This window comes from Mauremys mutica, chromosome 2, assembly GCF_020497125.1.
Source record: "Mauremys mutica isolate MM-2020 ecotype Southern chromosome 2, ASM2049712v1, whole genome shotgun sequence".
NCBI classification, from domain to species: Eukaryota; Metazoa; Chordata; order Testudines; family Geoemydidae; genus Mauremys; species Mauremys mutica.
In genome coordinates this window covers 146,141,699-146,280,336 of record NC_059073.1, presented here as the reverse complement: position 1 = coordinate 146,280,336, position 138,638 = coordinate 146,141,699, and the positions used below count along the sequence as shown (strand labels likewise).

The 138,638-nt window shown below is 51.3% G+C and overlaps 4 protein-coding genes across 5 annotated transcripts; 3 read left to right on the top strand and 1 right to left on the bottom strand.

The window, feature by feature from the left end:
• Window positions 1–46,479: 46,479 nt before the first annotated feature.
• On the top strand, window positions 46,480–48,354 carry LOC123363214 (pituitary homeobox 2-like). Its single transcript, XM_045004093.1, has 2 exons — window positions 46,480–46,740; window positions 47,854–48,354. The coding sequence occupies exons 1-2, from the start codon at window positions 46,480–46,482 to the stop codon at window positions 48,352–48,354; spliced, it is 762 nt and encodes a 253-aa protein (XP_044860028.1).
• A 23,237-nt stretch (window positions 48,355–71,591) lies between these two features.
• Window positions 71,592–110,473, top strand: SNRNP200 (small nuclear ribonucleoprotein U5 subunit 200). Its single transcript, XM_045005174.1, has 45 exons — window positions 71,592–71,749; window positions 73,392–73,555; window positions 74,599–74,770; window positions 75,372–75,564; window positions 76,794–76,849; window positions 78,037–78,135; window positions 81,015–81,167; window positions 81,855–81,954; window positions 82,503–82,639; window positions 83,443–83,526; window positions 83,779–83,952; window positions 84,988–85,125; window positions 87,093–87,248; window positions 87,629–87,799; window positions 88,107–88,300; window positions 89,285–89,408; window positions 89,987–90,136; window positions 90,501–90,611; window positions 92,521–92,652; window positions 93,618–93,806; window positions 94,831–95,028; window positions 95,526–95,678; window positions 95,846–95,926; window positions 96,342–96,425; window positions 96,949–97,055; window positions 97,652–97,770; window positions 99,233–99,387; window positions 99,849–100,038; window positions 100,647–100,820; window positions 102,469–102,629; window positions 102,887–103,114; window positions 103,603–103,794; window positions 103,878–104,056; window positions 104,735–104,886; window positions 105,318–105,426; window positions 105,588–105,696; window positions 106,246–106,435; window positions 106,596–106,760; window positions 107,097–107,218; window positions 107,608–107,751; window positions 108,003–108,179; window positions 108,537–108,697; window positions 108,825–108,906; window positions 109,251–109,343; window positions 109,906–110,473. Exons 1-45 carry the CDS (start codon window positions 71,705–71,707, stop codon window positions 110,047–110,049), a joined length of 6,411 nt encoding a protein of 2,136 aa, XP_044861109.1. The 5' UTR covers window positions 71,592–71,704; the 3' UTR covers window positions 110,050–110,473.
• A 2,096-nt stretch (window positions 110,474–112,569) lies between these two features.
• CIAO1 (cytosolic iron-sulfur assembly component 1) lies at window positions 112,570–122,773 on the bottom strand. 2 transcript variants are annotated; one of them, XM_045007533.1, is made up of 8 exons: window positions 122,649–122,773; window positions 122,238–122,403; window positions 121,849–121,997; window positions 119,679–119,790; window positions 118,209–118,297; window positions 117,508–117,709; window positions 115,890–115,977; window positions 112,570–113,507 (listed from the first exon to the last, which is right to left on the bottom strand). In XM_045007533.1, the coding sequence occupies exons 2-8, from the start codon at window positions 122,374–122,376 to the stop codon at window positions 113,267–113,269; spliced, it is 1,020 nt and encodes a 339-aa protein (XP_044863468.1). In that variant the 5' UTR covers window positions 122,377–122,403; window positions 122,649–122,773; the 3' UTR covers window positions 112,570–113,266. The 2 variants fall into 2 exon arrangements, with proteins under 2 accessions (XP_044863468.1, XP_044863469.1); XM_045007534.1 differs by lacking the exon at window positions 122,649–122,773 and adding an exon at window positions 122,586–122,591.
• Window positions 122,774–123,135: 362 nt separating this feature from the next.
• TMEM127 (transmembrane protein 127) lies at window positions 123,136–136,081 on the top strand. The gene is made up of 3 exons (XM_045007184.1): window positions 123,136–123,848; window positions 131,565–131,729; window positions 132,842–136,081. Exons 1-3 carry the CDS (start codon window positions 123,605–123,607, stop codon window positions 133,147–133,149), a joined length of 717 nt encoding a protein of 238 aa, XP_044863119.1. The 5' UTR covers window positions 123,136–123,604; the 3' UTR covers window positions 133,150–136,081.
• Window positions 136,082–138,638: the final 2,557 nt, after the last annotated feature.

Below are 138,638 nucleotides of genomic sequence, written 5' to 3'. Positions count from 1 at the left end.
GCAGAAGCCCATGATTTTTTGGTCCATCCGTAGCAGTTTCAGATGAGCAGTTTCAGCTGGGGGGATAAAGGGGAGCTGGCATAGTTGGGCGGGGGGGGCAGTATCCAGTAGAGGGCCGTCTGGTTGCCCTTGGTTTTGCTCTCTGTCTGATTTTTCGCTCTGCTCTGTCACTGGCTTCCCCTGGCTCCTGCGCTATCTCTTCTCAGTCTCTCCTAAGCAGGACGCAAACCCAATAACAGCTAGGGATTGCTGATGGCCACTGGCAGTGTAACAACCCCAGCCACTGGGGGGCTTTGAACCCAGCACCCAACCTTAAACCTCTGCCGCAAGTTCTACCGGAACAGCCCCGTCAGTTGGCAGTAGCAATCTGCTCTAAGAGACGCTCTCCCAGGGTGTTGCAGCTGGAAACCCCTCTGGGTGCTTTCTGCTGGATTATTCGGAGTGTAACCCTTCTGCCCCTCTGAGTTGGCAGCAACAAGGGCCGGGTTCAGTATCCAGGGGTTCCGTTTCAATAACGCAATGCAAAACCAGCTCGAGCCCCCACCCAGTGACCTGGGACAATTACCTACCACCCCCCCGGGCGCCTCTAGGAGGCAATACTTCCCCTCTCGCAAGCACAGAGTCTGAGTGTAGCAAAATCCTTTTAATAAAGGAGCGAAACAATGTGGCATCATATTGGGGAAACACCACAAACAGGATTCATAACATAAACCATGAGCAAAAGACCCACCAAGTAAGTTTTGGCAATGTCCTTTTCCCCTTAGGGTCTTAAGGCCAATTACCCCAAAGTCCAACAACCCAAAAGTCTCTGTCCCTGGTCAGTGCTGCACCAGAGTTCAAAAGTTTATCTGTAGAGTTTTTCACCCCCCCGAGCCTGGGTGGAAATTGGGGGAGGGGTGGCACACAGGGTGTTAAAGGGCACCTTACATGGTCTGGGGCCGACTGCCCCGCCTCTCCGTGGAGTTCTGCTGCAGCATTCACCACGAACGGCTCCACTCCACCAGCCACTCCGCTCCTCCAGCTAACCCGTGAGCCGCTCCAGCCGTCCCTGCAAACCGCTCCGCTCACTGTTCCGTGGGCTGCTCCAACCGTCCTGCAAACTGCTCCGCTCTGCCAGCCGCTTAGCGATAGAGCTTCAGGCTCCCCCATTAGTTAACACAGCACTCAGCTCAGTAAGTTTAGCTCTTTTAGTGAGTGTAGTAGGGGAGCCTCAGTGCTGGTGCACCATTGGCCCAAAGTGAATTCAGCTCAGCAGCCTCTAGATCAGGGGTAGGCAACCTATGGCACACGTGCCGAAGGCGGCACACAAGCTGATTTTCAATGGCAATGTCACTGCCTGGGTCCCGGCTGCCGGTCTGGGGGGCTCTGCATTTTAATTTAATTTTAAATGAAGCTTCTTAAACATTTTAAAAACCTTATTTACTTCACATACAACAATAGTTTAGTTATATATTATAGACTTATAGAAAGAGACTTTCTAAAAATGTTAAAATGTATTACTGGCATGCAAAACCTTAAATTACAGTGAATAAATGAAGACTTGGCACACCACTTCTGAAAGGAGTAGCTGTAAGGAACTCGGCAGCTGGCGATTGCACGGATGATGCAGGATGATACTCTGGCTATGACTCTTGGCTCCTGATTCCTGGCTGTTGTGTATTTGGTTGTCATGGTTTTTGTTGCTATGGCAACTGAGTTAGATTATTATGGGTTAGCTCAGCCGGTTTCAACCAGCTGAGTGAGCTCTCTGGATATCTGTAAATAAAATGGAGGTTTTGGTTAGCTGCCTGCTCTCTGGCCTCAAGTGATTGCTTCCTACACCGGCTGCCCCAAGGATATAACACTGGCGACGAGGATGGGATTCGGTGCTGCTCCAGTAACAGAAGGAAGTAGAAGTTAAGGTAAAGAACAAACAAACAAAAAAAGCTGCTTGTGTGCACTGACTGTGAAAGTGAAACTAAAAATCATGGCTACTCTGACCAGGCCCCTGGAGCCTTTTGATGAGAATACAGAGCAGTGGCATGTGTATACTGAGCGTTTTGAGCTTTTTGGTATTGCAAATGACATTACAGAAGCGAAGAAGGTGCCAATATTCTTAACTGTTGTAGGGGCTAAAACCTACTCTCTGCTACGCAGCTTACTACACCCTGTTAAGCCTGAGACTAAATCTTACAGTGACATTGTGGAAATCCTGGGGTCTCATTTCTCCCCAAAACCACTGGTAATTGCTGAAAGATATAGGTTCCACAAAAGAGACCAAAAGGAAGATGAAACAGTTGTACAATTTGTAGCCATTTTAAAAAAGCTAGCAGAACACTGTGAATTTAAAGAGATGTTAAATGATGCCCTGCGTGACAGGTTAGTGTGTGGCCTCTGCAGTGAAGCTATACGGAAGCGCCTACTGACAGAGGCTCAGCTTACATTACAGAAGGCTGTTGATATTGCTGTCTCCATGGAACTGGCTACAAGGGAGGCACAATACATCGGTGCATCCCCTAGGGTGCAAAAAGTGTCACAAGAACTGACCCACAAAACGGTGCAGAGTCAAGAATGTTACCGCTGTGGTAAGCTGGGTCACCAGGCATCAGAATGCTGGTGTAAGGACCTGGTGTGTCGACACTGTGGCAAAAAGGGACACATTGAGTATGCCTGTAAACAAAAGAAAAAGAGGCCTGTGGTCTGGCCGACAAAAAGAGGAACCTTGCATACCCTAGAGCAGACACAGGATGATCAAGGTGACACCTCCTCACAAGAGGAAGTGCCACTGCATGTTTTGTCTTTGGCAGCGGGCTCACATGAATACTGGGTAACCCCTTTATTGGAGGGCAAACCTATACGCATGGAACCAGCTGTCTCGCTGGTTCCTGAGACTGTGTATAAGGAAAAGCTACAGCATCTTCCACTTAAGGCAACAAAAACTGTTCTGAAGACGTATACAGGTGAAGCTGTGCCCATGTTGGGCACTATTGATGTTAAGGTGGAGCTCAATGGACAGGCGGCTAAATTGCCACTGTTTGTGGTGAGAGGTGACTACCCAGCCTTAATGGGTAGGTGTTGGCTTGGGAAGATTCAGCTGAACTGGGCAGAAGTGCACCGGATGACTAAAGAAGAAACCAGTCTAACCCCTATTCTAAGGAAACATGCTGCTGTTTTTGGAGATGATTTGGGAAGTATGAAGGGAATCACTGTGACATTGAACATTAAACCTGACAGTCCACCAAAATATCTGAAAGCCCAAACTGTGCCATATGCCATCAGGCCAAAAGTTGAAGCAGACCTGGAGCGCCTGGTCACCAATGGAGTCCTAATACCAGTTACCCATAGCTCATGGGCCACTCCTATCGTTCCAATCGTGAAGAAAGATGGCTCTCTCCGGATTTGCGGTGATTTTAAAGTCACTGTCAACCCAGTGTTGTGTGCAGAGCAATACCCGCTTCCCTGCATCGATGACCTCTTCGCAGGCCTGGCTGGGGGACAAAAGTTCAGTAAGATTGATCTGAGTCAAGCATATTTACAGATGCACGTCGATGAAAAGTCCCAAGAGCTGTTGACTATTGTGACTCATAAGGGGCTTTATCGATACTGTCGCCTACCCTTCGGAATCATATCTGCTCCCGCCCTGTTCCAGAGGGCTATGGACCAGATCTTGTGTGGCTTGTCAGGAGTTCAGTGCTATCTGGATGATATCCTGGTCACTGGAAGAAATGAAGAGGATCACTTAAAGAATTTAGAGGCTACCCTACAAAGACTGGAAGAGTATGGCCTACGAGTTCGCAAAGACAAGTGTGAATTCTTCAAGCCCTCTGTTGAATATTTGGGACACATCATTGATTCTGCAGGTCTTCATAAGGCCCCTGCAAAAGTTAAAGCTATTGTGGAGGCTCCCCCACCTCGAAATGTAAGCCAGCTGCGCTCGTTTCTAGGACTCCTGAACTATTATGGAAAGTTCATCTCACAGTTAGCCACACTGCTAAAACCACTTCATGAGCTCCTTGGGCAGAACAAGGCCTGGAAGTGGACTGAAGCCTGTGATGTTGCGTTTAACAAAGCTAAGGATGCATTGCTAAATTCTGAAGTTCTAACGCACTTTGATCCATCCTTACCACTGCAATTGGCCTGCGATGCCTCCCCTTATGGAGTGGGAGCAGTCGTGTCACATATTATGCCTTCAGGAGAAGAGAGACCTATTGCTTTTGCTTCACGCACTCTAAGCAAAGCAGAAACTAACTACGCCCAAATCGAACGTGAGGCATTAGGAATTGTTTTTGGAATTCGGAAGTTTCATCAGTACCTGTTTGGGCGAAAATTTACTCTTCTCACAGACCATCGACCTCTGACATCAATTTTTGGACCCTACACAGGCATTCCCCCATTAGCTGCTAGTCGTATGCAACGTTGGGCATTGTTACTTTCAGCACACACATATGAAATCAAATATCGGAAATCCACTCTGCACGGCAATGCAGATGGCCTCTCAAGGTTGCCTTTGCCGGTCAAACACCAAGATAGTGCCCAAAAGGAAATCTTCTACTTTGAACAGGTAGAGAATACACCCATCACTGCTACTCAGATAAAGAAGGCAACTCGCGTTGACCCAGTATTGTCCCACGTTATGGACCTGGTGATGCATGGAAAATCTCGACAAACCTCTCCGGTCTCATCCGACCTTGTTCCCTACATGTCCAAGCGGACGGAGTTATCGGTCCAATCTGGTTGTTTGTTGTGGGGGAGACGTGTCATTATTCCACCACCACTGAGATCACAGATGTTAGAACAGCTACATTCCGGTCACTGTGGAATAGTGCGCATAACACCAGAAGTTCGCCGTAATCCACCTAGAGACAGAAGGCCTCCTCATTGGCTGGATCTTTAGCTAGGGCGAACCCACGGTTATGGGGCAAAATAATCCCCAGGGTTTAGCCGGGAATGGAGGCAGTCTACCCTCCTTCTCTAGTCTAGTGTGTGTTTTATTTAGGGGATGTTCTTATTAGGGGGGGAGGAATATGTTGTGTATTTGGTTGTCATGGTTTTTGTTGCTATGGCAACTGAGTTAGATTATTATGGGTTAGCTCAGCCGGTTTCAACCAGCTGAGTGAGCTCTCTGGATATCTGTAAATAAAATGGAGGTTTTGGTTAGCTGCCTGCTCTCTGGCCTCAAGTGATTGCTTCCTACACCGGCTGCCCCAAGGATATAACACTGGCTCTTGTCTCTGACTCGCTTCCTGGACTTGGCAACTTGGCTTCTGGCCACTAGGCCTAGGCAATTCTGTTCCAACCATTAGGCCAGCCTTCCACCCTGGCCATTAGGCAAGACTACCCATGGCCCAGTCCCTAATACTGAGTCCCATTGAATCGTTCCCCTGCGATCTTCAGCGCCTGACACTGGCTACTCACAGAATTCCAGCTCCTCTGCCCCCAAAGGAGCAGGGTAGCCCAGTTAATTAGTTTGACCTTAAATCCCTGCTCCTGTACAACATACAGCCCTTGTAAGCACTTCTGATAAAACAAAAGTAGGTTTATTTGATGTGTTCTGGTCTGTGGGGAGCTTGCTTCTGAGGATGAGCTGGGAGAGGTTGTGGGGGTTATTTAAAGGCCAGAAAAGGGGGTTCAGGAAAGATGTCTTTCAGGATGGGGTCCCCATCAAGTATGTCTCTATTCACAGACAGGGCAATTCTCTGTCTATTGTATGTCCCTTTTTCACCTCCGAGTGGTTTTGATTGTTTGCAGTTCTCTCTGATGGTTTCCATGGCTAGTCTTGGGATGGAGCAAGGCTAGATAACTGAACCTGGCATTACAGCTAACCCAGGAGGGGTACAGCTCCCACCTGCTTGAATGGGCTATCTCTGATATATATTCCTGGGTGATTAACTTTTTTACTCCAAGTCCATAAAGCAGCCTGTCAGTATAGTTCCATTGTTCCTTAAATATTGCCTGTAAATACATCTTGCAATGATTATGAATCTTTATAATTTACCTGCTTTTTGTAGATCCCTTACATGTTATCCTTTACAGATACATTTCCTGCAAGACATCCTTGTACTGAGGTTGTCAGGTCTGAGGTGAGAATTCTTTGCAAAGAACAGTGAACCCTTTGCCAATGGGTCTTCAAAAACCCCTTATTGTCCTTAACTCTGCTGGCCATAGATTTCCCATCGTGTCACTTTGCTTCCCTTATCAATTGTCTACAGTTCCTAGCTTCTGAATTATATTCTTTACTACCAACTTTCCCTTTCTTCTATTTGTTATATATATAATTTTTAAATTGTATATAGCTGCCTTCAGTTCCCCTTTAACCAGGTAGGGTTTTTAACCAATATGGCCTTCTTCCCTGATTGTGTCTTTTTGGGCATCTAGTAAAGTGTTCTTAAACAATTCCCAATTACCATTCAGACTAAAGAATTTCTTTTCTTCATGTCCCTTTGTTCCCTGATTAACTTTGTTCTCATCATCTCAGGTGTGTGCTGAGTGCTCATAACTTCCCTCTTTTTACTCTCCTGTTTTGTTATTAGTTTAATGCCTTCCTGACTACTCTAGCCAGCCTGTCCCTGAGGAGATTGTTCCCCCTTCTACTGAGGTGGAGGCCATCCAAACAGGGCCGGCTTTAGGAAGTGCGGGGCCCAATTCGAACATTTTTGGCGGGGCCCTGGCAGGGATGACTAAAAAAAAAAGCCTTTCATTTCTTCCTTCTATTATTTACTTTCCATAACTATATAAATAATAAAATTATATATTATGTACATTGATTCATATATGCTGTTGATTGGTTATTAATGAACGCCGTTTCACATGTGTGGGTCACCGCCAATCCCTGGGGGTGTGCACATGTGTGGGTCCCAGCTGCTCCCTGCCCTCCCTCATTGAAGCAGGTATGCAGGGTTACTGCCCTGAGAACTGCAGGGCAGCAGTGGACATGGGGCTGGTTGGAGGCAGGGCAGGGGCTGACTGGAGGTAGGGTCTGGCTGCAGGCAAGGCAAGGGGTGTGGGGCTGGCTGGAGACGGGGGTGTGGGGTGGGCTGGCTGGCTGGCTTCAGGCAGGGCCACAGGGGAGTGCAGCAGGGGTTGTCAGGGCTGGAGACAGAGGATTGTGGGACTGGCTGGCTTCAGGCAGGGGGGTGCAGCAGGGGTTGGTTGGAGACAGAGCAGGGGGTGCAGGGCTGGGTGCGGGCAGGGGTGTGTGAAGGGCTGGCTGGCTTTGGGCAGGGCCACAGGGGTGTGTGGCAGGGTTTGGCTGGAGACAGGGCAGGGGGTTTGGCAGGGGCTGGCTGTGGGCACAGGGTGCAGAGCTGGCTGCAGGCATGGGGGGGCAGAGCTGGTGCAGGCAGGGCAAGGCAAGGGCTGCAGCAGAGGCAGCTGGAGCCCTGGCCCTTTAAATAGCCCCCAAGACCCCCTCTATCCCAGGGCTCTGGGGGCTATTTAAAGGGCCCGGGGCTCCCCTGCTTCTACCCCGCCTCAGACCCTTTAAATAGCCGCGGGAGCCCTGATGAATGCATATGGGCAACCCGGGGCTCCGGCGGCTATTTAAAGGACCGGGGTGGCAGAGATAGCTGGAGCCCCAGCCGTTTAAATAGTCCCCGGAGCCCCCCGCTACCCCAGGGCGCCAACTGGGAGAGCGGGGCTGCAGGGTAGGGCTTGCCGTACTGCGGCCAAAGCTCCAGCCGGGGCCGTGGGGCTTGCCGCACTCTGGCCGAAGCTCCAGCTGGGGCCGCGGGGCTTGCCATGCTCCGGCCGGAGTTCCAGCTGGGAGAGCGGGGCCGCGGGGCTTGCCGCGCTCCGGCCGGAGCTGCAGCCAGGAGAGCGGGGCCGCGGGGCTTGCTGCGCTCCGGACGGAGCTGCAGCCGGGAGAGCGGGGCCGCGGGGCTTGCTGCGCTCCGGACGGAGCTGCAGCCGGGAGAGCGGGGCCGCGGGGCTTGCTGCGCTCCGGACGGAGCTGCAGCCGGGAGAGCGGGGTCGCGGTGGGGCCGCGGGGCGGGCCGCGCTCCGTCCGGAGCTCCAGCCGGGGCCGCGGGGCTTGCCGCGCTCCGTCCGGAGCTCCAGCCGGGGCCGCGGGGCTTGCCGCGCTCCGTCCGGAGCTCCAGCCGGGGCCGCGGGGCTTGCCGCGCTCCGTCCGGAGCTCCAGCCGGGGCCGCGGGGCTTGCCGCGCTCCGTCCGGAGCTGCAGCTGGGAGAGCGAGGCTGTGGGGCAGCCGCTCTCCCGTCTGCGCTTTGGTCAGGGGAGCGGGGCCACAGAAGACCCCGGAGCAGAGAGACGGCAGCTAGAGTAAGTAAAAAAAAAAAATTAAAAACGCGCCAAAGGTGCGGGGCCCTCTTAGGCGCGGGGCCCGATTCCCAGGAATCGGGCGAATCGGCTTAAAGCCGGCCCTGCATCCAAACTCTACAGCTCCCTTTCCCCTTAGAAGGTGGCCAATGTTCCACAAAACCCAAACCCTCCTCCACTTACCTAGCCAGTGGTTCACTTGCAGAATCTTCTGCATTCTGTCTTCCTTTGCTCAGGAAGAAGGATCACTTGCACGTTTTTCTTCTTCAGCACACTTCTGAGTTCCCTGAAGTCATCTATCCCACAATCCCTTGGCCCGAGTGCTGATATGAATCATCTCCAATGGATCCTTTCCAGTCGACTTCAGAAGCCCATCCAATCTTAGAGTCACATGTCATGCCTTGGTTCTGGAAAGAGAGCACACTGTCCTGTTGTCCGTTTGTCCCAGGCAGAATGTTCACCCCTCTCTACCCACCAGGCTGCAGGCTATTCTGGAGTGGGCTGCTCTTAATCTGTCCTGCTGACGCTGTCCCATTTTGGATAAATACTAAATAGTCACTGGGCCAAAGAGCAAGAGTGACTCTCCAGCCTGGTAATTAAGGCATTTATCTAGGAGATGGGGAAAGGATTTAGACCTCTTCTATTTAGGCAGCTAACTCCTAATGTAGACATGATTTGAACTGGTGAAACTTGTGTTTACACCACCCCAGATCCCAGTAGATTGGCAAAGAAACAGCTTCCGGGCTGGGCTGCTCCCCTGGAGAGGGGGTACTTGGGGTTCAAGTTCCCAGGCAGGCACCTCAACGCACGCACAGGGCTTTCTGAAGCTGACTGTTAACCTGACCACAACAGACTTTTCAGGTTTGTGGACAAATTCCAAACCCTTTTAGAAAGGAACCAATAATTTCCCATTGAGCTGCACTGGTATGTAAAAGGGGACTCAGCCCTGCCACGGAGGTGACTGCAGCTCAGGAGTGAGAATTGTGACTACTGCCTCTGCCAGGCCAAGTTCATCCCTGCAACAAGCGCAGTGGAATTGTGCAAAGGATGGAGACAGCCCTTCTGCAACGGGCTTTGGGCTCTTTCACGCTGAACAACGCTGCGGAAACAGGCAAATTGCTCTGCTACGATACACGCAAACCTCCACCTAACCACTCACCTAGAGCGCTGAATTCCAGGGGCCAGACCTGCAGATCTTTAACATGTCTAAGGCCTTGTCCGCACTGGGGACCAAACCTTCCCGTGATGTAAATCCAGTGTCACACTCTTGACTTCACTGGAGCCAGGCCAAGTCACATCTGCTGTGGGGCTGGCTGGGGGGTCTCAGTCACTGGAGTGGCTGTGGTGGTGTGAACACAAGTTTCACTAGTTCGAATCATGTCTACACTAGGAGTTAGCTGCCTGAATAGACGAGGTCTAAATCCTTTCTACAGGGACTGCAAAGCTACAGAGAGGTTTTTTACAGCTCTCTGAGGCCAGTTAGACTCAGTGATTAAATACAAAGTGCCTGCCGACTCCCTGAACAGCTCAGAGCCCACAGGTCCCGGGTCCCGTTACCTTTGTGTCTTCCCCCCGGCCCGGCCTGCAGTTGGTTCCCATAACTCTGACTTCAAAGTGGAGGGAGTGAAGGTGTCAGGGAGATTAAAGCTGTCAGGGGGAGTCTGGAGTCATGACAAGTCACCTTGGGGTGTCAAGGGGACAGCTCTCCACAGGCAGGAGAGATTAACCCAGTTGTGTAATACCTTCCCCGGGGAAGAAGGAGGCCTGCCCCTGAGGTGGCAGCCTGTCACAGGGTAGAGAAATGAACCATGTGGGGAGGGGCTGGAGGGAAGGACAGAAGAGGGGGAGAAAGGCAGCACCTATTGACCAGGCCGGAAGGCCCCAGACTCGGCGCTGAGTAGGGTTGCCAGGTGTCTGGTTTTCGACTGGAACGCCCAGTCAAAAAGGGACCCTGGCGGCTCCAGTCAGCATTGCCGACCGGGCCGTTAAAAGTCCGGTCAGTGGGGCTAGGGTAGGCTAGTCACAACCTGTCCTGGCACCGTGCCGCACCCCAGAAGCAGCCAGCAACAGGTCTGGCACCAAGGCGCTCCACAGCCAATGGGAACCACAGCCAATGGGAGCTGCATAGGTGGTGCCTGCAGGCAACAGCAGCACACGGATCCTCCTGGCCCCCTGCTTTTGGGGTGATGCATGGTGCTAGGACAGGTAGGGACTAGCCTGTCTTAGCCGTGCTGCGCCGCTGACCAGGAGCCGCCCGAGGTAAGCCTACACCCCAACCCTGAGTCCCAATCCCCTGCCCCAGCCCTGAGCCCTCCCAAACATGGATTCCCCTCTTGCACCCCAAACCCCTCATCCCCAGCCCCACCCCAGAGCCAGCACCCCAGCCCAGAGCACTCACACTCTCCCACACCCCAACCCCCTGCCTCAACCTGCAGCCCCACTCCTGCACTCCAAATCCCTCGGCCTCACCCCCCAGCCTGGAGCCCCCTCCTGTACCCCAAACCCTTCATCTCCAGCCCCACCCCTGAACCTGCACCTTCAGCCCTGACCCCTCACCTCCCATGCCCCAACCCACTACCCCAGCCCAGAGCCCTCTCCCGCATCCTGAACCCCTCATTTATGGCCCTACCCTGGAACCCGCACCCCCTCCCACATCCCAACCCCCTGCCCTAGCCCAGAGCCCCCTCTTGCATCCCAAACCCCTCATCCCTGGCCCCACCCCAGAGCCTGCACCCCCTCCCACACCCCAAGACTCTGCCTCAACCCACAGCCCCCTCCCACAATCCAAATCCCTTGGCCTCACCCCCCAGCCTGGAGCCCCCTCCTGTACCCCAAATCCCTCATCCCCTGCCCCACCCCAGAGTCTGCATCCCCAGCCAGAGCCCTCTCCCCTTCCCACATCCCAGATCTCTGCCCCAGCCTGGAGCCCCCTCCCGCACCCTGAACCCCTCACTTCTGGCCCCACCTCAGAGTCCGCACCCCCAGTTGGAGCCCTCACCCTGTCTTGCACCCCAACCCCCTGCCTCAGCTCAGTTAAAGTGAGTGAAGGTGGGGGAGAGTGAGCCACCGAGGGAGGGGGAATGTAGTGAGCAGGGGCGGGGCCTCAGGGAAGGGGCGGGGCTAGGGCATTTGGGTTTGTGCAATTAGAAAGTTGGCAACCCTATGCTCGGGGCGGACTCAGGCCCCAAGCAAGGGGGACCATGCCGTGACTTGGAGCCACATCTGCCTCCCAGGTCCCTCTGAGGATGGACCTGGGACTGGAGGAGCTCTCACTCCCCGCCATGGCCTCCTGGGGGGAGGGAAGGGAACAGAGCTTCTCTGGTCTTGGGGCTGCAGAGGGGTGGGGGGCAGAAAGGAGCAAATGGGTTATGGGGCCTCAGTGGGGGGCGGAATGGGGTGGGACCATGGGTGAAACAGGGGTGAGGGGAAGGGCAGAACGGGGCAGGGCTGTGGGCGGAATAGCAGGTGGAAAAGGCGGAATGGGGGAGGGACCACAGACAGAAGGAGTGGGGAGGGGCCCCCCACTTGCTCTGACCCAGGGCTCCACGAAACCTTAATCTGCCGCTGACTGTGCCTTTCCCAGCCCTGCAGAAGAGCTGTGTGTGGCTGAAAGGCTTGCCTCTCTCCCCAGCAGAAGTTGGGCCAATACAAGATATGACCTCGCACCCCCCTTGTCAAGCTGTTATGGGGACATTTTTCCTTAGAAAAGTAGCATTTTCAGGGACGCTGTCTGGAGGTTCGGGTGCCCTAGTTCTAGTCCTGCTCTGGGCAGGCAGTGGCGTCTCGCGGGTGAGAGCAGGGAGGGAGAACGGGGACTCTGTTCCTGGCTCTGGGAGGGGAGTGGTCTCTAGTGGTTAGAACAGAGCGGGCTGGGTGTTCGGACTCCTGGGGTCTCTTTCCATCTGTCAGTGCTTGGGTCAGGGGAGCTATTGTGGCCTGGTGTTCAGAGATGCTGGCACGTAAGGCACTGAAGGCAAGGGAGCTATAGCTGTGACCTCTCTGACCTTCCCCGGCTGTAGATTGGGGCTCACCCTCTGGAGAGGGGGATGTTTATTTGTGTTAAGGCCTGAACCTTTTTCCCCATGGCAGGTGAAGGGTTAAGTGCCCTACCAGCCTGCTCTGGTAAATAACATTCAGGGCAAAGAAACCCAAAGCACATATCCAAAGAACCCTTCCCTGGCGCCACAACCCCCAAGGTGTCGGCTCTGATCACCCATTAGCCTCTGCAGTGCATGTGCCCTCAGGCCAAGGAAAGCACTGAGGAGACAGCCTGGGGCAGAACTGGTGTAAATCTGGAGCGATATGGATTTACACCGGTGTTAGAACATAGCCGAGCCCCGATGGGGCAAAGGGGCTGTCAAACTGCAGCTACCTCTGGGTGCCAGTGGGGTTGTCGACATGTAGCCAGGGAGGAGGGGGCACATACATTCAGCTCTCACATGCCGTCCATAGCACAGCTGCCAGTGCCATCAGAGACCCCAGCCCTGCCCTGTGGGCATCACCTCCTGGGCAGAGAGAGTGCGGCAATCTTCCCCATTTCAGCCCACTCTGGACGGGGTGGAGGGGACTGTCCATTCTTGGGGGGAGAGGGGAACGCGTGTGATGTTCATTCAGCCCCAGCACTGGACAATCCCCAGACAGCTCTGGCCTGGGGCTTCTCCACCCCTGCTGCCTTCCTCACCCTGGCATCCTTGCCTGGCATGGACCCTGACCTTGTCCTGGGTCCCTTCTGTTCTGGGATGAGGGGTGAATTCCATCTTCAGGTTCTTCTAGGGTTCGTTTGCCCCCACCACGAGGCCCCAGCTTTGTCTGACTCGGGTGGGATTGAGTCTCCTCAACCCCCTGAGCCCATTGTGTTCCTCGCACCACTCCCACTCCCCCCCCCAGCACACCCTGAGCTCTGCCCTGAGGGGACCGCCCCACCTCAGGAGGCCGTGTCTCCTTGATGCGCAGGCTGTACCGAGGGGGCAGGGATGTGTGGAGTAACGTGACAGGGGCTGGTATATTTACAGCCTGGGGGAGGGCAGGATTAGAGCCCAGCACAGCCCGGTGCTGCTGAGTAACCTTCACTGGTTTGTTTATGCTGAGGCCAATGCTCAGCCTTCCCGCTGTGCCAGGCGGTGCCCAGACTTCGAAGCACACAGATCCCCTCATAAATCAAGCCAGCAGAGGGGGTCGAGTTACCAGGGTCTGTCAGTAACGACAGCCAGCTAATCCACCCTCCTTATCTGGGATTACAATTCATTACCGCCTGGGCCAATCAGCGCCGGGCGGGCACAGGGGCCAGGCAGGCGCGCTCCTGCACCGGAGCCTCTTGCTGCCCCCGAGGCCTGTCATCACAGCTATAAATAAGGCGACTTGTTTGCAGAAGAACAAATTTAGCCCAGACAGAAGGTCAGGGTGGCAGTGAATAACCTTCCATTAAAATGGTTCTCATTCCTGAGTCTCACTTGGCCTGTGGGTGGGCAGGGCTGGGGGGTGCAGTGATGGCTGAAGGAGGTTGGGGTAGGGTCTTGTCCTCTTCCCCAAAGCCTGCTGCTCTCTGCTTGGCTATGCTGCCACTGGGAGAAGCAGGAATAGATCCCCAGTGGGTCAGCGGGGCTGTGGGGCCATGGCAGGCAGGCAAGCATCAGGTGCCAGCCCAGCACCTAAGCGGCACTGAGATCACACCACAGTACAAAGGGAGGTCGGGCAGCGCCCGGGACTCCGGCAGCAGCATGGGTGTGGGAGGGCACGGGACAGGCACTCGCCCTGGGTTTGAAGACGTATAGCAGACTGAGGAAGCGATGGAGTCGGGGGGGCTGAGGTGGCATAGTGCCCCCCTCCCCTCCCCCGTATTCCACTCCCTGGGCACCCACAGCAGCCACTCATCACGCAACTGGCCACCCCACTGCTGGTTTCTTTTAAATGACGTGGCTGTTCCTGGCCACCCCATCTTCAATCCCTGCCTCCTGGCACCATCTTCTCCTGGTGCCCCGGGAGCTAGGCCAGAGGAGGGGCAGGACCCATGCAGTCCAGCCCAAGTGCAGGATCAATTCCCATCACCTCCTCCCTGCCACTGCCAGTTCTGCTGCCTCTGGGCTGGTCCCAGGACACAGGCTCCATTCCCTGAGCCGTGGGGACATTGGAGGCCAGAGCCAGCTGTGGGTCTGGACCTGGCGCTACAAGAATCTCAAACTCAGAGCCAAACTTCCCAGCTCAGGCCCAGTCGCTCTGGTTCTCAGCCCCAGGGAAAGCACAGGCAGCGTGGGTGACCACGTATCCCAAGATGCTTCTGGGCCTTGTCTTTGGCATTCCCAGCTGAAGGTAGGCGTTTGCTCAAGCTGGGACAGGAGGCCTTGGCCTATCTGCTTTCCCCCATCCCCAGGCTCAGGGTCTCATCTCGATGGCTTGAGCTGCCCCTTCCCCTCAATTCACTTTCTGTTAAATGAGCCCATGGCATCACATAGTGCACTCTGTGTTACCAGGGCTCTTGGGTGTGCTGAGTTATAAGGACTCAGCTTTGCCTCAGTGGGTGGTTGTCTAAAACCAGAAACTGTTGCCCCTCCGGTGTGAATATAACCTCTCAGCCACAGCTGCTCAGCAGCACACACATATGAATCTACATAAACACACAGGTACACAAACACATACACAGGAACACACACAATGCACACTTGTCACATACAGACACAAAGGAATGCTCAGAAACACAGCTACAGTGAGATCAGACACACAGCTAGAGAAAAAGATACACTCTGCACACTCTGCTTAGCTCACTCCAAGCCACACATGATCAAAATTACACCCATTACTTAGCCACATGTGCAATAAATACAAAGATGCACCTACACAAGGATGCACATGTTGACAGGGAGCTCCCCCAGACATACAAGCTCAGGCAGACACACACACGCTAGAGGACACACACAGAGACAGAGTTTCCAAGTCCGTTCCATTTAAAGAGATTTTATTGGGCTGACCAGGTATCTGTGAGCTGTGAACAGAGGAGAAGCAAACAGAGGGAATTTACCTGGGAGTTCGCCTTGGGGGAGGTGACACAGAGTTTTTTGCCTTTCAGGCTTCCGTGAGCAGTAAATACAACATACAGCTGTTGTGACCGGCAAAGGATGTGCCATGTTTGTCTTTCTCCCAGAGGATAGAAGCGACTTCTCTGTACAAAGTGCAAGCTGGCCTCCATATTGGAAAAGAAGGTTCAAGGACTAGGTTCAAGTATCAACCCTGCGCTGCATCAGAGAAAATGAAGACTTTCTGAATAGAAGTCAGTGTTTGGTACTGCAGGCACAGCATGCTGAAGAATCAGAGAGGGCAGTGCAAAATGGGGAAGAAAATTGGCAGCATGTGACCTTCAGAAGATGAAAGAGGAGAACCCACACACCCCCAATGCAGATAGAGGTAAGAAACCGTTTTCAGGCTCTCTGCACAGGTACTACAGCGGAGAATGGTTTGGAAGAGTCATCTGAGGGAAAGGATCAGAAGGAGATCCCATCGGCCAGAAAGCATGGGATGCATTGTCTTAGGGATAGGAGTTCCACGACCACCACTCCCAAGAGGAGGAGATGGATGGTGGTGGTTGGGGACTCCCTTCTAAGAGAGATGTAGTCATACCATCTGCCGTCCAGACCGGGAAACTCAAGAAGTGTGCTGCTTGCCTGGAGCTAGAATGCAGGATGTGACAGAGTGTCTGCCAAGACTGATCAAGCCTACCCCTTCCTACTTCTCCACGTGGGCACCAATGATCGTGCCAAGAATGACCTTGAGTGGGTCAGTGCAGACTACGTGGCTCTGGGAGGAAGGATAAAGACGTTTGAGGCGCAAGTGGTGTTCTCCTCCATCCTCCCTGTTGAAGGAAAAGGCCCAGGTAGGGCCCATCGAATTGTGGAGGTAAATATGTGGTTACACAGGTGGTGTCAGAAAGAGGGCTTTGGATTCTTCGACCATTGGATGTTGTTCCAGGCAGAAGGATTGCTCGGAAGAGATGGGATCCACCTAATGAAGAGACAGAAGAGCTTCTTTGCAGGCAGGCTTGCTAACCTAGCGAGGTGGGCTTTAAACTAGGTTCACCGGGGTATGGAGACCTAATCCCAGAGGTAAGTGGGGGAGTGGGATACCAGGAGGAAACACAAGGAGGAGGGTGCAACAGGGCAGGCCTCCTGATTCATACTGAGAAAGTAGGGCAATCGGCTAGATAACTTTGTGATGAGTTTGGTCACAGAGACCCCCTTGGGACTGTCACATGATGTGCTGAAATTACCTCTGAGCCCGTTTTCCCTGCTAGCTTGGGACTTCCAGAACCCTGCCTTGTTGAGCCAGACACGCTAGCCTGCTACAACACAGACCCAGGTCTGGTCCACGCCCCCAGAGCTACAGACTTAACTGAAAACAGCTCAGCAAGTCACCTGTCTCCAGCACCCAGATACCCAGCTCCCAATGGGATCCAGACCCCAAATAAATCTGTTTTACTCTGTATAAAGCGGTTAGTGGGTTAATGTTGGGGCAGAAGGAGGGTGGGTTAATGTCGGGGGCGGGGCGGTGGGTGGGTTAATATTGGGGGCAGGTAGTGGATGGGTTAATGTTGGGGGCAGAAGGAGGGTGAGTTAATGGGGGCGGGGCGGTGGGTGGGTTATTGTTGGGGGCAGGGCCGTGGGTGTGTTATGTCGGGGGAGGGGCATTGGGAGAAGGCACTGTGGGTTTTTTGGTGATGGGGAGTTTGGGCAAACCTTTGAAAGTTGCTGCTTTCCATGTCTCTTGCTCTGCTGTCCCAAGGCCTGGGCCCCCTCCTGGCCTGCTGGGCCATCTGCCAGCCCCACTCCATGTCCCTGTGCCTGGGGGGCTGTGGTTCTGCAGAGGCCTAGGAGTCTTCATGGCATGAGCACACTTATGGGGCAAGAAGAGCCAGTATGTGGAGGGAATGGTGTCCAGTGGCTAAAGCAAGAGGCTGTGGGCCAGGACTCCTGTGTTCTGTCCCTGACCTACTGTGTAACCCCAGGCAAGTCACTTCACTTCCCTGTCCCTCCATTTCCCCATCTAAAATAGAGTAATAGACTCTAAGGCCAGAAGGGACTCTAAGGCTCTGACCCTACACAGAGCACAGGCCAGAAACCTGCCCCACAGTCATTCCTAGAGCAGAGCTGCTAGACAAACATCCAATCTGGATTTTAAAATGGTCAGTGATGGAGAATTCAATGATTAATTACATTCACTGTTGAAACTTTACTCCTTCTTTCCAGTCTGAATTTGCCTAGCTTCAATGTCCAGCCATTAGATCATGTTAGACCTTCCTCTGCTTGACTGAAGAGCCCAGTATTAAATATTTGTTCCCCGTGTAGGTACTGACAGACTGTAACCCCTTAACCTTCCTTTTGTTAAAATGAATAGGAGCTCCTTGTGTCTCTCACTGTAAGGCAGGTTTTCTAATTCTTTAATCATTCTCATGGCTCTTCTCTGAACCTTCTCCAATTTACCAATAACCTTCCTGAATTGTGGACACCAGAACTGGACACAGGATTCCAGCAGGCTCAGCATCGGTCGCACCAGTGCTAAATACAGAGGTAAAATAACCTCTCTGCTCCTACTCAAGATTCCCCTCTTCACGCATCCAAGGAGCGTATTAGCTCTTTTCGCACAGGCAGTCTCTCTCTAGGCACAGAGAGAAAGAAGGGCCTGGCTGCCTGGGACTTGAGTAAGATACCAGAATAGAGCAGTGCTGGGGAATAGGTCAAGGGAGCTGGGGAGCTCCCACCTGGAAAACCCCCTGGCTGCAGGCCTAGCCAAAGGCCTGAAAAGGTACTGTGGTTGCAGAGGTGCAGCCTGGGGGTAGGTGGAGGCAGCAGGTTCAAACCCCCCTTGCCGATGATGAGTGATATGGACTGCAGTCTGCCCCAGAGTGCGGGGGCTAGATGAGGACTGGCAGTGAACACTGAGCCCAGGTCTACACTAGCTGGGCGGTCGACCCCCAGAGAGTGGGGGTACTGCCAGAGGGCAGCACCCAAAGGAGAGGGGCACTGGGGTCCAGGAGGAACACAGGGCCAGCAACAATGGAACATTGACGTGCAGAGGGTGCTCCAATGGCTGGACAAGCTAATTCCCTGGAAGACCAGCAGGGGGCGCCCAGGGGTGAGTCCCACATCGCTACACCAACCTAAAGCACCCTTGCAGTTGCACTGAATCAGTAATCTTTCATCTTCACTATTTATCAATCCCCAATTTTTGTGTCATCTGCAAACTTTATCAGGGGTGATTTTATGTTTTCTTCCAGGTCATTGATAAAGATGTTAAATAGCATAGTGCCAAGAACTGATTCCTGCAAAACCCCACTAGAAACACACCTGCTTGATGATGATTCTTTGTTTAAAGTTACATTTTGAGACCGATCAGTTAGCTAGTTTTTAATCCATTTAATGTGTGCTATATTAATTTTATAGAGACAAGGTGGGTGAAGTAATATCTTTTATTGGACCAACTTCTGTTGCTGAAAGAGACAAGCTTTCGAGCTGTACAGAACAATAAAAGAAGTTGGTTCAACAAAAGATAAAACTCACCTACCTTGTCTCTAATATCCTGTAGCCAACATGACTATGACAACTATGTTAATTTGATATAGCTCTAGTTTCTTAATCAAAATGTTGTGCAACACTTAGGGTATGTCGCCACTGCTCGTCGGCGGGCAGAGATCGATCCAGCGCGTATCGATTTATCACATCTAGTCTAGACATGATAAATCGATCCCCGAGTGCTCTCCCGTTGACTCCTGTACTTCAGCGCTGCGAGAGGCGCAGGCAGAGTCGACAGGGGAGTGGCAGCATTCGACTCACCATAGTGGAGACACTGTGATAAATCGATCTGAGTACGTCAACTTCAGCTACGTTATTCATGCAGCCGAAGTTGCGTAACTTAGATCGATTCTTCCCCACCCCAGTATAGACCAGGGCCATGAGACATGATGGTTATGGCACCAAGTCACACACCTTACAGAAGTTTAACTATGATATATCACACTATCACCTCTATCAACCAAACTTGCAATCTGCTCAAAAAAAGATATCCAGTTAGGTTGACAGGATTTATTTTCCAGAAACCCATGTTGATTTGCATTAATTATATCACTCTCCTTTAGTTCACTATTAATTGAGTCTCTTATCAGCCACTCCATTATCTTGCCCAGAATCGATGTCAGACTGAAATGCCTATAATTACGTGGGTCATCCTGTTGACTCTTTTTAAAAATTGGCACATTAGCTTTCTTCCAGTCTGGAACTTCCCCAGTGCTCCCAGACTTACTCAAACTCAACATTAATGGTCCAGCGAGTTCCTCAGCTACCTCTTTTAAAACTCCTGGATGCAAGTTCTCTGGACCTGCTGATTTAAAAATGTCTGACTTTAGTAGCTTCTGTTTAATGTATTCCAGGGATGCTAGTGGAATGGAAAGTGTGAGACAGCATCATGTTTTCTCTAAAATACAGAACAAAAATATTTATTGAACACTTCTGCCTTTTCTGCATTATTATTGATAATTCTACCATTTCCATCTAGTAACGGACTAATACTATTGTCAGGATTCCTTTTGCTCCTAATATTTTTTTAAAAACTCCTTATTGTCCTTATCACCATTGGCCATAGGTTTCTCCTTGTGTCCCTTAGCTTCTCTTACCAATTTTCTACAATTCCTAATTTATATTCAATACTATCAGCTTCTCCTTTCTTCCATTTGTTAGATATATTTTTTATTGCTTCCTTCTCTTTCCTTCTACACCAGGTTGTTTTTTTAACCAGCGCAGCCTTCTTCCTTGATTGTGGTTCTCTAGTAAGGCATTCTTAAATTATTTCCAACTGTTGTTCACATTTTTCTGATTAAATTCTTTCTCTCAGGTGATTTGGCTCATAATTGTATTCAGCTTTGTGATTTTGGCCCTATTAAAGCACCAAGTATATATATTACTTGTCTGGAATGTATTCTGCTTGCACATTATATATGTGATCAAGTCATGATCATTTGTACATAAGTGTGACGAGTGGGACCCCTAGGGAAGTCACCTGATGTGCTGAGATACCACTGAGTCTACCTGTTCTGCCAGCATGGGCCTCTTTAACCTGTCTTGCTGAGCCAAGCTCTTAAAACCTCCTCTGACACACACAGGCAGGGCCATACCCAGCTGCAGATCAGCTCTGGGAAGGCTCAGTTTAAGGGACTTGCTCCAGCACTCAGACATCCCCCTCCCTTGGAGTGCAGACCCAAAGGTATAGTATGAAATTTGCCTCCTCCCTCAATGTGGAAGAGGGATGTGCACAATTCCCCCCGCCCCGTTAGAAATCACATAAAATGGGTTATATTATAAACCAGAAATAAATGTATTATAACAGGTGTATTTTAAGTAGTTAAGGAGGTAGCAGACAGAACAAGGCAGATTACTAAGAAAATAAAAGAGAACACGCAAACTAAGCTTAATACACTAAAGAAACTGGTTACATGTGAGTTCGCACCTTAAATGTGGTTCTAATCATCTTCTTCACAGGCCAGACGCCCTTCCAGCCTGGGCCCAGTTCTTTCCCCCTGGTCAGTCTTAGTTGTTTCCAGCAGTCATCTTGGGTGGGGCAGCAGGGGAGAACTGACAACCAGGATTTCCTCACTCCCCACCTTTAAATAGGATTTGCATAAGGCAGGAATCCTTTGTTTCCCTAGTTTGAGCCCCCTTCCCTTACAGTGGAAAGTTACAAGAAGTCCCAAGTAATGTTTAGTATCAGATGACAGACCACCTGACTCTGTAGTATCACAGCATCCATGAGTCAGTGGCAGTATGGAGGGTCTGCAGGAAGGCCAAACCTTTTCACAGCCCATTGTCCTCGCTGATGGGCCTTCCACCCTGTCGTCTGGCTTTTACATTTTGTACCTGAAGTGTTGGCAGTGGGTGTCACCCAAAGTAGCATAGTTGAAATACAGATACATAGTCAATATTCCTAACTTCAGATAGAGAAATGATACAGGCACACAAATTGGATAATCGCATTCAGTAAATCATAACCTTTCCAATGATATCTACACATGAGCCATCTTGCATAAAGTATATCTGTTATGTCATATTCTATCATAAGCATATTTTCATACAGAATATTGAATGACACGTCACAGTAAGATGCCAGTAACTTTTAGCTTTGGGATCAGTTCCTCCTCATCTGCTAGGACAAGGCATAATATAGGAAAGGAAGAAGTGGTGGGGTGGAGATTAAAGATAATCTAAGTATGACCCAACGCCTAAACAAGTACTTTGCCTCATTTTTTAGGTAATGAGGAGTTTGGGGGCAGTAGCAAGGTGGCTAATGGGGAAAAGGATAGGGAAGTAGAAATTACCATATCCAAACTCAAACAGCATAATAGGGCCAAACTGGAGTCCTGGATAGTCTCCATCCAAGAATACTAAAGAACAGGGGCGGCTCTAGACATTTCGCCACCACAAGCACGGCGGCATGCCGTGAGGGGCGCTCTGCTGGTTGCAGGTCCTGCTGCTCCGGTGGACCTCCCGCAGGCGTCCCTGCGGAGGGTCTGCTGGTCCCGAGCCTCCACCGAAGCTGCGGGACCAGCGGACCCTCCACAGGCAAGCTGCCGCCCTCCCGGCAACCGGCAGAGCGCCCCTTGCGGCATGCCACCCCAAGCATACGCTTGGCGTGCTGGGGTCTGGAGCCGCTCCTGCTAAAGAAACAAGAAACTAGCACGTGAAATTGCAAGCCAAATAGCAAGGATTTCTAATGAAACCATAAACTTGGGCGTCGTACCTATGACTGGAGAATTGTAAATATAGCATCTATATTTAAGAAAGAGGGAAAAAGGTGATCTGGGAAACTACAAGCCTCAATTGTATGCAAGGTTTTAGAACAAATTTAGAAAGAAGGCATCATTAAGGACAGAGAGATAATCATTAATTGGGATAAAATCCAACGTGGTTTTACAAAAGGTACCAGACCAGACTGATCTCTTTCTTTGAGAAGATAACTGGTTTTCTAGAGAAAGGAAATGCAGTAGATCTAATCTACCTGGATTTCAGTAAAGCATTTGATATAATTCTACATGGGAAAATATTAAATTGAAGAAAATGGGGATTAATACAAGAATCAAAAGGTGGGTAATGAACTGATTAAAGGGGAGACTTAAACAGGTCATAATAAAAGGGGAACTGTCAGGCTGGAAGGAGGTCCTAGGGGAGTTCCTCAAGAATCAGTCTTGGGACCAATCTTACATTTTCATTCATGACCTTGAACAAAAACTAGGAGTGTGCTAATAAAATTTGAAGATGACACAAAATTGGAAGGTATTGCCAATCCAGAGGAGGACTGGAATATCATACAAGATTTGGACCAGGGCTTCCCAGAGGATTCAGGGGGCCTGGGGCAAAGCAATTTTGGGGGCCCCTTCCATAAAAAAAAAGTTGCAATACTATAGAATACTATATTCTCATGGGGGCCCCTGCAGGGCCCGGGGCCAGGGGCAAATTGCCCCACTTCCCCCCACCCCCCCCGGGGCAGCCCTGATTTGGACAACCTTGAACATTGGAATAATAGAAATGGGATGAAATTTAATAGTGCAAAGTGCAAGGTCATGCATGTAGGGACTAACAACAGGAATTATTGCTATAAACTGGGGACGTATCAATTGGAAGTGACAGAGGGGAGAAAAAGCTGGGTGTACTGGTCGATCACAGGATGACTATGAGTCTCCAATGTGATGTGGCCATGAGAAAGACTAATTCAGTCCTAGGTTGCATCAGGTGAGGTATTTCCCGTAGAGACAGAGAAGTGTTAGTACCATTAGACAAAGCACTGGTGAGACCTCATCTGGAATAATGTGTGTAATTCTGGGCTCCATATTTAAGAAGGATGAATTCAAACTGGAACAGGTGCAGAGAAGGGCTACTAGGATGATCCGAGGAATAGAAAACCTGTCTTTTGAGGAGACTCAAAGAGCTTGTCTTGTGTAGCCTAACAGGGGAGATACGATTGCTCTCTATAAATACATCAGAGAGATAAGCAGCAGGGAGTGTGAGGTGTTATTTAAGTTAAGGGTCAACGTTGGCACAAGAACAAATTTCTATAAACTGGCCATCAACAAGTTTAGTCTTGAAATTAGATGAAGGTTTCTAACCACCCGAGGAGTGAAGTTCTGGAACAGCCTTCCTAGGGGAGCAGTGGGGGCAAAAATCCTTACTGGATTCAAAACTGAGCTTGATAAATGTATGGAGGGGAATGGGATGGTGGTACTGCCTGTAATGGCCCATCCTCGACTGATATTAGCAAATATCTCCAATAGCCAGAGATAAGACACTTGATGGGGATGGCTCTGAGTTACTACAGTGAATTCTTTCCCAGGTGTCTGGCTGGTGGGTCTTGCCCACATGCTCAGGGTCTAACTGATCCCCATATTTGGGGTCAGGCAGGAATTTTCCCCTGGGTCAGATTGGCAGAGACCCTGGTCATTTTTTGCTTCCTCTGCAGTGTGGGCAAGGATCACTTGCTGGTTTACACTAGAGTAAATGATGGATTCTCTGTAACTTGAAGTCTTTAAAGTAAGATTTGAGGACGTCAGTAACTCAGCCAGAGGTTAGGGGTCAGTTACAGGAATGGGTGGGCCAGGTTCTGTGTTCTGCAATATGCAGGTCAGATGAGATGATCAGAATAGTCCCTCTGCCCTTAAAATCTGTGAGTCATAGCGAATTCCCCCATGTGGGATGCAGCACTTTTTGAGTTAGGAAATTGTCATTTATAGTGTTTAGCCATTCCAAGGATGCTCTAGTACTGGCGGAATGAGATCCCAGCATACATGACTCAGGGTATGGCTCCACTTGCAGTTGAACAGCGCTGCCGTGGGAGTGCTCCCGCGGCAGCGTTTTGAAGTGCGAGTGTAGTCGCCGCGCCAGCGCTGGGAGAGAGCTCTCCCAGCGCTGCAGGTACTCCACTTCCCCGTGGGGATTAGCTTACAGCGCAGCGCTGGGGCAGTGTTTACACTGGCGCTTTACAGCACTGTAACTTGCTGCGCTCAGGGGTGTGTTTTTTCACACCTCTGAGCAAGAAAGTTGCAGCGCTGTAAAGCGCCAGTGTAGCCAAGGCCTCACATTGAAGTCCACCAGAATAACATCGGGTTTTTTTCCTGCTACACATTGTAGCAGATGCATAAGGAAGCAGTTAATAGAATCATAGAATAGAATATCAGCGCGGGAGGGGGCTGCACTGTGGAGGCAGGGGAGAGCAGGGAGGGAGGCTCACCTGCAGTCTCAGGGGAGCAGGCAGGCAGTGTGGGTGGTGGCAACGCAGCGAACGACTCACGAGGAGCAGTGGGCAGCTGCACAGCTGGAGAGAAGCAGCGCTTTGAAGGGGAAATGGCCGCTTCTCTCCAGCTGAGGGGCTGCCCCTGCTCCTCCTGAGCCCTCCGCCCGCGTTTGCAGGGCCGCATTCTGAAAGGGGCTTTAGAGGGGGGGTTGGATAGGGGGTGGGGATGTGGATAGGGGTTGGGCAGTCAGGGAGCAGGGGGGTTGGATAGGAGGTGGGGGTGTGGATAGGGGTTGGGGCAGTCAGGGGCGGGGGGGGTTGGATAGGGGGTGGGGTTCCAAGGGGACAGATAGGGGCAGGGGGTCCCAGGAAGGCGTGGTGAGGGGACAAGGAGTGGGGGGATTGGATGGGCTGGGAGTTCTGAGGGGGGCAGTCAGGGGGCGGGAAGTGGGACAGGATGGATAGGGTTAGGGTTTGGTGAGGCACAGCCTTCCCTACCAGGCCCGCTATACAGTTTTGGAACCCGATGTGGCCCTCAGGCCAAAAAGTTTGCTCACCACTGGTCTAGATCCATCCTCTTTGGAGCCCCGTTTCAGGTAGTTGAAAGCAGCTATCAAATCTCCCCTCATTCTTCTCTTCTGCAGACTAAACAATCCCAGTTCCCTCAGTCTCTCCTCATAAGTCATGTGCTCCAGCCCCCTACTCATTTTTGTTGCCCTCCGCTGGACTCTTTCCAATTTTTCCACATCCTTCTTGTAGAGTGGGGCCCAAAGCTGGACACAGTACTCCAGATGAGGCCTCACCAATGCCGAATAGAGGGGAATGATCACGTCCCTCGATCTGCTGGCAATGCCCCTACTTATACAGCCCAAAATGCCATTAGCCTTCTTGGCAACAAAGGCACACTGTTGACTCATATCTAGCTTCTCGTCTACTGTAACCCCTAGGTCCTTTTCTGCAGAACTGCTGCCTAGCCACTCGGTCTCTAGTCTGTAGCAGTGCATGGGATCCTCCGTCCTAAGTGCAGGACTCTGCACTTCTCCTTGTTGAACCCCATCAGATTTCTTTTGACCCAATCCTCTAATTTGTCTAGGTCCCTCTGTATCCTATCCCTACCCTCCAGCGTATCTACCACTCCTCCCAGTTTAGTGTCATCTGCAAACTTGCTGAGGGTGCAGTCCACACCATCCTCCAGATCATTAATGAAGATATTGAACAAAACCAGCCCCAGGACTGACCCTTGGGGCACTCCGCTTGAAACCGGCTGCCAACTCAACATGGAGCCGTTGATTACTACCTGTTGAGCCCGACGATCTAACCAGCTTTCTATCCACCTTATAATCCATTCATCCAGCCCATACTTCTTTAACTTGCTGGCAAGAATACTGTGGGAGACCGTATCAAAAGCTTTGCTAAAGTCAAGGAATAACAGGTCCCACTGCTTTCCCGTCATCCACAGAGCCAGTTATCTCCTCATAGAAGGCAATTTGGTTAGTCAGGCATGACTTGCCCTTGGTGAATCCATGCTGACTGTTCCTGATCACTTTCCTCTCCTCTAAGTGCTTCAGAATTGATTCCTTGAAGACCTGCTCCATGATTTTCCCAGGGACTGAGGTGAGGCTGACTGGCCTGTAGTTCCCCAGATCCTCCTTCTTCCCTTTTTTAAAGATGGGCATTACATTAGCCTTTTTCCAGTCATCCAGGACCTCCCCTGATCGCCATGAGTTTTCAAAGATAATGGCCAATGGCTCTGCATTCACATCCGCCAACTCCTTTGGCACCCATGGATGCAGCGCATCCGGCCCCGTGGACTTGTGCTCGTCCAGCTTTTCTAAATAGCCCCAAACCACTTCTTTCTCCACAGAGGGCTGGTCACCTTCTCCCCATACTGTGCTGCCCAATGGAGTAGTCTGGGAGCTGCCCTTGTTTGTTAAGACAGAGGCAAAAAAATCATTGAGTACATTAGCTTTTTCCACATCCTCTGTCACTCGGTTGCCTCCCTCATTCAGTAAGGGGCCCACACTTTCCTTGACTTTCTTGTTGTTGCTGACATACCTATAGAAATCCTTCTTGTTACTCTCAACATCTCTTGCTAGCTGCAACTTCAAGTGTGATTTGGCCTTCCTGATTTCACTCCTGCATGCATGAGCAATATTTTTATACTCCTCTCTAGTCATTTGTCCAGTCTTCCACTTCTTGTAAGCTTCTTTATTGTGTTTAAGATCAGCAAGGATTTCACTGTTAAGCCAAGCTGGTCGCCTGCCATATTTACTATTCTTTCTACACATTGGGATGGTTTGTTCCTGCAACCTCAATAAGGATTCTTTAAAATACAGCCAGCTCTTCTGGACTCCTTTCCTCCTCATGTTATTCTCCCAAGGGATCCTGCCCATCAGTTCCCTGAGGGAGTCAAAGTCTGCTTTTCTAAAATTCAGGGTGCATATTCTGCTGCTTTCCTTTCTTCCTTGTGTCAGGATTCTGAATTTGACCATCTCATGGTCACTGCCTCCCAGGTTCCCATCCACTTTTGCTTCCCCTACTAATTCTTCTCTGTTTGTGAGCAGCAGGTCAAGAAGAGCTCTGCCACTAGTTGGTTCCTCCAGCACTTGCACCAGGAAATTGTCTCCTACACTTTCCAAAAACTTCCTGGATTGTTTATTCCAGTTATCCTGTTCCCTAGTGGGATTTGGCAGTTGGTAGCAGACACCAGCTAATACCACATCTTGTGCTTTACCAATTAGAACATTGATCCATAAGCATTCAAGTTCATTTTCCTCCAGCTTATCAGTGACTCAGAAACAGGTCATGCCATTGGACACTGGCTTCCTACTGGGAAACCTGTGCAGCTGTGTTCATGAACATTTGTCCCCTGCTTCGGGACCCTCAGATTGAAGTGCATTGAGTTATTATTTGGTTGTTAATACTTACCCCTCACCCTTGCCCCCCACTCCGAGTTTTACCCTTCCCCTCCCCCTCTCCTGTCACGCCCCTCCATTTGCCAAGTGTCCACAGGATATCAATGACATCCTGACACCCCCACAGCTGTCTCAGAGCCTCCCACCCCAGCAGCTGTGCCGAGGCAGACTCCGAGCTGGAATCTACAGACAGCTGCAACCTGCTGGGAACCCGCCACAAAACAGGCTCCAGGGCCAGAGCTCTAAAGATGGCCGTTCCCACCGGCTCCTCTGTGGAGACAAGACGTGAAGGAGCCCGTGTCTGAGACTGTGTGTGTGTGAGGGGGGAAGGGGGCGTCTGTAACTGACTGGCGGCCAGGGCCTGTGAACCACCCCAGGCTTAGCGCAGTCCCCAGGGACCCTGCAGGATTGTCTCCAGAGCTTTGCCCAGCCTGGCAGGCGATTCCACAGTCAAACTGATGTCACTGGCCCTGAGTGCCACCTCAATGTTCCCTGTGTAAGCCCCCCCTGCTGCCAATCCCCTCAATAATCCCTCCTGGTGCCCCCACGCGAGGCACTCACAGACTCTTTGCCTGCTCCGCCCCCACGCCAGTCCCCCAGCCAAACTGGGCTGGTTGGTCCCTCAGACCCTGCTCATTCGTGCTGCTCCTCCCTGAGCTGCCCCCGCTCCTCAGAGTCTCTCTCTATAGCTGTGCCCCTACGGTTGCCAGGCGTCCAGTGGGAGCCTGGGGCGAAGGCAGGCTCCCTAGCTGCCCTAGCTCCGCGCAGCTCCCAGAAGCAGCCACCAGTTCCTTGCGTCCCCATGGCGCATGGGTGGCCAGGGAGGCGCCGTGCATTGTCCCCACCCCAAGAGCCGGCTGCACAGCTCCCATTGGCTGGGAACCACGACCAATAGGAGCTGTGGGGGCGGCACCTGCAGGCAGCGTGCAGAGTCTCCCTGGCCACCCATGTGCCTAGGGGCTGCAGGGCACTGGTGGCCATTTCCTGGGACCCATGGTAAGCGCCACCGTGACCCCGCACCCCTAACCCCCTCCTGCACCCCAACCCCAGGCCGGAGTCCCCTCCCACACCCAAACTCCCTCCTGGAGCCTGCACTATACCCTCACCCCAACTCCCTGCCCCAGCCCTGAGCCCCCTTCTGTACCCTAAACCTCTCATCCTTGGCCCCACCTCAGAACCCACACCCCCAGCCAAAGCCCACACCCCCTTCCGCACCCCAACCCCTGACACAGGGGATGGGAGAGTCCAGCCCAGCTCCTCTGCCATCCTTAGCCCCCAGCGGCACAGAGCCAGTCAGTGCACTAAGTGGGGTGCAGCCTGTGCCCCCAGGACTTGGAGGGGACAGCAGCAAATCTGCAAGGGGCTCGCTCATCTTGTGGCTCGGTTTCAGGGATTTCCCTACAGGGTTCCAAGGTTTTTTCCCTGGTCCTGGCCTGACAGCTGGGGGTGACATCTTCCAGCTCCCCACCAAGCAGGCACAGCCCCCCCCCACCCCAGTGTTCTCCAACGCAGGAACGCTCGGGGAGCGAGAGGACCCATCAGCCCTTGTCCTGCCTGCTGAGGGAAGAGCCGGGGCCAGGTGTGGGGGTGGGTGTTGACCTGGACCCTTGCCCATTAGACACGGGACCGAGATCCAGCAAACTCATTTCACAGGAGCCAGCCATGCCTGGCTAAGCCTTTCAGCCACCTCCATTGGCCTGCCTTTCTTCCAGCCAAAGCCTTCTAGTAACTGAGCCCCTCACACCCATGGTGCAGATTGGAGCTGAGGCCATGATGAGAGGTCTGGCTGCACAGCCAGAAAAGGGGTGATCTCACCTGGGTTAGAATAGCAGGCGGCCCCAGCAGCTTGGCTCTTAGCTCAGATCAGAATACCACTTTCTGCAGTGCAGACAGACCCTCAGAAGTTGCCCAAGGAAGGCTGTGGCCAAGGGAGTCCTGCACTGCACCTGGAGTGTCCCGAGGCCCAGGCTCGTGCCCAGACCACTGCACCCTCCTTTGCAAACACTCTCGAGGTCATAGTCAATCCCCCAAGAGCTGAGTGATTCTTGCAGCCTCCAGGACAGAATGGTCAGTCATCAGGCGCAGTGAAGAGACTGGACCCTTTCTGTGCCTGCTAGGGTTCTCCTGCAGAATGCCAGGGGCTCTCTGCAGACAACGTGGGGATGTCCAGGAGGGCCCATGCTGGAGAAGCAGCAATTTGCCAGTTTATTTCCATAAACCCACCTTTGGGACAAGCATCCTTCCTGCTTCATCCTCAATGGAATGGGCCTTATTCATGAACAGCAAGAGCCCCAGAGCTTCACCTCCAGGGACCCCACAATCCATCATCTGCAATGTCTCCTAGAACCTCCTGCCCTGAGTTTTCATGGTGCTTTGCAGATTCTCTCCCCCAGCATCTGTGAAATGTAGCCACCTCTTGGGTGCAGCAGCCGGACAGAACATAGCATGTCGAATAGCAGGGTGGGGAAGCCCATGATACAAGGTGCCAAGGGATGTCCTAGCGGAGCAGGTCGGATTTCGGGGTCTGCAGGTGATCTTCCCCATCTAAGCTCTCCCTACACCCCCGGGTGACATCTTGGCCAATTGGGGGCAGGTCTGAATCCCTGGGAGCAAATGGGGCAGTTTCTGTTCATCCCTCAAGAGAGACCCAGCCTTGGGGCTGCTGCAGAGATCCATGGGACATCAGGCTGAGCTCTATGGGAGTGGGCAAGCTGCCCTGGGTGCTCAGGCTGTGGATGTCCCCAAAATGGACTGATAACCCCGGGGGGGGGGGGACTGTAGCAGGGTGCTGCTGCAGAAGCACCTAATCAGCCCCTGCTCAGCCAGCCTCAATCAGAGGAAATGGATTGGGGCTGGGGAGAAGGCTGGTGCCTGGCCCCAGAAACTGGCTGCACCTGTGGGCCTGCTCAGGAAGGAGCTATAAAGCCTGGCTGGCAGCCAGTGCAGGGGGGGGAATGGCTAGGGTTGGGTTAGTATCCAGACAGAAGGGAGAACCCCCTGTAAAGAGGAGAAAAGCCTGTAAAGTATGTATATAGTATTGCTGGTGGTGGGAACTATTCTGTGAATAAACCACGGGTGCTGCAAAGGAGAAGCCTGACGGAGCTTTATTAAAGGAGCCCAGAGCACCAGGGGGGCAGGCCAGGCAAGGACCCGGTTACAGGGACACAAAGTGTTGGCTAATAGACGCTGGCTAGCATACACATAGTATGCTGGTAATACTGCCCACAATATAGGTACTCCACATGTTTAAGTGTGTATATTATGAAGTATTAGCATAGCAGTTCTATAGCCCGGATTGGCCTGTACATTTGTTATAACCCTGTGTGCTTATGGCAAGTCCTCCAGAACACCTTGTTGTAGCTGCAGTCAGCCTTGGCCTGAGTAGATGGAAAACTGTCTGTAACAGGACAGCCGATTTTATTTCCTCAGGGCAGCAAGCAAGCAGCTGCCCACAGAAACCGAGGCGAGGCCTGCATGCCCCTTAGTCCCTGGCATGCGTGTCTCAGAACACAGGTAAGGGAGCATCATGACCTGCATGCATGCTGGATTCAGAGCCAAAGAGAAAGGGGTGCCCTCAGTACTAGAAACAGACAAGGTACAAAAGTGATTAATTACGTTCCATTTCAAATGACGTACCTGGGACCTTTTCTGGGTGAACAGGGAAGGGATAAAGGGCTGGCTTTCGAGGTGTCACTTGCAGGAGCCCACCTTCTGCAGAAGGTGAATGGAACAGCACTGCATGCCAGTGCATGGAACTGCTCTTCCGAGTCTGGGATTGTACAGAACCTCTGGGCCAGATTCATAAACCTGACTGACACGGGGCATTTGGTCTCTGGAGTGTATTTCATAACGAAATAATGAACCAAAGTGCTGTCAAGCAACCGACTATCCAGTTTATCAACACAGCAGGACGCTGGAGGGAGCGAATCTGACTCCTGGCTGGAGCAGCAGCTGCACAGATCAGACGAGGGGCCTGGTCCTGCCCAGGGCTGGATACGCTCCGCTCTCACTACAGCCAAAGGGATTTGAGGGTGCTCCGAGGTGCGCCCCTTGCTCCCACACCAGCAGTAAAGGCAGAGGACGTTCCCCTTGTTGGTGAGTTTCTGCCCCGTCTCATCACAGGGCTGAGCACTGGCAAGGAGCCAACTCCCAGCTGCTGTCCGTCCTCATGTCCCACTTCCCCAGCATGCCAAGAGCCTCCTTGATTGGCACCTGGTTTGCTCGCACTCAGCTGTCCCTGACACCCGACACACCTCCCCATCCCGCCTCCTTCCCAAGCGCTCCCGCTTGCCTGGGAAAGGGAAATCAATGGGCAAGGGGGGGGCGCAGGCTAAATTGCCAGGTCCAGGGAGCCAGATACCTTCTAACAAGCCTCACGTGGCGCTGGGGGGCGCGTGGGGTCAGGGAACTCGATCCCTCCGGCCAGTGGCTGGCGACACTCGGTTTATTTATTCGCTGGAGAGGGGCAGCGCTGTCTGTCAGATAACTGGCGGGCGTGGAGAGATCCCTGTGGATGGCTCACACCACCCGTGCCATGTCAGTCGTCTGCTAATCCCCTCCCCCCGGCACATCAGCTCAGCGCCTGAGGCCCTCCTGGATCGGCAGCCGGCCGGCCGGATTCCTCTCCCAAGCTCTGGGCGTTCCGTGAGGGCACTGCCCCGGACCGGGGAGCATGTCGGCGCTGCTGCCCTCAGCGGGGCTCCCTGGCACTGAGCGTGGAGGTAAGGAGCAGCAGGGTGAGCCAAGGGACTTGCTCAGGGCTGGGGGACTGGGGCTGGGGCGAGAGCTCCTGGGTTTGGGGGTGCTCTCTCCAGGCTGGGGGAGCAGTGCGGGTGTGTGGGGGGGAACATCGACGGGAGCCGTCTGTGTTTCAGTGCACAGAACGCTTGTTCCCACCCCCTCCCGCAGGGAGGTCAAGTCACCAGCACGCTCCTTGCTGGGCAGAATTCCCTCCTGCTGGTAACGTGGAGTGTTTGGTTTGCACTGCAGAGCTCCTGCTGCCTTCCCTTGGCCGGAACCCAGTGGGTTGTCTTGAAAGCCCCAACCCCACTCCAAGAGAAGCCCAACCCCTCCAGGTTTCATTTAATGCTGATGAGGCAGGCAAGAGGGCAAAGGAAACCTGCGAAACTGCAGGTTCACTGCATGGCTTGGACTAGAGGGTGTAAATCAGCATCGCTCCATTTACAGCAGCTGAAGCTCTGGCCCCCGAGGCTGAGATTTCAATGGCGCCATTAGGCCTGTGATGACACACAACTCCTAGTGCACACTGTTAGCAAGGGGTTATGCTGGGAGACTCGTTCCTCTACATTGAGGGTGAGGGATGGCACCGTAGGCCAGGATAATTGTGCCCAAACCAGGGGCTGTACCCACAGCACTATAAAATCCCATCCCTAATGGGAATTGTCAATTTGGTACAGGCAAGCAGAATGGCAAAGGCAAAGGCTCCCCCTAGGCTGCACTTTGCCTTTGATCCCAAAGGCTGCGGGTTCAGCATGAATCCCCCGTCTCGGTGCTGCTGTGATGGGCTGTGAGCAGTGCTCAGGCTGGAGTCGGTCGGGAGAAGAGGCACAGGGTTAATGTCGCTCCCCCGGGAAAGCCAAGCGTTATTATTAGAGCAGCGTCAACGTTTTCCTTCGTCATTTCTTTCTGGCTTAAAACGAGTCCCTTTTCTAAATGACATTCATTGTGGAACATTTTAGTTTCATTTTAGTTTTGAGAATTTTTAAAAAATCTAGGAACATATTTGGGAAAAAAATGTTTTTCGTTCCTTTGCTCATTTTGCAGAAAATACACAACCAGCAGTCCTAGCAATTGGTAATAGTTTTAATAGAGAAAGAGCAGAGCACAAATTCCTTGGGAAGTTCATCCTAAGGCCCCGATCTCTGCACATTTTTTCTGATCTCTGCACATTTTTTACTTTTCTTTTCAAAGCGAGGTCTGGAAAAGACAGGCTTTTCCTCCGGATGCCCTCCCCGAAGGCAGATGTGCTGCATAAGCCCGGAGTTCCCTTAGTGGCTGCTGGGATGCTTTCATTCTGGTTTCAAAAACATTCCCCCCTCTCTAAGTCCATCACAACCCAAGCAGACAGCATGCAGATAAAAAGGCTCCACTCCTTCCAGGGTCAGGGCTGGTGTGATGCTTCCCGGGGGTGTCCAGGGTTGTGGGGCACCTCGCTGTTGTTAGTTGTTGGCTGCGTGTGTGTGTTCTCTCTGCGTGCTGCACTGGCTCTGGCCAGATAGCCCGGACAGCAGGTTCCAAACACACTGCCCAATAAGACCACAAGACTTGGTTTTGTAGTGAAGGCACCCAGCCAGGTTTATTGTCAGCGAAGCATGGTCCTGGCTCCCCAGATCAATGTCTGCAGTTACACTAGCACAAGTATGCTCGTTGCAATGGACACAGCTTAGTGAATGGCAGGATTTTCCCTTCCCTGCTAGGCTGGCCAAAAACTCCCTCTGAAGCTCCTTTTTATACCCCGACACAAACAAGTTACGTGTTGCCCCTCTGACATGGTTAGTTACCACCCTTTACCTTGTACATGTTGGTTTGCTCAAAACATCTCCATCCATCACACTGTCATCCAGACTTGGGGGGAGGGGTGGCGGCGTGTCCTTGTATCATCTTCAGGGAGTGTGTTTACACCATGACCCTGTATCGGGGTGTTCTGGTACCACCCTTGTGGAATGTGTTTGCGTGAGTGTCCTGTGCCTAGCACGTCTCAGGAACGTGTGTGTGTTTGCAATGCCAGCCCTGTGCTTGCCAGGTTCTGTGAGCCTGACTCCTGCTCACAGCCTGGCTTTTCCTCACTTTGCTTTATATTAGCAGGACCTGACCACTACTTTAGTTCAGGCCTCAGGCCTCACACCGGGCCTCTGATACAAGGCCTCATCATGTCTCAGGCTCTCTTTCTACTATATTTCCCCACCTTTTGTCTTTTCATGGGGAGGATGTTTGCCCGTCATCCCTTCATAACACATGGACTGAAGATGACCCAGTGGGCTAAACCCTGTTATGTGGTCACCTTACTTTACCATCCACATGTTCATGTCCCATCTGTCCGTTAGTCTGCACATTCCTTCTTACGACTGGTGGACAGATTTTATTTTCCTATTGTTTTTAGTCCCTTATGGTGGGCCTGGGAATGTTACCTCTTAAGTTGTCATGGGATAAGAGGGAAGGTCATTTGATGGATTGAGAACTGGTTAAAAGACAGGGAACAAAGGGTAGGAATTAATGGTAAATTCTCAGAATGGAGAGGGGTAACTAATGGTGTTCCCCAAGGGTCAGTCCTAGGACCAATCCTATTCAACTTATTTATAAATGATCTGGAGAAAGGGGTAAACAGTGAGGTGGCAAAGTTTGCAGATGATACTAAACTGCTCAAGATAGTTAAGACCAAAGCAGACTGTGAAGAACTTCAAAAAGATCTCACAAAACTAAGTAATTGGGCGACAAAATGGCAAATGAAATGTAATGTGGATAAATGTAAAGTAATGCACATTGGGAAAAAATAACCCCAACTATACATACAATATGATGGGGGTTAATTTAGCTACAACAAATCAGGAAAAAGATCTTGAAGTCATTGTGGATAGTTCTCTGAAGATGTCCAAGCAGTGTGCAGAGGCGGTCAAAAAAGCAAACAGGATTTTAGGAATCATAAAAAAGGGGATAGAGAATAAGAAGGAGACTATATTATTGCCCTTATATAAATCGATGGTACGCCCACATCTTGAATACTGCGTACAGATGTTATCTCCTCATCTCAAAAAAGATATACTGGCACTAGAAAAGGTTCAGAGAAGGGCAACTAAAATGATTAGGGGTTTGGAATGGGTCCCATATGAGGAGAGATTAAAGAGGCTAGGACTTTTCAGCTTGGAAAAGAGGAGACTAAGGGGGGATATGATAGAGGTATATAAAATCATGAGTGATATAGAGAAAGTAGATAAGGAAAAGTTATTTACTTATTCCCATAATACAAGAACTAGGGGTCACCAAATGAAATTAATAGGCAGCAGGTTTAAAACAAATAAAAGGAAGTTCTTCTTCACACAGCGCACAGTCAACTTGTGGAACTCCTTGCCTGAGGAGGTTGTGAAGGCTAGGACTATAAGAACATTTAAAAGAGAACTGGATAAATTCATGGAGGTTAAGTCCATTAATGGCTATTAGCTAGGATGGGTAAGGAATGGTGTCGCTAGACTCTGTCAGAGGGTGGAGATGGATGGCAGGAGAGAGATCACTTGATCATTACCTGTTAGGTTCACTCCCTCTGGGGCACCTGGCATTGGCCACTGTTGGTAGACAGGATACTGGGCTGGATGGACCTTTGGTCTGACCCAGTACGGCCGTTCTTATGTTCTTATGTTAGGTCTGGGACTTTGACTGAGGAATGTAGTTTTATGACTGAGCCTTGGGGGCATTCCCAGATAATATATATGGACATGGTATAGTGTATAAGGGTATAGTGTGTATCTGTACATATGACGCCACCTCATATTTAAACATCACAATCCATTTCCAAGCTGATGGTGTAGTCTGACCCTTTTACTTTGGTGCTGCAAATAGCAACACACTCCTAATAGGAGTCTCCTCACTGGCTGTGAGCAGACGTCAGGTTCAGCGCCTGTTCGCACCAGCCTCCGGCAGCACAAGTACAGCCTCCCAGGCTCCCGCTCTCTGTACGGGTAACGATAGGCACATCACAAACCCCCCGTCCCTTGAACATGCCTCAAAAGTGCCCAGGCCCCGAGCCACTGCAGAACTCTCAGATCCGCTCTTCCCAAAGGAACAGCACACCCCAGCTTGCAAGACTCAGCTCAAGACCCCAACTCTACTTAACATACAGCACGGAGAGCCAGGTTTAGTGAAACCACAAATACATGTATTAGCAAAGAGCAGAGATTCAAGTGGTTGTGAGTAAGAATTTGGGAAACATAGAACACAAAATCATCACATGCTTCCTAGGGCCTAACTAACAAGACATTCCCCTGACTCCTACAGGATAGTTTATCCCAAGTCCTTTCCCCAGCATTTTCCACCACTTTGGCTGAGATCCCCCCTTCATAAGATCAAGCGCGCTGACAGCTTGTCCTCCCAGATGGAAGGAAGGAGGGTGTACCTCCATACCCCCTAGTGATACCCCCAAATGTTCATTGTCCTTCTCAATCGGGCTCGCCTCTGCTGGTTCACTTTTTCCTTAAATCTCTCTGCAAATTGCACAAGCTTTCATTAGTCCCAGCATAGACTGCCAAAGGAGGCCTGTTCTGAGCCACACAACCCTGGATTTACATGTGAACAGATGGACAGAGAAACATTTCTTGCCTGACAGAAAACCTGCTTTACACCTTTCTGGTGACCAGTCCTTAGTCACAGATTTGAAGAACACAATTTTTGGGTATATCCATAACTCCTTACACTGTACATCCTGCAGTGGGTATGATGATCAGCGTGACACAAGCTTTCCGTAGAGACCTTACATGATATTCTTTTGGTGAACCTAGGGATCCCTGTCCCCCCATAAAAACAATGAGGAGACTGGCAGCACCTTAAAGACTAACAGATTTATTTGGGCATAAGCTTTGCATTTGAAGAAGTGGGTTTTTTAACCATGAAAGCTTATACCCAAATAAATCTGATAGTCTTTACGGTGCCACCAGACTCCTTGTTGTTTTTGTGGATACAGACTAACACAGCTACCCCCGATACTTGTCCCGCCATGTACTCCCGTTCCCACTGGCATCCAGAGGTCCTTGGGGCACAGCCCGATCCTGGTAGATCTTCCCAGAGACTGTTACACCAACTGGGAGCAGCTCCACCTGTGAGGGTTACTGGTGGTAGCATGTGTTCTCCTTGGTGGTACGAGCAAGCAGGACCACGCCCTAGAAATGGAGCACGGAACCAGCTGGGTATTAACAGAGACTGTATTGTTAACTGGCCCAATCCTGACGTCTCCCTTTGTGTAGAATCGTCTCCTGGAGTCAGTGACTGGTTGGCTGGAGTGAGCGTTTCAGAACTGGAACCAGTAACACTAATTGTTAGAAACTCCCCAGGCAAGCCCCTTGGGACAAGCCAACAAACGGGCTGATGCTGCCCCCTTCACCCTTTTCTTCTCCTTTCTCTTGGGCCCTGCCCCTCACTGTAATTCTCCCTGAGGATACCTGGCTAGGCCTCCTGCTGCCGATAAGCCCTACCACAGCCCCTTGGACACAGACGAGCAAACTCTGTAGGGTCGCTCCTCTGAACTACCCTAGCAAAGGTGCTGCCCTTTGCAATGCCAAATACCAGTGTTCTCGCCTGCCCAGATGGTGGTGGGAGATCCACTCTCTAGCTGATCAAGGCATAGGTGCCAAGCTAACGTGGGTTCCCCTGGCTTCCTACTCCTCCCTGCTCTTGCCACCCACCACCCAATGCCTGCTCAAGGACATGGCCTGAGCCCTGCAGAGCCAGGCCAGGAGATGAGGGCAGCTGCACGAAGTGCGGGAGAAGTGTTCTGCCCGTGGGCATTGTGCCCAGTGCTTGCAGCCCAACACAGCCCTGTGCTGAGACCCAGCTTGGTGAGATGGAGTGTCACCCCTCTGGAGCCAGTGAGGTTGCACCTGCTGACGGCAAGGCTGATATAAGAGAAGACACCCTGTTTGCCCTGAGACATGGCCAAGGGACCTCCAGCAGGGGCTGGGTGGACACTTCAAGCAGCGCTCTGCCCATCTCCATCCCAGCCCTCTCATCTGGGGATCCCAAAGCACGAGGGCTTGAGATAGGCCGACCTCAGATAGGTTCATTCTACACTGGCCTGGGAGGTAGGGGCATCATTAGGGTTCCACTCCTGTCCTGGCTGGACTGAAAGATTGCCTGTAGTTTGCAAGCCCCTCAACTTGGGCTAAATTGAGAGCAAACCCACCCCCCTGCTAGGCTCCTCGGAGGAGGATATCTTTCTGCAGTGGGCAACTCTGCTATGTTTGCTTTGAGGATCATTTGAGCCCTAGACTTGGGATGGGAGAGTAACAAATCCACAGACAATCCAAGCCCTGTGATTTGCTGGATTATTATCAGCCATTTCACAACTAGGGAAACCGAGGCACAGAGAAGGGCAGGGACATGCCTGAGGTCATGGAGTGAAGCAGTAGCAGAACTGCAAACAGAACCCAGGAATTCTGAATCACAGCATGCTGCGGTGGGCCTACAATCCTAATTCCCAGGACCCTGTTCCCACGAGAAAATCTGGCCTCCCTAAGTGTCATGCTCTTGTACCAGATGTGGACTGGCTACAGAGCTTGCTTATAAACCCCATCTGTGTTCATCATAAGATCCTTTGATTCTCTGAATTCACATGAATCTGCAGCTAGGCTCTTCCAAAGTCTCTCCGGTAGAGGTGTCTGTACACTGCATAGTACAGCATTGTCTCTTAAGTGGAGTTGTACTGGATCTCCTTTCAAAAGTCCAATATCATGAAATCCTCTCTCAAGTTCTCCCACCTTTCTCACTAGGCCCATCATGGTGTCCATGCTGTGGCTGAGAAGGCTGTTGGTCTGTGGTTCTTTGATCATATATACTCTGAATTCTTAGTTTTTGTCTTTGTAGGTTGTTTCTGTGATCAACTGGTCCATGCAATTCAGAATCCCTCCAGGGCAAGTCAGGGCTGTATCAGGTGACTTCAGCTCTGGGAGCTGACTGTGACATCAACTCCTGAATCAGTTTTAAAGTCAATAGTCTTGCCATCATTATTCAATTTCACTCTCCAGGCAGGCTCTATGTCATCACCAGAGACAAATCCCAGAAATAATGGCTCTTGATTGTCTGTAATATGAGTCAACTCCGTGATTGCTTTCACGCAGCAAACAACTACAAAATGTCCATGTTTCATGTATTCATTATACTGTTTGCCTCTGGCTGAACATGCATCATCTCTTGGAATATGACTTTTTCCACACCTTGTGCATGTAGGCTGGAATTGGTCCCTCTTAGCCTGGAAGTTCTCCCTCCTTGCCTCAGGGGTTTTAAGATCTTGACTTTTAACATTCAAGTGTCTGTTTGTAGTTTCTCAGCTAATTTCAGATTTTTCAAATTGCTCCTGCCCTTTGTTCTGTTTGACTAATTCTGACTGCTTTGCTACCGGCATAGCTGTATGTAGGGTTAAATCTCTCTTCAACTGTAACTGCTGTGAAATACCCAGCCTGTCACCAATATTTTCATGTTTTGCATTCCCAGAATCACAGTTTTCAGCCAATGTATGCAGAGCTCTTATAAAACATTCAACATTTCCCCCTCATTCTTGAATTCTCTGGTGAAAACATGCACTTTCACAAACCCCATTTATCTGAGGTATAAATTATGCATCAAACATAGCCAGAACCTTTTCACAGTCATCTTTGTGACTTGTGTCCTCAGTAAAGTCAAACCATTTAAAAATAGGATCTGCCTGCTTCCCCATAGCATATGTTAAAGATGATACCTCTATATCCAGTTTCTTTGTGGAGTTGAATAGCAGTGCTAAATCTTGCAAAATATTGTTTCCAGTCTGTCCCTTCTGAAGGTTTGTTGAAGCTGATGTTCTTGGGGGCACTGAAGAGGGGCGTTGAAGGCATGCTGATGAGATCCTGCAACCTTTGTTGCTTTGTTCCTTCTGTTTGCAACCTTTTTTGCTGTATTCCTGCTATTTCTGTTCTTAGTTTACTCCTGACACCATGTCATAGTCCTGTACCAGATATGGACTGGCTACAGAGCTTGCTTGTACACACTACATGTGTTCATCAGAAGATCCTTTAATGCTCTGCAAGGCACGTCTGAGGCTCATGTAAATGAGGTCTTTTACACACATTGCCACCTAGTGGTTGAACAGTATAACACAGTTTAGCATTCCACTACACTAGGAGCCTTTGCACATATGGGCAGCCTGCCTGCAGGACCGCTGGCTCACCTGCCCTGTCACTCAGCCAGAGAAGGGCCACTTCATGGCTTCAAACCACCCTCATCCTGGAGGAAGGAAATAATCAGTCTGTGGAGCATGTGGGGAAGCCAGTAGGTTGAGAGCTGGAGGAAACCCCAAGTCCCTGCAAAGCTAGATCCGTCCATTCTATTGGCAGGGAATCTCTTTCTCTGTCTAGATTAATAGCATTTAAGGCCAGCAGGTGCAGTGACCCAGCTAGGCTCGGCGGTGCTAACAGGGAGGCGAGGTAGAGGCAAAACAAGACAAAAGGGGTGATTTTAAAGTTGTCGAATTTTATAAGGGAAAACCCCCAGATTGTACGAGGAGGATAAATAATGTAGAACATTCCCAACGACTTACTACATAAAATAATAAACTCTCGGTTACCAACTCAGTAACCTTTGTGAGTGTAGCCTGATTTGGGGTGGGTTAATAGGGACAGTGGAATTTATCCACTTAATTTAGTTTTATTTAATAATTAATTTTCTAATTAATTAGTAATAATAATAATTAATAGATAGTAATAATATGGATATGGCTCGCCAATATGTGTGATCAGAAGATAAAGTTCGTCTTAAATCAGGCTTCACAGAATTTATACAAGGAGATTGGGATATATGACAGGAAATTACACTGAGACAAAATTAGTCAATCAAGACCTTTTATTTAAAATCAATGAAACAAGAAGTAAATGCAAAATGTTAAAAGCAGTTTGAGATTACAAAGTTACAAATATCACAGTTCTTTAAGAGATATAAATCTATGATAATACACAGTTCTAAATGCACTCTGTAGCACTAGGGTGTTGTTCACACCTTTGATAGATAGAGGAAGTGATGAAACTGGTTATGAGTTAAACCCTTTATGGACTAGATATTTTAAAGGTAAAGCAGAAATAAGAATTATTTCATACTTACAGCTGTGAAAGGACAGAACACTACGACTTATCAGTAGTTCACAGCTTTCATGGGAGAGAGGCATCGATGTAGGTTGAGACGATAAGGAAATAGATAGGTGTATCGCCTGCCTAATGGTGGATTGTCACCCTTTTTATAGGGAGAAATCCTTCCTCCTATGCCCAAATTTGTCTTTCCACCCCCATGGAAATGTTAGGGTACCTGTTCCCATAGGCTGACCTTTTGTGTGTGTATTAATGACAGATATGTACGTATCTGTGGTGTACGTGTGAGATTTGTGGGCAGAAATCCCCCACTCTTCACCCTATCTAGGTGAAAGGTTAGCAAACATTCAAAAGGTCCTCAGACATTTAACGTGGGTTTGTATTCTATTATTACTTTTCTGAGTAAGGGTCCTAAAGGTTGCTTTCAGCGTCAGCAGGAAATTGGCCAGGGTGTCTGGCCTGGATGTCTATAGGTATCTTGCATTACAGCTTATTGCAAAGATTCTATAATCTATACAGCCTACACACTTTTATCAAAAAGACATTTTATACAGACCAACAGATTAATCCTTAGGGCTACAGTGAGCATGTACACACTGAGCAGCTAGTGCCGAACACACTGGTACTAACAAACAAGAGATTACTCAACAAAATAGACTGTATCACTTCAGAGAAGAATCAGCTTTTCCTCTCCTTGGCCATAGCTCCAGCGCCACTCTTGCCATCCTGCTCTTTGCTTCTCTTCGCCTTGACGTGCTCCTTAGATTCGAGGGTCCTGGGGTTGTACCTCTTTGCAGTGAGTTCATCCATGAGCAGGGCTTTGTCATCTGCTGCGCACTCGTTTGTCCACTAGGCACCTTTGGTCTGTCAATAGCTGTTCAAACGGTCGTTTTCTCTGTTCATGGACTTAGGTCCTCTCTGGGTGGGCATCTTTTTTTACTGGTTTTAGGACCTGTTTATATCTAACAGCTTTTTGATCAATTTCCTTTTTCACCAATTTCAGTGTTTTTCCTGGATACTTTCCCCAGTGAGTCTGTAAATTTTATTTCCTTCTACTTCCTTTCTCTCACCGTGTCTGCTCACATGCCCAGGTCTGTTTTTTTCTGCTTCTCCTGACCTGAAACTTTCCCTATTTTCCTTCTTTCCTCCTTTTCATTTCCCATGCCCTACTCTAGTCTCCTGCTCATCTTGTATTTGATCACCTCACCTCCAATCCACACTCTGGTTCGTCCACTAGCTCACCAGCTTGATTCTTCGCCCCCTCTTCAGCTCAAGCTGCCCTCACTGGCCGTCTCTCTCCCCAGGACAGCACACTGGTGCTGCTGCATCACCGCTGCAGCAGGTGCCAGTGCCAGGGTGAGGCTAGCTACAAAGGGACCATTAAATCATCCAGTCTGCCCCCATATAGCACAGGCCAGAGAATGTCCCCCTGCACTCAGCCCAATGACATGTGTTTGACTGACGCATCTTGCAGAAAGACAGCCAGGCTTCCATCAGGAGCTGGAGTTCATTCCCCCTCACTCTTAACAATTGGTGCCTTTTCTAATTGGAATGTGTCTGGCTTCAGCTTCCACCCACTGGGTCTTGCTCTGCCTTTCTCAGCTCAACGAAAGACCCTTTTAGTGCCTGGTATTTCTCCCCCCGCCCCCCCCCCCGACCTAAATATACGCTGACAGGGGCGGCAGGTTATATGGGCTCAAGGTGCTCGAGCACCAGGAATATTCAAGGCTGAGGGCTGTGCTCCACCAATATTTGGAGCTGAGTTTCTCCCCTGGCCCTGCCTGGAGCGGGCCCTGCCCCCATCCCCCACCCCCGCCTCGGAGCTTCCCTGCCTGAATTAAAACAAACAGCCTGTGCCTCTCTCCCTTCCTTGAGCTGCCGGCTGCTTCTGCCTAAGGCTATAGAGATCAGCAGCTGGCAGCCTGTTGGAGCGCCTCAGGAGCGGGAGGGGGAGAGAGAAGGGGGGAGGAGGCATGCATGTGCTTGGGAGCTCTCTCCCGCCCCCCCGGCACCCACCTGGAAGAGACACCAAGGGGGGTTCCAGCCAGGAGATGGACATCTGGGGTGGACCTCATTCACCTGAGCATCTGCTGGGGCTTCGGTGAGGTTTGACCCTGTGATCCACTCCCTCCCCCCGCAGCCCCCACTCCTGCCCAATGCTGTGCAAGGGGCAGCCCCATCCCCAGTGAGACAAGGGTGAGGGGCAGCAGGCTGCAGCAGGGGAGGAAGGAAGCCACATGTGCTGTCAGTTCCCCCTACCCCCCAGCACCCACCCACCACAGGGGAGATGGGGGAGGGGAGCTTCCTAGACCTGAGCAGCTGGGGTTTGGGTGAATTTTGTGACATCCTACCTCCCCCCCCCCACAGCCACTACCCTGCAGTCCTCACTCCTGCCCCATGCTGGGCAAGGGGCAGTCCCATCCCCCATCCCCAGTGAGGCTATGGTGAGGGGCAGCAGCAGGGAAGGCCACACATGATGGCAACCCCCCCTCCCCCGGTACCCACCATAGGGGAGGCGAGTGGGCTTTCTGGACCTGAGAGAGTCCCTAGGAGCATGTGCAGTGACCATGGTGCAGAGTGAGTGTGCTGCTGGGGGGGGGGGGAGAGAAGGGGTCCCTCCCCTGGAGCTTGCTGCTGCCAGTAAGGGGGGGGGAGTCCTCTCTGGCCCTAGCCCTGGGGCAGCCTGTCTGCACCCCAAGTTCCTTATCCCCAGTCCTGCCCCACCCCAGAGCCTGTGCCCCCAGCACCCCAACCCTGAGCACCCTCCTGCACTGTGAACCCCTCATCTCCAGCCCCACTCCAGAGCCCTCATTTGAGGGGAAAAACGTGCAACTTAAATTTGGTGATCAGTTTGGAGTATCATTGTGTTTAGCACAAAACTTGATTATTTTACACCCTTTAAAGTATATAGTCGTACACAGGTGTTACAAAGTGGGAATGTTCTTAATGTTTTCTCTGAATACTGTGTGGGTGCCTCAGTTTCCCCTATGCATTTCTCAAGGATCTAGATGGTGGGATAAGGTGGTGTGATTGTTGTAGAGCCCTAGAGTGCCAGTGTGATGCTGTCTGCACAGAGAATGGCCGAAACCCTGTCTCCGGGCAACTGATGGCCTGGGCCGCTCTCCTGCAAGGTGCCAACTGAAGGTGTTGGAGAACAAAGAGATCAGGTGGCCTCCTAATGCCTGGAAAAGAGACAAAGGCAGAGGAGGGAGTGTCAGTGCCTGTGCGGACTTCCGGGAAGCGCATGGTGTGGAAGGGGATGCTGGGATGCTTTGGAACTACTCCATACAAAGCCAGTCAGGACCCTGGGGGAGCCTCCTCTCTCGGAGCATACTGTCTCCAGGGCAAGAAGCTCACACCTTCCTGGGTCTGACCTCAGAGCATTCAGCATGCCCTTCCACACCATGTGCTTTCCGCAGCGAGTCTGCCCAGGCAGGTCCTGGGGCAACCAGAGGTCCTTGCAACCCAACTCTGCAGTCAGACGTGACTCTCAGCCAGCCGGGAAAACAGAAGGTTTATTAGATTACAGGATCACAGTCTAAAACAGAGCTTGTAGGTACAGAAAACAGGACCCCTCAGTCAGGTCCATCTTGGAGAGTAGGGAGCCTAGACCCAAATTGTGGACCTCTCCCCATTTCCTCAGCCAGCTCCAAATTGACACTCCCTCCACTAGCCTTTGTGTCTCTTCTGGCACAAAGAGGCCACCTGATCTCTTTGTCCCCAACACCTTCAGTTGGCACCTTGCAGGGGAAACTGAGGCACCCACACAGTATTCAGAGAAAACATTAAGGACATTCCCACTTTGTCACAACAGGTGCAACAAAATATAATACTGTACATTGAAGCAGGCAAGTGCTGCTTCTGACTTTCCACTTTTAATTGACCCTTGTAATCTTGTGGTGCCGATGGGTTGTAGCTTCATTTTATATCGGCTTACAGGGCAGGAACGGGTGGTGGGGGGCACCACCATTTTGGGCACCACCAAAAATTATACAAACCTGCTGCCCGCTGTAATCAAGTCACCTCTCAATCTTCTTTTTGATACAATTCTTCCATCCCTGCAGTGTCTGATTTCAAAGCTGCTGGCTTCCAAGCCCTCCTGCCCTGTGTCCTCCGTGCGTTAGAGAGCTGGCCACGGGGTTGTGGTTATAACTAGGGCTGTCAAACGATTTTTAAAAGGAATCCCAATTAATTGCAAACTTAAAAAAACAGTCACGGTTAATCACAGTTTTAATCGCACTGTTAAACAATAACAGAACATCAATTCCAATTCAGCATGGAACATGTCCTCTGGAATGGGGATCGAAGCATGACAGGGCATGTGAATGCTTAGCATATCTGGCTTGTACAAACCTTGCAACAACAGCTATAACAGTGCCATGCGAAGGCCTGTTCTGACTTTCAGGTGACGTAAATAAGAAGCAGGCAGCATTATCTCCCATAAATGTAAACAAACTAGTTTGTCTGAGCGATTGGCAGAACAAGAAGTAGGACTGAGTGGACTTGCAGGCTCTAAAGTTTTAAGTTGTTTTGTTTTTGAGTGCAGCTATGTAAAAAAATTATTATTCTACATTTGTAAGTTGCAGGTTCACGATAAAGAGATTGCACTACAGTACTTGCATGAGGTGAATTGAAAAATACCGTATCTTTTTTTTATTGTGCAAATATTTATAATTAATATAAAGTGAGCGCTACACACTTTGCATCCTCTGTTGTAATTGAAATCAATATATTTGAAAAGGTAGAAAAACATCCCAAAATATTAATAATCCATTTCAATTGGGGTCCTATTTTTGTTTAACAGTGTAATGAAAACCGCTATTAATCGTGACTATGTTTTTAATCTAGTTAATTGGTTTTGCGTTAATTGCTTGAGATAACTGCGATTAATTGACAGACCTGGCTATAACTTCTTTCCGGGGGGGGGGGGGGGTGTGCCTGCCCCTGCCTCTGAGAGTGGGAGGTTGATCCAGGAGAAGGCTCAACCCAGCTCTCAGACTCATTCCATAACCACAAGCCCCGCTGTCTTCTCCAAAGCCTCTGCTGGCCTGAGTGAGCCCTGCTGTCATGGCAGAGAAGGACACTCCAGTGCTGTATGTGCTAATGGAACCCAGGGATGCATGACACATCCCCTGTGGGCCCATCCCCAGGGGCCTGGGGTCTGTGACAGCACCCCAGGCTCCTTGGCTCATGCTGCAGGACCTCCTGTGTTTAGCTTTGGGCTCGCCCACATGGTGGTTCTCCCACTGAACCCCTCCACCCCCCGGCTTTCTGCAGCAGAGAATGGGGAGAACTCGCAGTACAAGTCATCCGGCTCCAGTGGCGAAGAGGAGCTGAACCCAGGCAAGAAGAAGCTGAGGAGGCAAAGGACTCACTTCACCAGCCAGCAGCTGCAGGAGCTGGAGGCCACCTTCCAGCGCAACCGCTACCCAGACATGAGCACCAGGGAGGAGATCGCAGGCTGGACCAACCTGGCGGAACCCAGGATCAGGGTAAGCAGGCGCCTCCTCAGATATTCCAGTAGGGGGCAGTCCAGGCCTGATGGGCTGCAATGGCTCAGCACACGGTCTGCCTTCCCCTCCAACTGTAGCTTTTACAGAGCGGGGCCTTCAGATGAGTGGGGTTTGTGTGACAGCCTCCAGAGGAGCACGGCAGCACAGAATTCCAGTCATATGCTGCAGGAGTCGCTCCATTAGCTGGTAGCAGTAGTAGACCATTGTCCTCTGGCAGGTCCTCCACTACAGAAGCATACAGTGCACATTGTGCCAGTATGTTACAAGTGCCGACGGCAGGGCCAGGAACCCTTTGCTGTACAGGACTGGTAACAGTGGGAAGAGGACGTCTCTCAGCAACACCTGTCGAGTCAGGAAGCAATTCCTATCCACGTCTCCTGGGGCTTGAGTGGAATGCAGGGCAGCCCTTTGACTCCTGCCATGCTGCCCTCTGGTGCCACAGAGCTTGAGCTTTCCCTGCCCTGTGTGCACCTTGGAGGGCTTGCATGGGCAGAGACTGGCAAAAGCTCATCACAGGGGCTGACTGAGTCTGTGGGTTCGGGACAGACCCCCGTACTGGGGCATAGGAATTCGTCACAGAGGGAGACAAAACTGCCAGGGTCATTCCAGGTGCTGGGGTGACTAGGGCTGCTGTTTGGGCCAGATTCAGACCTGGTGTGAGCCGGTGCAGCTCCACTGAGCTCAGAAAGTTGGTATCAGGTTGGATGGGGCCACATAGTGCTGAGAAGATGCCAGCTTGGCATCCCTAAAGCCTTATTCTCCGAGCCGGGACCATGTCTGCAATGCCCGGGCAAGCCCCATGCTTGTACTGGAGACAGGGATTCAGCCTCCAGGAGTCGTTCAGTCCCTGGCCCCTCTGCCAACTGGGGAAGGGGGGTGCTTTGGGGGATGTGAGCTCACCGGCTAGCAGCTGGGCCGAGCCCCACCAAACAGCCCCCAGCTGGGGATGCCCGGGAGTCTCTCCTGGCTGAGGCAGTGACGGCACAAGCTGCTGAGAAGTGGGAGGCAGGTTGACTAGCTGCAATGCTGGCTGCTGTGCCACTGAGCTCAAAGCAGGCTTTTCTCCCCTCCCCACTCTCTCTCTCTCTGAAGGTCTGGTTTAAGAACCGCAGAGCCAAGTGGCGGAAGAAGGAGCGGCACCTGCAGACCGAGCTGTGCAAGGGGGGCTTTGGCCCCCAGCTGAACACTCTGCCCAGGGGCCCGTATGAAGACCTCTACCCCAGCTACTCCTACAACAGCTGGGCCCCCAAGGGCTTCCAGGCCAGCCCCCTCCCCGGCAAAGGCTTCCAGCTCTTCAGTGCTGTGGATTTCAATTCTTTCTCCCCACAAGCCATGTTCCCGGGGGTGGCAACAGCCTCCATGCCCAGGGTCCCGGCCCTGGAGAACTTCAACAGCCTGGCCGGCCCCGCCAGGTCTCCCGCCCCCACCTGCGGACCCGAAGCTTCGCCTTACATGTACAGGGACCCCTGCAACGCAAGCCTGGCAGGGGTGAGACTCCGGGCGAAGCAGCCCCAGCCCCTTGGCCTCGAGGTCCTGCCACGCCCAGCCACGAGCCCCAGCTCCTGCCAGTACACACTGGACAGGCCCATATGAAGGGGACCCCAGAGCACTGGTACCAGCCCCCTCTCCAGACTGTACAGAGGGGTGGAGGGTTCTCTCACCAAGGACAGTGTGGAGGGAGGGGGGTTCCCCAGTTCTGGGACAGTGCCCTCCACCGCGCCAGAGCTGCCCTCAAAGCCCATGCACCCCACCTCTCTCTGCCAGTGCCTAGCTCAGGGAGCTCAGGGGGTGCCAAAGGCTATGAGCAGCCCCAAAGATTGTGGCTTAGCCCAAGACCTGTAGTTCTGGCCCCAGACAAAGCTCACTGCAAGCAAAGTGCAGCAATATGGGTTACATTACTGCGGAAAGCGCCATCTCAGATCCCAAGCAAGTAACAGACTCTTGGGAGGAGACAAAGCCCCCTGTGAGAGGAGTGGAGGAGGGGAAACCTGGAGAGGCCTGGACACAGGGCTCTGGGACTAGCCTGCTCAGCAGACACAGGGTAGGGGATGAAGCTGTTCTGACTGAGTTCTGCACTTGGTGGCATTATGATCTCCAGCTCTTGCCAACGAAACAGAGACTCCGGAGCTCAGGCTGTGGCTAGAGCAGGGAGCTCGATGAATTCTGTTCCCCGCGCTGGAAGGCAGTGCCAGAGGGTGAGCCGAGGAGCAGGGACGGTGTGTCTGGACTCCAGCGGATAGACCAGGAGCCCTGGATTCTATTTCCAATGCTAGCATTTCCTTACCATGTGATGGTGGGCAAGTCCCGTCTCCGTCCTGTGTCTCAGTTTCCTTGCCTGTAAAATGTTGGTAACGGTGCTGACCGGCCTCACCAGAGGACTAATTCATGCTTGTAACATGCTTTGGGATCCTTGGGAGGAAGGTGTAATAATGTCGGTGCAGATGACATCAGAACTGGGGGAGGGGTAAATCTCGCCGAGGGCAGTCACTGATACAGAGTGATCTGGATCGCTTGGTAAGCTGGGTGCAAGCAAACCAGGTGCAGGGAAGTTCTCTGGCCTGTGTTATGCAGGAGGGCAAGCAGACTCACTAGATACTCACAGCAGTTCCTTCTCATCTTAAAATCTTTGAATTTAGGTGCAAACTATTCTTTGGCCTTGTAAAGTCGGTGCAGGCCTGCTTTCAGATCTGAGCCAGAGTTTGTACAGGATCCGGCCACATCACCATGATGATATCAATCCATGTCCCATCCTCCAGAGGGCGGAACAGACTGGTCTGGCTTTTCCAATTCCAACTCCCAGGAGACCCCCCAGGACTCCTTGGTGCATGGCTCACCATAGCTGAATTCCTCTCATTTCAGGGCTTATTGCCATGGGATTTTGGGGCATGCTCAAATAGTTGCCCTGTATCTCCCCCTCCCTCAAAAGCCCACATACGCAGCAGTGCCCCCTCCAGAGCCCACGAGCCCTACCTTGTGAGCAGCCAAGTGACAGGGTGCTCTCCAGCAATGGCTGTAGGAAACAGGGGTGGAACTTCGAACACACCCCACTCACCCTGCCTGGGGCCCTGGCTAGCCAGCTTTCACCTCATTTCTCTGGAAAGGGGTGGGGGATAGTGTTTAAGACCCAGGGCTGGGAATTGAGGGTACAGCTACACTGCAAAAACCCAGAGGCAACAAGTCTCAGAGCCTGGGCCTACAGACTGGGACTCACACTTAGGGCTGAAAATAGCGGGTAGAGGTTACTGTTTGGGCTCTGAAACCTGGCCGGAGGGACGTGTCAGACCCCAAGCACCAGCCTGAGTGGGAACGTTTACACAGCTCGTGTTAAAAAAGGCTCCAGAGGCGATCCCGGCAATTACAGGCTGGTAAGCTTATCTTCACTACTGGGCAAACTGGTTGAAACTATAGTAAAGAACAGAATTATCAGACACATAACTGAACATGATTTGAAGAGGAAGCGCCAACATGTTTTTTGTAAAGGGAAATCATGCCTCACCAATCTACTAGAATTCTTTGAGGGTGTCAACAAGCATGTGGACAAGGGGGATCTAGTGGATATAGTGTGGTTAGATTTTCAGAAAGCCTTTGACAAGGTCCCTCACCCAAGACTCTTAAGCAAAGTAAGCTGTAATGGGATAAGAGGGAAGGTCCTCTCGTGGATCAGTAACTGGTTAAAAGACAGGAAACAAAGGGTAGGAATAAATGGTCACTTTTCAGAATGGAGAGAGGTAAAGAGTGATGTCCCCCATGGGGCTGTACAGCGACCATTGCTGTTCAACATATTCATAAACGATCTGGAAAAAGGGGTAAACAGTGAGGTGTCTTTTAACCTTGTTATAGTTTTGGCCTTCACAACATCCTCTGGCAGGGAGTTCCACAGGTTGACTGTGCATTGGGTGAAGAAGACTTTCTTATGTTCGTTTTAAACCTGCTCCCTCTTAATTTCATTTGGTGTCCCCTAGTTCTTGTGTTATGAGAAGGAGTAAATAACACTTCCTTATTTACCGTCTCCACACAAGTCATGATTTTATACACCTCAATCATATCCCCTTTTAGTCATCTCTTTTCCAAGCTGAAAAGTCCCAGTCTTATTAATCTCTCTTCATATGGAAACTGTTCCATATTCCTAATCATTTTTGTTGCCCTTTTCTGAACCGTTTCCAATTCCAATATATCTTTTTTGAGATGGGGCGACCTCATCTGCACACAGTATTCAAGATGTGAGCATACCACGGAAAAAAATTAGCGAGTGCTTAGCACTCACCAGCAGCCAGCTCCCCCCACCACAGGCACCAGCTTCCTCCTTTCCACAGGGGTGCTCAATGCCCAGCCCCATCCCCATTCCACCCCTTCCTCCAACCCCCCCCACTCTACCCTTTCCCCCAACCCCCACCCTCGCCCTGCCTCTTCCTGCACCTGCTCTGCCCCGTCCCACCTCTTCCCACCCAGTTCCACCCCTCCCCTGAGCATGCCCCATCCCCACGCAAGGCCCCTTCCCCCATCCCCACTCCACCCCTTCCCCCAAGCCCTCACCTCCACCCCGCCTCTTCCTGTCCCCACTCCACCCCAGGCCCCGCCCCCACCCCACCCGTCCCCCCAAGTCCCCATACCTGCTCTGCCTCTTCCCCACCTCTTCCCACCCCAGTTCCAGCCCCTCCCCTGCTCCTTGCCCTCCCTCCCAGTGCCTCCTGCATGCCACACGCCTAATCCATGGTGGTCAGGAGGCACTGGGAAGAAGATGGAATTGATCAGTGGGGCTGCTGGCAGGTGGGAAGTGCTGGAGGGGGAGGGAGAGGGCAGGGAGATTCACTGCTGGTGGGTGCTAAGCACCCACTAATTTTTTTCCATGGGCTGGAGCACCCACGGAGTCAGCGCCTATGGTAGTCAAACCTTGGATTGGTTGTTGGAGAAAATGTGTATTTTACTAGTCCCTGGAGGGGGGAACGCAAGTTGCTACTTCCAGATCTGAGGGCAGATGAATGTGGTGTTTCCCAAGACGCACAGCATGGGGGTTCGGACCAGACAGCGCAGGTACCTGGCCGGCTGAAGGAAAAGGAACATGTGCACTGCCAGAATTGCCAACATGTGGATTCTGGGCAATTCCTGGGTCATGAGGTTGCAGGAGTTTGTGAAAGAGCAAGGAATACACCATGACATAAGGATTGCCGACTGTTTTACCTGCTCGGCAGCAGCTCACTGGTGACTTATGAGGTTGTGATCTCCCAGACGCTGCATTGAGTCGCTTGGGCAGAAATGATCAGCGTCTTATTCCTGATGGACAATGTAGGAGAGCAGATTTGGCTGGCAAAATCTGAGACGTGTGTCTAGGAGCTGTGACAGTTTTCTCTAATTTGAAGGAATGTCTGAATAATTGCTACAGTGTCAATATGAAACCAATTAGTAAGTGTTGGAAGAACTGTACCGTACTGTATGGCATAGAAACATTACAAGCTCTGACACCTCTGTTTCTCAGATATGGGGTACGTCTATTGGACAGGGGTCAGCGTAAAACTCTCAGTATTTTGGAACGGACAGCCTGTTTGTCATTTCTCTTGCCAGCCCTGCTACAAACTTCACCCTTCAACCATTCTGAACCCCCACCAGGAACACCATCCCCCTGTAACACAGTTGTGCTTTGCTCCAGGCACTGTCTGGGAGTTGGATTATAGCAGGGGGGAAGTCATGGCAGTATAAACCTTTGTATATCAGGGAGTGAAGACTTCAGAGAGATGCATTCCTTGCGAGCAGTGGGGCAGACTCGGGTACAGTAGTGGGAGGGGCAGGAGGCCAGGCTGGAGGGAGAAATGCAGCGAATGGGTCAGGAGCATGGGTAGGAAGGTGGGCCGAAGCAAAGCATGAAGACCTTTGCAGAAGAGAACCCTACGTCTCTGTCAGGGATGCTCCAGCCCAGGCCCCTCAGCAGTAAGGGAAGGCAGGAGGAAGGATTTCCTTTGCCTGCAGTAACTCTGCCATCCACACACCCTCCGCCACAGAAGCAGCAGCAAGCCCGTTGGTCTGTGTGATACCAGGACACTACTGGAGCCAGCAGACAGGTGGGAGTTAACTGGCTAGGAATGAAGAGCCCTCTGAACAGAGAGGTAACGGGCTGATGGTAAATGGGTAAGGACAGGAGGGTTTGGGATCATCGTAGAGTTCAGAGACAACTCATTTAATCAAAGGAACAGGGGCAAAAAGTGTCAAAGGGCAGGGAGAGAAAAGGAGAGCAAGACGGAGATGGAGGGCTGTGCCACCTGGGCGATACGGATAGCTCTGCTAGGATGCCACAAGCCTGACATTCAGCCCCAGCCACTTTTCTACTGCTGGGCTCCCCACCAGTGTTCCCACGCATGTGCAGAATGAATTGTGTTATGTGCACCCAATACGGAGGTGATGTGTGGGGGCTCCGGCTGGGGCCAGGGATGAGGGGCTTAGGGTTGGGGTAGAGGGTTGGGGTGAGGGCTCCAGCTGGGGGTGCGGGCTCTGGGGTGGGGTCGGGGAGGAGGGGTTTGGGGTGCAGGCTGCCCTGGGGCTATGGCAGGGAGAGAGGACTCCCCCCAGACCTCTCGCCACAGCAGGTCCGGGCCAGGGCTGGGCAGGGGCCAGCGGGGAGAGGCACATCTTCCCCGGCTGTGGCAGGCATCTCCCCCCGCCACAGCCTGAATGCCTGTGCGGAGCTTAATAGGCTGCTGCATGGCTGCACAGCCGTGCAGCTTAGAGGGAATTTAGCTCCCCGCACACAGCTCTGCTGATGCCCCACAATCTTAACTCACTTCTATTCTAGTGTTGGGATCCCCAGCTCTGACAATGTCCCCAAGCCCAACCTGCAGCCCCTCTGCTAATCCAGTCCTGGGCTCCCCACACAGCTCTGCTGATGGATCTCTTAAAATGAGCAACTGCCAAAATGAGGATTATTTCTCCTGGGGAGGGGATAAACTGGCATTTAGGGTCACAAAGGGCCTAATGAGAAGTGACTAGCTCCTTCTTGTATTGCTGTAGCAGAACTCAGGTCATCTCATATAATTAAAGGGCAGTACATTCAGAGTCATTCAGAGGAAATACTACTTCTTGCAGCTTGAAGCCAGGCAGTGCAATTCATGGCAGCAGGAGGTCAGAGAGTCAGATATCACCAGTGGAGTTTAAATCAAAAGGGCTGGATAATTTTCTAGCTGCTAATCTCATTTGTGGCTATGCTGGTTAAGACAATGAATCAAAGCTCTCCCCACATGATCTCAGTTGACCCTCACAGGGGTCAGAAGGAATGCATTGCTCCATTTGCAGCATTGCACAAGTGTATTCTGGGTACCAACCACTGGGCGCAACAGGGCAGAGTAGAAAATCTGATCCGCGGGATAAATCCTCTGTACCTAATAAGGACTGAGGCTATGAACAGGTTCCTGTATCAATGACAGCTTCAATCCTTCTGCAAGGACGCTTCACGGGGATTTCACAACCGAGCTGGAATTCAACCAAGAGATGCAGGGAGCAAGCATGACACTCTATTCTTAACAGCGCAAGGTGAGCTCCTTGGAAGGGTTGGCTAGAGGGTGCTGGGAGAGCTGCTCTGTGGGAAGACACAGCACAGGTGTTTATATTTGGTAGAGTCCTTCAGAGTGTCAAGGAACAGAGAGTGAGAGGGATTTCAATGTCAGGAGAGACCTAGATTCCAGCCTCAGTTTCTGCCCTTCATGGTGCCCATGAAAAGGATTTCTGTTCCACTCTCTCTTGGTTTCTATACCTCTCCCATCACTTTAGGGCCTGAGCACTTCAGATCTTCAGTATCTGGGTTTGGTTCCAACAAAACACTAGCAGTTTGGAGGCTTTGGCCAGGAATCTAGGGTCTTCGCTCCCTGCTGATGCACACCTGCAAGTGAAAACCAATGATCACAAAATTGACCTCACTCGATTCCATTCAGGTTCTGGAGGCTGCATCTTGTGAAAACAAGATGGGGTGGAAATGAGAAACATACAGGCCTCTTTTCTTCCATTTAAATTGCCCAATGATCAAGCCAGGGGAGCATCATGCCTCATCTTGCTTTCAGCTCTCCCATTCCCAGAGAGGGGCTTTGCTGTGGCCGTGTGCTAATTAACATGGCATTGGGTTATGGGCTCATTTGCACCTGCAGGTTTCTTCTGAAAACCTGACTGGAACAAGCAGATTTCTACAAGGAGGAGTGAGGGGTGGGAAATCAGACATTGGAATTTGTCTTTCAAACTGCTTTTGCAGTTGCTAGGTATGGTTCTGCTCCAAGACCACCCTCCCTACATCCAGGAAAACTGAAGGCCCTGTCAGAATGAGCTTCCAAGGCCACGTGCCACTGATCTGTAGCAACAGGGAGGCAGAGTTGACTTCTGAGTTCTCTTCACAGGAATCAGAGGGGTAGCCGTGTTAGTCTGGTTCTGTAGAAGCAGCAAAGAATCCTGTGGCACCTTATAGACTAACAGACGTTTTGCAGCATGAGCTTTCGTGGGTGAATACCCACTTCTTCGGATGCAAGTGGTGGAAATTTCCTGGGGCAGGTATATATAAGCAAGCAAGAAGCAAGCTAGAGATAACGAGGTTAGATCAATCAGGCTGGATGAGGCCCTGTTCTAGCAGTTGAGGTGTGAAAACCAAGGGAGGAGAAACTGGTTCTGTAATTGGCAAGCCATTCACAGTCTTTGTTTAGTCCTGAGCTGATGGTGTCAAATTTGCAGATGAACTGGAGCTCAGCAGTTTCTCTTTGAAGTCTGGTCCTAAAGTTTTTTTGCTGTAGGATGGCCACCTTAAGATCTGCTATTGTGTGGCCAGGGAGGTTGAAGTGTTCTCCTACAGGTTTTTGTATATTGCCATTCCTAATGTCTGATTTGTGTCCATTTATCCTTTTCCTTAGAGACTGTCCAGTTTGGCCGATGTACATAGCAGAGGGGCATTGCTGGCATATGATGGCATATATTACATTGGTGGAAGTGCAGGTGAATGAACCGGTGATGTTGTGGCTGATCTGGTTTGGTCCTGTGATGGTGTTGCTGGTGTAGATATGTGGGCAGAGTTGGCATCGAGGTTTGTTGCATGGATTGGTTCCTGAGCTAGAGTTACTATGGTGCGGTGTGCAGTTGCTGGTGAGAATATGCTTCAGGTTGGCAGGTTGTCTGTGGGCGAGAACTGGTCTGCCACCCAAGGCCTGTGAAAGTGTGGGATCATTGTCCAGGATGGGTTGTAGATCCCTGATGATGCGTTGTAGGGGTTTTAGCTGGGGACTGTATGTGATGGCCAGTGGAGTCCTGTTGGTTTCTTTCTTGGGTTTGTCTTCCAGTAGGAGGCTTCTGGGTACACGTCTGGCTCTGTTGATCTGTTTCCTTATTTCCTCGTGTGGGTACTGTAGTCTTGAGAATGCTTGGTGGAGATTTTCTAGGTGTTGGTCTCTGTCTGCGGGGTTAGAGCAGATACGGTTGTACCTCAGTGCTTGGCTGTAGACAATGGATCTTGTGGTGTGTCCGGGATGGAAGCTGGAGGCATGAAGGTAGGCATAGCGGTCGGTAGGTTTTCGGTATAGGGTGGTGTTGATGTGACCATCACTTATTTGCACCGTGGTGTCTAGGAAGTGGACCTCCCGTGTAGATTGGTCCAGGCTGAGGTTGATGGAGGGGTGGAAGCTGTTGAAATCGTGGTGGAATTTTTCCAGAGTCTCCTTCCCATGGGTCCAGATGATGAAGATGTCATCGATGTAGCGTAGGTAGAGAAGGGGCGTGAGTGGACGGGAGCTGAGGAAGCGTTGTTCCAGGTTGGCCATAAAAATATTGGCATATTGTGGGGCCATACGGGTGCCCATAGCGGTGCCACTGATCTGGAGATATATATTGTCAGCAAATTTGAAATAGTTGTGTGTGAGGATAAAGCCACAGAGCTCGGCAACCAGGTGTGCTGTGGCATCATCAGGGATACTGTTCCTGACAGCTTGTATTCCATCAGTATGTGGGATGTTTGTGTAGAGAGCCTCTACATCCATGGTGGCCAGGATGGTGTTTTCTGGAAGGTCACCAATGCATTGTAGTTTCCTCAGGAAATCAGTGGTGTCACGGAGATAGCTGGGAGTGCTGGTAGCATAGGGTCTGAGTAGAGAGTCTACATATCCAGACAGTCCTTCAGTGAGAGTTCCAATGCCCGAGATGATGGGGCGTCCAGGATTTCCGGGTTTGTGGATCTTGGGTAGTAGATAGAATAACCCTGGTCGGGGCTCTAAGGGTATGTTGATTAGTTCTGGTGTTAGTGTAGGGAGTGTCCTGAGTAGATGGTGCAGTTTCTTAGTGTATTCCTCAGTGGGATCTGAGGGAAGTAGCCTGTAAAATTTAGTATTGGAGAGTTGTCTGGCGGCCTCCTTTTGGTAGTCAGACCTGTTCATGATGACAACAGCACCTCCTTTATCAGCCTCTTGGATTATAATGTCAGGATGGTTTCTGAGGCTGTGGATGGCATTGCGTTCTGCACGACTTAGGTTGTGAGGCAAGCGATGTTGTTTTTCCACAATTTCTGCCTGTGCACGTCGGCGGAAGCATTCAATGTATAGGTCCAGACTGTCATTTCGACCCTCAGGAGGAGTCCATGTGGAGTTCTTCTTCTTGTGCTGTTGGTGGGAGGGTAACTGTGTATCCGTGCGCTGTTCAGTGTTGTCCTGAAAGAATTCTTTGAGTCGGAGACGGCGAAAGTAGGCTTCCAGATCACCACAGAACTGTATCATATTGGTGGGGGTGGCAGGGCAGAAAGAGAGTCCCCGAGATAGGACAGACTGTTCTTCTGGGCTGAGTGTGTGGTTGGATAGATTGACGATATTGCTGGGTGGGTTAGGGGTACCACGGTTGTGGCCCCATGTGGCAGGTAGGAGTTTAGACAGCTTACAGTCCTTTTTCCTTTGTAGAGAGGTGAAGTGAGTAATGTAGATCTCCTGTCTTATTTTAGTGAAGTCCGTTTGTATGGAAGTTTGGTTATTGATGAGAGTCTCCAGGTTGGAGAGCTCTTTTTTGATGTTTTCCTGTTTGCTGTATAGGATGCTGATCAGGTGGTTCCTCAGTTTCTTTGATAGAGTATGGCATAATCTCTCACTGTGGTCTGTGTAGTATGTAGATAGTAGTGGATTTTTTACCTTTAGTCCATTAGGTATGATGTCCATCCGTTTGCATTTGGAAAGGAAGATGATGTCTGTCTGTATTTGTGCAAGTTTCTTCATGAGGTTGATGGATTTCCACTCCATACGGCTAAATGCAGTGCCTTGCATGGTGTCAAGTATCAGAGGGGTAGCCGTGTTAGTCTGGTTCTGTAGAAGCAGCAAAGAATCCTGTGGCACCTTATAGCCTCCCTGTTGCTACAGATCAGTGGCACGTGGCCTTGGAAGCTCATTCTGACAGGGCCTTCAGTTTTCCTGGATGTAGGGAGGGTGGTCTTGGAGCAGAACCATACCTAGCAACTGCAAAAGCAGTTTGAAAGACAAATTCCAATGTCTGATTTCCCACCCCTCACTCCTCCTTGTAGAAATCTGCTTGTTCCAGTCAGGTTTCTACAAGCAGGTATTCTCACCAGCAACTGCACACCGCACCATAGTAACTCTAGCTCAGGAACCAATCCATGCAACAAACCTCGATGCCAACTCTGCCCACATATCTACACCAGCAACACCATCACAGGACCAAACCAGATCAGCCACAACATCACCGGTTCATTCACCTGCACTTCCACCAATGTAATATATGCCATCATATGCCAGCAATGCCCCTCTGCTATGTACATCGGCCAAACTGGACAGTCTCTAAGGAAAAGGATAAATGGACACAAATCAGACATTAGGAATGGCAATATACAAAAACCTGTAGGAGAACACTTCAACCTCCCTGGCCACACAATAGCAGATCTTAAGGTGGCCATCCTACAGCAAAAAAACTTTAGGACCAGACTTCAAAGAGAAACTGCTGAGCTCCAGTTCATCTGCAAATTTGACACCATCAGCTCAGGACTAAACAAAGACTGTGAATGGCTTGCCAATTACAGAACCAGTTTCTCCTCCCTTGGTTTTCACACCTCAACTGCTAGAACAGGGCCTCATCCAGCCTGATTGATCTAACCTCGTTATCTCTAGCTTGCTTCTTGCTTGCTTATATATACCTGCCCCAGGAAATTTCCACCACTTGCATCCGAAGAAGTGGGTATTCACCCACGAAAGCTCATGCTGCAAAACGTCTGTTAGTCTATAAGGTGCCACAGGATTCTTTGCTGCTTCTTCACAGGAAGACTAGCTGCACTGGGAGACTGGGACATAAAATGTACATGCCTCAAACGTGTTGTGGAATGGTCCAATTTCGCTAGGCAGATGTGTCCTTAGAAGAGGTTTAGCCAGACCTTGCTACAATTGAATGAGAATTTCACAGTGGAGAGAGGTAAATAGCGTGTCCCCCAATGGTCTGCACTGGGAGCAGTGCTGTTCAACACATTCATAAATAATCTGGAAAAAGGGGTAAATAGTGAGATGGCAAAGTTTGCAGATGATACAAAATGACTCAAGATAGTTAAGTCCAAAGCAGACTGCGAAGAGTTACAAAGGGATCTCACAAAACTAGGTGACCGGGTAAGAAAATGGCAGATTAAATTCAGTGTTGATAAATGCAAATTAACGCACACTGGAAAACATAATCCCAACTATACATATAAAATGATGGGGTCTAAATTAGCTGTTGCCACTCAAGAGAGAGATCTTGAAGTCAGCGTGGCTAGGTCTCTGAAAACATCCACTCCATGTGCAGAAGCAGTCAAAAAAACGAACAGAATGTTAGGAACCATTAGGAAAGGGATAGATAATAGAACAGAAAATATAATGCCACTATACAAATCCATGATAGGCCCACATCTTGAATACTGTGTGCAGTTCTGGTCGCCCCATCTCAAAAACAATATTTTAGAGTTGGAAAAAGTACAGAGACGGGCAACAAAAATTATTTGGAGTATGGAACTGTTGGTGTCACTAGGCATAACCCTAGGTAACTCAGGAGGGTGGAAAGCCATAAATGTCAATAAAGCCTTCTGTAGTAGGCCTGAATGACCATGTCTGACCAAAGCGCTTCCATGTTTATGTTTGAACTTTAATCAACCTAGCAGGCCAGTAACCGAGAATGGAATGTACAACAGCTAGCTCAACCGTGGTACTGCCAGGAGATAATGATGAGGCCTGCTTACACCTGGCTAAGGCGGGGGGTGGGGGGCAGAATAACAGATCAAAGAAATAAAACAAGATAACTGTTCACAGAAGAGTTACTAACGAGCTAAAGTGGTTTTTGCCAAGTATGACTTAACTGCTTAATGTAATTGCTATTGCAAAGTGTATTTGCTGCATGGGAATGAAAGGTGGGGGGAGAGGAGGAGTGTGGGGGTGATGGGAATGCTTAGCTGAAGTTATGTATAAAGAGAGAAAAACCGCTTGTATCTGTGTGCAGGATTTGAGAATGCTTTTTCTCCCTGGCACCTTTTTGGGCTCAAATAAACCTGGTTTGCTTCTCCACCCTGGTGTGTTAATTAGTGCGGCGCTCACTGGGCAACGAACCCCCACTGTTGCTGTCCTCGGCCCTCTGTGCCGGCAACAGTTTTGGCGTCCCTGGGTGGGCTCGAGGCAAAATTGTGCCTTGCCCGGACTCCTCCAATGGTGGAGGACGATGGTCACAGCCGACGCCCAGCGCGCACCGGTGCCTTTACTGGGGGCCTCGGCAGAGACGTGTCAGGCTGACCTTGGAGGACACAATGGTGCAACGCACTCAGATAGTGGAGAAGCAGCTGCGGGCGACGGTGAGGAACCGGTCCTGCGGATAAGGTAGGAACAGTCCAGTAGTGTGGACTTTTGCCTGAGGCTGGGGACGCCCAGCCGTTGTAATTCCCACTAGACGAGAGAGCGTCCTATAGTGGGTCAAGGGCAAGCCCATGGTATGGGGCAAGGACAGGATACAGCCGGCAGGGCACAGTGTACACCCTTAGAATGCATTCTGATGAATTGGAAAGTGTTTGAATCAGATCCATTGACTAAAAGCAAACTGAAGAGGTTCTGTACAGTTGACTGGCCTCAATATCAGCTAGAGAGCCAGGAAAGGTGGCCACTGGAAGGATCACTTAATTATAACACGATCCTTCAATTATTCCTGTTTTGTCGCGAACAGGTAGCTTCTGAAGCTGTTTATATGGAGAGCTCTTGTAAAAATCCCCCATCATATGCCCCAGAGCTGCACTGGGAGGAGAACTGTCCGTGGGGATGTCTGTCTCTGTTGGGCTCACGCAATCTAAACTTATTGACTGTGCAGCAAGATAAGATGCATCGTGGTAATAGGAAATAATGGTCTTGGTGTGTGTGTGTGTGTATACCAGTGTGAGTGATTGTTACCGGAAGACGCCCAGAGTACCTTGTGAAGTCGTGATCAGGACTACTCTAACGCAAGCCCGGTAACTAGTGGATCTTTAGGAGATCCGACCCACGGTGGGCTGACTCGGCCTGGCATCGTCCGGCGAGGAAGCTTCCTGGGTCTAGGAGTGTGTGAACCCATCTTCCCTCCCCTCTCCTTTCTGTGTGGGCTACTGACAGTCTGATTATCTCACTGGACGCAATCAGAGTAAGCGGTGCCGTCTCCCAGAGACTAGCCGACGCTCTTTGCTGAAGGGAGGTGTAGGAGAGTCGTGGTCATCTTCGTTAGTCTCTCCTGTGTGAGTGCCCTGTAGGGAGAGATCCTTAGTTTATGTGCCACTAGCGCGGACAGGGCACCCTCTCTGTGTGTGTAAGTGGAAAATGGGGGAGGGACAGTCTAAACATTCCACCTCACCCCCTAAGGGTACCCCAGCATGTTACATGTACGTACATTATGGTCCTAAAACCTGCAGGTATTTAGAGAATTGGAATCTTTACACGCGTTAAAATCCATCTAAACAATGCCCATTAGAAGGTACCTTCAATCTAGATAAGATCATATATCCCAGAGGAGCTTTTAATCACCAAAAAGAGCCTCTGACACAGTGTGAGCAATTTGTCTAGGAACGGGTTAATTTGAAACTCGGCTAACCCCAGAGATAAAGAGAAAGCTGCTCTGCGTACAAGGTCAAGAATCAACGCAGACTATGCTAAGTACAAAGAAAAACTGCTTTCGGCCCCAGCTGGCTGTGGAAAAATAGAGACAGAGGCAAACCAAAGGCAATACAAGTTACAGAACTGAGATTGCATTTGCAAAGCTTAACGGTTCAGTGAGATCCAACAGTCTTTGCAACCCCGAAGCCGGACAGGCAGCTGACCTGAACTGGAATCTCTGAAAGAGACGCCGCAGGAGATTCCAGGGTGTAAAAGAACAGCCATCCCAAGAGCAGAAGTATGTTGGAAATTCTGAACAAGCTGTATACAGGATATTCTCCGTCCACCTACTCCCCCTTCTCTGACCATTATACACAGACGTGGCCAGTCTGGACATGTGTGAGTATTAAAGTGGCTTAAGGCTTGGGGCATTCATGTTCTTCCTGAGTGATGTGGGAGCGTTCCCAACACTCTCCATTGTTGTTTTATTATTTTTAATGAAGCTTTAAAATTTGGTTATATCGTGTGTTTTCTCTATCCTCCCCCACCGTCCTGCAGTGTCAGTTTGATCACCTGACATGAGGGATTGATTGGTAACAGAAATTTGTCACAGTTTGGTGAGCAATTAAGAATGGGGGAGCCCTGCAGAATTTACACCATCTATCTGTTTTACCCTTGTTATTTTATGTTTGCTTTGTTTGGTACTGTTGGTGTTATATGTTGAGGATTGTATAATTAAAGGTGTGCCCACTCTCAGCCGCAGTAAGTCTGAGAACTGGAGAGGGGTTTAGCATTCCTCTCTCCACCCTGGTTGACCAGGAAGGGTGGCATGTGGATCTACCCCCAGTTGTAGCAGGACTGGGCAATAAAGTAGTTGGAGAAAAGGGAGGATTCGGGTAGTCTTGTGAGTAAAAATGTTTTAGGGAAAAGACCAGAAGGGTGGGGGCTAGTTAAGAAGCCCACCCTCCTAGCTAAACTGGTAGTGGAACAAGTTGGTACCCACGGAAGGGACGGGTCAGCGAGAAAAGCAGGATCGGGCCCAGGCGGGCAGGTAACAGAGAGAGAGACTGGAAAACAGGTTGGAACAAGTAAGTGATTTAAGGCAGAGTGGAAAGTTAACTCTGTAGTTGCTGGAGGGAACAGCAGTTGAACCTTGTAAAAATGCTAAAGAGAAGTTCTTGGTGTCTTTAAAATGTTTGTAAATAAATTCAGGCAACGGAATTATTGGATTGCAATCATTTGGCTATGAACAATTTTGTTGAATTAGCTGAAGAATGTATACAGTGCTATGTAATTGAAATTTTATTAGGCTCTAAGGCACTATAAGTGGTGGTGTTTTCTTTCAGTGTTTAAAAGCAGGAGTTAAAAGTAAAAAGCAAGCCAGAAAGCATCTGTATTAATGCAAATTATCTAACTGATAAGGCAGAAACCACTGAAACCTGGGCTGCCTATGAAACACATACAAGAAAATATGAGGTAATTCCCCTGTTTTGCCTGAAATCAACAAGGGTATTTGTATATTTTTAGCAATGATTGACTGCCCCGAAGGGGAGACCTCTGTTCTTGTCTTTCAGATAATCAGAGAAAACTGATGCCAGCTGAACAGCATTCAACGTACCATGATTTGCTGGCACAGTAAAAATTATATTTTGTGTTCTATGTTCTGTCTTGTGGTGTTTGTCTTGTGGCCAGAATTGTTGTGTTTAATATTTTCATGGGATGGTCTGGTTTAAAATCAAGTGGAAGGGTTGGATTGAAATGCAGATACTTGTTTTGTTCAACTTAGAATACAAAGTGTTTAAATACATCAGGAAAAATGTGATATACTCAAGTCTAGTACAGTTCCTTAAGAGAAAGAGAAACTTTATTGGCCAAATCTTTTAATTGAAAGTTTTTAAATTGATTGTTTAATTGAAGTTATTAAAATTTGCATATTAACAGTCTTTGGAAGCAAGGACATGAAGAGTTAACCCACTCCCCATATTGTGCATGGGATCCTTCTGGCTACCTCAGACTTCTAGCCAGCGGGCTGGGGATGGTGGAAAGCTATTGGACTAGAGGTTGTATTGAATAAACTCCTCAAAGTGGGTGTGCTTGTCCTGGTTTGTTGTTCCAAAGTTCTGTAATAAGGTTAATTTAGTAAAAGGATATATGTGGCATACATTAACTAATAAGATTAATGTACTGTATAACGGCAATGTGTATGTGTTCATTGTTAACAAAAGATGTATAAGTAAAAAGTAAAAGTTTCCTTTGTAGGTTAAAAAAAGCCAAAAAGGGGAAAAAGAAAAAGAACAAGTTAACTGAAAAAAAAATAGTTAACATGCTCAGTCTAAGGATAAGGCGCTGACTCCGTTCAAGGACACTGCTCACAGCTAAGACTTGGCTAACAACCAAGAAAAATGTGGGGGGGCTTGAATATACCCAAGCAGATGTAAAATCTGCAAAGACACTAATGCAATGTGTTAGGTTTCTTTTCTCACAGGTAAAGAAGCACTATCCGAAGACCCTAGCAGCCCTGCTACTCCTTGGAACCAGGAAACTATATCAATGTAAAGGTCCACCAGCGAAAGACTGCTTTGGATTCATGCTGGAAAGGCCCTTATTGAGTCCTGCTAACTACCGACACCGCTGTGAAGTGCCAAAGACTGACTGCCTGGACCCAGGATTCTCACTGCAAAAAGACCCCTCCACCTCAGAAGAATTCTCCTACTGATGATTAACCTATTCCTTTTTTCTAGTTTTACTGTGCCTTCTGGATAGCAGGGGAAAAGGACAAGGTGACGTGCTGGTTAAACCTCTCCCTTGTCCACGAACAAATCTATTGTGCCTTTGAATTTTTCTAAAAGAAGCAAAACCATTACAGGGTGATGTACTCGTAATCCCTCCCTTGTAGAATGCTGAACTACAACGGTTTCGGGAAAGGAGAAGAAACACTCATTTCACTGACATTGCCAAAGTCCAGGAATTCCTGACCAGAAAGGACATTGAGAACTGACCCTGGTGAAAAAAAAAAACCAAGGCATTATACACTGGCAGGAAGAAACTTGTGGGACCCATGTTTGGGAATGTGGTATTAATTGGATTTTGGGGTTTATTCTACAGGCTGCGCCCTGTGTTTTGGATAAATCCTTCAGTATGTATTGCCCTCCCTAATTGGATTTTAAATGACATTGCCTTTATCCAGTTTTCAGATCACTTTTACATACCCAGATTGCTCACAAGGGGCTGCCATTAGATTAGCACAACAAAGAGCCTGGGTTATTTCCTCTGGAAAAAGAGGAAATTGGGCAGATCCCTGTGGGCTGGGGCCAACAGTGTAGCAGCCATTTGGAATATTCTTAAAGGCCAAGAACATGATAAGAAATTGGGCCAACCAGAAAGGGCCACTAGCCTTATTTCTGAAGTTCAGCTAACCCAAGTATAGGCTGGAGTTGGTGATTACATGTCATTTCCACCCTTAGTTCTGTGACCCAGAAGTTACTGACAGAGATGGTATTGAATATCACTGAGGCTGGGAAGGCATTGCAGTGGGATCTAGTATGTTTAGAAATTCAGGATTTCCTGAATGACCAGCTGATGGCCATTCGGAGTAATCTTGAGCACCAGACTTGGCCCACTGCGCTTACAGACGCATCAGGAGCACCATCTGATCTGTGGTCATGAAGACATACTTGGACACTTTCTGGGTGGAAGTGTGGACATTCACAGTGCTCCTTCCAAGCATTTGGACCGGTTAGGGTGGGTGTGGGCTCCCACATACCGAATCCTGCCGGGTCCATGGGGAGGATGAATGTGGGACTGAATACCCCATCATTACTAACCCCAGCTCCCTAGAGCTTAATTGCTTTTTGTCCTCAAAGTTTGAGAAAACTCAGCCAAGAGGTTTGTTGAGTATTCTCAAAGGGGGGAGTTGTTGGTGTCACTAGGCATAACCCTAGGTAACTCAGGAGGGTGGAAAGCCATAAGTGTCAATAAAGCCTTCTGTAGTAGGCCTGAATGAACTAAAGTCACTCCATGTCTGACCAAAGCGCTTCCATGTTTATGTTTGAACTTTAATCAACCTAGCAGGCCAGTAACCGAGAATGGAATGTACAACAGCTAGCTCAACCGTGGTACTGCCAGGAGATAATGATGAGGCCTGCTTACACCTGGCTAAGAGGGGGGGGGCAGAATAACAGATCAAAGAAATAAAACAAGATAACTGTTCACAGAAGAGTTACTAACGAGCTAAAGTGGTTTTTGCCAAGTATGACTTAACTGCTTAATGTAATTGCTATTGCAAAGTGTATTTGCTGCATGGGAATGAAAGGTGGGGGGAGAGGAGGAGTGTGGGGGTGATGGGAATGCTTAGCTGAAGTTATGTATAAAGAGAGAAAAACCGCTTGTATCTGTGTGCAGGATTTGAGAATGCTTTTTCTCCCTGGCACCTTTTTGGGCTCAAATAAACCTGGTTTGCTTCTCCACCCTGGTGTGTTAATTAGTGCGGCGCACACCGGGCAACGAACCCTCACTGTTGCTGTCCTCGGCCCTCTGTGCCGGCAACAGAACAGCTTCCATCTGAGGAAACATTAAAAAGACTAGTACAGTTCATCTTAGAAAAGAGATGACTAAGGGGGTGTTGCCGGCACAGAATGCCCGAGGACAGCAACAGCGGTTCGTTGCCCGGTGTGCTTCACTCCAATAAACACACCAAGGTGGAGAAGCAGACAAAGTTTATTTGAGATCTCAAAGCGTGACGCTAGGAGACAGACACGTCTCAAATCAAGCACACAGCTACAAGCAGCTTCTCTCTTTTTTTATACATAACTTTAACTAAGCCTCTTCTATCCCCCCCACTCCCCTTCTCTCCCCACCTTTCATTCCCATGCAGCAGATACGCTTTGCAGTAGCAATTACATTAAGCAGTTAAGTCATACTTGGCAACAACCAATCTAGCTCGTTAGTAACTCTTCTGTGAACCGTTATCTTGTTTTACTTTCTTTGATCTGTTATTTTGCCCCTTAGCCAGGAGCAAGCAGGCCTCATTATAGCAGGCCTCATTATTACCTTCTGGTACAGGTGTTGCAACTGATAACCATTCTCTGTTGCTGGCCTGTTAGGTCGATTAAAGTTCAAACATGGAAGCACTTTGGTTTATTCAGGCCTACTACAGAAAGGCTTCATTGACACTGTGGTTTTCCACCCTCCTGAGTTACCTAGAGTCATGCCTAGTGACACCAACAGGGGCTATGATAGAGGTTTATAAAATCATGACTGGTGCAGAAAAAGTGAATAAGGAAGTGTTATTTAGCCCTTCACATAACACCCGAACCCAGGGTCACCCAATGAAATTATTAAGCAGCAAGTTTAAAACAAACATATGGAAATACTTCTTCACACAGGGCAGAAGTCAACCTGTAGAAGGGGATGTTGCAAAGGCCAAAAGTATAACTGAGTTCAAAAAAGAATTAGATTAGTTCATGGAGGACAGGTCCATCAATAGCTATTAGCCAGGATGGCCAGGGACACAACCTCATGTTCTGCGTGTCCTTAAATCTCTGCCAGAAGCTGGGACTAGATGACGGGATGGATCACTTGATAAATTGCCCTGTTCTGTTCATTCCCTCTGCAGCATCTTGCACTGGCCACTGTCGGAAGACAGGACGCTGGGCTAGGTGGATCATTGCTCTGACTCAGCATGGCCATACTTATGTTCCAACTTTCCTCACATTTCTCTCATTCCCAGTGCACCCAAATCCTGCCCTGCTTGGTAAGTAAGAGGGGAATTTGTTGTCTGCTCATTCAATCTTCCTGTCACACTGCTCAGCCGATGGATCCTCACCAATCAGCGTGAGTATTCCCAAACCACGGGTTGAATTCATCCTGGTGTAATGCTACTTCAGTCAAAATGGTCATACCAGGGATCAAGATGCCCCACTATGTTGTCACACTCTATTCACTGTCACCAGGAGGTAACTGAGGTCAATAAAGAATCAGATCAGATCAAATGGGATCTGGAAATGGATGGCTCCTGAACACGTGACCTACACATATCCCACCCAGGCAAATTTACCTAGTTACCCGAATCATTGGAAGACCCAATGACAGAGAAAATATTATTTCCTACTTATTTTAGGCTGAGTGCCTCTGACAATCTGGGTAGTGCCATGACTTATCTGTGTAGCTTTATGCAACATGAACGTCCACTGTATTGGTGATGGTGGCAACTGTCTTACATATGTATGCTCTGTAGAAAAACAACTTAACGAAGAGTTTGTTGCTGACCTACAGCTGGTGTGTTCTTGTGTTTATTTAAGAGTCTATTGAAGATCCAATGTGCACGTGGAAATGAGGTGGCATTACTGTTAGCTTTGCTCCTTAAACAGTTGGACATCAGCCTGACACTAGATTCTGAAATCAAGACAAGACACTTGAGTTGACCTGACTCCATCCTGGAAAATTTCCAAGTGGGATGAGGCTGTGGGCTCCCACCCATGAAAAGGGGACTCTTACATTATGCCTAGGACACCAAAAGTCCCCTAGGCTGACCCTGCCTTTCCTTCTGTGTCACAGCTCATTCCATTTCTCTAGGAGGGTTTAACCCTCCACATCAGTGTCCAGAGCAGAGATCTCTGAATCTCTCTGTGTGGGGCAAGGAGACCCAGAAAAATGACTTCATGAGCATGATGTGCAATAAAGGCCACTGTGTCCAGTAATCAGGCCTGGGCTTAAGCACAGACAATGCTGGTGAGGCTCCACTAGGTCGCCATTTGCAGGCTGGCTGAATCTTCCCCTCTGGCTGCAGGGTCACCCAGGCCAGGATTCAAACAGTGGTTTAACTCCCCAGTGCAGAACTCATGTGGCCCAGGATATTATATTCTTTGCTGGTCATGGCCATCATCAGTGCCTGGAGAGAAAGACAAAATTAGATGATGACCATTGCCTTGGGCAGGTGTGACGGGCTGGATCACAGAAACCCCCTTGGGAATGGCCAACTGATGTGCCAAGACTACCTCTGCCCCTGCTTTCCCTACCAGCTCGGGAACACAGCACCCTGTCTCGCTGAGCCAGACACGCCCATCTGCTCCAACAAAGACCCAGGGTCTGAATTACTTGCCGCAAACAGCTGCGTACTTAACTGAAAGCAGCTAACAGAAGTGTTCCTGTCTTTAACACTCAGATGCCCAACTCCCAATGGGGTTTAAACCCCAACTAAATCTGTTTTACCCTGTATAAAGCTTACACAGGGTAAACTCATAAATTGTTCACCCTCTATAACACTGATAGAGAAATATGCACAGCTGTTTTTCCCCCGCCCCGGTATTAATACATACTCTGGGTTAATTAATAAGTAAAAAGTGATTTTATTAAATACAGAAAGTAGGATTTAAGTGGTTCCAAGTAGTAACAGACAGGACAAAGTAAGTCACCAAGCAAAATAAAATAAAACACGCAAATCTATGTCTAATCATCTCACCCTTAGAGATGCTTCAGTAATTTTTTTTCTCAGACTGGACACCTTTCAGGCCTGGGCACAATCCTTTCCCCTGGTACAGCTCTTGTTCCAGCTCAGGTGGTAGCTAGGGGATTCTTCACGATGGCTCCTCCCTTTTGTTCTGTTCCACCCCTTTATATATCTGTTGCATAAGGTGGGAATTCTTTGTCCCTCTCTGGGTTCCCACCCCCTCCTTCTCAATGGAAAAGCACCAGGTTAAAGATGGATTCTAGTTCAGGTGACATGATCACATGTCACTGTAAGATGACTTCAAGCCTTCATTTCTCCCAGCCTGACTCACAGGAAGGCTTGCCTGCAAACAGAGCCATCCATGGTCAATTGTCCTGGTTGATGGGAGCCATCAAGACTCCAAACCACCATTAATGGCCCACACTTTGCATAATTACAATAGGCCCTCAGAGTTGTATTTCATATTTCTAGTTTCAGATACAAGAGTGATACATTTATACAAATAGGATGAACACTCAGTAGATTATAAGCTTTGTAATGATACCTTACAAGAGACCTTTTGCATGAAGCATATTCCAGTTACATTATATTCACTCATTAGCATATATTTATAAAATCATATAGAGTGTAATGTCACAGCAGGAATAAACAGAGGTAAACAGAACGTGTACCTAGGCCTCATCAAGCAGCATCAGGATAAAGATAGGGAGCAAACCTGGGCTATCAGTGGCCCAGCTGTTGCCTGGAGCTGTGAATGTGAGGGGCCGAGAGGGGAGGTGAAAGGACTTGGGCTGTATGACATCATTAGTCCTGTGCCAGCTAATCCTGAGCACTATTGCAAGTTATCCCTGCTTCAGTCTGAACTGCTACCCGCACTGTCCCTGGCGTCAGCCTATGACAAGGCTTTTCATTTCGCTGTTGCGCTTCATTCACCAACCTCCTCGTATTTGAAAAGAAAAACAATCCACAAAGAAGCAGAAGAGGTGGGCTTCACCTATGCCAGTTCCTGCCAAAGCGCCAGACCTTACAGCCAGAGCTCCTAGCTCTACACTACTGAGGGCGACTCACAATCCTGGACAATGCTCCAAGCCTGAAGTGACTGCAACCAGGGGCGGCTCTAGGAATTTGGCCGCTGTAGTAACGGGAAACAGAGACAGTGTTGCAGTGAGGCGTCTCAGGATAGTCCCGGACCGCTTCTTTTATTCATCTCGTATACACACAGGTTATTCATTACTACATGATTGATACACCTGTTTACTTCATTCTGATTGGTTAAGGCTGGCTCTCCTCACCGGGCCATTGTCCTGAGTGACTAAAACTAGCATAACAGAATGTGCATGCTGTACTGTTCTGTTGAATGGTTCAATGCAGAGACAGCGTGGCTTGCCAGCACTTGTACCTACAGGCCGCCCCAAGCACGGCGGCATGCCGCAGGGGGCGCGCTGCCGGTCCCGCGGCTCCGGGGGACCTCTTGCAGACGTGCCTGCGGAGAGTGCGCTGGGAGGGCGGCAGGCGGCTCCGGCGGACCTTCCGCAGTCATGCCTGCGGGAGGTTCACCCGAGCCGAGGGACCAGTGAACCCTCCGCAGTCATGCCTGCGGGAGGTCCGCTGCTCCCGCGGCTCCGGTGGACCTCCCGCAGGCATGACTGCGGAAGGTCCGCCGGAGCCGCCTGCCACCTTGCCAGCAAAATACCGCCCCAAGCGCGCACTTAGCGCGCTGGGGTCTGGAGCCGGCCCTGACTGCAACAGATAAAGTGCCCCACCCCTTGGGAGAGAGATCGGAGCAAAGCGGAACATTGATGCTTCACACAATAGCGTGGCTCAGGCTCATGACGGCTGGGAGCCCTGGGCCTGGGGCCCAGAGGATGGGAGGGGACCTCACACCCCTACGTCACGCTGGCTGGGAGCCCCGCCCCCCAGGATGTGAGGGAGCCCCGCCCCCCGGGCTATACTGGCTGGGAGCCCCGCCCCCCGGATGGGAGGGAGCCCCGCGACCTCGGACCCAGCCAGCTGGGAAGGGCCCGGGGCAGATTATTGGCACATCCCCCCTCGCCCCGGACACGCGGCCGCTCTGGGCTCGGTGGCCGGGCGCTCCCGCAGGGATCCCTGCCCCGCGAGCACCACCGCGCGATGGGCCACAGCGCCCGGGCCCGTCGCTAGGCAACGCCGCTGCGCGCTCACGCGAGGGCCAGCTGCCCGTGGCCCATGACGTGCTATCGCGCCGCCGCGCTCTCCGGCTTCCAGGGGGAGGGGCTGAAGTCCGGGCGCGAGGGGACGTAACGCGGCAGGGCACTTCCGGTGTGCCCCGGAAGGAGTTGCTGGGCGGACGTGCGTGCTGCGCGGCGGCCTGTTTCAGTTTTGGCCCCTGCCTGGTCCACTGCGGGGAGGGTGAAGCGGCCCGAGTCCAGCACCGGGCGGGTGAGGCGGCGGCGGCGGCGCCATGGCGGATGTGACTGCGCGGAGCCTGCAGTACGAGTACAAGGCGGTGAGTGGGAGCGGCCGCCCGGGTGCGTGGGGGGGGGGACGGAAGAGAAGGGGCGCAGGCGGCCGGGGGCGGGGGAGGGAGTGGCCCTCTTCTGGCCCTGTGTGTGAGTGAGCAGTTCTGTTCCCATCACCACACAACCCTGGCCCCCCCATTTTCCTTGCAGGAAGGAAACACTAACTCGAGCCTGGGGAAGCTTTATACAGGCCGTAGTATTGCTGTAAAGTTGTGATCAATATCTTAACATATACGAATGGGGAGATAGAGTCTTGTGGGGTAACTCTGGTAGCCTGCAGGGTGCTCATGCTTGGCATGCGTTAGGCTCTGCTATATACGTGCAGTGTGGGGAAGCATAGTGGCTGTGGGAATCATTACTTCAAATTACCGACGGTTGTATGTTCACAGCCATGAGGGGCTAGCATTGCATTTCATTATCTAAATTTATAAAACGAACTTACTCTTGACCCTGCTTCCCTCTGCAGCTACTGCCCCTTATCCCTTTCATCCCTGAGCTCATTGAAATTCTGTCTCTAATTGCTGCGTGGTGTTCCTTTCCTTCAGTTGCATCCTAGATCCTGCATAATATCCTTAAAATCCAGCCTTTTTTATTTCTCCATTCACATAGATAAAACTCTTGTTCAAGCTCTCATCTTACACCTTGATTATTGCAACATCCTTCTTTCTGGCCTGGACCACTGCAGTCTTGCCCCACTCATATCCGTTCAGAATGCTGCTGCAAAGATAATTTCCCTAACCTGTCACTTTGACCATGTCACCCCTTTCTTTGCATCCCTCACTGGGTCCTCCTTTATCATAGGTGCTGACTCTGAGTGCTAAGCACCCGCTGGCAGCCCCCCTATCAGAACCTCCTCCCAGTGCCTCCTGCCGATCAGCGCCATAAGCTGTTTTGCAGTGTGTGGGAGGTTCTAGGGGGGAGGAGTGAGGACATAATATGCTGGGGGAGGGGCGGGAACAGGCAGTGGGCGTGGGGCCTTTGGGAAGGCCCTCAAAAAAGTCAGCATCTGTGCCCTTTATTGTATCAAACATAAGCTGCTTGTCTTCACTTACTTTCAAGGCTCTTCACGGTCAGTTCCCATCCTACCTATCATCTCTCATTCGCTCTTGAGCTGTTGACTCCTGCCTCCAGTTGGCTGCTGCTACCATCCACTTGTCTGAAAATTTAACAAGCATGCTTTCCCTGTACTGCCCCTCCCCCTTGTGACACTCCCTGTAAATATTTGCAAGGGTACCTCATTATCTTCCTTCAGCTCTCTTCTCAAAACTGCTGTTTGCAGTAAGGCCTACAAAAAGCCTGACAGCCGCTAGTGTGCTGAGACCACTGATGATGGTCACTCATTGTTTCCTTATGCTGTGCTGTCTGTATCCATTTGTTGTCTCTGGTTTTATACTTGGATTGTAAGCTTTTGAGAACAGAGCTTGTCTTTTTTGTTCTGTTTGTGCAGCGCCTAGCACCATGGGATCTGGACTCATGACTAGAAGTCCTAGGCGCTACAGTAGTGATGATAATGTGTGGGAGTTTGTTTGGGATGGCCATGGGTACTACTGGCCTGGCTGGGGTTGTAGAGATTGTTGCATTGGTTTCTTCACACCTTTTACCTGTTCTCTTGTGCTGTGATCCCTCCAGAACTCTAACCTCGTACTTCAAGCTGATCGCTCCTTGATCGACAGGACCCGCCGAGATGAGCCTACGGGGGAGGTGCTCTCCTTGGTTGGGAAGCTGGAGGGCACTCGAATGGGTGACAAGGCTCAAAGAACCAAACCCCAGATGCAGGAAGAGAGACGAGCGAAGTGAGTGGGTTACACATGAATTTGTCTTTCAGAGCTTGGGGTTCTAAGAGACTAAATGGACACAGAGCATTGAATGAGAGCATCCTGACTGCAGCACTGTATTCAGGAGTCTAATGCTGAAAAGCTTGTGTTGGATCTAGCCCTAGGAATTTAAAGTATTTCCACACTGCCTGGGTTTCAGAGATTATCATTAAGGATAGAATTTAATCATGGAGGTCATGGATTCTGTGACTTTAATGAACCTCCATGACTTCTTTGGCTCCAGACCTTGCTGCAGGGTCTGGAGCTATCAGTCCCATCCCTCCCAGTTACTTTCAGTAAAAGTCATGGACAGGTCATGGGCTTCCATGAATTTTTGTTTATTGCTTGTGACCTGTCCGTGGCTTTTACTGAAAATAACCATGACAAAATCTTAACCTTAATTATCGTGCAGTTATCTAGGAAAACCCTTAAAGCTTGTGCTCTTAAAGTGATACCTATTCACAGACCTCCTCAATATTGCTTTTTATGTAAGTTCGGCTGTGTACTCTTGATTTGTTTTACTTGCAACTTATTCTATACACCTTAGCTATGCACATGATGACAGTGCAGATGGCGTAACCCTATAGAGAATGATTCTGTTACACCGCACAAATGCGGAAAGGAGCAGTGAAGGTTGCTTTGAGGAACCTCAACTCAAAATTCCATGACTTTAAGATCTTAATTGCATCAGACATAATGCTGAGTTAATGTTCTTGCATCTGAGTACTGCAGACAGTGTGCTGCTGTGGAGAAGGAGAGTTTTTCCCATGAACTAGCCAGGCAGCGATACTTTCATTTGTTTCAAGTTCAGTAAAAATTAACTTCTTGTGCCCTGGATAGAAAATACATTTGAAAGGATACTGTCAGGCATTTAAAAAATATCACGTTTTAAAAAAGTCTTTGAGATACTGATAGCTTGAATTATTAAAAAAAAACCTCTTTGCCACTATTTATGCCAAGTGCTTACTTTCTAATTTTGCTCTGATTGACTTGTGTGATGTTTTCCTTGCCCTGCTTTCTAGGAGGAGGAAGCGTGATGAGGACAGGCATGATATCAACAAAATGAAGGGTTATACCCTGCTCTCTGAGGGCATTGACGAGATGGTGGGAATCATCTACAAACCCAAAACCAAGGAGACCCGGGAGACCTATGAGGTGCTGCTAAGTTTCATTCAGGCAGCCCTTGGGGACCAGGTAAGGATGTGCATGGACCTGTGAGGGTATCTTTGCTCTAACTGCTTGTGATGTGTATACACATCAGCCGAGTGGAGTTGTTAGAACTCCTATAGAGTGTGTGTGTGTGGGGGGGGGGGAGGCGGAAATAGCTGGCAGAGCTGTAGTTCAGATCAGTCAATAAACTGGTCTTTGGATCCTTGATCGCTAATCCTTCTGTTGCAAGCTAGTGAGATGTATAACAACTTGTGGGTGCTAAAGCTCTTCACCTGAGATACTGTCTCCATAGGACCCTAGACGCATCCCCAGAGCGACCTCAGTGACTGCCCTTACTGTAAGGTGGGATCTGACTTCTGAGCAGGGTCATGGCTGTGACTGTTCCTCATGTGCTGGCACAGTGCTGCAGTGTTTTAGAGGGGAATTCTTCCAGATCGGTCGTTTTTCCACAGAGATAATTATTGTAGACAGAAAGCTGGAAGCATTTAGTCCATAAATGTGAGCCAGTCTTCTAGTTCCACTGCTGAGCAGTGGTAGTGCTTATCCCAGGTGGGAAATGGGCAGTCCGGTACATGGAGGATCCCCCAAATTAGGTGTATTGCAGCTGTTATCATTTCTTCTGCAGCCACGTGACATTCTCTGTGGAGCAGCGGATGAGGTCTTGGCTGTATTGAAGAACGAGAAGCTGCGTGACAAAGAGAGGCGGAAGGAAATTGATTTGCTGTTAGGACAGACGGACGACACCCGCTACCATGTGCTGGTGAACTTGGGCAAGAAGATCACAGACTATGGTGGTGACAAGGAGATCCAGAACATGGGTAGGGATCACCCTCGAGCTTGCACCTGGACTGCTCCCTTGTATTGTCTCACAAATCACAGTATATGGATTGTCAGCATGTCGTATTTCAATAGCTGGTGCACAGACAGGGCACAGTGCCTGTATGCAGGGAGGCTAGAAAGTGTTTTAAACTGAGACGGGGCTTAAAAATGTTTCTTTGGGGCTTGGTGGTAAATAGTTATTGCACTTGGAGACTAAGGGCTACACGCTAGCCCAGGAGTGGGCAAACTTTTTTGGGCCAAGGGCCACATCTGGGTGGGGAAATTGTATGCAGGGCTGGGGCAGGGAGTGGGGTGTGTGGGGGGGGGTGCGGTGTGGAGGAAGGGGCTCAGTGCAAGGGATTGGGGCAGAGGAGGGGTGCGGGGTATATGAGGGGGCTCAGGGAAGGGGGTTGGGGTGCAGGAGGGGTGCGGGGTGCGGCAGGGGGTTGGGGTGCACAGGGGTGCAGGGTGCAGCAGGGGGCTCAGGGCAGGGGGTTGGGGTGCGAGGTGCAGGCAGGGGGCTTAGGGCAGGGAGTTGGGGGGCGGGGTGCAGGAGGGGTTCGGGCTCCGGCCCGGCACCGCTTACCAAAAGCGGCTCCAGGGTGGCAGTGGCATGCACCGGGAACAGGGCAGGTTCCCTGCCTGCCTGCCATGTCCCCAGTTCCGCGCCACTCCAGGAAGCACTGCGGCCCCTGGGGGAGGTGGGGCAGAGGGCTCTGCATGTGCTGTCCTTGCCGTACCTCCAGGTACCTCCCCCAAAGCTCCCATTGGCCACGGTTCACCATTCCCAGCCAATGGGAGCTGCGGGGGTGGTGCCTGGAGGCATGGACAAGGCACAGAGCTCCCCCCTCCCCCCAGGGGCCGCTTCTGAGAGTGGCGCAGGGCCCCCGCGGCACCACGGGGTGCAATCCCAGGGGCCAGATCCAAAGCCCTGAGGGGCCGGATCCAGCCTGTGGGCTATAGTTTGTCCGCCCCTACACTAGCCTAAGCCATGCATACAACTCCCAGAGACATCTATGGATAATGTTTAGTTTTTCTATTCAAATCCTGATTCAGTCACAAGTAAAACGAGTGATATTTTCTCCACTTAGCCTCTAGTGGGAACGTATCCCTGGGTGTGCTCCCCATGCTTTAGCGGGTACTGGTTTTCTTGCATTATAGTGGTGCAAAAGGAGGATAACTGGGTTGAGCTTGGGAAGCACCCTTCTAACTCCGTCCCCCTTTGCAGATGATAACATTGATGAGACGTACGGTGTGAACGTGCAGTTTGAGTCTGATGAAGAGGTAAGTGATCAGATGCTTCTAAAGTGGTGGCTGAGCTGTCGCTCTTCTTTGTGCTGCTGGTTGTAGACAGGGCTTGAGGACGCGGGGAGCTAGAGTTTGGCTCTATCTCAGCCTTGTTGGCCAGCGAGGCCGAGCCAGGTCGGAAGATTAGACCCTGCTTCCTGGCACTGGAAGGCTTGGTAAATTACTGTACTAAACTGTACCGCCTTTCATAGAAACATGTATGAATTCTATGGCTTGGCCCACAGGCCAGCTGCTTGGTTTTGATCAGCTATCAGACTTCCTGGCCTCCTCAGCAGTCCCTTTCAGATTGAAACTTGCTCGCTTTCTCTCTCTGACTTCCTGTTTCCTGCAATGCCTTTTCTAAATATGAGCCACTTGAGACTATTTCATATAATTGCTCTTCTGTCACACTTACCTGAGTGAGGGTCTGAAAAGAATTTGCCTTGGCTGGTTCCTTAAGGCAGAACAGTACAGGAACCTCCGAGTCATTGGTAGCACTTATTTTTGAAGGTCTTGGGGTGGGAAAGGATTGAAAGGACTTGTATGCACTAACGAGTTCTGAATGCACTTTAACATCACAAGACAGATGAGGGTTGTCTGCAGCGAGCTCGGTGGAAACGTGCTCCATCTAAAACAAAACTAACCCGAGGGACTAGCTGCCCTAGGGGAGTACTGAGAAGAATAACAGTGAGTTTGAGCAAGGGACCTGACACGTGGCTAGGATGGCGTCTGTAAGGAACTGTCCCTCTTTCTGCTCTAGGCCATAGACCATTGCTGCATGAAAGATCTTCCCTCACTCCCATAATTTAGCGGTGCCCAATTGGCTTGGTGCATTATTTTTTCTGCTGACTTTGGCTGCATCTGATATTGGCCACAACTGAAAGCAAGATGCCAGACTACAATAATAATGCTCACTTCTACTGAGCTTACAGTACAAGGAGCGCCATCCCTGATACGATCATATCTTCTAAATGGGGAGACTGAGGCATGGGATGATGGGATTTGCCCAAAGTCCTGTGATCTTCTGCCTTAACCACAGTATGATTTTTCTGCTGCTGGAGGAAGGACTAGCTCGGCTCTCAGTAGGGATGGCATTTCTAGTACTCCTGGCCAAGGTGTGGAGAGCTTCTCCCATGAGGTTTTCTGGGGAGAGAGCCATTCACAGGAGCTGTGTTTTCCAACAGGAAGGTGATGAGGACGTGTACGGTGAAGTACGGGATGAGGCGTCTGACGATGACATGGAGGGGGACGAGGCTGTTGTCCGCTGCACCCTCTCAGCCAACGTGAGTTACCAAGCGGGAAGCGAAAGGCTACTTTCCTATCACTGGAGGGTTGGCTTGAAGTTGGTGGCTGTATTAAAGCTATGGGGACTTCATTCCTAACTCTGATAGCAGACACTAGTAGATCAGATCTAGCTGAGGGCCCCCTGCTGGATTGCTGAACGGGAAGCCAACTGCTGAATATTTGGGTGTCTTAAGCCCCCAGGATCAGAACAGAGTCCAGGCACTGCTGCTGTCTTAGAACCCCCGGGCACGCTCTTGGGGAGCAGAACTTCTAAGTGGTATCCCCCTCCTGAGAACTGTGACCCCGTGCCCCGCCCCAGAACTGGTGCTGACCCTCACGCTTACCCTGTCGGTTAAATGCCACCCTATCTCAGAACACCAGCTGGGTGGTGGTTTGGGTCCATAGTTTCCTTCATGGAGCACATGGTAGATGTAATTCATGAAACACAGACATTTTGCACGGGATTCTAAAACACAATTGTTCTTTCTTTAATAGAGTGAGAAATACACAGATCTATACAAAAATCCGGCATGCATTTCCCTACCTCCATTTCCTCACTGTTCCAGAACATTCTTTGTGTCCAGGGTGTCTCTGCAGAAGTGTGTGGCTTGTGTTCTGAACCAGAAGCCTTCTGCCCCAAGCTTATGCTCTCTAAATACATTTCACCAACCAAGTAACAAGTGTGAACTCCTCAAACCCTCTAACAGCCTTTCCCTAGAGTCAGACTGTCCCTTTGGGCACTCTGGTCTATCTTGCCACCCAGGCAAGCCTGCCTCCATGATCAATGGTACCTTATACCAAAAATCACAATAATATTCAAGTTACTCCCAGTCCCAAAGGACCAGTCACTTACCCCAGGTCAGTTGTACCTAGGGTGACCAGATGTCCCAATTTTATAGGGACAGTCCCGATTTTTGGGTCTTTTTCTTATATAGGCTCCTATTACCCCCCACCCCCCAGCCTGATTTTTCACACTTGCTGTCTGGTCACCCTAGTTGTACCCCAGATCTCTTACCAAAGTTAATGCTTGTAGCCAATCCTATATCAAACTAACTAAAGACTTATTAACTAGGAAAAGGAAATGAGAGTTATTTACAAGATTAAAGCAGGTAATATACATGACAAATGAGTGACAGTGTGACCGGATTCCTGGAGGAGCCAGCTGAAGTCACTCAATAAGGGTGAACTGCAAAGAATGAGAAAGACAACCCCAAAGCTGGTGGATGTTTCAGTACTTAGATTTACCAAGTCAGCACTAAACAGCTGCTATACCTTACTGGTTACTCAGAAGTCCAAAACACAGTTCCCTTAAAGTAACACAGTCTCAGCCTCCATCTAATTACCCAAGTCAGATATGATGAAGATTAATGAAAATCTTATTTCATTATATAAAAAGGTTCTACCAATCCCAAGGGATCGGACACATTACCTCCCAGGTTACCCAAATACATGCTTACAGCCAGTTCTTATTAACTAAACTAAAATTCATTAAAAAAGAAAAGAGAGAGTATGGTTAAAAGATCAATATACATACAAACATGAGTTCAATTCTTGAGGTTCAGATTTATAACGGAGATGGTGAGCTTTGTAGTTGCAAAGAGTTATTTTGGAATTTAGTCCATAGATTATAGTCCAATGTCCAATATCATATCCAGGGTGTACCAGCTTAACTGGGATCTCATCTTGCAACTCAAACTTCCCCTGATGAAGCAGATCTGAGATGACAGAGTGAGGACCCCTGGATCTTTTATACAATTTCAGGCCTTTGACAGGTTGGAGTCCCTCAGGGAACAATAGGCCCTTATTTCCTAAGCATCCTCGTTAATTAAATAAGTAAAAATAAAATAAAATTATTCACACAGAAGGCAATTGCCTGTTTTTCCACCATTCATAGAATCATAGAATATCAAGGTTGAAAGGGACCTCAGGAGGTATCTAGTCCAACCCCCTGCTCAAAGCAGGACCAACACCAATTAAATCATCCCAGCCAGGGCTTTGTCAAGCCTGACCTTAAAAACCTGTAAGGAAGGAGATTCCACCACCTCCCTAGGTAACCCATATAGGCGAGGCTAAGGGCTAGTCTACATTGGAAAGGCTACATCAGTGCAGCTGTGCTGCTGTAGTGCTTCTGATGAAGAAGCTCTTGTCGGCATAATAAAACCACCTATGTGAGAGGCAGGGTAGCTATGTGGGCGGGAGAAGCTCTGTCCACACTGGTGCTTAGGTTGGTGTAACTTGTGTCGCTCGGTGGGGGTGGGGGTTTATTCACACCCCTGAGCGGCATACGTTATATCGACGTAAGTGGTAGTGTGTACAAGCGCTAATGCATGCAGCACCGTGCTAGCTAAGGTAGAAGCACTGAACACGTTCTTAAAACTCCAATATCTGCGTTAACAGTACTGACACACAGGCGAGCCAGACTTGTTTCCAGCTATGCATTTGTGTTCAGTGAGGCCTGGGACTTTGGCATGAGCTGGCTCAGGGTTTTCCAGCATCATACCCCTCTGTTGCCCAGAACTGCCTGTGTGACTCTCCCAGTCTCCACCTGTGAGTCTCTTTAAACCCTGTTCTGTCCTCTTTGTCATGCTGCTGGTAGCTCCTTTTTCTCCACTTCTCTCCAACTTGCAGACGGGTAGGAGGAAGTAGCTTTTCCCAGGTCCAGCAGACTTCCTTAGCATTGCTATCGTCGGGTCAAAGCCCCAACCTTACAATTAAGTGCTCTGTTGTCCCTGGTCTGACAGCTGCTGCCAGGGCTTTGCTCACATACATGATGGCTAGGGGGGTGGGGCAGTACCCAAAGGGCTGTTTGTACCTGTCCTGGGGACTCAGTTCTGTGTGGGCGAAGGATGGCCGTAAGGAGACACTGCCTGTCTTTCAGCTGGTGGCGTCAGGTGAGCTGATGAGCTCCAAGAAGAGAGACTTGCATCCCCGAGACATCGATGCCTTTTGGCTTCAGCGGCAGCTGAGTCGCTTCTACGACGATGCCATCGTGTCCCAGAAGAAAGCAGACGAAGTGCTAGAGATCTTAAAGGTATGTGGCCAATTACCCTGCCTCTGTGGGTGGAGAAGGTTCCAGACTCAGGGCCTGCCTGGCTGGAAAACAGGAAGCTGCCTGGGCAAGTTCTTTACACTTTTGACCTATTTTTCCATATTAAAATTGTTAATACAACCAAACAACTTGCTACTTTGCCGCTCTTCCCCTGAGGATACACCCACCGTGTCCCCCCTCTGCTGTGAGGACCAGGTTTAACGCATGGGCAGACCTTCTTCTCTTGGGTGACAGTTACTGCTTCTTCTGGGAGGCCAACTCTGGGGTGGTGTTCCCCATGCTAACCATGACCTCACTCCCTTTGACTTCCCTTGGAATTAGGGTGCCCAGCACTTCTCAGGTGCCAGCCCTTCAACTACAGTATTTATGCGGCTCAAACGCCTGTAAACTGACCCAGCTGTCCTGCCCCTAGAGGCCTCTTAGGAGGGCGGGATGAGGTTCTGGGACAGACTGCACTTGTTTAGACTCATCTCAGCAACACTGGCAAACTTGCTCAGAGTCTTGACTGTTACATGGAGGATCGGGGTTGTCAGTCTGGCGGGTAGCTTGTATTTGCTATGCAGTTAGGTTCTACCTGCTATGCAGTGGGAGTTTGGGTCCCCCGCCCTCTCCCATGGCGAAGCAGGGCAGCAGATGTAACCAGCTTCTTTCTGTCCCTTTTTTTCCCAGACTGCCAGCGATGACAGGGAGTGTGAAAACCAGCTTGTCCTGCTCCTGGGCTTTAACACCTTTGACTTCATTAAGGTGCTGAGGCAGCACAGAATGATGAGTGAGTACTGGGCACCTGGTTAACCTGCAGTGCTGTTACCCTGGTTCTTTGCCTGTGTGCTGCTCCAGTCGTGCTGCTAGTCACACCTCAGGTTATCTGCACTACAGGGATTTACACCAGCACAGGGGAGGCTACGTACCCCAGAGGGTAGATGCAGCCTATGGCGATGGAAGGGGTTTTTCCATCAGTGTAGGAAGACTGCATCCCTGAGCAATGGTAGCTGGGCTGACAGAAGTATTCTTCTGTCGACCTCGTTACATCTGTGTGGGCTTTTAGGGCCACGTAGCTACGCTTGGGGCATGGGTTTTTCACATCCTTGATTGACGTACGTTGTCCTAAATTTTAAGACCTGGCCTCAGTCAGCTTTCATAGCTGCAACTTTCTCACCTCTCCATACATCTGCCTTCTGTGCAGTCTTTCCTCTGCTCCATGCTTTGTGAAACTTCAGGTTTCTCCTGGTCCTCTGTGACTGTTCTCCATCTTGCCCCTTTCTCTCTGACCCTGTGTATTGGGGCAGTTGCCTTCTCTCACCCTCTTTCTTCCTCCAGTCCTGTACTGTACGCTGCTGGCTAGTGCACAAAGTGAAGCCGAGAAGGAGAGGATCATGGGGAAGATGGAATCTGATCCCGAGCTGTCAAAATTTCTGTATCAGCTGCATGAGACGGAGAAGGAGGATCTGATTCGGGTAAGAAGAGCAGAGAGAGCCCATAAGGTCCTTGTTGCATCTGAACTGACACCATTGAAATAGCACTTTGTATGCATGTCACACACACACATTTCACTGCAATCACTGAATAAACTGGATTGAAAGGAGGGGAGGGTGCGACTGGGGTCACAGCATAGAGGTATGGTCTGACGATGATGGTTGTAGACTGACCATGCTTCCCCTCTTCATATTAGCCAGATCCAGCTTTGGGTTCAGAGCATTGCGCCAATTTGTGCTGTTACTAATCAGCAGCAGACAGCAGCCTCTGTGTCTGTTACGGGGTCCTCTGAGATGCAACTCCCTTTGGAGCACGTCGGATCCACTCATTAATTGGAAGGGGTTATGGAGGCTTTGAGCATGACATCCTCCGTGCTCTGAGGGAGCTGAGATATCCTGACCAGGGTCTGATCCTGAGTCATCTTCACTGTAGTGCTAAGCATGGCTCATTAGCCCCCTGGGTCAGCTCCATGCTGTCGTTGTGTTGTCTAATGAATGTTTCCTGTGCCTGGACCCAGCCTGTTCTTACTGCAACGGACCCCGTGCAGAAGGGTGTATGTTCCCCTGGGGGACAGGTGATGTTTCTGGCCCTGATGGTGGTGGTTTCCAGTGACCATCAGCAGGTGGCTCTGGTTGAATGGATGGCTGTGCTTAAAGGGACTCACAGCTTGAGGAGCTTCCTCACCAGTTAGCTGAAGCTGTACTATCGCAGTGGGGCAGCAGCTGCTGTTCCCCACTGAGAGGTGTCTGCACTGTGTTAACCTGCCCTCTCCCTTTGCATCCAGGAGGAACGCTCTCGCAGGGAACGTGTGCGCCAGTCCCGGATGGACACAAACCTGGAAACCATGGATCTGGATCAGGGTGGAGAGGTGTGTTCCTTACGGCACCTGTTCTAAGGATGCTCAAGGAACTGCTAGATGAGGGGCTGAATGAGTGCAAGGGGCTGTTGTTAAATACCCTGATCTAGCGGCCTGCAGGTGGGGTGTGTAGGGTTATGCCCCGATCTGCCTGAGAAGGTGTGGGAAGGCAGACATGCAGGCTGGAGGGAGCGGATGTCATGCTGCCCCTTTAAATACGGGCCCCATCCATTCTTCCTCTGACCCCCCTTCTGGTTTTTCCAGGCGCTGGCCCCACGCCAGGTGTTGGATCTGGAAGATCTGGTGTTTGCCCAGGGCAGCCATTTCATGGCCAACAAGCGTTGCCAGCTGCCCGATGGCTCGTTCCGCAGGCAGCGCAAAGGCTATGAGGAGGTGCATGTGCCTGCCTTGAAGCCAAAGCCCTTCGGCTCCGAAGAGGTAGGTGACTGTTCCCTTCCGGTCAGCAGTGGGCAGGGTTGGATTACCTAGTGTCCCTTCTTCCCCACCCCACACAGAAACCTGCTGGCTTTGTGGAACTTCTCGCTCGCAGTGTGCGACTCAGGAGTTGAGGGAGCATCTCCACGACGCGCCGTGGGGCCAGCAGGACTTGGGCCCCTTCCGATACGTGACCGTTAAGGAGCCTGTGCATTAAGCTCTGGGTCCCTGAGATTTCATGTGACCAAAAATGGCTTCTGATCCATTGGTTCCTAATCCTGGGGATGTGCACCTGGCATTGGTGCCTCTGGCTCCCCTTACACCTTAAAGATGAGCTACTCTGCGGGGCTTGGGGGCACTGTTGCTGCACCTCTGCCAGTCATTTGTGCAAGCTGCTCTGCCGGACCGAGCAAATGAGCATGGGCCATATTCAAGGTTGGGTTCCAGTTCTGGCTGTGCTACTAATTCACCATGTGACTTTGGACAAGTCACTTGGACTCTGTCAGTTTCCCAAGCTGTAAAATGGAGACAGACAAACCCATGGCGTGAGGAGTCCTTGCTGCTTGTACAGTGTTACGGGTTGTTGTGGTACGTGCTGTAATCGCTGCTTTGCAGTTGGGCTGCCCCACACTGGCAATCCAAGCTCCCCCCGTGAGCTCTGACCCACAGTGGGAACTGCCTGGTACACGAGAGGGGGCAGTCTGGGGAATCGGTAGCATTGGCCTGAAGAGTTAGAATCCTCTATGCTAGTTGACTGCGTTGCTGGTCGCGGCCCAGAGTGATGTGTGAATCTTGCAGATCAGCAGTTGGACCCCCCCCCCCCCTCAGGCCAAATGCTTTGGTCTGATGGGCCCCATCTGATCTTACTGCCTGTTCTGTGACTGCTCTGCACAAAGCATTATGTCCCAGCCACACTGAGAGAGACCAAGAAGCTCCCTGCCATTCCCCAAGGGGTCTCTCTTCTAGACCACAGAGTGCCCTGCTTGCAGCACAATAAAGGGTCTGGTCTTTGATGTTAATGATGTTTCCCCTTTTCAGCAACTGGTTTCTGTGGACAAACTGCCCAAATATGCCCAGGCTGGGTTCGAGGGGTTCAAAACCCTGAACCGGATTCAGAGCAAACTCTACCGTGCGGCGCTTGAGACTGATGAGAACCTGCTACTCTGTGCTCCCACGGTAAGGATCTGGCCAAGCTGTCTCCTGCCCCAGGAGGCCACCTCATAGATACTCAGTGCCTCCAGCCGCTCCTGTTTAGCACAGACTTTGGGTTGTAGCCCAACTCTCTTAGAACATAAGAATGACCAAACTGGGTCAGATTAAAGGTCCATCTAGCCCAGTATCTTGCAACAGTGGCCAGTGCCAGGTGCCCCAGAGGGTATGAACAGAACAGGGAATCATCAAGTGATCCACCCCCTGTCGCCCATTCTCACCTTCTGGCAAACAGAGGCCAGTGACACCATCCCTGCCCAGCCTGGCTAATAGCCATTCATGGATCATGAATTTATCTAGTTCTTTTTTAACCCTGTTATAGTCTTGGCCTTCACAACATCCTCTGGCAAAGAGTTCAACAGATGGATTGTGCGTTGTGTGAAGAAATACTTTTGTTTGTTTTAAATCTTTTTTGAGATGGGGTGACCACATCTGCACACAGTATTCAAGATGTGGGTGTACCAGGGATTTATATAGAGGCAACATGATATTTTCTGTCTTATTATCTATCCCTTTGTTAATGATTTGCAACATTCTGTTTTGGTTTTTTGACTGCCACTGCACATTGAGTGGATGTTTTCAGAGAACTTCCCACAGTGACTCTAAGATCTCTTTCTTGAGTGGTCAGCTTATTTAGACCCCATCATTTGAGATATATATATATATATATATATATGGCTGGGATTATGTTTTCCAATGTGCATTACTTTGCATTTATCAACATTGAATTTCATCTGCCATTTTGTTGCCCAGTCACCCAGTTTTGAGAGATCCATTTTGTAGCTCTTCACAGTCTGCTTTGGATTTGACTATCTTGAGTAGTTTTATGTCACCTGGGGGAGGGCTGGCTCATACTTCGTGGGGAATCTCTTTGGCTGCTGTCAGGAGACTGTGGATATGATGGGGCTGATTCAATGTATATACCAGGGTGTGAAATACCAGGGTGCAATCCAGACCAGTGGAGGGCTGTGTATCTCCTGCATTGAGTGCCTTACAATGCCTTTCTGCTGTAGCTCCTCCTTGGGCTGCTCATAAACAGCCTTCCAGCAAGCAAGCCACAGCCTGACTCTCACCAGCCATGGTTATTCCGCAGGGTGACCCCAATACACCCCCAGTCCCAGATTGTCCACCAGAAATGTGTGTCCTGTTGCTGCCCAGCACCGAGGAATAATATGGCAGTTTCTTTTGTCCAAGTTATTCAGATGCTTTCACTTAAACACACTGGATTAGCTAAAACAGTAAAACAAGTTTATTTAATACAAAGAGGTACATTTTAAGTGAGTACAAGTAATGAGGCATTGAAGTCAGAAATGGTTACAAGAAAAATAGAGAAGACATTTACTAATACCTGACTTGACTTAAACTAGATTAGATTCAAGCAAAGTTTCTCACCATGTGCTCCAGCAGATTACTGGCCAAACCCCCCAGAGTCCAGCGCCTATTTCCCTCGTCTCTTCAGGCGCAGTGAATGTGATAGAGGGAGATGTCTGGGGCTGTTTTGCCCCTCCTTTTTATCCTTTCAGTCCCTCTTGAAAAACATTTCCATCAGAGAACCAGGATCCAAAGAGTCTATGTGGAGAGAAGTTCCCTGCTGTTTTTTTTTCACTGTTTGAACTTCCTTTGTCTTCCCTTCCTGCTTGATAACTGTTTCCTGCTTAAATGCAAATTAAGCAGAGTACACGCTCCTTTGTTTAGGACAGACCTGTTTGCCAGTGTCTTTTTGGGCAGTGTTGTGGGGTTTGGAACGTGCATTAATAACTCCATACAGGGGAATCTCATAACTTCACGTATCATGTTGCCACACACATTTTACCAGGCCAATACTGATCAGCAAATTATGAGTTTTTAATTGATACCTTACAAGGCGTGCTTTATGCAGAGATTATTACAGTGGTGTGTAGGGTGTGACTACAGAGGTGTATTCTGTGCCGCAGGGTGCGGGGAAGACCAACGTCGCTCTGATGTGCATGCTACGCGAGATCGGGAAGCACATCAACATGGATGGAACCATCAACGTGGATGACTTCAAAATCATCTACATTGCACCCATGCGGTCTCTGGTGCAGGAGATGGTGGGCAGCTTTGGGAAGGTAATGGAACGACTTTGCTCTGGTCCTGCTAGACCTGCGGGGGAGGGGGAGTGGAGCAAGGACTTGGAGCTTTGCTCCTGTGAGGTCAGTACTCAGAAGGGCCCCAGCTGAGCTCTAGCATTAAAAGGTATCAAGCCTTGAGAGGACAGGGTGTTGTGCCTCTTATTCCCTGTTCTCTTGGGCCTGATGCCTCCATTCCAGGCTTTGTGATTCAGCACCAAAGAGGAAGAATCCATGTCTTGCTTAATTCCACGGTGCGGAAAACCCTATTTGTAGTCTTGGGAGAGGTATGCAATGGTGCATGCGATTTTCCCAAAGATGCTGCTCAGGACCTTTCATTTCCTGGTCTCCTCACATGCACTGTGCTTGGTCTTTCCTAGCGCCTGGCAACTTATGGCATCAATGTGGCCGAGCTGACTGGAGACCACCAGTTGTGTAAGGAAGAAATCAACGGTACCCAGATCATCGTCTGCACCCCCGAGAAGTGGGACATCATCACCCGCAAGGGCGGGGAGCGCACCTATACCCAGCTGGTGCGCCTCATTATCCTGGTGAGTAGCAGTAATGTCTTCCCCAAGCCCACTGGGAGATGACGACGCTGGCTGTGTCTGCACTTCGGGAACTGCTTCATGGTACCTCAGCCCGAGGGGTTATATCAGGGTCTTTGTGGTTTCTGAGAAGGCCATAATTGATGTGAGACTTCATCTGGGCGTGGTGGATAGGTGGGTGTTTTAAACCTATGCAAGCCCAGCCATGCAGTTCCATCAGGGAGTACGAATGAACCAGACATGCAGCAAAGAAGTCAGTCGAGCCTTTCCCCTTTGAAGTCAACCTCTTCCCACCCTTTTTCTCCTCTAGGATGAGATCCACCTGCTGCATGATGACCGGGGCCCTGTCCTGGAGTCCTTGGTGGCTAGAGCCATCCGCAACATTGAGATGACCCAGGAGGATGTGAGGCTTGTTGGCCTGAGTGCCACTCTCCCAAACTACGAGGATGTAGCTACATTCCTGAGAGTGGACCCCGTCAAAGGCTTATTCTACTTTGATAACAGGTGTGGGAAAGGTTGGGACGGGCCTTTTACAATCCAGCTGGGGAAGCAGCCAAGGTCTTTGGTGAGATCTTTACGGGGAGGTGGTTTAGAATGTAATTGTCATTAAGCTGATGGTGCCAGGGTTTCATTGGGCATCCAGCCTGGTTTAACTGGCCACGGGACGAGCTTGTGGCTCTTAGGGAGATCGTTAGAATGTGTAGGTCCAGGATCGCACCCCTGAAATGCACCCTATGGGTATTTTCCTGAGGTTGTGTAACTATTAGTTATACTTAAGGTTAAGATTTTGTTACAGTTATTTTTAGGAAAGGGACAGGTCACAGGCAACCAACAAACATTCACAGAAGCTTGTGACCTGTCCCTGACTTTTACTAAAAATAACTGACAAAATGGGTGGTCAGGGATCAAGCACCTACTCCCGCTGCAGCTCTAGGGTCTCTCAGGCGCCCGCAATGGCTTGGAGTTCCAGGGCCCTCAGTTGGGAGCTGCTGGGTCCCCCAGCCAGCTGATAGCTCCAGCCCCACCACCCCAGGGTTGAAGTGGAAAATGTCATGGAGGTCTCTGGAAGTCAGACTCCTTGACATAATCTTAACCTTAGTTATACTCATACCTGGGTTCAGAACATAAGCTGGGAGGGGGAGAAAAGGGATTCTCTACCCCAATCTGCTGGGGAAGCTTTGAATGGCTCCGAGTCGGCTTGCAAAGTTTCATCCATATCTGAAGACGTGCATCAAGTGACAGTCAAACACTGCTGCCGTAGAACTAAAACAAGGAGGCAGTGCTTGGCCAGAACGTGACTCATTGAATCTTCGTGTTGGGCTAGAACAGGAGGGCATTTAGCATGGAGTCTCTGTGGAGGGGCTGGATTAAAGCTTGCGAAGGGATCTGCAGAGTGATTCTTGGATAGAAACCATCTGATCTGTGGCAGAAATCCATAACGTGGAGGTGCCATTCCAGCCAGTTCATGCTACCTGCTTCTCCTTGCAGCTTTCGCCCAGTGCCCCTGGAGCAGACCTATGTGGGAATCACAGAGAAGAAAGCAATCAAGCGCTTCCAGATCATGAATGAGATTGTCTACGAGAAGATTATGGAGCATGCTGGGAAGAACCAGGTAGGCCTGACGTCCTGCTGGTATTTTAGTTGCTGGTGCATTTAAGCCTCTTGGTTATGGTGCACTGGTGAGAGGCTTTTTCTATTTACGTTTGTCCTGTGGACTCTGCTCCCAGCTCCAGAACTACTGCAGTCTCTGTGGATAGAAGTGTAGATCTGTGCCGGCTACTAGCAGCTGAGGCAGGGACATGTACCCCAGACTGCTGTTTCTCTGCCTGCTGACTTTTGCCTTCTGATCATCCAGCGCAAGCACTTCGGTTCTTCCCACGTGGCTGTGCCTCACCCCAACCCCTCTGGTTAGAGCTGGCTGGAGCTTCCTCCTGAGCCAGCTCACTGAGCTTCCAGCCCCTCCCAGAGCCAAGCGTCTCTCCTTTTCCAGCATTAAACGGTTTCCTCTTGTGGTGCTCCCATTACCAGGCCAGCAGCTCCAGCCCAGACCTGCTGCATCAGCACCTTGCCCCAGTGTGTCTTCTAGGCCACCCTTTTGACCCATAGTCACCTCGCTTTCCTGAGCACAGGGAATGGGCTGGGGCAGAACTCTGTGCCCCCAATAACAGTGCTGTGTGGTACGTTCGACAGGTGCTGGTGTTCGTTCACTCCAGGAAGGAGACAGGGAAGACGGCCCGAGCCATCAGGGACATGTGTCTGGAGAAAGATACGCTGGGCCTCTTCCTTCGCGAGGGCTCAGCCTCTACAGAGGTCCTGAGGACAGAAGCTGAGCAGTGCAAGGTAACTGGCAGGCAGGAAGTTGGGGTATTTGCCTGTAGTCTGGCTGGTGTGTTATGACAGACTTGGGGGTTCAAATACTGCGGCTCACGTGTGATAAGCTTGCCACGTTTCCCTGGAATCCGAGCTTTCTCTCCCTCTTGTCTCTACTCGCAGCATTAAACCAAAATCTTCTCAGTAGGAACAGTGGGACCTGCATTCTCGTTCCCTGGGGGGTGTTGGTTTCATGGCAGCGTGAGAGACAAGCGCTGGAGCTCAGGCGCGCCCTGCCCTGGTTTGCTCTCCAGGAGTTCCTCTGACCTGCAGTGTGTCCTGTGGATTCACTCGCTGAAGAGTCTGACTGTAATTAGTTGTCTCTCTGCTACAGAATCTAGAGCTGAAGGACCTGTTGCCATACGGCTTTGCTATTCACCATGCTGGGATGACCCGAGTAGATCGAACACTGGTGGAGGATCTGTTTGCTGACAAGCACATTCAGGTGAGTCCCCGCTCCAAGTGGAGTATGTGTATTCAGATCAGGCTGGGATCGTCCCTGGGAGATACTTGAGCAATGCTTTAAGGTGATTGCTGCTTCAGCATGTGTTGGGATGCTCCATCTGGAGACTAGAAGTGCAAGGCTGTTGATTGTCAAGTCTTCATGAAGCTAGTGCTCACTGTGACACTGGAGGCACACAGACTGGGTTCTCTCTTGTCAGAGGTCTAGGCTCCAACCGAGGAAGTGAATGGGTCCGTGAACAGGACATAGCTAGGATAGGGGAAGGAAGCCTTTCCTCTAAGCAGAGATGGGTATCGCTGCTCTTGGATATCCCTTTAGCTGGCTCTCTCACCAGCAGCCTGTGGGCTTCCACCGTGGTTACGGTCATGGAGGATCATCTAGGATTAGTTCCTGACTTTAACGAGCCTCTGTGACTACTTCTGCTTCAGCCACGGTGGCGGGGGCTGGAGCTGGCAGATTTTTGTTGCTTGCCTGCGACCTGTCTGTGACTTTGATCTGAAGCGTATTCACGCCCTGTTACTCCGTTTCTGCCTGTGGCGCAATGCAGCTGTGGTAGTCAGCCCTGCCTGCTGCCCACAAAGATGCAGTGGCCTTGTAGGGAAGATGTTCTGCTGTGGGAAGAGCAGGGTTCTGTTGAGCACAGGATAACCTTGTCCCTCTGCCCCCACTTTGTAAAGCTCTTTGAGGACAGTGAGGCTGAGGTTCTGTTTTACAGCTGGAGAAACTAAGGGCTGGAAAGGGTCATTGCCCTTAGACTTGTGACTTCTTAGGGGCAGGGGTGTATTTGCTCTGGGTTGGGGCAGTGCCCAACACAGTGGGGTCCTGGCCCATGACTAGGGCGCCTCAGTGCTACTGCAGTATAGACAAGAGGGAACATTGTGACAGACTGACAACACATGCCTTACGATATCTTGAATTAATTTCACTGAGGGCTTGTCTACACTTGGAACACTCCAGTGGCCCAGCTGTAGCGCTTCAGTGTAGACAATACCTCCGCCTGTGGGAGGGGTTCTCCCATCGCAGTAGTTAACCCACCTCCTCAAGGCTAGCGAGGCCAACAGAAGAATTGTTCCATCGACCTCGTGCTGTCTTCACCGGGGGTTAGCTCAGCATGGCTAAGTCTGACAGGAGCGTAGATTCTTCAAGAAACCCCATTGTCTACTAATGACCTGCTCTTGGAAACTCCAGCTCACAGACCCCAGAATGGTATAAAGTGGGGGACTAACCCTGTCTGGGTGTGCTTGTTCTGAGCTGAAGCTGTGATGAACTGGTAACCCCAAAGAATCCTTCGGGTGGGCGTTGAAGGACTGCTCCTGCCAGAATTCATGTGAGGGTTGAGATGAACCTTGGTAAGCTTAGTACCGTGTGTGGGTTCTTTGATCTTTTTTTATAGTACTTTTTACTTGAAGAGTAAAGCAGGCGTGCAAAGGAAGTGCTGTGTGGTACCTTCTGATGATGGTACTGATACCTGTTAACCAGCTCTGAAGAGATAATCTGGTGCCCTTGGATAGTATCTCTGCTGGGACACTGAGGCAGGGAGCTGTACAGTCTGGAAATATCCTGGTCAGAATGAAGGGAGACGTGGGTCTCCATGCAGAAAGGCGGTGCTGGGGAGCTGGAAGCCTCCGGGGGTGCTCTTGGCTGGACCTTGGAGTGGGGATACAGGTTCAGTTGCTCAGAACTGAGACAGGCATGACTCACCCAAGGTCAGGCAGACCGTGGCAGATCTGGGAATAGGCCCCAAGTCTCCCAGTCTGGGGCCCTCCACTGAGCTTTGTGTACATGGAAGGAGACTTTCAGGCACACTTGTCCTAGTGGAGCAAGAACCAGTATCTCTGGTGGAGTTTCCTGTAGGAATGAGCTAACTAACCTCACTGTGTTCCTGCTCCAGGTTCTGGTCTCCACGGCGACGCTGGCTTGGGGTGTGAACCTTCCTGCTCACACGGTCATCATCAAAGGGACGCAGGTTTACAGCCCGGAGAAAGGCCGCTGGACGGAGCTGGGTGCTCTGGACATCCTGCAGGTAAAGTCCTGGCAGTAAAGCTGCTCTGACTATCCCTAGCAGGTCCCTCTCCTCTTGGAATCTGCCTCATGAATCCTCCATGTGATCAGCTTCATGCATTTTGACACCACAGCTGCCACCACTTCCCGTAGGGACAGCTCCGTGTTGGTCACGGATTCCGTGACTTTCGGGTGCGCCTGGCCTGGGAGTCACCTGAGCAGCTCGGGCAGCCCCTGGGCCAGGCACCCTGGCTGCTGCTGGGGCAGTCTTGGAGCCCTCCGCCTCTCAGTAGCAGGAGTCTGGGTGTGAGGGGGCCCGGGGATTGGGGTACGGGGCGGTGCTTACCTGGGGTGGGGGCATCTCCTCAGAAGGGTGACAGCAACTCCCTTCCCTCAGCTACTAGCTCCATGTGCTGCCTCCACCCACAGGCATCACCCCCGCAGCTCTCATTGCCTGTGGTTCCCAGCCAATGGGAGCTGCAGAACCGGAGCTTGGGTCAGAGTGTGGCTTCCCCAGGAGCTGGGTAGGGAGCCTGCCCCACCCCACACCTGCGAGACCCCCTGGGCCATCCTCCCAAGGTGCCCCCCTTTCTCCCCCCCCCCAAAAAAAAGAAAAGAAAAATTTTAGGGTTATATAGGAAAAGTCATGGACAGGTCTCGGGTTGTGAATTTTTGTTTATTGCCTGTGACCTGTCCATGACTTTTACTAAAAATACCTGTGACTAAAATGTAGCCTCCCCCATAGCCTACCCCTCTCTGCCTCCCCCAGCTAGATTATCTTGACTGTCCGATGAGCTGGACCACAGAATAAGTGTGCTGGTAGGAGTAAGGACAGAGGAATGACCCACAGCCCCATGAACACCTCCCGCTCTGTAGCGGATAGCTGAGCACTGGCTGGCTTGTGGCACAGCGGTTAGGGAAGTGTTCTGCTGTTGGCTAGACTAAAAGCTCTTCTCTGCATCTGATTATGCCCTTTATTTTTCCTAGATGCTTGGCCGTGCTGGGAGACCCCAGTACGACACAAAGGGCGAGGGGATCCTCATCACATCGCACGGAGAACTGCAGTATTACCTCTCCCTCCTCAACCAGCAGCTCCCTATCGAGAGTCAGATGGTGTCGAAACTGCCGGATATGCTGAATGCAGAGGTTGTGCTGGGGAACGTCCAGAATGCAAAGGTGAGACTGTGGGTATGTCGTCCCTCCCAGCCCCCAATTGCACCTTTGTATAGAAATGTTCACAATACACCTGATCTCTGGGTCTGGCGGAGAGAAAGTTGCCCTATCTTCCGTGGCCATGCCTGATGGCTTGCTGGACAGACTGCTCGTAAAGGCACAGAGCACACTGGCCTGCCCTGGGCAGTATCTTGCATCTCCACGTGCCTTCTAGTGCTGCCTGCCTGTCGGGGTAGCAGAAAACCCAGCCCTGTCACTGAAAAGGAGGGGATACTTGATACAGATGTGCAGATTGTAAAAGCGATGGAGCACACTTTCAATCCAGCGTAGCATTGGGGTTTCTGTGTAAATCGAAATAGTCTGTAAGTAAAACATTTTGGCTGTTTCATGACCTTTGGCTTCCAGTTGTTGCCCGAGCTGGGAAGAGAACAGTGTCCTCAGGCAGCGAGTGAAATGATTTTTGCTCCCTGGTCCGGGATAGGCGCTTAGAGAAATGTATTAGCCCTGAAGGCATTTGCATTAATCTGTGATCTGTCAGTTTCTGGATCTCCACTTGGTCTTCACAATATTCCCCTGCTTTCTTGGCTGGAATCTCTTTACATTGCAGCATGGTTTTGCTGGCCTGGATGTCTGAGATGAGCACTCTCTGGCACCTGAATGTGGGGTTCCCAAGCTCTGAGGATAGAGAGTGTTTGTTTTGCTCTTTAGTGGTTCTGCAGATAATGGCCCCTAAAGCTAGGACAGGAGGAGTGCAGGAAAGCAGCTGGTACTCAGGCGGGTGCAGGTTAAGGCCAGTTATGACAGTCTGCCGGGGTAGGAGCAGCCTCTTCTCCACTTTCAGTATTTCTAGTTCTGATGTTTCATGAGGCCTCAGACTTTAAAACTGCCCCAAGTCACTTGATCTAGCCGGGGTCACATGGTAGTAGGTTTTGGGCTTTGAACCAATGGTCCCCATAACTCCCTGCTCCAGGGGCCGCGGTGTGCCCGCTCAGCTGAAAGGTCACTGGTTCTCGGGGTCTGTCCGTAGGATGCAGTGAACTGGATGGGCTATGCCTACCTGTACATCCGAATGCTGCGCTCCCCATCGCTCTATGGGCTCTCTCACGATGACCTGAAGGGAGATCCCTTGCTGGACCAGCGCCGGCTGGATTTGGTTCACACTGCAGCCCTGATGCTAGACAAGAACAATCTTGTGAAGTACGATAAGAAGACGGGGAACTTCCAGGTGAGGCAGGGGACCAGGGGGTGACTCACTGAAGCCAGGTGGCTGGGGAGAAGGGTGCAAGCTGCCTCCTAGAGGTGGCTCCAGATCAGCCACAGGGGGTGTTTGGGGAGCATAGTGGCTGTTGTCTTCCAGCCTGGAGCTCAAGGGAGTCACTGGTCTGAAGAGACAGAGGGGGGTTGAAGTAGCTCCAAACGTCGGTATCCTCGGGTACGCTGCTGCCTCCTTGCTGAGCAAATTCCCATCGTGGCCTGGGGCTCCTTTGCTTTGGAGCTGGGGCTGAGGGAGGGAACTGTGTCCCTGACACGATGAACCTTCTCCCCATGGCCATTCCTGGCTCCTCAGTGACTCTGCTCCGCATGTCAGGAGCCTCTGTGCTGGCCAGCTTCATTCTGCATCTTCCAGTGGGCTCCTTTCTGCCTGGCTCAGCCCCCCGATCAGCCAGAGGGGTCTGTGCTCTACCACTGCAAACTGGAGTTACTCCGTCCTCCCTCCCCCAGGTGACTGAGCTGGGCCGCATTGCCAGCCACTACTACATCACCAATGAGACCGTGCAAACCTACAACCAGCTCCTGAAGCCCACCTTGAGTGAAATCGAGCTCTTCCGGGTCTTCTCCCTGTCCTCCGAGTTCAAGAACATCACTGTGCGGGAGGTACGGCTCTGGGATGGGTTGGGGAGGGGGCTTGCTCAGGCAGGAGAGGTGCTCCCAGGATCTTCTCTCCTGTCCCCTGGAGGGCTGCCAGGCTGTTTCCCCTGGTTCAGAGGGAGTATGCAGTGCCCCCAAGCTGGCTTCACCTCCCACCCGTTGTCTCCCTGCAGGAAGAGAAGCTGGAGCTCCAGAAGCTGCTGGAGCGGGTCCCAATTCCAGTGAAGGAGAGCATCGAGGAGCCCAGTGCCAAGGTGAGCCACCCCTCTGCCTGCCCTCCTGGGAAGGTTGGCTCCGCGTGAGAGGAGAGCCCTGCGGCCCTGAACCCCTCCCTGCTTCTGTTCAGTGCTTTAGGGAATGCTTGGGCCTGTTGCCCGCCCCTCCTTCCCTTTGTGCAGTGTCCTGGACAGGAGCATGGGTTGCTTGAAAACTCTGAGCCAAGCACAGCCTGATGCTTCAGGAATGACTGGGCTTATTGTTTCAGGCTGGACTGCTTTCCTGCCCTGGGGGGTGGGAAGGAACTGCAGTCTCTCCCCCCAGTACTGTTGTGCCAGCCCTGACCAGCTAGGAGCTCTTCCTCCCCTCCCACCTCTCTTCCCCAAAGAGGGGAGGCTCTTAGCTGATACCCCATCAAGGCTTTGATCTAACTCCTGTCCTTGCTGTCTTTAGATCAATGTGCTCCTGCAGGCCTTCATCTCCCAGCTGAAGCTGGAAGGGTTTGCTCTGATGGCAGACATGGTGTACGTCACCCAGGTGAGTGGGAATTCACGTGGGTAGAAAATCTGCCACTGTCTCAGAGTGACCCTCTCTCTGCCTCGGTGCCCCAGGTTGCAATGCCTGCTCCTCGGGGGTTGGGAGGGTTAATGTTCGTTAGTTGCCTTGATGACTAATAGAGCTGTGAATTTGTAACGGGGGCTAATTCCTGTGAGGTGCTCATTAATATATGAATACATGAAAACTACTGCCGGTGAAAGCTAATTTATTTTGGAGAGAGACGACATCCGGGTCTTAGCTCTGCAACAGATCTTGAATCTGAAATATTGACAGATTAAGTCACCTTAACACACACCAAGTCGCTGGCTGTAGTTGACCCAAGGATTGCTGGTCACATGGCTGGATGGTGGAGTAGGTGGGCAGGAGGAGCTGTTTCCTCGATTGGGGTAGGAACAGGGCAGCTAGTTGTGAATTGGAAATCCCCATAGCCTGGTCCCCCAATGGCTGTTAAAGCACACTGATTCCTCCATGGGCTCTGACAGCTCTCTTGTGTCCCTGCCAGTCTGCTGGGCGGCTGATGCGTGCGATCTTTGAGATTGTTCTGAACCGTGGCTGGGCGCAGCTCACTGACAAGACTCTGAACCTCTGCAAGATGATTGACAAGCGCATGTAAGTGCTGGCTCCGTGGTGCTCGGATTTCTGATGTGCCGCAGGCTTACTGCCTATAACCAAGCCAGGTGTCTGATCTGCCCTGGGTGCACCCCTCTCCTCCAGGTGCTCTGGCCAGAGAGGCTGGTGGTGACTGGGACGATAGTGAGTGCACAAACATTGAATGGCACCATAGTGAGTTCTCTACAGGCCAGCTGAGTGATGGCGGACGAGAGAGTAACCTTAACTCCTGGAGGCCGGCTGTACTCTATGGAGTTGGCATGGAGGCACCTGCAGAACTTGTCTCGGCCAGAGAAGGTGCTGCCTAGTGTGTCATATCCCAGGGCTCTTGGAGTCTGAAATCCATGTCCCATGAATGGAAGGGCTGTCAGAGGGCTGTGATTGTAGGGAATGGGGGAGCACAGTCTCTGGGCTCAGGGGAATGACTCTTACCCGCGTAAGGGGGAAACAAGCTGTGGTGGGTATGGTTGCTTGTAGTGGCACAGTTGAAAAGGCTGGCCGCTTTCTCGGTGCGGGGACATAGGCACATGCCTACGGGTATCCTGATGGTGCTGGATATCCCCTTGCTAACTCCTGTGTCCCGCTCGTCCCCATAGGTGGCAGTCCATGTGCCCCCTGCGCCAGTTCAGGAAGCTGCCTGAGGAGGTGGTGAAGAAAATTGAGAAGAAGAACTTCCCATTTGAACGTCTCTATGACCTGAACCACAATGAAATAGGTATGGGAAGGGGGACGTCTGTACCAAGGGGGGCTACTTGTGGTCCCTGCATTCGAGCCGCTCATGGCTTTCGTCTGCCTTTGCTTTTCCCCCACGGAAGCCCTGCACTAGCTGCAGCAATGCAGCGGGAGGGGGGTAGAGGCACTGCTCTTTCGCTTGTCAGCTCCATATCCTCCCAGAGCAAAGGATGTCAGGGGATTTTGACTGAGGGCAGCTCGCTTACTTCTCACATCAGCAGTCAGTGGCCGGGGGGGTCACCAGTATAGTCAAATGTTGGCTGCGTGTGTGTTCTCTCTGTGTGCTGTGTTGACTCTGGCCAGACAGCAGGCTCCGATCACACTGCCCAATAAGCAGAGACTCAGTTCATATAGAAGGAATTTGGACAGGTTTATTATCGACGGAGCACAGTATTGGTGCCTTATACTCAGTTCATGTTATTCCTGTGACAGTGAACGCAGCTCAGTTAGCAGCAGGACTTTCCACTGTCCCCTCCCTGTGAGACCCCTCTTTATACGCCGATACAAACAAGTTCCGTATTGCCCCTCCGATGTACCTGAGTGCTACCCATTGCCTTGTGCCTTTAATCAGAACATCTCTATCATAGAATATATGGGTTGGAAGGGACCTCAGGAGGTATCTAGTCCAACCCCCTGCTCAAAGCAGGACCAATCCCCAAACAGATTTTTGCCCCAGATCCCTAAATGACCCCCTCAAGGATTGAACTCACAACCTTGGGTTTAGCAGGCCAGTGCTCAAACCACTGAGCTATTCGTCCATCATGCTGTCATCATGACCTTATCTTTAAAATAGGTCAGCATGTTCCTATTATCTGTAGGGAATGTGCTAGTATCGGGGTGTTCTGGTACCCCCCCTTTTGGAATGTGTTAGCGTGTATATTCCTGTACCAGCACTACCTGGGAATGTGTGTTTCTGCAATATCAGCCTTGTGCTTGCCAGATTCTGTGAGCAGGGCCTGCCTCTTGCTCACAACTTAACTTTGCTTTATAGCAGCAAAGCTTTGACCCCTACTTTAGCCTAGGCCTTTGATACAAGGCCTTATGTCTCAGGCCTTCTTTCTTCTATAACCTACCCCTGGGTTCTGTCTCTGTTCGGTCATTGCCAGGCCTTAGCTTTTCCCTGGGACCAGATGGATGCACCTATTGCTGGATCTTGTTCATCGACTGTAAAACACCTCAGGGCACCGAACAGCCTTTTGTTTGTACAGGGGCTGGATGAGGGCCCGTTGGTGCTACCACAATACAGATAACGTCCAGGGAATGGGTTTGGCCTGAGAGCAGTGCTGTGGGAACGGATGCCCTCAGATCACAATGCTCCAGATAGGAAACAGCCGCTTCTCCTTCAGAATGCCATTGAGTTGGAGAAGCACTGAGCGTGTGGGTCCATCCGCTTGCCCAGTCTCTCTCCCCAGTGCCGCCCATAACATTTCTGTCCCACGTTACAGGGGAGCTCATTCGGATGCCCAAGATGGGCAAGACGATCCACAAGTACGTTCATCTGTTCCCAAAGCTGGAGCTGTCGGTCCATCTCCAGCCCATCACCAGGTCCACCCTGAAAGTGGAGCTGACAATCACCCCTGACTTCCAGTGGGATGAGAAGGTGAGAGGCGCCCCCGGAGACACGCAGTCCTGGCTGACCAGGTCATGGGGGAGGGCAGCAGCTTGATGGCAGATTGGAAAACCTGCCATATTGTGAGCTGCTTGAGTCTGTCCATCCATTTAGCTTGAGAGAAGGTTAAGGGGTGACTTAAGCCGATAAGTCCCTACATGGGGAAGGAAGACTTAATACGCCTCTGCTCTGGGAATTGTGGGGCCGGTCTCTGGCCTGTGCTATCCAGGAGCTCAAACTGGTGGAGCACAATGGTCCGTTCTGGCCTGGGAATGTGTGAAAATCCAGCTGTGCAGTGGGATGGCGCCTGGGGAGCAGTGTTGCTCTGGAAGAGCTCTAGCCATGGGCTTGTGTGGCCAAGCTTGTCTGTGGCTGGCAGCCCCAGTGCAGGGCGGGTCAGAATGGGAGAGCTCTGGGTGCTGTGCTGCTAAGCTCGCTGCTGTCACGCCCAGGTGCACGGCTCGTCGGAAGCCTTCTGGATCCTGGTGGAGGATGTGGACAGTGAAGTGATTCTGCACCACGAGTACTTCCTGCTGAAAGCCAAGTACGCCCAGGACGAGCATCTCATCACCTTCTTCGTGCCCGTGTTCGAGCCGCTGCCTCCGCAGTACTTCATCCGGGTGGTCTCAGACCGCTGGCTCTGTGAGTCTCCACCTGCCCGCTGGGCTGCAACGTCTTTGTGCTGTATTGCAGGGGCTGTAGTGGGGGAAATGCTTTGCCAGCCAAGCAGTGGGGGCAGGTGGCCTCTGGAAGGATCTTTTTATAAGGGAATTTGAACCTTCCCGAGGCCCACTGAACTGCACGTGGAACGGGTGGGACACCAGCGCTGACTCTTGCCCTTGGGACAGAGCACAGGTACCTGCCTCAGTCACTGGCTGGGGAGACCTGCCGCTGTGCATTGTGGGAGGAGAGTGTCAGGCCCAGGTTGGGAGTGATGATGAATTGCTAGTGGGGAGTGGCAGCTGAGATCAGTCGGTAGCAAAGGATGGCTTGGCGTGGGAGGACAGGGGAAGAATGGGCTGGTGATCAGCCCTCCCAGAAGTGGAAGTATTTGCTTTGTGGGAGAAGTTCAGTGCTGGGAGCTGGTATTTCCCCATGCTAGCAAGGCACTTGCTGAGGATCTCTCATTGCTGCAATGATCCCAGGCAGTCCCTGGCCCCACACCCCTGGGTGCTCAGACTCTCTGGTATGTCTGACACAGCTGTGGCTGATTCGCTGCACAAACTGTTCCGATTCTCTTTCGTTTCCAGCCTGTGAGACGCAGCTGCCCGTGTCCTTCAGGCACCTGATCCTCCCCGAGAAATACCCCCCGCCCACAGAACTCTTGGACCTGCAGCCGCTGCCTGTATCCGCTCTGCGTAACAGTGCCTTTGAGAGCCTCTACCAGGACAAGTTCCCCTTCTTCAACCCCATCCAGACCCAAGGTGGGTACTAGCCCAGCTCCCACCCAAAGCTGCTCCCTGCAGCGGAGTCCGACATGAGCTCGGGGCTGCTGAGAAGCAGGTGGCCCAGCTCCATGTACTTTGCCCTACCCACATTTTCACGTCCCAAACGCTGCACTTGGGTAACAGGAGTGTCCGGAGCTAAGTAGCTAATACTCCTGGCAGGAGCGGAAGGGATTGTTTCAGGACTTCACCAGCCTCTAACTACTGGGGGTGGGATTAAGAACATGAGAACGGTCATACTGAGTGAGACCAAAGGTCCATCTAGCCCAGTATCCTGCTAATAGCCATTGATGGACCTATCCTCCATGAACTTATCTAGTTCTTTTTTAACCCTGTTATGGTCTTGGCCTTCACAATATCCTCTGGTAAGGAGTTCCACAGGTTAACTGTGCGCTGTGTAAAGAACAACTTCCTTTTATTTGTTTTAAATCTGCTGTCTATTAATTTTATTTGGTGACCCCTAGTTCTTGTGTTATGAGGAGGAGTAACAACACGTCCTTATCTACTTTCTCTACACCAGTCATGATTGTATAGACCTCTATCATATCCCCCCTTAGCCGTCTCTTTTCCAAGCTGAAAATTCCCAGTCTTATTAATCTCTCCTCATACAGAAGCTGTTCCATACCCCTAAGCATTTTTGTTGCCCTTTTCTGAACCTTTTCCAATTCCAATATATCTTTTTGGAGATGGGGCGACCACATCTGCATGCAGTATTCAAGGTGTGGGTGTACCCTGGATTTACATAGAGGCAATATATTTTCTGTCCTATTATCTATCCCTTTCTTAATGATTCCCAGCATTCTGTTTGCTTTTTTGACTGCTGTGGCACATTGAGTGGATGTTTTCAGAGAACTATCCACAGTGACTCCAAGATCTTTCCTGAGTGGTAACAGCTAATGTAGACCCCATCGTTTTATATGTATAGTTTGGATTATGTTTTCCGATGTGCATCACTTTGCATTTATCCACATTAAATTTCATCTGCCATTTTGTTGCCCGGTCACCCAGTTTTGAGAGATCCTTTTGTAGCTCTTCACAGTCTGCTTGAGACTTAACTATCTTGAGCAGTTTTGTATCATCTGCAAATTTTGCCACCTCACTGTTTCCCCCCTTTTCCAGATCATTTATGAATATGTTGTCTAGGACTGGTCCCAGAACAGACTCCTGGGGGACACCACTGGTTACCTTTCTTCATTCCATAAGACACCCATGGGGGCAGATTACCCCACATCTGCCTGGTGGCGGAGATCCTTGCACCTTCCTCTGAAGCAACTAGTGCTGGCCTGTTTAGGAGAGAGCCTGTGTTCTGATGTTAAAATGCTGCCCAGTGCTTGCCAAGTCAGCCTGGAAAGAGTCTGCGCTGTAATGCTCCTCCTGTGAGGAATTCCTGTTAGGTGTCTATGGTACTGCCCTGCTAGTGCGCCTTGGCCTGGCGGGGCCTCCTCTGGGGTGATGGGGCCAGTCTGTCCGCGAGGGCTCTGGCCTGCCAGCAAGGAGGCCAGGGAAATGGGAACCTTGTCCTAGCCTCTCTGGGCTGAAATCTCCAAACCTCCTCCGGGCAGCGTGGCTCAGTGGTGCTGCGGCAGTTGGGCTCCCTGGGGTAACCCAGGGCTCTGTCTCTCCCCAGTGTTTAACACCGTCTATAACAGCGACGACAATGTGTTCGTGGGCGCCCCCACGGGGAGCGGCAAGACCATCTGTGCCGAGTTTGCCATCCTGAGGATGCTGCTGCAGAACTCGGAGGGGCGCTGTGTCTATATCACCCCCATGGAGGCCCTTGCTGAGCAGGTGAGTCCCCACGGCCCTGTCTCCTGGGCGTGGGTTCGATTCCTCCCCTGGCCCATGTGCTGGGCCAACTCCCAGCTCCCCAGGAGAAGGTGTGGGGGCTTCTGTCTCTCTGCTCCCCTGCTTGTACTCTGCTGTCCTGCCCCTTCTCTCCCTCCAAATGTTCCTGTGACCCCAAGGGAGTACAAGGAAACTCCGGGGCGATCCCAGCCAAGGGCTCTGGCCCCGGGCTAACGGCCATGCCTGCTGTGCCCTGGCAGGTCTTCCTCGACTGGTACGAGAAGTTCCAGGATCGGCTCGGTAAGAAAGTGGTCCTGCTGACGGGGGAGACCAGCACGGATCTCAAGCTGCTGGGCAAGGGTAACATCATCATCAGCACCCCCGAGAAGTGGGACATCCTGTCCCGGCGCTGGAAGCAGCGCAAGAACGTCCAGAACGTCAACCTCTTCATCGTGGACGAAGTGCACCTCATCGGGGGCGAGAATGGGGTAGGAGGCCGAGGGGGCCGGGCTGCCTGGGTGCGCCGGGGGAGGCCCACTGGCTCCTTTCTCTGGGCTGCCCCGTATCTCAGCCCGGAGTGGTGCCCAGAGAAAGGGGTCGGGGGAGCTAGACCACCAGGGTGGCTAATCTCATCCCTGCTGCATGATGTACCGGGGCAAAAAGCTGTTCCAGGGCTTCCCCCGGAGCGAAGTCCTGCTGGGAGCGGACCCCTGGCACTTAAAGGCCAGCAGCTACAGGGTTAAGCGGGGGGCGAGCTTGGGTCTGAAAGGCCAGTGGAGGTGAGGAGGAAGGGGTAAGTCCTGCAGCTGGCTCGGAGCTGGGGATCTCCACAGAGGCCATGGGAGCCCGGGACAGCCCTTCTGCAGCACTGATGGTCATCGCTGAGTGGCTGCTTGGTGCAGGGGCTGGGGAGAGGGCTCAGGCTGACGGGCACCCCCCACCCCCTGCTATAACCTGCCCATGTGTCCATCCGCAGCCCGTGCTGGAGGTGATCTGTTCCCGGATGCGCTACATCTCCTCCCAGATCGAGCGGCCCATCCGCATCGTGGCCCTCAGCTCCTCGCTGTCCAACGCTAAGGATGTCGCTCACTGGCTGGGCTGCAGCGCCACGTCGACCTTCAACTTCCACCCCAACGTGCGCCCCGTGCCCTTGGAGCTGCACATTCAGGTAGGAACCCGGGAGGAGACCTCCACCCCAGGGCTTCGGTCGGGGGCTTCACCATTCACTGCCGGCTCCTCTCTTCTACTCAGGGCTTCAACATCAGCCACACGCAGACCCGCCTGCTGTCCATGGCCAAGCCTGTCTATCATGCCATCATGAAGCACTCCCCCAAAAAGCCGGTCATCGTCTTTGTCCCGTCCCGCAAGCAGACGCGCCTCACAGCCATAGACATCCTCACCACCTGTGCCTCCGATGTGCAGAGGCAGAGGTACTGTGGCTGGGGAGGTCGGGGGAGGAGGACTGGGTGGGCATTCGGGGTTTTCTCCCTTGTTTCTTCTGACTCTTTCCAGTGGAGAGGCCCATGGGAGCGAGGGGAACGTGTCTTGATCACTTGTGGTCTCTGAACATGCTTGTGATCCACCCTGTAGTCAGTCCCTCTGGCCTGACGATTCCTCTTAGAGCCACAGTCTCCCTGGCCCCCACCTGCATGTTGAGCCACAGAACTTCACCTTCCCTCTCTGTGCCAGACTCCTGTGTGCTGTTAAAAAGCCGCTGCGTTCCATCCCAGAGGTGGCTGCCTTTCAGGCTGGGTTAAGTGACCCGTGTGGGTCTCATCTAACGCCCCCAGGCGGCGTGGAGCTAGGCACAGACCCTGTGAGGTGGGCGTGTTACATTAACCCCCTATATTGACAGGGAAATGAAGGCATACAGGTGAAATGACGTAAGGCGGGGCCGTAGTCAGCAGCTGAGCCAGCACCTGAACCCAGGTGTCGGGCTCCTGGTCCCCTGCTCTAAAGGCTGCAGCTGCGAGAGCTGGGAATGGCCCTGCTGCCTGCTCTAGCCAGTCAATCCCACTGAAGGGGCGTGAGGACGTGGTGCCTGCGTGTGAGCGCTGCTTCGGGGCGGGTGGGGCTCTTGGCTGGGCCCTGACAGCTCCTCCCCGCAGGTTCCTGCACTGCACAGAGAAGGACTTGGGGCCGTACCTGGACAAGCTGAGCGACGGCACCCTCAAGGAGACGCTGCTCAACGGCGTTGGCTACCTGCACGAGGGGCTGACAGCCATGGAACGGCGCGTGGTGGAGCAGCTGTTCGGCTCTGGTAAAGGGAGCGAGTGGGGGCGCGAGCCGCCACACGGTGCTGTCAGCCCCACCCTGGAGGTGGTGGCCTGCAAAAGCCACAGTGGCAGAGCTATGGAGAGATCCCTGGGAGTCTGGACTCCCAGCCCTGTGCTCACTCGCTGGATCCCTCCGTCTCCTCTTCGTGACCCATTGGCCAGTGAGGGCTTTACCCCCAAACCCCAGCACTGCCGCAGGAAAGCTCACGCTGCTTGCAGGGGACAGTGAGGGGCTGCTGCTCAGTGCACAGGTTGGTCCTGGGCCTGAGAGCCAAGGGCCCATGTCAGGTCCCTACCCCCGTTCCCAAATGGGTGTTCATGCACTGCCACAGCGTCAGCTTGCTTCCCCCTGCCCAAGGTTTGCTTGTGAAACATCCAGCAGCTTTCTGGCTGACTGCTCCTTGCTCACCCTTAGGCGCTGTCCAGGTGGTGGTGGCCTCTCGGAGCCTGTGCTGGGGCATGAACGTAGCCGCTCACCTGGTGATCATCATGGACACTCAGTACTATAATGGCAAGATTCATGCGTGAGTATCCCTGAGCACACGGAGGAGGTGCCTACAGTAGGCGGGTGGAGGAGGGAGTGGCTGGTGAATGAGGGGATTGTCCTGAGGTGCCCCGCCCCTCTCTGGCCATCAGGGGTATGTCAGACACTGCCAGCGATGGGACACTCTCTCCTTTGTCTCAGGTATGTGGATTACCCCATCTATGATGTGCTGCAGATGGTGGGCCATGCCAATCGCCCCCTGCAGGATGACGAGGGGCGCTGTGTTATTATGTGTCAGGGATCCAAGAAGGTGAGTGAAGCAAGGGGCATGTGTGTGTTGTACCTCCCGGCTAGGGCACGGATTCTCTATCCCAGCTCTGGTCAGATTGGCCCACGCCTCCGTCCTGGAAACAAACTAACTTGGCTCAAATGCTGCAGTGGGCAAAACCCCATGCCCTGCTATAGCACCTCTGCTCCCCGGCACTTTACAAACCAGACCTCTGCTGTCATTTCTGGGGGCGAGGGGCAGTGCACAGTGCTGCAGCCTGGCTTAGGACGGGTGCACTGTCTGCACCATGGTCCCACTGGAGAGGGAGAGTCATTCCCCAGAGGGCACTGACCCCCGCATTCCGAACACTTCCACCCCTTCGGACTTGTTTCCTGGGCTGGTGCATGGTCTGCAGCTCCTCCTCTGACTCCACGCGCGAGCTCCTGGAGCTCTCCAGGACCTGGATGGCTGTGCTGCTCCAGTGTGCCACTGAAGAGGGATGCTCTTGGGTGGGGGTGAATCCGTCCAAAGTGGAAGACTTTCTCCTGAGTTTCACGCCTCCTTTGTCTGGTTCCATTCTCCCCGCTGCAGGATTTCTTCAAGAAGTTCCTGTACGAGCCCCTCCCGGTGGAGTCGCACCTGGATCACTGCATGCATGACCACTTCAATGCTGAGATTGTCACCAAGACCATCGAGAACAAGCAGGATGCTGTGGACTACCTCACCTGGACCTTCCTGTACCGCAGGATGACCCAGAACCCCAACTACTACAACCTGCAAGGTGAGCCGTGCGAGACGGAGGAAGCTGTCGGTGTTGGGATGGGGCTGGCATTTTTAGCACTAACCCGTTCTCTCTGGCTGGCTTAGGCACTGGTGACAGGGCAGCATTGCAAAGCCCCTCTGCTATGCTGCCTTGTCTGATCTGCCTCTTGTGTTTGCAGGGGTGTCTCACAGACACCTGTCCGACCACCTGTCCGAGCTGGTGGAGCAGACCCTCAGTGACCTGGAACAGTCCAAGTGCATCAGCATCGAGGACGAGATGGACGTGGCGCCCCTCAACCTAGGGATGATCGCAGCCTATTACTACATTAACTACACCACGATTGGTAAGGGACACCCCCCTCCCCCCCCCGGGAGGGCAGCAAGGCAGCGCATATTGCTGCTCCTGGCCTGGAAGGGAGAGCAGTGAGCGTCTCACCTCCTCCAGTGGGGGCGGGGGGGTGTTGGCCTGTCAGCCCTGCAATGCGCCCATCCTGGTGGGCGGGGGTCACAGCTCGGGGGGCTGCGCTCTCGCTGATGCTGGATAGAAAGATCTGTTCCTGGGACACTTGATTCTGTGCCTCTAAGCCAGCCCAGCAGCAGATGGATCTGTTCCCAGACACTGGGGTCACCTGCCGCTGCCAGGCTCCCCCTGACCCATCTCTCTGCCTCGGCTTCCCTAGAGCTCTTCAGCATGTCTCTGAATGCCAAGACCAAGGTGCGAGGGCTGATTGAAATCATCTCCAACGCTGCTGAGTACGAGAACATCCCCATCAGGCACCACGAGGATAACCTCCTGCGGCAAGTGAGTGCCGGGCTCCATGCCCAGCAGCCTCGATTCTAGGTCTAACCTAGATCAGTGACGAGCTGCTCAGACGCTTGAACGAACGGGTTGTCCCAGACCGTGCAGGGGCAGCTGTCCACATTGATGAGGACCCTGTTATCTGGCGGTGCTGTGGTACTGGGGTAGTCAGGAGAGTCTCTGGGGACCTGTTCCTCTGGGTGAGGTGCAGTGAGTTATGTAGCCTGCTTGGCAGTAGGATACAGCCTAGCAAAGGCACCGAGGGAAGCTGGATCTAGTTGTTACAGCACGGGATGGATGATGGATATAGACTCTGGTTGGCCGTGCCAGGCTCTCTGCTTCAAATGGCCAAAGAGCCAACTTGGCTTCTCTCTCTCTCTCTCTCTTCCCAGCTGGCGCAGAAAGTCCCTCATAAACTGAATAACCCCAAGTTCAACGACCCCCACGTCAAGACCAACCTGCTGCTGCAGGCTCACCTGTCCCGCATGCAGCTGAGCGCTGAGCTGCAGTCCGACACGGAGGAGATCCTCAGCAAGGTGTGGGGGGAGGCGGTGTCCACAGTGCTTGAGGTGGGGTGGGTGCTCAGTGGGGCTCTTTCAGAGCTGAGAACTGAGTTGAGTGGTCAGGCTCATAACTACCTGCCTTCCTGGGGGCAGGGGGAGGAGTTTCCTCTCCTGGGGGTGTGGCTGGCATGTGCGGAGGGGCTGGGGGTTGAGCTAGTTGATGTCTGTGTCCCTGTACTGCACTCCTCGCCATTCCCCGGCATGACAACTCTCTCCCTGCCCAGGCGATTCGCTTGATCCAGGCCTGCGTGGACGTTCTGTCCAGCAACGGCTGGCTCAGCCCGGCCCTGGCGGCCATGGAGCTGGCCCAGATGGTTACCCAGGCCATGTGGTCGAAGGACTCATACCTGAAGCAGCTGCCTCACTTCACTTTGGAGCACATCAAGCGCTGCACGGACAAGGTGAGAGCAGGGGAGGGGAACTGGGGAGTTCCGGGTGGGGGCGCCCCAGAGCCCGGCTAGATGCAGACGCCTGCCCTTGGTTTTGCGAAATGGGTTAAATGTTTTTGCCGCACCAGCTGCCTTTCAGCCGATACGTGGGTAACCCCGTCCCCTGTTGCTCCAGCCCTGGCCTTTCAGGGTGGAGAGCACCAGGCTCTTGGTGCTGGTGCCAAAGGCTGCAGTTGAAGCCTGGTGCTGGCTCTCTGCCCGGTGTAGGGAGTTGGCGCAGGCTGTGTTCTTGGCACTGCAGGCAGCGCAGGGGGTGTTCTAAAGCCCGAGGGTTTGCTCAGTGCCGGCACTGTGTGCGCTTCGTTGCAGGGGGTAGAGAGCGTGTTTGACATCATGGAGATGGAGGACGAGGACCGCAACGGCCTGCTGCAGCTCTCCGACGCCCAGATCGCTGACGTGGCCCGTTTCTGCAACCGATACCCTAACATCGAGCTCTCCTACGAGGTGGTGGAGAAGGAGAGTATCCGCAGGTGAGCTGGGAGCTGCCTGCAGCGAGTGTCGGGGAAGGGATAGGCAGAGCCATTGGCATCCCTGGGTGCCGAATCCAGGCGCTGGGGAGGCAGCGAGACCTTGCTTACCTCTTGTTTCTGTCTACAGCGGAGGGCCGGTGGTGGTGCTGGTGCAGCTGGAGCGAGAGGAGGAGGTCACGGGACCTGTCATTGCTCCCCTCTTCCCCCAGGTATGTTGGCGTGCTTGCAGAGGGAACTGCTGCCTTCGTGGCTGTGACCGGCTGAGCCACCCGACAGCTAGAATGGGGCTGGGGCAGCCGAGGTTCCCCACAGACCCCTTGGAACGGGGGTCTGGCTGGGGTTCCTGAGCCAGCACGGGAAGCCCCCGCTGGCTGGCGTGCTGGGGGAGCCGTAGTGCCGCCGGGCACTGGGCCCTCGAGCAGGATGACTGTCTCTAGGCTCCTCGCTGGCTAGCCTGGTTGTAACTGCAGGGAGGGGAGGTGGAACGTAGCTAGGGGAGCTCCTCCCTCCCTTGCAGGCAGGGACTGTTAACCGCTGGTTGTTTCCTCTGCAGAAACGTGAGGAGGGCTGGTGGGTGGTGATCGGAGACTCCAAATCCAACAGCCTCATCTCCATCAAGAGGCTGACCCTGCAGCAGAAGGCCAAGGTGAGCTGTGGTGTGGAGGGAGGGGGACTTCGTGCAGCCCTGCTGCGGGGGCATTGGCACTTCCGGGCTGCCTGCCAGCAGGGTCCCTGGCAGTGGGTGGGTGCTAGATGAAACCAGCCTGTGACATTCCACTGTCTTTTCAGTGCCCCTGAGAAGGGCTGTCCTGCCCCCAGCTGTAGCGCGCTCGGAGGACGCCTGGCTTAGCGCCCGACGCAGCCCTGTGAGCGAGGGCTGGGAATTGCGACTTATACACGCAGCCTCGCATGCGTATCAATAGCAGTGTAGCCATGGCCGGGGAGGCATGACCTGAGAACAAGGGTGTCTTGGTTATGCCACTACCTCAGTGTGACCTTGGACAAGTCGCAACCCGCCCACCTCAGTTTCCCCATTTCACCTGGGGCTAATGCCTAGCTCACAGGGAGTGCGGATTCTGACCCACAGGGGCAGGGCACGTCTTCCCGTACGCTAGCGACAAGATCTGAGCCCCTGGGAAGCCCCCTCCCCTGCCCAGCGCTAGCCCCTCTGCCCAGCCACCAGCTCACAAACACCTTTGTTTGTTTAGGTGAAACTGGATTTTGTGGCCCCAGCCACAGGCGCCCACAACTACACCCTCTACTTCATGAGCGATGCCTACATGGGCTGTGATCAGGAGTATAAATTCAGCGTGGATGTGAAGGAGGCAGAGAGTGACAGCGACTCGGACTGAGACGGGCCTTAGCCAAAGCTGGCCTGGGCCTCCCCGCCCGGTAGCGGAGATCTGGGCACAGCTGAGGCATCCCCAGTGGTTCCAAGGGAACAGCGTGTACAGCTCTGGCATTTCTTTTAATGTGTCCGCGTGAGTGTGGGGGCAGCACTGGGCCCTTCCCCCAGTGTAGTGGGGCCTGTGGGGCGACCTGGCCTGTTTAAATCATAACCTCCCCTGCAGTTCTGAGCTGCCCCATTCCTCACTGCTGCTGGGGCCGGTAGCACCGGCGAGGACAGCACGTGGCGTGCGCAGGAGACTCCTCATCTCACTGAGCCTGTGTTTTTTAGATGCTGATGCCTGTGGCTAAGCAGCCAAGCTTTGTACAGTGGTTTTAGAAGGGGGCTGGGCCAAGGGCCTTGGCCTCAATAAAGCTCTTTAGAAACAACCTCCAGTCCCTGGTGTCCTGCGGAATTGTGTGTGTGTGTCAGACAGACAGACAGACCCTGGATTGTTCCTCTGTTGCCTGGAGCCTCCATGCCCAGGCACTGGCTGTTGGGAGGAATTCTGACTAGTGAACAGAGGGCGTCCCTGCCCCAGAGCTCTCCCACTTCCTCAGAGGCCCCTCTCAGCACACTCTTGGAGGGACTTCCTCATGCCTGAAGCTGAGTCTTTCCTTCCTCCCTCGGTGGTTCCAGCCCTGTATCCCTGACTGTCTCCCAGCTGGGGACCGGAGCTGTTCAGTTCTGTGTTTCCTAGCCCTATGGCAGCAGCTCCAGCCCTGCTCTCCTGCCAGTACTGGCTGCTGGGGGCAGAAGTGATGGGGTGGCTGTATCTCAAGTGAGACACCTGGGCTCCATTCCTAGCTGTGTCCCTGTTCTGCCCCACGTATAAAACAGGGAGAACTTGCCTTTGCAAAGCTCCGTAACCCAAAGGAACGCCGCCATCTCACAGCCAGCCTGAAGTGCTGGCCCTGCTAGGAGCTGAGTTTAGCCTAGCAGCATCTTGCCTTCAAGAACCTCAAGCACTCAAGGCTGACAGCGCGTCCAAGCCCTGCTCCTAGCTGGAGCGCTGGCAGAGGCTGGCATCCACTTGTCCAAACTAACAAAAGTCCAGTTCAGCCTGTTCATAACATTGTTTGAAAGTCAGCATAAGGTGAAGACAGATGAGGCTCTGCTGGATTGTCTGGGCTCACAGGCCTGTGCTCAGGGCTCCTGGTAGTCACAGGATGATACAGCTGGGGCCATGCATGTTTTGTAGCTTCTGAGCCTGGGTGCATTGCACAGCCCAGGGCTCTGCATCCCCACCAGCTTCCCAGGGCCACCCTCCCCTTCCCCTCTCTGCCAGCTGGGTCGGTCAGTGGGTGAAATGCTAATGGGAGCGTGGCCAAGCAGACTATGGGTGGCCGGAAGGTGTTAACACTGCCTGCAGCTGGCTTTGCCCTCCAGCCAGCTGTGCCTGTGCCTCACTCAGGAAGGGGGGGGGCTCTCCCTCCCTCCCATGTTTACAGGCACCAGACCCTGAAACTTTGAGATGAGCCGTTCAAGCCAGCCAGGCCCCCAGCTCTGCCAGTGTGTTAAAGGTACCACGGGGAGGAAGTGTCCGCTGAGATCGCTAGCGGGGCTGTGATCGCTCAGTGGAAGCAGTTTTATGATCCTAGCTGCCCCCAAGCTGAGTCCCACCTTGACACTCTTGTCCTGGCCAGGCCAGGCAAAATGAACCAGGTGATGTCACTCCACCAGCTTCAGCTAACTCCTGATCTGGAATGGGAGGTGCAGGTTTCTGTGCTCCCCCTGTATCCTTCCCGCCTATGGCAGAGTCAGGCTGAGCAGGCCCTGACTGTGCCTTTTGCAATAATGCTGGGAGCCCATGTGCAGTGGGGCAGGTAAATGCTGGCATGAGTTTGCCAGGTCTCAGCAGGTCTACGGTGGGCTGTGCCCATGGTTCTCCAGCAGTGAGGTTGCAAGTAAAGCTGCATTGTCTCTTTTCTGTCCCCTTAAGGAACCAGGGTCAGACTCCAGCCCCTGAAGCTTTCTTCAGTTACTCTCTCCCTCTCCGCCCCAAAAAGCACAGTTAATTTTTAGCAGGTTCTCCCTACCCTGGCTCTAAAGCGAAAGGGAACGTTAAGGTGCACTGGTTAAAATGAAAGCCTGACTTATGTTAGTTCAGAGTTTTAACTTTCTGTCCCTTTAATGAGGTTAGAGTTCCAGGGGTGTCACTAGCACCAATTTGCCATGAAACCCAGGCCCATACTGAACTGCTCAATGTAATAGTGGGCAGTGGTTTTATCAGCTTGTGCCTTGTTGGGACCAGGACCACCCCTGCTCCCAACCTAACCCATCCTGAACCAGAGCCCTGTGTCCCACAGCCCTGCTCCACTAGCCCCTGGCACTGGGAGGCTCCCAGAGGCCACCTCAGCAACCTCATTTCCAGCCCGACTCCCCCAAGATGCTGCTTGGCCCAGGGGCCTGCTGGAGACCTCAGGCTCTAAGCCCAGTTGATACCACAGCAGAGCCCATCACCAGGGGAATGATAGAGCCAGGATTTGGGGGGACAGCACATGATTTATTAGAACTCTTCAATCACAGGTTGACAGGGCAGCAAGCAGCCCCCCCTCCACACCACGCTGGGTTGAGAACAGCCTCACCCAGAACTGATTGTACATGGCCCCCACCAGTGAAACCCTCAGCTAGCAAATGCCAGTTTCCCATGTAATGGCCAGAACAGGGACCAGCTCCAGAACTGGCCCTGGCCCCTTTCCAGGAGTTACACTATTGCAAAGAGCCACATGCTGAAGCATCCTGCCAGCCTAGTATCAGCTCCAGGAAGGAACTCATACTGGGCCCCTTTGCAAGCTGCTCACGCCCCCTGACCATCCACTGAGCCCTTGGCAAACCACCTCCCAGAGAAGCTGTTTGAGACACCCCCCCAAAAAACATCCAACAACCCTCATCTACCTTTAAGACACTAGTTTAGCAGTAACTTGGGTAGGGCTCACCCCGATACCCCAGCGATCCAAGTACTGGAGCAGTCCTGGCAGGGGTAGTGGCTGCTCTTTTCCCCCTTTGCAGGTTAGGGGTGCAGGGGAACATTACCCCTCCCCCCAGCAGGACACGTATTCTCTTAGCAAAACATTTAACAGCTGCTGCTGCACACAACAGCCCCGGGCCCGTGGCTGTGCTGGTCCCTGGCCTGGGGGGGGAGGTGGGTGTGAGCTGGGGTCGTTGCACTGCTGGGTTTCTCAGCAAACCTCTGGCCGCTGGTACTTCCAAAATGCCAGTTCTCCATCGTCGCTGCATGAAGCCAGCAGCCCTGGCTCCTTGGGATTCCAGGCCACACAGTTCACATCCTGGGAGTGAGCCCTGGGCATGTGGGCGGTCAGTGCGAAGGTGGGCTGCTGGGGACTCGAGAGTGGCTCTTCCTCAAATATGCGGATAGCATCATCTCCGCAGGCTGTAGCCAATGCCCCTGTCAGGCGACACCTGCAGCAAACGGAGGGCAGTGAGTGAGCAGAGATTGTTCTCCTGTTGCACGTTGCTGCAGCATGATAGGGGGAGGTAGTGAAGCCAAGCCAGTCCCTGCCCTGAGGAGATGGGATGAGCTCTGCATTAGGCACTGCACATGGTTACCACCCTCAACCAGGGCAGGCTTAGTGGAGGCAGTTTCCTTCTGAGAGCCCCAGGGGCACAGACGGATTGGAGCGAAGAGCCTCGGTGGCCCCTTGGAAAGGGTGAGAGACGGGTGAGCGCAGTTGATGCCAGGTGGAGCCTGCACTGGGGCCCAGATAACTCATACTCCTGGGGGATTCTGCACCAAATAACTCCAAATTCTGCATATTTTATGTCAAAATAACAGCACATAATCATGCCAGTTTCAGTTATTTTGGTGATTTATTCCAAAATACCTGTCAGCAAGTACCTCTAACAATACAGACAACAAACGAGGTTCCCCCAGGAGTAGGGAGTTAAAGAAACCCCAATGACAACCAGTTCCTGCTTCTCTGTTATGTTTTTGTTGGGTGCCTCAGTCTGGGTGTGTCACACATGCCAGCTGGGCACAGCTTGGGGGAAAACTCTGCTCCTCTGCTCTTTCCACCCTGGCCCCATTGGGTTACTATATTTCAAGTTCCCCACAGAGGACGCTACCGGGCGGAGGGGGAGCTGGAGGGATGTATGTGTACTGGGAGGGGGCTGTAGGGCCCCCCCCAGCCCAGACACCTCTACCCCTTCACCCCCAGGGCCCAGCCACAGGGTACCCCCTGGCCCAGACAACCATGCTCGCCCACCTCCCTCCCTCCAAAGCCCAGCCACAGGGTACCTCCAGCCCAGACACCCATGCCCCCTTCCATCCCACCCTTCAGAGCCCAGTCGCAGGGTACCCCCCAGCCCAGACACCCATGCCCACCCCCCTCCCTCCCTCCCTCACCCAGCCACAGGGTACCTCCAGCCCAGACACCCATGCCCCCTTCCATCCCACCCTCCAGAGCCCAGCCGCAGGGTACCCCCCCGCCCAGACACCCATGACCTCCCTCCCTCCAAAGCCCAGCCGCAGAGTACCCCCAGCCCAGACACCCATGCCCACCCCCCTCCCTCCCTCCCTCACCCAGCCACAGGGTACCCCCCAGCCCAGACACCCATGCCCACCTCCCTCCCTCCCTCGCCCAGCCACAGGGTACCCCCTGGCTCAGACACCCATGCCCACCCCCCTCCCTCCCTCGCCCAGCCACAGGGTACCCCCCGGCCCAGACACCCATGCCCGCCCCCCTCCCTCCCTCCCTCACCCAGCCACAGGCTACCCTCCGGCCCAGACACCCATGCCTGCCCCTTCCTCCCTCCCTCACCCAGCCACAGGGTACCCTCCGGCCCAGACACCCATGCCCGCCCCCCTCCCTCCCTCGCCCAGCCACAGGCTACCCTCCGGCCCAGACACCCATGCCTGCCCCTCCCTCCCTCCAGAGCCCAGCCGCAGGCTCCACTCCATGCAGGTGCATTAATGTCCCGCCGGGCAGAGACAACCTGTACCTGCTGATAGCAGGGAGGCACAGTGTAAAGGTTCACACACACCCCCCGCAGCCTCCTCCTTACCCTCAGTCTCCCCTCCCTGCAGCTCCCAGCTGCCTCTCCCCACAAGGTGCTGTTTGTTGGCCTCCCGTGCAAGAAGGGGGCCCAGCCGCACCCTGTGACTGAGCGGGGCTGGCAAACCCAGGAACCACAACCCGCCCACCCAGTGCGAGCTGGGGAACCAGAGGCCCCTAGAGGCAGCCAGCTGCTCCAGTTCTGCAGGAAAAAAATGAAATTTTGCACAGAACATTAAATCTGTGCAAATTCTGCACTGGGCGGTGGTGCAGAATTCCCCAGGAGTAAATTCAGGTCTCTCCACTGTGCTGAGTCAGAGCTATTTTAAACATCTGACAGTGGGGGGGCTGACCATTCCTGCTGCTCTCCCACCGCTAAATGGGAGGGGTCCTGGAAGCAACTGGAGTCATGTTCTCCAGCACTCAGAACAGTTCAGTGGCAATATGCTCTTGCTTGGTGACCTACAGCTATATGAGGGGCCCCAGAACTGGAGCTCCTTCTAGCCTAGCTGGTTGGTGGTGCTGTGGGCACTACCCACTGTGCTAAGTTGATCATGGCCCCACTGCACGGGTGTTGGCCAGACCCTGAAATTCCCATCATGCTTCAGGGACAGGAGTGATGTGAAGCAGCTGCTGGCAGGCAGGGACTCAGCTGCATCAGTCACTGCGTGGCCTGCAGTGCCAGCACCCTGGGAGTGATTCTCACACAAGTATTCAGGGGTCCCTGCAGGACAAACCCCTCCCACCACGGAGTGTGGATTGGATTGAGCATTCCCAGGCCCAGGCTCACCATGCCACATCGTAAACGGTCCTGGTGTGGAAGCCAGACAGGGTGCAGATGCATTTCCAGCTGGGGTCAGCGCCGCTGCAGACCACCCCTGCAATACACCAGACAGCAATCAGAGCAGTTCTGCCTGCAGCGCGTGCAGCAGAGTCCCAGAGGCATAAGCAGCACTTGCTCCCGTGTTCCAGTTCTGGACCAGGAAGGGAAGACATTCGGTCACACTAGCACTGCCCCAGGGCCTGATGGGTAGGGGCAGTGCAGTCTTTGTTCCAGCACATGGGGAAAGTCTGCCTGGACTCTAGGGCAATGAACACCAGTCCATCGGGGCACCCGGCTCTAGGGGAGGTCTGTAGCTCTGGCACCAAGCATCCTAGTGGCACTAAGTGAACGTAAAGCAGTAGGTGTCACTGTGACAAAGTGGGATTTTCCCTTCTTATCTTGTATGCGAGCCTGTGAGTCTTACTGTTGAGCCTATGTGAGTTTTACTGTTTTGCATGAATGCTGTGTGCGCGCCTCAGTTTCCCTGCATGCTCCACCACTGCCTAGGTGGTGGGAATAAGGGGGTGTATTCCTCGGGAGGAGGTGAGGATGCCACTAGGTGACAACCAGGTGACACTTTGCCTGGGAAGCAAGACAAGACCAGGAGGAGGAGCAAAGGGGGGGGGCCTGAGGTCAGGTGACTGGAAGCTGGGCCGTCTGCTTGGGGGAACTGGAGGGGGAGTCCAGGGCGTCTGGCCAGGGATTCCCCCAAGATGGACTTGGCTGAAAGTCACTGATTTCTGTGCTAACAAGCTCTGTTCTACGCTGTGTTCCTCTCGACTAATAAACCTTCCGTTTTACACTGACTGAGACAAGTCTCTGCTGACTGTGGAGTTGGGCTGCAAGGCCCTCTGGCCTCCCCAGGAGCCCCACACAGGTCGACTCGCTGCAGGAAGCGCACGGAGGAGCAGAGGATGATGAATGCTCCGGGGTCAGACCCAGGAAGGTGAAGCCGTGTGAGCTTCTTGCCCTGGCGACAGTCTGCTCAGAGAGAGGAGGCTCCCCCAGAGTCCTGACTGGCTTTGTAGGGAGTCGTTCCAGAGCATCGGCCCGGGGACTCCGTGACAGTCACAGATTCGGCTGCTCCAGAAGGAGGGGCAAGATGAGCGAAGCACAGGTAGGTTTCCTTGGAAGCTGGTCTGCTATCCCTATTGGCACAGGTGCCAGTTGGGCCTGACTCAGAGATGCAGAGGGTTTGGGTTACCTTTGCCAGGGTGTATGTGCCCTGGCAGAGGTGTCGGGAGCAGCTGACACAGCACTTTCCTGAGTCGTTTGTCTGACTAGCCAGGGCTATTTGTCCCTCGCTCTCAACCAGCTTCACCCAGATCAATGCTACATATAAAGGGGAGTGAGTCTAATGGTTAGAGCCGGGGACAAGGAGTCCAGAGTCCTGCTTTCTATTCTTAGCTCTGCCACCAACTCCTTGTGTGACCTTGGGCAAATCCTCTCCCATTTCTGCAGCTGTATATACTAGGGATGGTACCAATGCACCGCTCTCTCTCTAGTGCTCCAGTCTCCCGGGACGGCAGTGGGGTAGGAGTGGCTCCTGGGATAGGAGACACTGCCCCCCGCTTGCCCTGCTCACCTTGCTCATTGCCTGGTTTGTACTGGTGCCAGATGCGCACAGTCTTGTCATCGCTGCAGGAGGCCAGGCGCTCCCCACTCTGGTCGAAGGCAAGGCTCCACACCGTGGACTCATGTCCCTCCAGCGTGGCACAGCACACCCAGTCATCCTCCTCTTCGCGGTACAGCTTCACCGTGTCATCATAGCTGGCTGATGCCAGCAGCTGATGGGGGAAGAGGAGGGACACAAATGAGCTCTGGAGCAGGAGAGCCAGGATGGAGGGGCAGCACACGGGGCCTTGCACACCCACCGAAAATGTGGCCTTTAGATTCCCCCCCCCGCTGGAAGGAAAGAGACAGGCTAAGGGGAACATGGCTCTGGGGAGCCAAGCCTGAAGCCCCCCTTTTCCCCAGAACAGCAGAGCTCCCTCCAGGGCAGGGTTGCCCTCCACTGGCAAGGTTGTGGGGGGGATCTGTATGCCTCTTGCTCAGGGAGTTGGGTGAAAGGGAGCCAGTCAGCTGATCACTTTTGTGCCTCTGGGCTCTGCCCAGAATCAGACCCAATGGATTCCTCTCCCAGCTCTAGCTGCACCACCAACTCCCACCACCTTTGGCACCTGCCTAGGATCACAGCAACGACAGGCACTGCACCAGGACAGCAGATGTTTGGAGCGACTGAAGACCTGGGACGGGGCTAGGGAGGCCACTGAGGAGAGCCCTCACCTCTTGGTTGGGATGCCAGACCACGTGCTTGACATCCTGCGTGTGGGCGTTCAGGACACTCACACACTCGTATTCGTCCTCTTCGTCCACTGTGAGAGAGAAGGGGTTGTGGGTGATTCTGCCCAGCACCCTTCTGCATCCCTGTGACTGCCCAACGGAGGGGCAAAGGGAAAGTCCTGACTCTGCAGCACCCAACATGAATAGGTCAGCACAGATAACAGGGCTGCTCTTTAGTCCTTCAGCCGCCCCTGCCCAGACCCAGCTGGTCTGCCCACATCTTTCCCATGATCCTCCAGGTCTCAGGTCCCAGCCCCCCACCCATGATCCCACCTCATGTTTCTTGACACACCTGGTGTGACACAGGCTCATGAGTGCCAACGGTTCACTGTTCTTGACAAGTAGCTCATGTCTCAGACCTGACAAACTCAGGTCCATGGTACATCATGGTAGCATGCGAGCTCTCTACTGAAAGCTTGTAACTTATCAATACTCATTGCACCATATACATATGTGCAATAGATAAGGAATAATAGAACTATATTGAAAATTGTGACTTATGGTCTTGGAGTAAAAGTCAGCCACCAGGGAACCATGCATCTCAGTGACAGCCCCTTCCAGCAGGACGCTGTCACCCCTGCCTGGTTGGCTGGTGATTTAATACAAGAGTCAATTGTCTACCCTTGCTCCCTCCCAGATCACTCAAGGGAAAAGCATCAAAGTCAACTGCAATCAAAACCACGTGGAGGGAAAAAAGAAAACCTTGTAACACCCCAGCAGACAGGGGAGCACCCCAGCTGTGAACAGAGACCAAAGACTGATTCAGCAGGAAAGACACTCATCTTGAAGAGCAGGGGTGTTGTCATAAACATGTGGATCCTGGCTCCTGGAAAGCAGCCAGCTCTGCCAGAGATGAACTTTTTGGGGAGGATGACACGACTTCCCTTATTAGCTAGGAAAGGGAACTGTTAATAAATGTAGGCCCTAGTGCGTGGTTTATAATTTTGGTTTTATTGTAACCATTTGTTTCCACCATTTGGCTTTGCGTCTGGTGGAATCTTTACTCTTACATAAACCTTCTTTTGTTTTATTAGAAGTGTTCACAAGGGCTGTGTGTTGTACAGAAGTGGTGCTTTAAGGTCAAACTGAGGTACCCTGCTCCTTTGGGGGCAGAAGTTACAGGATTTCTGTGAGTAGCCAGTGTCAGGGGCTGGATATCAGAGGAATACTTCAAAGGGACTTGGAGACTGGGGTGCACCTCTTGTTAACTTGCAAGGCAGATTGTTAGCCTAGCCCAGAGGGGAGAGAGCGGCTGAAAGGCCGGTGGTGTCCGGGAGCTAACATCCAGGCACCACGGGCAAGCCGGAGGTACGGGGTAACAAGGTGACTCAGTCCTGAGAACCATCAAACCTGGTTCCCCATATATCTCCCATGGTGCTCCTGGTCCCCACACCCCTCAGACCTGTCTCTCACCTTCCCAGACCCAGACGCTCTTGTCTCGGCTGCAGGTGGCCAGGAGGCTGCCAGATGGGGCCCAGGATACAGACTTCACCTCGTTTTCATGTCCCTCCAGGGTGGTCACACACTGTCAGAGGGAGAGAAGGAGCTTGTGCTTAAGCCAGCCCCAGGGAGCGAGGAGCCTAGCTCGGCCACATGCTCTCAGTGCCCCCATTGGTCCAGCTCCACGTGCCAGGCCGCATCCCCTCTGCTGTAACCCCATCGCACTCATCCCATATGCACCCGACTGCAACTCCGCGTCTTGTAGGGAAGCTGCCCTCAGAGGTACTGGGCCAGCCATCCACCAAGTGTGGGGAATCTAGCACTAAATTGGAAACTCTGCATCTTTATGAATATGTGTTCCCATTTCAAGCCACGCCCTAGAGATCTCCCTGCAGGCTCTTGATCACAAGAATAAGGGACACTCAATAAACTGCAAGAGGACAAGTTCAAAAGTGATTGAAGGAGAAGTTGTTTCACACAAGCAGTGATTAGCCCATGGAACTCCCTGCTATGGGATACCACTGAGGCCATGAGCAATGCTTAGTTCTACGAGAGATTGGAGATTTATATGAAGAACGAGATTATCCAGCATTAGAAGAGTTAATACTCATGCATTTTGGAAGGGGTTCACGGCTTAGCCAGTTATTACAAGAGGTAGGACAGGGATGGGCAAACTACGGCCCGGGGGCCGCATCCAGCCCTCCAGACATTTTAATCCGGACCTCGAGCTCTCGCCAGGCAGTGGGGTCGGGGACTTGTCCCACTCCGCGCAACTCCCAAAAGTAGCAGCATGTCCTCCCTCTAGCTCCTACACGTAGGGGCAGCCAGGGGAGCTGCAGGGGCAGCGCGTGCATAGGAGCCGGAGGGGGGTCATGCCGCTGCTACTGGGAGCTGCTTGAGGTAAGCACCGTCCGGAGCCTCCACCCCTGACCCCCTCCTGCGCCCCAACCCCCTTCCCCAGCCCTGACCCTCTCCCACCCTCTGAACCCCTCCGTCCCAGCCCAGAGCACCCTCCTGCACCCCCAACCCCTCATCCAAAGCTCCACCCCAGAGCCCGCACCCCCAGCCGGACACCCTGAGGACAACCTAGAGTACTGGATTTCAGACAGCACCTCGCCTAGGAAAGGAGCTTGATGCTAAAGCCGGACAAATAACTGATTTTTCAGTTTGCTGCAGTTCTAACAAATTGGGGGGGGGCGGGGGGGAATGGTTTGGGCCAAACGAAATCTGAAAATTTTGCAAGATTCCAGCGAATTAAAAAAGTGACCAGAAACTGTTTTGACATTTTGTTCAACCCAAAACAAACTGTTTTGATTTGCAGCACTTTTTCACATCACACCACCACCTAGCTCTTTATATGCTTTTCATCAGTACAGCTCAAAGCATTTCACAATCTTTAACGTATTTCTCATCATTCCTCAACAGCCCTAGAAAAGAAATGAAGATCTACAAAGTGGGCTGGGGTGTGTGTATGGTTGTCGGTGGTTCTGTACCACTTTGTACAAAATAGTCAGTCACTGGGCCAGAGTGAGAAAGATCCTGGTGGTCAGGGCACCCACCTGGGTGGCAGGATACCCACCCTGCTCCAATGACTAGTTATCCACAACAGAAGAACTTTAACAGGCGAGAAAGAGAGAGATCCACAGTCCAGTGACTAGGGCACTCACACCAACCAGAGGGGGGGGGGGGAACTGAATCTAGGGGATACCACCCCTGCAATAGTGGAATTGGAGGGGAGGGCCCTAGCCATTGCCTAAAGCTTACAAGGGACACAGCACCTCCTCCAGTTTGGTGAATGGCGCCTACAGCTCAGAAAGTTTTGGGGATGGAATTATTTGGTGAATTTGTGTCAAATTCATGAATCATTTTGGGTCAAGTGACACTACATTTTCAGTCAATAAATATTGTGCTCAGCTGTAGCTGACATCTCACTGACGGACGATCACTAAAATGCAGACAGACAGCAATCCGGAGCCATCCACTGCATCTGCAGGGGGCACAGTAGCAGGGTGGGGGGAAGAATGCGTGTTCTGCTGCTCTCCGGACTCTGTTGATCCTTCTGGAGGGCACTCAAATCAGCACCTGACACCAGCACCGACTCCACAAACATCCTCTACACTCAGCCCTGTGGAGACAGTCGTACCTCAAACTCATCCTGGCTCTTCTTCCAAATACAGGTGGTGGCATCAAAGCTGGCTGAAGCCAGGTAGCTCCCACACGGGGACCAGGCTACCTTCCGGATGGTCCTCTGGTGCCCCTCGCCCAGCACCGATTTGCACACCCAGCCATCCCCTAGGGCAGAGAACAAGACAGAGATGAGTGAAGAGTGGGGGCTTGGCAGCAAGAGCTCCCTTCTCAGCCCCGCTCACAAACAGCTTTGCCTATGACCAAGGCACTAAGAGACGCAGCAGCCCATGGGCTCCCTGGACGCAGGAGACTCCAGGAGCAGCTGGGATTTCACCTTCCTAGGACAGAGCCGGGTCCCCACCCACCAGCTGAGAGCGCAGGCCCGACCTGGCAGCGGCTCCCTACCCTCCTTGCCCCAGATGCGGATGCTGCGGTCTCCCCCGGAGGAGGCCAGCAGGGTCCCCGAGGGGTCCCAGGCCAGGAACCAGCAACGAGAGTCAGGGTGGGCTGGGATCCGGGCGAGCAGCGACAGCGAGTCCTTCATCCCGAGGGCAGGTCTGGAACAGCCTCCCTGTGGAGAGGAGCCGAGGTTAGCCCGGAGCGCCCAGCCCTCGCCCCGCGGCAACCCGCTCCGCACCGCCGGCCCCACCCGGCTCCGCACCGCCCTCGCCCCGCGGCTCCCCGCTCCGCACCCACGCGCCCCTTGCGCCCCGCCCCCTCTGCACAGGGACCCCCCGGGCTCCCGCTCCGCACCCAGAGCGCGCCCCCCCCCTTCTGCACAGGGCCCCGCCCGCGCCCCAGCTCGAGCCAACCCGCCTGCGGCGCGCGGCGCTGCCCGACGGGAGCCGCCCGGGTAATGGGCTCCGCACACTCGACTCCCAGGGCGCCTCGCGGGCGCGTGACGTCCTCTGGCGTGTGACGTGCGGCGCTGCCGGCCGGGGAGGCGGAAGCGGAAGGGCGTTCGGCGGCGGCGGCGACTCGGGTTCGGTTTCTCCCTCTCGGGTGCAGGGGCCGGTCGCTACTCGAGGGGCTCCGGAAGAGCGGACCGCAGTGGGAACCGTGACGAGAGCCTGGGCTTCCCGGAGTTGAGGGGGAGGCGACACCGACCCCTGGGGGCTCCTCCCCCTCCGCACAGGGACCCCCCCCCGCCCGGACCCCGCCGCGCCCCTCCCCCTCCGCACAGGGACCCCCCCGCCCCTCCCCCTCCGCACAGGGACCCCCCCGCCCGGACCCCGCCGCGCCCCTCCCCCCCCGCCCGGACCCCGCCGCGCCCCTCCCCTTCCGCACAGGGACCCCCCCGCCCGGACCCCACTGCGCCCCTCCCACACTGCACAGGGACCCCCCCTCCGCCTGGCTCGGATCCCGCTGTACCCCCCTGCCCAACAGGGCCTCCCAGGGACCAGCTTAGATCCTGCTGCTCCCCTTCCTCCCCAATAGGGAGCCTGCCAGCTGCTGAGAGCTTCCGCCACCTGCAGCACCCACCAGGTGCTCACTTGCGCCCCTGGGTGCCCACTCTGCTTCCAGAGGGTGCTTGCCGTGTTCCCTTCTTCCTAAGGGCCTAGAGGGGGCCTGGGGTGCTGTGCCCCTCTGGCATTCCTCTTGGTTGCTGGGATTTCCTCACCAAGCTTGGCCTCCGCGTGACACGCAGACGGGTTGTCCTGGTTGGCATTCGCGCCCTGCTGAGGACCTAGAGCAGCACGGTCCACGGCAGGTTGCACTGAGCTGGTTTGTGCCCCTTGGTACTGGATCCATCGCAGGGAGAGGATTCTGGCATGTACACCCCAGGTGGCTCTGGGTTGCCTGGAGGGCGCAGGCGGAGAGGCCAGAGTGGAGGTGCCCTGCCAAAGCAGCCAGAGAGGAGCCTGGCCTCTGCGCTGCCCGGCGCCCTGTCTATCACAGCCCTGTGCACTGCGCTGGCGGAGCCTGCCTGGCTACGGATTCACGGGGGGACCTGTTCCCGTCAGGAGCTGGGTGTAGCTGATGTACTTGGCTACGTTGATCCAGAATTGCTTAGAGGTGAGAATGGGTTATTTTCTGTTCCTCCTGGGATCGGATGTGGGGGAGTATGTGGTTGGGAATGGCCCATGTCCAGTAAGCAGGAGCAAGCATTAGTGCCATATACTGTACATTTAAAGGGCTTGTCAGTTCCCATACTGTCTCTATTACATATTTGTACAGTGACGGCTGATATGGCTTTCCCAAATCATCATCTTTATTATGACTGACTTCATTTCCTGTCTGCTCTGCTCAAATAACTGAATAGCTTGAGCCTTGCTTTCAGACTTTGCTCTTAAGGCAGAATTCTGCACGTTGAGCTATATGGCGGGTGTCCCAGCTCTGATATTCTGTTCTCCGCAGAATTGCCTGTGGCATCAATGGCAGTTCCATGCACGTAGAGGGAAAGGTTGTTTTAAACTCTGTGCTGGGGAGAATTTTGCTCTATGTTTACCTATAGCCAGTTGTTGAGTGAGCAGCAAGATGTTTGCATGCACTGTCACTGGGAACTACATGTTATTATTTTGATAAGACATGTGCTACTTCACCCCATGTTTTTAGTGGCGCTCATTCAATGTTTTCCATCAGAAATTAGACTGACCTCTTCGGAGCAGAGCCAGGATTTCATTCATAGTCCCTTTGGAAGTCAGTAGGAATTTTGCCATTGACTTAATACGGTCAGGATTCTGTATTTTAGTCTATATAGATATTTAATTAATTAATTGGAGATATACCAATCTCCTAGAACTGGAAGGGACCTTGAAAGGTCATCAAGTCCAGCCCCCTGCCTTCACTAGCAGGACCAGTTTTTGCCCCAGATCCCTAAGTGGCCCCCTCAAGGATTGAACTCACAATCCTGGGTTTAGCAGGCCAATGCTCAAACCACTGAGCTAGAAAAGAGATGACTAAGGAGGGATATGATAGAAGTCTATAAAATCATGACTGGTGTAGAGACAGTGAATAAGAAAGTGTTTTTTACGCCTCCCATACCACAAGAACTATGGGTCACCCAATAAAATTAATAGGCAGCAGATTTAAAACAAACAAAAGGAAATGTTTCTTCACACAACTCCCAGTCAACCTGTGGAACTTCTTGCCATGGGAGGTTGTAAAGGTTAAAAATATAACTAAATTTAAAAAAAAAAAGAATAAATAAGTTAATGGCAAATAGGTCCGTTAATGGCGAATAGGTCCATCAATGGCTATTAGCCAACATGGTCAGGGACACAACCCATGCTCCAGGTGTCCCTAAATCTCAAACTGCCAGAAGCTGGAACTGGATGACAGGGGATGGGTCATTCAAAATTGCCCTGTTCTGTTCACTTCCTCAGAAGCATCTGGTACCGGCCACTGTCAGGGACAGGGTACTGGGCCGTTGGTCTCGACTCAGTATGGCCATTCTCATGTTCTTCTGACACAATCATCATCCTAGTATCTGAGCACCTTCTAGTAGTGCATTAAGCAACATGACTGACATCTGTCACATACTGTTCCCAGTTTCTTGCTTTGGTAAGGCTTTTAAATTTACACATTGCTCTGTATTCATGCTAGAGAAGGGAAGTAAAAGAAATGCATCAAGGTACATTGGAGATTGCAAATGCTTGGAGAGGAAGGTGGTGAGGTTTGCAATGGTCTTTAGTTCCTGGGGGAGTTCATTCCACAGGATTTCACCCCAGGTCTTTGCGGATTTCTTTACAGTGTTCTGAGAGCTATGTAAAGAACATCATTGGAAATTTGCACTAGGTTAAAGACAACACAGTATATGACTTAAATTTTATAAAAAACAGTTGCTTGTTCAGTTTCTTTATTAGCGAAAGTAGAGGTGGTGAAAAAATGGGGGAGAAAAATTGGCAAAAACTTCAAACTAAAATTTTTTTAAAAAGTAACTTTCATTCCATGTTTTAAAAGGAACAATTTTTTCACATTGAATTTTTTTCATGAACATTTGTATATTTTATTTACAACAAAATTGTTCTTTGGGTTTCTGTCTCTCCCCTCATTTCGCCCCTTTCCATGGTTACCCAAGGAGGCTGTGAATTCCTGTCACTGGAGAATTTAAAAAAACAGGTTACTCAAACACCTTCAGAGGCAGTCTAGGTGTATTTAATATAGTCCCAGCACAGGAGGTGGGGCTAGATGACCTCCTGAGGTCCCTTCCAGCCATACATTTCTGACACTCTAAAACATTCAGCTTCATAAATGTGGATCCGCATTATAAACTTTTTAATGTTATTTGAACCCTCTGCCATACGGATAGCGTGCCTGTAGTTTGGGAGGACAGCTGACCTTCTAAGCTCTAGGTTTTGCTTCATGACCAGCTGCTAGGGAATTCAAAAGTGCAAAGACTTCCTCGCTCTGTCAAAGGCTGACATCACCTCTGTAAGTCTCACAATTCCAGCTGGCCCAAGTGGCAAATGCTTTGAGGTTGCTTTGACTCCTATGTGATAACGCAGCACCTGCTGCCGTTTGTTTGGCCGCTGTGCTAATTCAAATGATCAGTTTTTAAAATCACGGCTTTAAAATTCCCCTGGCCTAGATGACATCACTTCATAAAGCCCTGGGCTGCTTCTCGGCAGGGAGGAGGTGTTCTAGGAGTTCTGAAAGTGCTTCACAGTTACTAAGCTACACTATGAAAACCTGGCAGACCTTTTACAATATCACTCTATTGGGGGATTTAGGAGATGACTGTAAGACTATGCACAGGTGAGATGTGGAAGCACAGAGATAACATCAAGAAATTTGCTCATGGTGCATTCATTCCTGAGATCACAGGCACATGAACCCCGTGGTGTCCAGCAACAGAGTGTTGTATAAATTTGCTTTATGATGAGCTGAAGTGAAAAGTTAGGTCAAACATGGAAAGGAAGAGTATTGGGTTTCTGATTTTTAGCAGCTGCAGCTCTGTGTCCTGCATCTAATCCTTTGTTTTTATTAGGGCTGTTGATTAATTGCAGTTAACTCATGCAATTAACTCAAAAAATTTAATTGTGATTTAAAAAAATTAATCACAGTTTTAATCGTGCTGTTAAACAATAGTATACCAATTGAAATGTATTAAATATGTTGGATGTTTTTCTACATTTTCATATATATTATATTCTGTGTTGTAATTGAAATCAAAGTGTATATTTTTTATTACAAATATTTGCAGTGTAAAAATGAAAAACAAAAGAAATGGTATTTTTCAATTCACCTCATAAAGTACTGTAGTACAATCTCTTTGTGTTGAAGGTGCAACTTACAAATGTAGATTTTTGTTGTTGTTACATAACTGCACTCAAAAACAAAACAATGTAAAACTTCAGAGTCTAAAAGTCCACTCAGTCCTACTTCTTGTTCAGCCAGTCGCTCAGACAAACAAGTTTACCTACCTTTGCAGGAGATAATGCTTCTTGTTTACAGTGTCACTTGAAAGTGAGAACAGGCGTTCTCATGGCATTGTTGTAGCCGCTGTCGCAAGATATTTACCTGCCAGAGGTGCTAAAGATTCATATGTCCCTTCATGCTTCAACCAGCATTCCAGGTGACATGCGTCCATGCTGATGACTCTCATTTAAAAACATGTGTTAATTAAATTTGTGACTGAACTCCTTGGAGGGGGAATTGCATGTCCCCTGCTCTGTTTTACCCGCATTCTGCCATATATTTCATGTTACAGCAGTTTCAGATGATGTTCATTTTAAGAACACTTTCACTGAAGGTTTCACTAAATGCAAAGGTACCAATGTGAGATTTCTAAAGATAGCTACAGCACTCGACCCACGGTTTAAGAATCTGAAGTGCCTTCCAAAATCTGAGAGGGACGAGGTGTGTAACATGCTTTCAGAAGTCTTAAAAGAACAACACTCCAATGCAGAAACTACAGAACCCAAACTACCAAAAAAGAAAATCAACCTTCTGTTGGTGGCATCTGACTCAGATAATGAAAATGAACGTGTCGGTCCTCTCTGCTTTGGATTGTTATCAAGCGGAACCCGTCATCAGCATGGACGCATGTCACCTGGAATGGTGGTTGAAGCATGAAAGGACATATGAATCTTTAGCACCTCTGGCAGGTAAATATCTTGCAATGCCAGCTACAACAATGCCATGTGAATGCCTGTTCTCACTTTCAAGTGACATTGTAAACAAGAACTGAGCAGCATTATCTCCCGCAAAGGTAAACAAACTTGTTTGTCTGAGCAATTGGCTGAACAAGAAGTAGGACTGAGTGGACTTTGTTTTATTTTTGAATGCAGTTTTTTTGTACATAAGTCTACAATTGTAAATTCAACTTTCATGATGAAGAGATTGCACTACAGTACTTGTATTAGGTGAATTGAAAAATACTACTTTTGTGTTTTTACAGTGCAAATACTTGTAATAAAAAATAAATATAAAGTGAGCACTGTACACTTGGGGGGGGGGCGGAGGAGAAGTTAATTGAGATGGGCTGGAGCTGCTGTTACTGTTAAGATCTGATCCCATTTCCTAAAAAGACAAATCCACAAAAGGCGAGAGAAAAGAACAGTACAGGTAGAAAATGCAGCTTCTGTCTCTGTTGTTGAATTTCACTTTTAACCTCACTGCTGGAAAGTTCTTGACGATATTTTCAACATGAAAGAGACTAGACTAAAATAACTCATGTACAAAGCCTCACATAGGGGCTCTGTGCTGTAAACAGCACCCCTAACCTAGGATGGGAGTTCCCCTGCTAAGAGAAATGAACAGCTGAGGGGAAGTCAAGCAGCCCGCCAAAAGGCATCAGAAGCCGCTTGTGACTCTCTGTTACCAAGGCCGTGATTAGAGCCAGGGGCCTGGAGGTCCTGCATTCTAACACAGGCTGTGCCAGTGACTCAGTCACATCCCTTGTGCCTCCCTCAGCCCTCAATAACTATAATACCGGGTAACGCACACGACTGTTGAAAAGCAGCTGCTATATGTGCACTGATCTTTCTAAGGAAAATAAATACAAACCGTGCCTGAAGAAAGAGAACCTTGGTTCTAACTGACCTGTACTTAATGGAGGATAAAATAATCTACATAAAGTCTTCACAATATAGCTAGGTTTGTTTGTACAGTGTAGGTTGATGTTACCCAATATCTGAATTTGACACTACCACTGTAGCAAGGAGATGAGAAATCCCACAATGATCATTTCATATTAAATCACAGTTAGATCCACAAAGAGCATCATTTGGTCTCAGCTTCTGAACCGCTGCTGTAACCATGCCCTTGTTAGCTGTGAGTGTCAGGCTTTTCTGATGCCTTCTGACGGGATGTTCACTTCCCCTCTGCAGGTGACTCTCCTCCTAGTTTGATGGAGGTGGTGGTGTTTGCAGGGGGTGCATGTGGGAATCCAGTTCCATGATCTGGAGGGAGGAGGGATAGCTCAGGGGTTTGAGCATTGGCCTGCTAAACCCAGGGTTGTGAGTTCAATCCTTGGGGGGGGCCATTTAGGGATCTGGGGCAAAAAAAATATATATATATATATATATATATAAAAAAATAGTTGGGGATTGGTCCTGCTTTGAGCAGGGGGTTGGACTAGATACCTCCTGAGGTCTCTGCCAACCCTGCTATTCTATGATCTGGGCCTTATTCTGTGTAGTCTTTCATAGAAGCCACATTAACACACCCCTGCCATGCTTGCCAACCTAACGTGGCAGTCCAATAACATCAGAGGGGGAGAGGAGGGAGAAGAGTGAAAACTTGCAGTTATTTGGAAGTGAGATGGAGAGTAGTGCATGGGAGAACTCCAGGAGGGCAGATCCAGATTGCTGCTACACGAGCCTGCAGCTCATGTAAAGTGAGAAGATCATGGTCCGAGATGGAGAGGAAGTTGGTGCTCGATGAAAGAAGAGAGGACAGAGAAAGAAAGAGAGGATATTCATGAGTTAGTTTGGAACAAGTCTCTAGAGGATTTAAAAATGTATGGATTGTGTAACTGGGTCAGGTTTTTGTGCACAGTGCATAGAAACCCACCCCAGCCATTTCATTGTCTGCATCATTAAAACCTTCCTCATCAGGTTGCACTCTTTCAGCCAGCTGACTTTTCCACATACCCAATTGCCTGTTAGATTTAATTTTTTTATTAAAGCTAATGTTAAAATTGTATAATACACAGGTAGAGAAAAGAGTGTTTGTACATCTGGGTATAGTGCTTAGACTATCCACAAATACAAAGTTTGTTTAAAAAGCTCATAAGATACATAATCAACATTAACTCAAATGTAGGTGAATAAATTTAACAGTACAGTTTAGATATTAGCATCCAAGTATTCGGGTGCATTGCTCATGAAAAGTTATATATATCAATGAGTGAAGATTGTCCCTCAGTAATTGAGAATTCAGGGTAGGTTGTCCATTTAGAGGTGTGTCACAGCTCTGTTAGCAGCTCGCTGAACACAATTGCTGCAGGCAATAGATAAATATTAATGTCAATTTTCAGACTGCTAACGTGTGGTTAACAGGTGATGCTTATGCAGTGTTAAATGATTGAAACCTTTTCACTTTGCTGGGGATGCTAGAAAAAGAGGGTTCATTGTCATCAACAAACAGGAGTAATTGCATCCAGCCTCTTATGTAAGCTGTTCTGTGTATTGTGCTTATCAGCATCTCTTAGCCATAATACAAAAGAAGCCACAGTGATCATTCTGTGCTACAGCTGCTGCTGCTGCTGCTGGACTAAAGGAACTAACCCCCTCATCCCACCAAACCTTAATTGGCCTTCTCCTTTTCAGCCTCAGAGGCTGAGAAGTGGCACCACCCTGGAGATGGCCCTACGCCATCACCACTCCAGGTTGAGTATGGTGGTGGGTGGGCTTGGGGGAACTTGCCCAGTGCTTCCTGGCTGTACCTAATCTGTGGATAAAAAAGGAATTTCATTCTTGTGGGCTGCCAAACCAGCACATTTCAGCATCGTAAAACTCACACGAAGGCAAGCTTGCCAACACGAGTGACCATAGATCACTATTGGAATAGTTAAGAGCAGACCAGAGTTAACCCGTGAAGGAATGGCCACTTCTGGGTTGCAAGGTGACCTCCATTTCTACAGCACTACTCATTCGTCTAGAAACAATGTTAGGTGTGTTACCAGGAGGCTTTATTACTTACTCAGTTTAATTTGCAGCCTCTTTTGTTATTTCCTGTTGGCTCAGCTGCCTTAGATTCTTGTCTGTGTTCCCTGAGTCAGTTTCATCAGCATAATAACTTCTAGTGAAATATTTGACTGATCTGGCTGACAGTTGCAGTGTATGCACTTTGGAATATTGAGGTAAATGCAACTGGCAATGTCCTGGTTTGCGCCTGTATCTCTTCTGTTTTGTTAGTGCCTTTCACTAGCTTTGGAAAACCATTGTACACAATTACAAACTATGGGGTGATAAGCACCTCTTGAGAGGCACTGAGCACCCACACCTTGGACTGAAGTCAATGAGTTTGATGTTGTCATGTTTGATAACTGATCAGTGATCCTTGCTTTGGCTGAGGGACAGAAATATGGTGTCTGGATAAAGAATGTGACTTTCAGTAGAAATGTGCTCTGCAGAGCCCCAAGTGAAGATGCCCCAAATAAAGGCCTGGTAGTTGAAGGCTGATGCCTGTGCATTCCCCTGCATGGATTCTGATGCATGTGGAAGGTTAAATGACTCGGCTCTGAAAAGACCATCTTAGTGTCTGAATGAGCTGAGCAGCTCAAAATTCATCGTGAAACAGTGAGATTTTGAGGTTTGACACTTTGTATTCTCTCTTTCTCAGACTACTGCATGAATCCACAGACAGTCTTGTTGCTCCGGGTCATCGCTGCTTTCTGTTTCCTTGGAATAATATGCAGCCTTTCAGCTTTCCTGCTGGATGTTTTTGGACCCAAGCATCCTGCGCTGAAGATCACTCGGCGCTATGCCTTTGCTCACATTCTCACAGGTAATTGCCAGGGCATTTGCACCTCAGTGAGGCTGGTTATGAGAGGTGGCATACGAGCGCAGCAGTTAGCTTTCCCATGCTGCAGTTGATGGTGCTAAGTTGATATCTTACCTTGGGCCCTTGTACGCCTGCAGCCAACTATACCTCAGAGCGTAGCAAATGGGAAATAGTATTGCTATCCAAAGGGGGTTTTCCTTGCCTTCCTTGTGTCCCTGTTCCCTGCCAGGTCAACATTCTCAGCTGCAGAGCTCATGTGCCTTTATGTTCCCCTCTGCTGTCAGCACAGAGCATTGGTAGGGTCCTAGAGTCTGTGCCCTTGGCTGCAGGACTCTTGCTCCACATTGTGCAGCTGCACTTGAAAAGTCGGGGTTAAATCTATGAGAAATAGAGGCCTAGGATGAAGTTTATATTTAGTCTGTTAATGAGGATGAGCTGGTACGTTTCATTTCCAGAGTGATCCCTTAGCACAGACAGAGTGAACCAAGATAACTATGGCTCCCCTTCCCCCCAAGTCAGGGGAAGAATTGCCATTGATCGTAGTAGCAGCAGGGTTGTACGCTCCACCTACTGTGTGTCGCACAGGTGCCAGCTGTGCTATCTGCACTGTGACCAGGGTTGTTATAAATCAGCCCTGGACATGTGCCAAAGGTGTGTAACTTGCATGAACCTTCAACTTCCCTTCTCCTCTGCTGGCCCCTGTCTGTGAAAGATGAGTTTAGAGACTGAATGCTCTGGCCCTGACTCCCAGGCATGTTCAGCTCATCCTTAAAGCCCACAGTGCCCATGAATTCGCCCAACCTATTTTGGCTTTTATCACGTCCATTCTCCCTCTTCTAGTTGACAAATCCTCCCACCATGCTATGCAGGTTATAGAAGTCAGGTTGAGGTTCCTGTGGGCATTACTGTGCAGAGCTGTAGGGCTGGCCCTGAAAATCTGGCATTTCTGTTTACTTTGTGGTGGTCTCCCAGGGGGGTTCCTGTGCAGTCTCATTGATTTTTTTTGTTTGTTTGTTTGTTTTGTGCCTAACAAATAGAGTAATTTGCTTCCTCCTTGGTCACTTACTTCTCTCTCTCTCTCTCTCTTGCATATCCTCCATGGCTGCTGGTCTCAGTTTTGCAATGTGCCACTGTGATTGGATTCTGTTACTGGGCCTCGGAGCTGATTCTTGCACAGCAGCAGCAGCACAAAAAGTACCATGGATCTCAGGTCTACGTCACTTTTGCTGTCAGCTTTTACCTAGTGGCGGGAGCTGGTGGAGCCTCCATCCTCGCTACTGCTGCCAACCTGCTGCGCCACTACCCAACCGAGGAGGAGGAGCAGGCACTGGAGCTCCTGTCCGAGATGGAGGAGAATGAACCTTACCCAGCGGAGTACGAAGTGATCAACCAGTTCCAGCCACCTCCTGCTTATACGCCATAATGCTGCCAGCGAGCCATAGGGGGTGGCACCTAGGCTTTCTCCCAGCCCCCCAAAACTAACTGCCCACCTCTTTTTGAGAATGCACTCCCTTGCCCATGGAGGCCACTCAACAGTGCTTCGCTTCCCAGGCACCTTGCTCACTCTTATGCTCTTCTACCCACAAGGGAGAGGACTTGCTTTAGAGAGTCAAATGACCAGCGGTTTCTTCTTACAGAGCCCCCCAAAACCTCCTTGTTTTATGGACTTTGTTTTGTGATTTTTATCTCCCACTCCCATGCACTGTACATACCTGGCAGTGCTGAAATACTCCCTGACCAAGATAATTTCAGCAGCTCTCAACTTCCTACGTAATCTCAGAGACTCATACTGTGCTGCCCCAATACTCCCACTCACCCACGTACTCACCAGCATGGTGCAGGAATGCACAGTTGTGCAGGAAATCACACCTGTCTCTGACATGCATGTGCATACTTGGGGGAAGGGGTGTGTGGTTGGGGGAGGGGGTTCCATAATCTCACATTGTGATATTCAAGATCTCATTCACACTGGCCCGGATACCTACATAGCGATGACAGTCACATAGGTACACACACCTGCATTAGAGGTGAATTCTACAGTCTTCTGCTGTTATCCATGCAAGCTCAGTCAAGCCTCTGTAGAGGTTGTAACTTAGTGATAAGCACACCTGGAGAGGTGTGTTCCATAGGAGCACCGTGACACCTATATATAGGTGAAACTCCCACCATTACGAACTGGTCTGTAGAGGAGAAATTTCTTTATATCGATAGCATACTAGGTGAAGGGTCTAGCAAATCTGCCACTGCTGCTTTTTCCACTTCCACACTCTGATTCATGCTATTGACACAAGCATTTTGCACTTTATTCTCCGAGCTCACAGCCTTTCTTCCCCCCCAGATTTCTGGGGAACTATGGAACTTTCTAGGACTAGCTGCTGTATACCGCTACCATTAAGCGGCTCTCAGATAAGTTTGCAAATATTAGGCCAGAGCTGGGTGAAAGATGGAGCCTCCCTTTTTAAAAAAAAAAAAAAAAAAAAAAAAGAAAGCTGTGCTAATTTCAATTGTGGTATAGAGGGAACTGTCAATACCTGTTCAGGTCTAGCTTCCGTGGCTACCACAGCACAGTACCAGCAGGTGGATCTATGACAGCTTTTAGTCTGTTTGGTGTTAAAAAGAGAACAATCTGCTGTACAGTGACAACTACTGAAAACCTGTTCCGTGGTCTCCACCAAGATGCACGATTGGCTAGAGATTGTATGCAAATTCTGTCTTCATGCAGACCTGCTCTGGTTTTATAGCATTTTGTCCCCTTTTCTTTTAATCTAGACATTTTTCTCTCCTTTTTTCCCTTTACAAAGACCATTCTCCCAGCTGAAGAGGACAGCTGTGACCAATCAGCATCTTCATCGAACAGCTCCAGGAAGCACTGTAGAGCTGCTCATGGTGCTTTATTTCTATAAGGAGCATGGACTGGGCTCCCTTCTCCCTACACATGTAGTAGTGCAGTGTGCTAGCGCCAGGCCTGCTGAGGAGGAGCCAGTAACACATCCACATACTTGCACTGTGCCAGCCATCATCACAATTGTAGGGACAGCATATCACACTGAAGGGGGAAACAGTTAACCACTCACTTCTCCATGGAGGGGATTGTTTTTAAAGAGGTTTTAGAAAGTGGCCTGCATGTCACTGAAATGCTGAGGTCACTGTGGAGGAAGGAAGGTTATGTCTCCCTAGTGCTGGCTTGGAACTGATGATGCAGTGGCTTGTCTGAGTCACTTTAGTACAGGCCTACTGCAGCTTGTAACTCATATGCAGTTCCTAATGGATCCCCTCTCTTTCTCTTTGAATGTATATCTGATATCGAAGTGTTACCAGCAATTTTGTTGAGCTCCTTTCTTTCCCTCCCATATTTGCAACACTTGGCAACACAAAAGAGGAAATCTCCAGTGTAATCCAACACCCAGACCTCAGCTGCAAACCTGGAGTCTTCTCCTAGGAGAATGTAAGACATTCCACTCCTGGCGCCCCCTGCTTAGGGGAAAGCAGTCATAGCTCATAAATTGATTCTGGAGAGTTACCAAGGAATCTTCTCCACTGAAAGGCTTGGAGCAGAATGAGGAACAAATAGATAAGGCTTCTGATAAAGGCCTTTTAGAGTTTAGAAGGAACTCGGGTGGCAAAGAGGCTGCCAATGGTAATGGGGTCTTCTCCAGCAGGCAACCAAATGTCTCAGTTTCGCTCTTCCCTTCCGCTTCAATGGAATGGTCAGCTTAATGCCAGTTGTTATACATGCAGGCAAAGAGTGTATTAGTGAGGCCCCTAGACTGTCTCCTGATGGCTGATATGGTCTTACTATTACTTGGCATCCCTGTTCCTGCTCTGATATTGAACTACATCCCATTTAAGTAGACTCCACAATGACCTCTGTGTCTGGTATGGGTGGGAAATGTTCTGGGTTTCCCCCTAGTGCTGTGAGAGAGGGAGAGTGTGTGTTGGACTAAAAATACCCTATGCATAAAAAATTGTATTTCTGTAAAAATACTTTAATTATCCCCAACTAATAATTGATCCTTGGAGTTTGAGGAAATCTAAATGAAATCTGGGGAAAACCTCATTCCTAGCCACTCCACGCAGCTTTCTTTTCCTTCTCAAGGCCTGGGGAGGGAAAGCAGAACAGGCAACACATCCATGTGCCAAAGGGACTTTGAGCCACTTTAGGAATGGTGATCACCTCTGCTCATCTGGTTTCTGCCGCTGGGACGCCACAGCCGGTTTACAGATGATCCATGTATTCAGTCTTCATGAGATCTTTCACACCATTAATGTCATCCACAAGGCACTGGTGGCTTATGTAAATTCAGCTCTATGTTCTGATTTTTTTTCTAGAGAAAATAAAAAGGATGTAACTAGTATCCCCTGGGAGTCCTCACTCTTTATCTCACACAAGATTAATTGTCATCGTGCTGAGGAACTAAGAGAAAGAAGGGGTCACTCTGATAGTAGTTGGCACTTGTCATTTGTAAGATCTGTTTAACAAGCCTCTTGACTTCTCTGTGACACAAGAAACCTCTCCATTTCAGAGAAGGGAAACGATGAAAGAGAAGTTAGGTGACTTGCCCAAAATAACAGATGCAGAGCTGGAGGTAGCATTTGGCCATTCCTTGCTGCTAGTCCTGGGCTATAATCTGCAAGCGGTTGTTGCTTTACATTCCATTGCTGGGACCAATCATGCTAAAATGAGGGTGATTGAATCTCATGCTTCAGGCTGTCAGCCTGCCAGGGCTCTGAAAGGGCTTTTCACACCACATCCAGTATTGTATGACTGGCTGAGAGCCTTACCCTGGGGGCTTTCGGTAGAATGAAGCATCAAGGAGAGCCAATTGCTGGAGCCTTGATTCAACAACATGGATCAGTCACAGGTTTTGCTATGGCATTTTGTGGATGAATGTGGCTCTAGAACAAGGGTTCTCAAAACTTCATTGCACCGCGACCCCCTTCTGACAATAAAAATTACTACATGACCCCAGGAGGGGGGACTGAAACCTGTGCCCCATTGACCTGGGGGGCTGTAACCTGAGTCCCAACATGCAGGACTGAAATCCTCAGGCTTTGGCCTCAGGTGAAGGGGCTCGGGCTTCAGCCCTGGGACCCACCAAGTCTAAGCCAGCCTTAGTGACCCCATTAAAATGGGGTTGTGACCCACTTTGGGGTCCCGACCCACAGTTTGAGAACCGCTGCTCTAGAAGAGAAGGAAGCTGTTTGTTCATCCTGGCTATCTGTACATTGAATACTAGTGCTGCTTGAGTCTGATCCTGCTCTCAGGGTGCACCTTTACTGTGAGGGGACTATCAGGTGCTTAAGGCGTGCAGGGCCTTATGTTTGTTGGGAGCCGTTGTACATAATGGATTGAATCTATCCCTAGGGCTGAGTAGAAAATAGTCAAAGCTGTTGGAACTATTAGATTTTAAATTTAATTAAAGCTAATGTTAAAATTATATAATACACAGGTTGAGAAAAGAATGTCTGTACATCGGGGTATAGTGCTTAGATTATCCACAAATACAAAGTTTGTTTTTAAAAGTCATATGATACACATAGTGTATAATCAGCAATAACCCAAATTTAGGTGAATAAATTTAAGAATAGTTTAGATATTAGCATCATGAAAAGTTGTACGGAGATTTGGTTGTGGAAAGCAAAATATATCCATGAGTGAAGATTGTCCCTCAGTAATTGAGAATTAGGATAGGTTGTCCATTTTGAAAATATAATCCATGAGGAAAGTATATGAGTTACTTTCCCCACTGTGCTTCTCATTGGCACTCCAGTTCATCCCCACTGGTATTGCCAATGTCTGGTGCTATGTTCTATGTAGATGTCTCTTGACCATCTGATGGCATCCGACACCATGAGTTGCTGCATCAGCTGAGTGTAGCATTGACCAGTTCCGCATTCTCTCAACACTCGCTCGTTACTGGGGTCCAATGCGCCCAAGGCTCTGATGATCAGTGCATGTCTGAATCTGGTAACCCCTAGCTCTCAAGGTTTTGGGCAGAGAGGCGTATTTCTCCACCTTTTGAGCTTGGGCATTGTGGAAGGCCGGAGTTCTGTTCTCAAAGGGCACTGTGATGTCCACCATGATGATGATCTTCTGGTCCTCGTTGGTGATGACTATGTCCGGTTGCAGTTGGCTGTTGGTTCCGGGGATGGTGGAGTTCACAGCAATCTTCCCTACAGCTGGCAGGATGGCTCTGACCAGGTGATCTTGGATGGTGTGTCGCAGCTGCCAGGCTCTGGAATGGGGCTTGCAGCTACACAGGACATGGGGTAATGTCATTAGCATAGCTGCACTTCCTACATCACTTGTCCCGATTCCCGTGATGGACAGCTCCATTCAGCGGGATGCAGTTGAGCCAGGCCCTGTGGATGAGCCTCCAGTTGGCAAATCGGGTGAAGCTGCCCTCGGGGAGGAAATGGTTGCTGGCGTCCCACTTGCACGTCATCTCTAATGCCTTGCCCTGGTCCGGCTTCCATTTTAGGTTTTCCACATACTGGCAGCGGATGGCATCTTTCAGGGTCCTCTCCACTAAACTGCTACTTCCTAAATGCTTGGCCTTAGGTGAAGGGCAGTAAACTACATAAGAGCAGCCATACTGGGTCAGACCAAAGGTCCATTTAGCTCAGTATCCTGTCTTCTGACCGTGGCCAATGCCAGGTGCCCCAGAGAGAATGAACAGAGCAGGGAATCATCAAGTGATCCATCCTCTGTTGCCCATTCCCAGCTTCTGGCAAACAGAGGCTAGGGACACCATCCCTGACCATCCTGGCTAATAGCCATTGAGAGACCTATCCTCCATGAATTTATCTAGTTCTTTTTTGAACCCTGTTATAGTCTTGGCCTGCTTCTGGCAAGGAGTTCCACAGATTGACTGTGCATTGTGTGAAAAAAAATACTTCCTTTTGTTTTAA

What these genes read in the sequence shown, in the direction of transcription:
- LOC123363214 (XM_045004093.1), top strand. Translation starts at nt 46,480, where the DNA reads ATGGTGGTTCTCCCACTGAACCCCTCCACCCCCCGGCTTTCTGCAGCA. An exon ending in TGGCGGAACCCAGGATCAGG is followed by an intron (nt 46,741 to 47,853) that starts GTAAGCAGGCGC and finishes CTCTCTCTGAAG; the next exon opens with GTCTGGTTTAAGAACCGCAG.
- CIAO1 (XM_045007533.1), bottom strand. Translation starts at nt 122,376, where the DNA reads ATGAAGGACTCGCTGTCGCTGCTCGCCCGGATCCCAGCCCACCCTGAC. An exon ending in AGAGCCAGGATGAGTTTGAG is followed by an intron (nt 119,791 to 121,848) that starts GTACGACTGTCT and finishes TCCCTCTGACAG; the next exon opens with TGTGTGACCACCCTGGAGGG. An exon ending in GAGCGTCTGGGTCTGGGAAG is followed by an intron (nt 118,298 to 119,678) that starts GTGAGAGACAGG and finishes TCTCTCTCACAG; the next exon opens with TGGACGAAGAGGACGAATAC.
- TMEM127 (XM_045007184.1), top strand. Translation starts at nt 123,605, where the DNA reads ATGTACACCCCAGGTGGCTCTGGGTTGCCTGGAGGGCGCAGGCGGAGA. An exon ending in TGATCCAGAATTGCTTAGAG is followed by an intron (nt 123,849 to 131,564) that starts GTGAGAATGGGT and finishes TCTCTTTCTCAG; the next exon opens with ACTACTGCATGAATCCACAG. An exon ending in CTTTGCTCACATTCTCACAG is followed by an intron (nt 131,730 to 132,841) that starts GTAATTGCCAGG and finishes TGCTGGTCTCAG; the next exon opens with TTTTGCAATGTGCCACTGTG.
- SNRNP200 (XM_045005174.1), top strand. Translation starts at nt 71,705, where the DNA reads ATGGCGGATGTGACTGCGCGGAGCCTGCAGTACGAGTACAAGGCG. An exon ending in AGCATGCTGGGAAGAACCAG is followed by an intron (nt 89,409 to 89,986) that starts GTAGGCCTGACG and finishes TACGTTCGACAG; the next exon opens with GTGCTGGTGTTCGTTCACTC. An exon ending in GAGAAGGAGAGTATCCGCAG is followed by an intron (nt 108,698 to 108,824) that starts GTGAGCTGGGAG and finishes TTCTGTCTACAG; the next exon opens with CGGAGGGCCGGTGGTGGTGC.